Genomic DNA, 123,398 nt, shown 5'->3' with positions numbered 1-123,398 from the left:
TTAAAGAAACAAAAATGTTTCTCTGCATCTCTGTTAAAATCTGGGTAAAAGATTGAAAGTAATGTGTGTCTTATCCAGTACATTTAGTAATTGCTACCAATCTGGATATGAGGTTTGTCCCCCCTTTGCTGCTAGAACAGCCTTCACTCTTCTGGAAAAGCTTTCCACTAGATGTTGGAACATTGCTGCGGGGACTTGCTTCCATTCAGTCACAAGAGCATTAGTGAGGTCGGGCACCAATATGGGGAGATTATGCCTGGCTCGCAGTCAGTGTTCCAATTCATCCCAAAGGTGTTCGATGAGGTTGAGGTCAGGGCTATGTGCAGGCCAGTCAAGCTCTTCCACACCGATCTCAACAAACCATTTCTGTATTGACCTTGCTTTGTGCATGGGGTCATTGGGTGGCAGCGTAGCCTAGTGGCTAGAGCCTTGGACTAGTAAATGAAAGCTTGCAAGATCGAATCCCCTGAACAAGGCAGTTAACCCACTGTTCCTAGGCCATCATTGAAAATAAGAATTTGTTGACTGACTTGCCTGGTAAAATAAAAAATTGTCATGCTGAAACAGGAAAGGGCCTTCCCCAAACTTTTGCCACAAAGTTGGAAGCACAGAATTGTCTAATATGTCATTGTATACTGTAGATTTCCCTTCACTGGAACTAAGGGGCCTAGCCCAAACCACAAAAAAACAGCCCCAGACCATTATTCCTCCTCCACAAAATGTTACAGTTGGCACTATGCATTCAGGCAGGTACCATTCTCCTGGCATCTGCCACACCCAGATTTGTCTGTCGGACTGCCAGTCCAATGGTGGTGAGCTTAACATCACTCCAGCCAATGCTTGGCATTAGGCATGGTGATAGCTTGTGTGCGGCTGGTCGGCCTTGGAAACCCATTTCATGAAGCTCCCGACAAACAGTTATTGTGCCGACTGTGAGCCCGTTCTGTGAGCTTGTGTGGCCTACCACTTTGCCGTTGTTGCTCCTAGATGTTTCCACTTTACAATAACAGCACTTACAGTTGACCGGGACAGCTCTAGCAGGGCAGAAATTTGACGAACTGACTTGTTGGAAAGATGGTTCCACGTTAAAAGTCACTGAACTTTTCAGTAAGGTCATTCTACTGCCAATGTTTGTCTATGGAGATTGCATGGCTATGTGCTCGATTGTATACACCTGTTAGCAGCTGTTAGGGCTGAAATAGCTGAATCCACTAATTTAAAGGGGTATCCACATATGTTTGTATATATGAGGTTGGGAGATTGGGGAACCTATCTGGGCTAGCTAAAGCCAACTTCATAAAATTGCTAGGTGACTAGTAGAGTTAGAGATACACTACAAAAACGCCAACTCACTTAGCTGGCATGCCTGCTGGCAATATGCAGAAAAATAAACATGTTTTAATTTTTTCAGGGTTAGTTGTCATCTCAAGAGGCGCTTAGATATGCAGAAAAATATACATATATTTTTGTTTACATAGAATTAAGTATAATTATTAAAAATTCCCCCCTCTGCCATCCTGTCATACTTTGTGCTTCCTCCGATGTTTGGGGTACATGGCATCCCTTGACTAAATCCTGCCATCTGTCATCACAAAAACAGAATGCTCCTCCTAAAGTCATACAGCAGATGGCGCAAGAAGACAACGCGTCCTCGCCACTCCGAAGAGGGAGAGAGAGAGGGGCACGAGTTTTCCAGTCAGCCAAATTTTTCTCAGAACTGCAGTCACGCACCCTTGCTTCTTGACTCCCCAGCGCGAGCTGCTATGCATCTGCAGCAGCCACTCCCTATTCTCCCTTTTGGCCGAAACCCGGGAGTGCCTTAGGCAACAGCTGTATGCGCGAGGAGGCAGGCATGCCCAGAAGCCCGCTCTGCTGAAGAGACCGCGCGCAGACGACTTTGAGAAAGGCGGGAATATAGGAGAACACCGCTCTTTTCAGAGAGCTTCAAAATGGGCGTGTGAGTAATAGAACAAACATGAATTTGGTATAATTATATGGACGTTAGATAAAGAGTGTATATTTGGGTCCATGTGTGAAGTTAGGATTGGTTGGACTGTGCACTGAATTCGTAGGTTACTGACCGTTGTAGGATAGATACTTGTATCCTCCCATTGGAGTAGCCTAGTACAAGGATGGAAAAGGCGACGCAGCCTCAGCTGATGGTCAATAGCGCAGAGAGTCCGACGGAGGAGCTCTCAAAGATAAGCGATGAGGAGCTGCTCAAGTGGAGCAAAGAGGAGTTGGTGCGGCGGCTACGGAGGGCAGAAGCAGTGAAGATGGGCTTTATGCTTGACCACGGGAATTTGATCCGGGAGGTGAACCGGCGGCTCCAGCAGCACCTGACCGAGATCCGGGGTTTGAAGGTGAGGCAGGTGTGATGACGGGCGCGCACTGCTCTATGGATGTCTAACGGTCTCATGTTGTGTAGACTTTGTAGGCATGTTTCCAAATAAAAAAGAAATGGACTAATCATGCGTTAAAAAAAGCTGTAGCCTATAGTGTTACCTCTGCAAACTCCTTGAAAATAATGAAGGTAGGTGGTTCGAAGGTAGCAAGTAGCCTATATAATAATCCAACCCAAAGATCCACTTGTTGCCTTTATGCTTTTCCTATTACAGATGGAACTGCTGAGGATATTTAAACACAACCAAAAAGTACATTTTGGAAGGCCTATGATTTGTTTCAAAATCACAGTAAATCATCAATAAAATACATCACCATCACAAGCACACACATGCTCCCCCTCAATAAACAATTGCATGCTCAACATTATTTATCAGAAATCCCATATGATAAATTATATAACACCTGTGTGTGTGTGTGTGTGTGTGTGTGTGTGTGTGTGTGTGTGTCCAGGATGTGAACCAGAAGCTGCAGGAGGATAACCAGGAGCTGCGGGACCTGTGCTGTTTCCTTGATGACGACCGTCAGAAGGGCAAGCGTGTGTCTCGGGAGTGGCAGCATCTGGGCCGCTACAGCGCCAGCCTCATGAGGAAAGAGGTGGCCCTCTACCTGCAGAAACTCAAGGAGCTGGAGCAGCGCCAGGGAGAAGTGATCAGAGAGAACCTGGAGCTCAAAGAGCTGTGTATCCTACTGGATGAGGAGAGAGGGGGAGGAGCAGGGCAGAGTGCAGGGTGCAGAAGCTCCATCGACAGCCAGAGTAGTCTGTCTCAAACTGGGGGGGCTACACTGGGCTTGCTTCGAGACGTGGGGGATGGGAGCAGCACCTCGAGTACGGGAAGCACGGATAGCCCCGACCACGCTCACCGCAAGCCTCCTTACCAGGGCTCCAGCCTGGGCTCCAAACCTGGCTCCAACCATGACAAACCAGAAGGCCCGGGCCCCGAATCTACAGGCCGCCGCCACAGCTCCACCCCGGACTACCACACCTTCCCCCAGGCCTGCAGGCCCCGCGGGGGGTCCCTCACCAGCCCTGATCCCAGGGGCCTCCGGGGGCCCTGCAGCCCAGAGAAACATGGCATATTCCCTACCCGACTGGCGGCTGAGGCCCACTCCAAACCCAACAGTGCTGGCATGCTGGCCCAGAAACCGCTTTTGGGGTCTGGGCAAGGGATAGGGCCAAACCAAGGTTCAGGCCAGGCAAGTCCTGACCTCTCACAGAGACACAGGGTTAATGCGGTCGGGGTTGGGGCTGGATGTTGGACCCCTGAGCCCAAACAGGCACTGACGGGGACGCCAGAGCACCTGAGGAAGGGTCGGGTGATTGTGGGGAGCCCTGAAGTGTTACGACACCACAACCACAGCCCCAGTTCAGAGCACTGGAAGGGGAGGTACGGCAGCAGCCCCCCAGCAGGCAGGGAGTGGGGACAGATGAGGACCACTGGAGATGAGTTGTCCCCTCACAACGGCAGCATCTACAGTGGCATGAACGGTGAGTTTTTATCCAGAATAGTAATAATGCTTTTACATTTTTTTTTTATACAGGACAATATGTAGCTGAGGTGGTTCAAGGAACTATGCTTGTGTGATGAGTCTGAGACATTAACCCCATCTGAGACATAATACTCATGCCTAGGCTTTAGCTCAGTGTGCTTACACAGTCTTTTGGTGTGCAGGCTATGTGGGTTAGCACACCCTGTAGCCCTCTAGGACTGAAGTTGATGACCACTGTATATGGCTAGGTCAACCGTTTAAATCAAATATAATTTTATTTGTCACATGCACTGAATACAAAAGGTATAGACTTTACCATGAAATGCTTTCTTACGAGCCCTTCCCAATGATGCAGAGTTAAAAACAATGCAAAATATTAACAAAAAAAGAGGAACAAAATACACAAGAATTAAGCTATATACAGGGAGTAGCAGTACCAATACCAAATCACTGTGATACTGCAAGTTATTTGAGGTAGATATATACACAAAGACAGGGGGAAATTGACTAGGCATGTGTAACAAAACTGTTCTTGCAATTTGTGTCTAGTAGCCAATGGGTAGGTTAGGCTATGGCAGGATCAGTCACCGTGGAATCTAAAAACAAAAAACTTGCGGGGGCTGCGTGGGTGCGTGCTACGCCACTGCTTATAACTTTAAGTTAAGTTTAACTATAAGAAATTTCAAATCTATCAATTAAATTATATCCACCTCAGGGCTCCAGCTATGCATTTGGTTTGCTAACTTGCTAGCTAAGTGGCTAGATTTCAAGATCAAGCTTGGTTCCATTCAGCCACAAGAGCATTAGTGAGGTCGGGCACTGATGTTGGCCGATTAGGCCTGGCTCGCAGTTGGCGTTCCAATTCATCCCAAAGGTGTTCAATTGGGTTGAGTTCAAGGCTCTGTGCAGGCCATTTCTGTATGGACCCCACTTTTTGCACGGGAACATTGTCATGCTGAAATAGGAAAGGGCCATCCTCAAACTATTGCAACACAAAGTTGGAAGCAGAGAATCGTCTAGAATGTCATTGTATGCTGTAGTGTTAAGATTTCCCTTCACTGGAACTAAGGGACCTAGCCCGAACCATGAAAAACAGCCCCAGAACATTATTCCTCCTCCACCAAACTTTGGCACAACAGTTGGCACTATGCATTCAGGCAGGCAGCGTTCTCCTGGCATCTGCCAAACACAGATTCATCTGTCGGAGTGGCAAATGATGAAGTGTGATTTATCGCTCCAAAGAATACGTTTACACTGCTCCGGAGTCCAATGGCGACTAGCTTTACACGACTCCAACCGACTCTTGGCTTTGTGCATTGTGATCTTAGGCTTGTGTGCGGCTGCCTGGCCATGGAAACCCATTTCATGAAGCTCCTAGGAAACATTTATTGTGCTGATGTTGCTTCCAAAGGCAGTTTGGAACTCGGGAAGTGTGTGTTGAAACAGAGGACAGACAATTTTTACACGCTACGCTTTTAAGCACTCGGCGGTCCCATTCTGTGAGCTTGTGTGGCCTACCACCATGGCTGAGCTGTTGTTTTTCCTTGACGTTTCCACGTCACAATAACAGCACTTACAGTTGACCGGCACAGCTCTAACAGGGCAGAAATTTGAAGGACTGACTTGTTGGAAAGGTGGCATCCTATGACGGTGCCACTTTGAAAGTCACTGAGCTCTTCAGTAAGGCCATTCTACTGCCAATGTTTGTCTATGGAGATTACATAGCATTGTGCTATGGGGTGTAGCTGAAATTGCTGAATCGCCGAATTTGAAGGGCTGTCCACATACTTTTGTATATATAGTGTAGTTTGTACTTAAAAATGTTTTATTAGCGCCCCTTGTGTGCATTTTCAGTAATACCGTATACCCCGGTATGATACAGAAACAGTACCATCGCTAGTGGTATCACCAATGTGGTTCAGCAGTAGTTACAGTGTTAGCAAATCAGCAGTGATGTCACCGCTCTGTGGGATTCTCTCTCTGTGGAGTTGTGGTGGAGTTTGTGCGTGCATGGGTGTGTGTTCGTGTGTGTATGAGTGATTGGGGGAGGGCATATGATGTAACACTCCCCAGGGTGTCTGAAGTCAACACAGGTAACACAGTCGTGTGCGTTCAGGGCTGTGAGTCAGGCAACACACACAGCCTGCAGTTGTGCCACTAAGCACAGCAGGGTCCTGCCTCCTTGGTTCATTTTTATTATTATTATTATCAGCATCTTTTATTTATTTTTACCCACTGTTCCAGGGGCATTTGTGTGTGTGTCTAAGAGTTCAGGGAGTTATTTTGCAGGACTGTGTGTCCTGGATAAACAGAGAGAGAGAGGGAGTAGGGCTGTCCACTTAGTTAAATAAGAGGCTTTTATTTTACATTTAAATAACATTACATCAAACAGATTTTTATAATAACCTAGACAAATGTTCCTCTTTTCATAGTAAAAGCCTAATTTATACGTACAAATATTGTGAGGATCAATGCTGGAGACGAGAAGTACGTGAGTGAACAGGAAGTGAACATTTAATGAAACATGGACATGAAACAGAACAGGAACAGCATCTGGACAGGGAAAAAATAACGACATCAATGCTGACACAGGGAACAAACTGAGGAGCACACAGATATAGAGGGGGTAATGGAGTCCAGGTGAGTCCAATATTGCGCAGCTGTGCGTAATGATGGTGACAGGTGTGCGTAATGAAGGGCAGCCTGGCACCCACGAATGCCAGAGAGGACAAGCTGGCTGAGGCGTAGAAGCCCGACCAGCCGGCTGAGGCGTAGAAGCCCGACCAGCCGGCTGAGGCGTGGGAGCCCGGCGAGCGGGCTGAGGCGAGGGAGCCCGGCAGACCGGCTGGGGCGTGGTAGCCCGGCTGACCGGCTGGGGCGTGGTAGCCCGGCAGACCGGCTGGGGCGTGGTAGCCCGGCTGACCGGCTGAGGCGTGGGAACTGATGAAACGGTTGAGGCGTGGGAGCCTGATGGGCCGGCTGAAGCATGATGTGGGGTGGCCGTCTGCCGAGCCAACCAGGGCAAAAAGACCTCTCGAGCCAGCTAGGGCGTGGAATCCCGACGAGCTAGCTGAGGCAGCCCTGGTTCCATCGGCGACGGCACCCGGACGCTACCTCACCAACCGAAACAAAATCCCCAAACTCCTTGATGCTTCCTTTAGTGGTGTCAGCATTCTGTGAGGATCGACGCTGGAGACGAGAAGCAGGTACAGGGAATGAACATTTAATGAAACAAGGACATGAAACGGAACAGCGTCAGGACAGGGGAAAGATAATGACATCAATGCTGACACAGGGAACAAACTGGGGAGCAGACATATATGGAGGGGGTAATCAACAAAGTAATGGAATCCAGGTGAGTCCAATATTGCGCAGCTGTGCGTAATGATGGTGACAGGTGTGCTTAATGAAAGGTAGCCTGGCGCCCTCGAGCGCCTGAGATGGAGAGTGGGAGCAGGCAGTATGCATGTTTTGGGGATAAATTATGTGATTGTGTCTTTCCTTTTAAGAATGAATGTGCACATGTTTAAATGTGTGTGAGACAGAGAGAGAAAGCGACAGAGAGAGAGAGACTGAGTAAGTGTGTGTGCGTGCAGCCCTGAGTTGGTAAAGATTACTGTAGAGTGCTGAGTGGATGCTGTTTGTAAGGCCACAGGGTTTGAGTCCTGGAGGTGAGCAGTTAGCCTGACACTGCACTTATCACCACAGAACTACACTCTCATTTACACACTACTGTCTACTCGGTAGGAAAGACACTACAATATATACTGAACAAAAATATAAACGCAACATGCAACAATTTCAAAGATTTTACTGAGTTACAGTTCATATAAGGAAATCAGTCAATTGAAATAAATTCAGTCGGCCTTAATCTATGGCAGTGGTGGAAAAGTACCCAATTGTCATACTTGAGTAAAAGTAAAGATACCTTCATAGAAAATGACTCAAGTAAAAAGTGAAAGTCACCAAGTAAAATACTAATTGAGTAAAAGTCTAAAAGTATTTGGTTTTAAATATACTTAAGTATAAAAAGTCAATTGAATTGCTAAAATATACTTAAGTATCAAAAGTAAAAGTGTAAATCATTTCAAATTCCTTATATTATTAATCAAACCAGATGGCACCATTTTTTTATTTTTTTATTTTATTAATGGATAGCCAGGGGCACCCACCAACACTCATCATTTACAAATAAAGAATTTCTGTTTAGTGAGTCCGCCAGTAAGCTTGTGAATTGGACCCTTTTCCCTTTCTGCTAAGCATTCAGAATGTAACGACTACTTTTGGGTGTCAGGGAAAATGTATAGAGTAAAAAGTACATTATTTTCTTTAGGAATGTACTGAAGTAAAAATAAATGTTGTCAAGTACTTTACACCACTGATCTATGGATTTCACATGACTGGGCAGGAATTGTGTACACATCATTGTGACATGAGCCATGCATTATCATGCTAAAACATGAGGTGATGGCGGCAGATGAATGGCATGACAATGGGCCTCAGGATCTCGTCACGGTATCTCTGTGCCTTCAAATTGCCAACATAGAGCGTTGACGCTCAAGGCTCAACTTCTCTGCTGTTTTGGTGCCCGTGCACATGAGCAGATACTGTGTGTGACTGTGTGAGAGCGAAGTGGTGAATCTCGCTCATCTCAATATCTCCGGTGCTGCTCATGGCAATGTAATTTCACTAAGCCTAACATTAAGATCCATTTTTTATGAGAGGATTGATCATTTAGAGGCATATTGAACAGGGATTAGAGTGTAATTGAGAAGTGGGCCTGTGTTACTGTGTACACTATAGTTTATTTGCTTTGAACTCACATCCCTGTCAGAACAGGGTGTACAGTAAAGTATGAAGGGCTTGAAGTGTGTTCATATTTCTTTCTCTCTCTCATCCTTCGCTCTCTCTTTTTCTGTCAGCCTTTCACTCTCTCTGCTCCCTCCCTCCCTGCTGTGGAAGCGGAGTTTATTGGGAAATTAATGTCTGGTGCTCACTCACCCCTCTAACACCATGAGAAAACGATGGGAGAACAGTTTTCAGGAGCTCCGCCGCTTAACACTGCTCTCTATATCCTCCTGCCTCTATGTTTTTATCCCTATTCTTCTTCCATCCTTCATCTTCTCACCCCATAGCCTCAAATCACCCTACCTCACTCTCTTCCTCCCAGCGCTTTCTTCTTTCTCCCCCTCTGCCTCCCCTCTTTCTATCTCCAGCCCTCTCTTAATGTTGCAGAAGTGATTGGGCTCTCACATACTGTGTGTGGCTTGGTCTGTTGGTCTCAGGCACATAGAGGCACCAGTTACAATGGCAGAACACCAGCCAGGCTAAGTTTACATTTTTTTTAATCTTTATTTAACTAGACAAGTCAGTTAAGAACAAATTCTTATTTTCAATGGCGGCCTAGGAACAGTGGGTTAACTGCCTTGTTCAGGGGCAGAATGACACATTTTTACCTTGTCAGCTCTGGGATTCAATCTTGCAACCTTTCGGTTACTAGTCCAACTGTAACGGCTGTTTAAAGAAGAGGAGGACCAAGGTGTAGCGTGGTACATGTTCATGATTTTTTATTGGAACACTGAAACAACAAAAACAACAACAACGACGACGACGAACGAACGAACGAAACCGAAACAGTTCTGTCTGGTGCAGACACAAAACAAGTACCCACAAAACACAGGTAGGAAAAGGCTACCTAAGTACGCTTCTCAATCAGAGACAACGATAGACAGCTGCCTCTGATTGAGAACCACATCCAGCCAAGCACACAGGAATAGAAAACATAGAACACAAAACATAGAATGCCCACCCCAACTCACGCACTGACCAAACCAAAATAGAGACATAAAAAGGATCTCTGAGGTCAGGGCGTGACACCAACGCTCTAATCACTAGGCTACTTGTGTCGGTGACAATCCAGTTCCCTATGTCTGTGTGCAATGTGTGTGCCCTGTGTTGTGCTCTATCAAATTGAATTCAATTGTATTGGCATGACTTTTGTCCAATATTGCCATAGTGGTAAATAACATGGTTAATCACAACAAGCAATTAATTAATGCTTCATCACATTTTTCAAAAGCCTGAAGGTAACATGCTTCCTGTCTGTATGGTTTCCATGGGCCCTAGCCATGTCTGTGTGTCTGTGCTCTCTCTGGTCTCCATCTGTCCTGCCTGCTACTCCTCAGCTCTTTTACTTAGATTTTTCATCGAAGGTCAGCAATGTCCTCTCTCTTCCAAAGAACCAACTGTACATGTAAATTCAGCATGGCATTATGTGCCATAGTCTCTGGCATGGGTAAATCTTCATTATAAAACAGAGCTTTGTCGACAAGAGCCAGCACCTTAACAAATGATGGCCGTCAACACTATGGCTGTGCTGTGTTCAATAATTGAGAAGGCCAGCCTTCTGGCAATCAGTAAAAATTTCCGAATGGTAAGAGTTTTTTTATGCATTGTAGTTGCTTTATGGACATCAGCTGGGCCTGTGCAAGTCAGACCAGCTCCACACACACCTCCCTGGGACTGCCCCTGGGGGGCTTTAACCTTTATTCCAGTTAGAAAAGTGCTACCGGAGTCAGGGATGTGTTTGCGTGTGTGTGTAATTTTGTGTGTAACTGCACAGCGCATACCTCCTGACAGCGTCCCCTTGAATCTGCCCTCTACCCTAACATACATGCACATATGCACGCACGTAGGTGCACACACACACACACACACACACACACACACACACACACACACACACACACACACACACACACACACACACACACACACACACACACACTCTCCCTAGGGGCAACTAATCCAGTGCTAAGGTGCTCATCTGAGAGGACATGGGCTGTGACCTGGACTACCTTGAATAAGCACCTTCCAAATAATTGCATTGTTTGGTCTATTACCCGTTAGAAATGCATTCATAAGCTATGTGATATTTGGCCAAGAAAATAGCAACCCACACACAGCTCCTGCTTGTGACACTTGTTTTATAAGCCCAGAATCACTTTGCGTACCCTGCAAAGCATTCCATTCATCATCACATTTGCAGACTTACAGTATGTAAGAGCCCACTATTCGTAATGTGATGAGTAGATTGGATAGTCATAATCTAGGCTAATAATATAACTCAATAACATTTTGCAAAAAATACCGTTCAATGCATGGCTGAGCGCATATAGCTTAGGCTATAGGCTATATCAGATAGCCTACCTTTCTTCTTTCTCGGCACAACAAATATTTTGACGCATTTTATGCAATTCTACTGCACTTTATATGGCTAGAGGTCGACCGATTATGATTTTTCAACACCGATACCGATATTTTTTCAATTTGGTTTAAATAATGCATAAACACAGTGTTGGAGAAGAAAGTGTAATATGTGCCGTGTAAAAAAGCTAACGTTTAAGTTCCTTGCTCAGAACATGAGAACATATGAAAGCTGGTGGTTCCTTTTAACATGAGTCTCCAATATTTCCAGTTAAGAAGTTTTAGGTTGTAGTTATTATAGAAATTCTAGGACTATTTCTCTCTATACCATTTGTATTTCATATACCTTTGACTATTTGATGCTCTTATAGGCACTATAGTTTTGCCAGCCTAATCTCGCGGGACTTGATAGGCTTGAAGTCATAAACAGCGCAATGCTTGAAGCACAGCGAAGAGCTGCTGGCAAACACAGGAAAGTGCTGTTTGAATGAATGCTTACGAGCCTACTGCTGCCTCCCACCGCTCAGTCAGACTGCTCTATCACATATCAAATCATAGACTTAATTATAATATAATAAACACACAGAAATATAAAATCCATAAACGTTAATTTCGAAAACAAAACGTTTATTCTTTCAGTGAAATACGGAACTGTTCTATATTTTATCGAAAGCGTGGCATCCCTAAGTCTAAATATTGCTGTTACATTGCACAACCTTCAATGTTATGTCATAATTATGTAAAATTCTGGCAAATTAATTACGGTCTTTGTTAGTAAGAAATGGTCTTCACACAGTTCGCAACGAGCCAGGCGGCCCAAACTGCTGCATATGCCCCCATATTTTGTCACGAAAAGATGCTCGACTATGCATATAATTGACAGCTTTGGAAATAAAACACTGACGTTTCCAAAACTGCAAAGATATTATCTGTGAGTGCCACAGAACTGATGCTACAGGCGAAACCAAGATGAAATTTCAAACAGGAAATGCCCCAGATTTTGGAGGCGCTGTGTTCCAATGTCTCCTTATATGGCTGTGAATGCGCAAGGAATGAGCCTACACTTTCTGTCGTTTCCCCAAGGTGTCTGCAGCATTGTGACGTATTTGTAGGCATATCATTGGAAGATTGACCATAAGAGACTACATTTACCAGGTGTCCGCTTGGTGTAACCCGTCGAAATTATTGCGTAATCTCCAGCTGCATGCATTCTTCCATGTGGTTCAGAGGAGAAACCAAACTTCCACGAATGATATATCATCGAATAGATATGTGAAAAACACCTTGAGGATTGATTCTAAACAACGTTTGCCATGTTTCTGTCGATATTATGGAGTTAATTTTGAAAAAAGTTCGGCATTGTAATGACTGAATTTTCAGGGTTTTTTCTTAGCCAAACGTGATGAACAAAACGGAGCGATTTCTCCTACACAAATAATCTTTTTGGAAAAACTGAACATTTGCTATCTAACTGAGAGTCTCCTCATTGAAAACATCCGAAGTTCTTCAAAGGTAAATTATTTTATTTGAATGCTTTTCTTGTTTTTGTGAAAATGTTGCCTGCTGAATGCTAGGCTTAATGCTATGCTAGCTATCAATACTCTTACACAAATGCTTGTTTACCTATGGTTGAAAAGCATATTTTGAAAATCTGAGATGACAGTCTTGTTAACAAAAGGCTAAGCTTGAGAGCCAATATATTTATTTCATTTAATTTGCGATTTTTATGAATAGTTAACCTCTTCAGTCGACCCTCTACTTTTTTGAACATTTCAGCGCCCTGCTACTCATGCCAGGAATATAGTACGTTCATATGGTTAGAATGTGTGGATAGGAAACCCTCGGACGTTTTTAAAACTGGTTAAATCACGACTGTGGCTATTACATAACGTGCGTTACATCGGAAAGCGCAGGAAAACCTGATCACAGAAAATGGAAATAAATATCCTTGCGCCACTTCAAGCAATTGTTAACAGTGAGCCGAATTAGATAAGACCGAGCATTCAACTCCCACAGCATCCCCATGTTGTCTAGAGTCTTGTGAATTGAATCATCATTGATTCTTGGTTGAACCGAAAGAGGGGCACGACTTACCTCCGGTCTCCGCCCAGATCATTCCGGAAGAGCTCTCTCCTGAAATTTTTTCCAAGACGACAGCTAATGATATTTACATCGCCTACGGAGGATTTTTATCGCTTATTAACGTTTACTAATACCTAAAGTAGCATTACAAACGTATTTCGAAGTGTTTTGTGAAAGTTTATCGTCTACTTTTTGAATTTAAAAAAATGACGTTACGTTGTGAAATCGCTGTTTTTTTCGTTTATCACACAGTCTACATATAACGATATCTTGGCTTTATATGGCCCGATTTAATCGAAATAAAGACCCAATAGTGTTTATGGGACATCTAGGAGTGCCAACAAAGAAGATGGTGAAAGGTAATGACTGTTTTCTATTTTATTGTGCGGTTTGTGTAACGCCGAAATGCTAATTATTTTGTTTACATCCCCTGCTGTGCTTTTCTGTTGTAGTGTATTGGTGCATGCTATCAGATAATAGCTTCTCATGCTGTCGCCGAAAAGCATTTTAAAAATCTGACTTGTTGCCTGGATTCACAACGAGTGTAGCTTTAATTTGATACCCTGCATGTGTATTTTAATGAACTTTTGAGTTTTAACTAATACTATTAGCATTTAGCGTAGCACATTTGCATTTCCAGAGCTCTAGTTGGGACGCAAGCGTCCCAAGTAGAGGCAAGAGGTTAACGTTGCATTATGCTAATGAGCTTGAGGCTATAATTACGATCCCGGATACCGATTGCTCGTAGCAAGAGGTTAACCAGGCAAAATTAACTAAATATGCAGGTTTAAAAATACATACTTGTGTATTGATTTTAAGAGGCATTGATGTTTATGGTTAGTACCGACAGTGCTTTTTTCATGAATGCGCTTGTTAAATCATCACCATTTTGGCGAAGTAGGCTGTGATTCAATGATAAATGAACATGCACCGCATTGATTATATGCAACGCAGGTCAAGCTAGTTAAACTAGTAATATCATCAACCATGTGTAGTTAACTAGTGGTTATGTTAAGACTGATTATTTTTTATAAGGTAAGTTTAATGCTAGCTAGCAACTTACATTGGCTCCTTACTGCACTCGCGTAACAAGTGGTCAGGCTGCCACGCAGTCTCCTTGTAGAGTGCAATTTTAATCGGTCATAATCGGTGTCCAAAAATGCCAATTATTGATTGTTATGAAAACTTCAAATCGGCCCTAATTAATCGGCCATGCTAGAGGCATTAGTAGAATATTTTTTTATACAACAAATTACAGGTAGTCCCCTTTGTTGACACTGAGAAACATGTCAATGAAAACAACGTTGTCCACATAATAGGCCTACAAGAAGGGGAGACACAAATATAATATGAGGTTCATCTAAACTGGAGGAGGAAATTATTGCCCAAAAACAAACTTTTGGTGGCACTTACCCAACAATGATAGTGAATATGCACAGTATGCATTCACCTGGTATATAGCCGATGCTCTCCGCTGGTGTCAGTAAGATAGGCTATGCTGTTGTTCGCTCACTTAATTTTATAACTAAAAGACAAATTGGAGTCCTTTCATTGCCTTCTCTTTGCCGCAATTGCCATTTGCTTTCCAAACTATGTTTTCCTGCGATTGTATTTGGAAACATTGCGATATGCCTGGCTGGGCCTTTACTTTTCACTGACAGTCGCAACTCAACAATAATCTTCCCATATTGTGCACGCTGCCTTGCCTTGCAACTGATTTTATTTATTTCTGTATAGAGAAGGAGTAGGATAATTAGGCTATACCATTTTTGCTATTTCATTACATTTACTTTAGGGAAAGCTTAGCTATGCATGGGATTATAGGCATATGTGTCTCTAAATAAACAAATGAAATACGGCCTTGGCTACAATACAGCACAGTAAAGCAGAACATTGATACGTTTGATTTTCATTTATTTATTATGCAGTTAATTTTTTTAATTAATTAATTAAGCAGTTTATTATTTTTATTAATCAATCAAGGCAGGGCCCTCCAGTTACCCACATGGGCCCCCTACCTCCTCTCCTACCCCCATCTGATGATTTGCAGAACGGCAACAGGCAGAGAGCAGGCTCCTGAGTACTCCTGTTGTTGACGGTTTCAGTAAAAAAAAAACAACAACATACAATTCTACATATATACTGGATAGATAAGATATAATGTATATATTTAATCTTTTTTTTTTTAAGTAAAAATATATATATTACATTTTTTTGCTGCCTCTTGGGCACCCCACGGGCCTGGCCCCAGGGTAAGCCCCTGCATTAATCTGACACTGTTACAGTTACATATTAAGATATTGATTTTGGACTATATTATATAGATATTTGACTCCAAGTATTGATTTGCAAAAGACAACAAGAAAAAATGTTTTTATTTATGTTTTTATTTATTGCTACTGTACTGAATGAAGGCAGTGATAGCTAAGGCTAGTCGGCAGTAACTGCGCCAAAAGTTAATTATTTTTCATCCTACAGCTTGATCTCCATCTTGTTTTTAAATAGTGAGCCAACATGTTTTCAACACTTTTATTTCCCTGACTGATCAAAATGAGTTTTCTCATGCTCTCTCTTGTCTCTCTGTAGCAGACAAACTACGAAGTGAGCAATATGTTTGGAACATCAAATCGCAATAAAATCACAGTATAGAATCATATAGAATTATGGAAATCGTGGGAATCGCAACGTATCTTACGTATCTTATCGGCACCTAAGTATGTAAGGTCCCTGGCAATTCCCAGCCCTACTTCCAAACACAACATCATAATAAGTGTCTCTTCTTCTTTGTCCCCTTCGATTTGCATCATGGCTCTTGCTTGTCATCCACAGTTAGTATAGCACCATAACATTCCTATTTATTCACTAGGTATAGTGTCTGCCACGGGAGGTTGCTGAGAGGATAACCACTCATAATAATGGAATGGAGCGAATGGTATGGCATCAAACACCTGGAAACCATCTGTTTGATATTTTTTTTATTTTTTTTATTTTTATTTCACCTTTATTTAACCAGGTAGGCTAGTTGAGAACAAGTTCTCATTTGCAACTGCGACCTGGCCAAGATAAAGCATAGCAGTGTGAACAGACAACACAGAGTTACACATGGAGTAAGCAATTAACAAGTCAATAACACAGTAGAAAAAGAAAAAAAATGGGCAGTCTATATACAATGTGTGCAAAAGGCATGAGGTAGGCGAATAATACAATTTTGCAGATTAACACTGGGGTGATAAATGATCAGATGGTCATGTACAGGTAGAGATATTGGTGTGCAAAAGAGCAGAAAGGTAAATAAATAAATAAAATAAAAAAACAGTATAAAAACAGTATGGGGATGAGGTAGGTGAAAATGGGTGGGCTATTTACCAATAGACTATGTACAGCTGCAGCGATCGGTTAGCTGCTCGGATAGCTGATGTTTGAAGTTGGTGAGGGAGATAAAAGTCTCCAACTTCAGCGATTTTTGCAGTTCATTCCAGTCACAGGCAGCAGAGTACTGGAACGAGAGGCGGCCAAATGAGGTGTTGGCTTTAGGGATGATCAGTGAGATACACCTGCTGGAGCGTGTGCTACGGATGGGTGTTGCCATCGTGACCAGTGAACTGAGATAAGGCGGAGCTTTACCTAGCATGGACTTGTAGATGACCTGGAGCCAGTGGGTCTGGCGACGAATATGTAGCGAGGGCCAGCCGACTAGAGCATACAAGTCGCAGTGGTGGGTGGTATAAGGTGCTTTGGTGACAAAACGGATGGCACTATGATAGACTGCATCCAGTTTGCTGAGTAGAGTGTTGGAAGCCATTTTGTAGATGACATCGCCGAAATCGAGGATCGGTAGGATAGTCAGTTTTACTAGGGTAAGCTTGGCGGCGTGAGTGAAGGAGGCTTTGTTGCGGAATAGAAAGCCGACTCTTGATTTGATTTTCGATTGGAGATGTTTGATGTGAGTCTGGAAGGAGAGTTTGCAGTCTAGCCAGACACCTAGGTACTTATAGATGTCCACATATTCAAGGTCGGAACCATCCAGGGTGGTGATGCTAGTCGGGCATGCGGGTGCAGGCAGCGATCGGTTGAAAAGCATGCATTTGGTTTTACTCGCGTTTAAGAGCAGTTGGAGGCCACGGAAGGAGTGCTGTATGGCATTGAAGCTCGTTTGGAGGTTAGATAGCACAGTGTCCAATGACGGGCCGAAAGTATATAGAATGGTGTCGTCTGCGTAGAGGTGGATCAGGGAATCGCCCGCAGCAAGAGCAACATCATTGATATATACAGAGAAAAGAGTCGGCCCGAGAATTGAACCCTGTGGCACCCCATAGAGACTGCCAGAGGACCGGACAGCATGCCCTCCGATTTGACACACTGAACTCTGTCTGCAAAGTAATTGGTGAACCAGGCAAGGCAGTCATCCGAGAAACCGAGGCTATTGAGTCTGCCGATAAGAATATGGTGATTGACAGAGTCGAAAGCCTTGGCGAGGTCGATGAAGACGGCTGCACAGTACTGTCTTTTATCGATGGCGGTTATGATATCGTTTAGTACCTTGAGCGTGGCTGAGGTGCACCCGTGACCGGCTCGGAAACCAGATTGCACAGCGGAGAAGGTACGGTGGGATTCGAGATGGTCAGTGACCTGTTTGTTGACTTGGCTTTCGAAGACCTTAGATAGGCAGGGCAGGATGGATATAGGTCTATAGCAGTTTGGGTCCAGGGTGTCTCCCCCTTTGAAGAGGGGGATGACTGCGGCAGCTTTCAATCCTTGGGGATCTCAGACGATATGAAAGAGAGGTTGAACAGGCTGGTAATAGGGGTTGCGACAATGGCGGCAGATAGTTTCAGAAATAGAGGGTCCAGATTGTCAAGCCCAGCTGATTTGTACGGATCTAGGTTTTGCAGCTCTTTCAGAACATCTGCTATCTGGATTTGGGTAAAGGAGAACCTGGAGAGGCTTGGGCGAGGAGCTGCGGGGGGCGGAGCTGTTGGCCGAGGTTGGAGTAGCCAGGCGGAAGGCATGGCCAGCCGTTGAGAAGTGCTTATTGAAGCTTTCGATAATCGTGGATTTATCGGTGGAGACCGTGTTACCTAGCCTCAGTGCAGTGGGCAGCTGGGAGGAGGTACTCTTGTTCTCCATGGACTTCACAGTGTCCCAGAACTTTTGGAGTTGGAGCTACAGGATGCAAACTTCTGCCTGAAGAAGCTGGCCTTAGCTTTCCTGACTGACTGCGTGTATTGGTTCCTGACTTCCCTGAACAGTTGCATATCACGGGGCTATTCGATGCTATTGCAGTCCGCCACAGGATGTTTTTGTGCTGGTCGAGGGCAGTCAGGTCTGGAGTGAACCAAGGGCTGTATCTGTTCTTGGTTCTGCATTTTTTGAACGGAGCATGCTTATCTAAAATGGTGAGGAAGTTACTTTTAAAGAATGACCAGGCATCCTCAACTGACGGGATGAGGTCAATGTCCTTCCAGGATACCCGGGCCAGGTCGATTAGAAAGGCCTGCTCACAGAAGTGTTTTAGGGAGCGTTTGACAGTGATGAGGGGTGGTCGTTTGACTGCGGCTCCGTGGCGGATACAGGCAATGAGGCAATGATCGCTGAGATCCTGGTTGAAGACAGCGGAGGTGTATTTGGAGGGCCAGTTGGTCAGGATGACGTCTATGAGGGTGCCCTTGTTTACAGAGTTAGGGTTGTACCTGGTGGGTTCCTTGATGATTTGAGTGAGATTGAGGGCATCTAGCTTACATTGTAGGACTGCCGGGGTGTTAAGCATATCCCAGTTTAGGTCACCTAACAGAACAAACTCTGAAGCTAGATGGGGGGCGATCAATTCACAAATGGTGTCCAGGGCACAGCTGGGAGCTGAGGGTGGCCGGTAGCAGGCGGCAACAGTGAGAGACTTATTTCTGGAGAGGGTAATTTTCAAAATTAGTAGTTCGAACTGTTTGGGTATGGACCTGGAAAGTATGACATTACTTTGCAGGCTATCTCTGCAGTAGACTGCAACTCCGCCCCCTTTGGTAGTTCTATCTTGACGGAAGATGTTATAGTTGGGTATGGAAATCTCTGAATTTTTGGTGGCCTTCCTGAGCCAGGATTCAGACACCAGGATTCAGATACCACTATGCTGATTCCTCTCAAGTCATTACCACAAGCCCGTTCTCTCGAAGTAAGGGGCCACCAACCTCCTGTGGAGTGTGGGTATAGTTTTGTTGGTGCTTGATAGCCAGCATGTCCTTTCCCTATAGGTGTACATCTCGGACTAATGACACAATATAACACTATTGATCTCAAAGGAAACAATGCAATACTGGGTTTATCTGGGGTACATGATGCACTGCATATGATTTCCATTTAGTTTTTACGACCCACAGGTGTAATAAGGACACAATTGTATTGTTAGGCCAATGTAACAACAACATATCAATATATCGGTACAAATCAATGTTCTGCTACAGCCATACAGCCCTAGAGTAGCACTATAGATGAGAGCACTTACTTAATATTCTGTGGGCCTTAGTGGAGGGATCTCAATCTGTCAGCCAGTCAGTCAGTGAGGCGTGGTGTCAGTTACTGTGTAAATAGGGCATCATTCTCCATGTTGTGTGCCCAGGGTAAGAGGCATTAGCATTGGAGATGTGACACCCAACATGCCCTGCTGAATGTTCAGGCTGCTTCATGATCCGTAGGTTTCCCCTCCTGTATCCTGCTCCTGTACCTCTGGGCCTGATGTGACATCACCGCACTGCTCTGTCCTGTTCTTTTCTTTTCTGTTTAGGACATTTATATTGCATTATTAACTAATTGAATTTAGAGGGCTTTTGAATTGCTCTATGGGTTTCATTGAGTGTTGGGGGGAGGGGGTGGTGGTGTGAAAGGGTACACATCGGTTGCTTTAGCATCAAGCTGTTTCTCTGCCTCTTTTGCTCTCTTGCTCCCTCTCTCTTTCACTCTCTCTCTCCTTCCCTTCCTTCCATCTCCCTCACTCTGAGAAAATGAGTCATTCTCTTATGTGCCCAGCTGTTGGTAAGAGGAAGCCCAGTTCTCTGAATAATCCGTCTGGTACACTGAGCAGTAGGGCCATGTTTCCGCCTTTGCTTGTTAACACCCTGACCAGTGTCTCAAAATACCTTGGGATTTTAATAAAGGTGGTCCAATGCATACAATGCTATTAGCAGTTGTACAATAAGGATGAACATGTCTGATATCACGGTGTGGTGAAATTCTGAAGAAATTTACTTTCATACACCTGAGTCTCTATTCAGAACCAAGTCTCTATTTATTCCCAGGTGTGTAAGAGAGGTAAAACAGTAGATTAGAGGAATGAGAGTCCAGCAACCTCACAATAAGATATGCTTGAATATTTTCAGTCACATACAGTCCTTGGTCCAGGCATTCTGCAGTGCCATTTGTGTGTGTTCCCGTGTTACAACCCCTTCACTGCTGCTGCCCATGGATCTGTCCTGTGGGGAGTGCCAGTGGAGGGGCAGGAGGGGACAGGGAGGGCATGAGGATTTTGCCAGATTTGAATAATGTAGCGTAAAATACATACCAGATGTAATTCTATGTTTAACTGCCCTCTTAAAGGGTAATTCCACCGCTTTTTAACCTCATAATCATTATCTCCAGCACCATGCAAATGTTTACATATGTGAAAACTGCACATTTCTATGTTCTGTAGTTAAAAAGATAAGAATAAACGTTTTGATAAGTGCTACTTGATGACATCATCAAAATGCATTTTTTACATTTATAATTTTCATAAAAATTCACACCCGAGTCAATACTTTGTAGAAGCACCTTTAGTAGTGATTACAGCTGTGAATCTTTCTGGTTAAGTCTTTAAGATATTTCCACATCTGAATTGTACAACATTTTACATTATTCTTTTCCAAATTTGAGACAACCATTTTCAGGTCTTGCCAGAGATTTTCAAGTAGATTTAAGTAAAAACTGTAACTCGGCCATTCACTGTCTTCTTGGTAAGCAACTCTAGTGTAGATTTGTCCTTGTGTTTTAGGTTTTTGCCCTGCTGAAAGGTGAATTCATCTCCCAGTGTCTGGTGGAGAGCAGCCTGAACCAGGCTTTCCTCTTAAGATTTTTCCTGTGCATAGCTCTATTCAAGTAATTTGTTATCCTGAAAAAGTCCTTTATCCCCAGTCCTTAATGGTTACAAGCATACCCATAACATGATGCAGCCACCACTATGCTTGAGAATATGGATTGTGCTACTCAGTAATGTGTTGTATTGGATTTGCCCCAAACATAACACTTTGTATTCGGGACAAAAAGTAAATTGCTTTGCCACATTTTTTGCAGTATTACTTTAGTGTCTTGTTGCAAACAGGATGCATGTTTTGGAATATTTATTTTCTATACAGGCTTCCTTCTTTTCACTCTGTCAATTGATGTTAGTATTGTGGGGTAACTACAATATTGTTGATCCATCCTCAGTTTTCTCCTACCACAACCATTAAACTAATGGTGAAATCACAGAGCGGTTTCCTTCCTCTCCGGCAACTGTGCAGTGGTTGTATGAATTTTGGATCTGTCATCCCAGACTCTGTTTTTTCTCAGGGATGATGGGACGCACTTAGTTCCGAGCCCTGGAGGGAATTATTTCTAAAGACATAAAAATTATTTGCTTGTAATTGTAATGCTGCAAATGTTATAGGCTATGAGGGACCTTATAGGGGAAGTTTTGTATTTTGAGATATGCAAAGAAGGCAATAGTGTAGCCTACATTTCTGTCAGATTCTCTATGGTAAAAAATCTAGTAATGCTTTGTATTTTGTAAAGGGGTCCCTTGCATCATATAATGATGCAAAAATTGTGTTACAGACCATTTTTTAATTTGGGAAAAATTACTTCTTCCCGAAAAATCTCATAGTGTTTGAAAATTGCTGTTTTTTAAAATGTTTTTACTTTAGATGACATCATCAAATTGCACTTTAAAAAACCCAAATGTGTTCTTTTCACATATGTGGACACTGGTATGGTGCTGCACATGTGCTAACATGGATTGGATTGAATCCCAGCTCAAGTAGGCTATGTGTTGTAGCTCTCAACAGACATTAATCTTATAGATCTATCAGTCTGTCAGAGACAGTGCATGACTATCTGTCAAATACTCATCTCTGCTATGGTAGTTGTCTGCTGCAGAGACCATTATATTATTGTTCAATGTTAAAGTGTATGTGTGTGTGTGTGTGTGTGTGTGTGTGTGTGTGTGAATTAATTAATCACAGCTTTAATTTATTCTGTCAGCCCTCAAATAGCATAATTAATTACGTTTATTTTTTATTTTGAATATGTATTTTTAGATAGTGATTGTATGGATGGGAAAGGGATGACTGATTTTATGTGGAGAAGTGTGTGTCTGTGTGTGTGTTTTGTTAAAACCAAAACACTGACATATATGATATTTTGCTGTTTATTTGTAGGGTTTAGAGGTCTTCACGGATGCACCTGTACCGAGACCCGATCCGGGACAGGAGTGGGTCCGGATCTAGAATTCTAAAGAATATCATGGGTCTGGGTCGGATATGATATGATATGATTGTCACAGGTCTCGGGTATGTGTAATTTTAACTGACTCGTCTGGGAGGACCTGTACAAATCCAAACGCAACTACTGCAGTAGAGAGAGAGGGACATTTTATAATTTATGCTGCTGCTCTTGCTTTTCACGTGATGGCGCGTGTAGCTTGTTGTTGTTGGTGGCCAATCACAAGTCATCAAAGCGGAAATAGGCTACAGTCATAGAGCCTCGGTCCGTGTATGGCAAAAGTTAGGAGATATCTAATCAATGGAAGATGGAAATAAAATTATTTTATTAAAAGTTAAAGGAGAAGGATAGGCTACAACAACCAGGAGCCAACAGGTATGCTGCTACTTAATATTCTGAATGGAGTTTCCCGCTGGGCACACTATCAGGAATCAAGGTGTGACCCAGATGCAGACATGTCAAATTAACACTGGTTTAATAATCCAACAGGGGCAGGCAATAGACAGGTCAAGGCAGGCAGGGGTCAGTAAAACAGGTGTGTGGCAACGGTACTGGACGGCAGGCAGTACCGTTGCCAGAGTGGTCAGGAAGGCTCAGTCAGGAGGGTCAAAACCAGGAGGGCGAGAAAAAGAGAGACTGGGAAAAGCAGGAGCTGAGAACAAAAACGCTTGTTGACTCAACAAACAAGACGAACTGTCAACAGACACACAGAGAACACAGGTATAAATACACAGGGGATAATGGGGAAGATGGGCGACACCTGGAGGGGGTGGAGACAATCACAAGGACAGGTGAAACAGATCAGGGTGTGAAAACACTGGTTGAATTAACATTGTTTCCACCAACATGGAATAGATGTTGAATAGACGTCTGTGCCCAGTGAGTAGTAACTATGTAAGACGAGAAAGCGCATGCAGCCTCAATAAGCCTAGCTAGCTAGATAGCTTAACTAGCTTCTCCCGGTTTGATGCTGTCAAGACAGGTACTACATAATCATATCGGATGATAAATAACCTAGATATGGCAGCTATCAGTCTACTATAGCGCGTCTCGGCCTGGTTTGTTGCTCTCGCCTCTCCCTCCCTCCTCCCCATGTCACTCACTCACACTTACAGTAGCCTACACACACAGCACGGCCCTCGCTATTCTGTCACCTCTTTCTACCTCCTCTCCCTCACACTTTTTAATCTCTGGTTAATAAAGTCACTTAAAAATGGACTTTTCTGTGGCTTCCCTCACTTGTACCGTATCAGACAGGGTCTGGATCCAACCAGGTCTATACTGAATGGGTCTAGTTGTCCTCGGGTCCATTCAGAATGGGTCTTTATATTTTAAAAACAAATGTATGCATAACGGGTCTGGGTGGGAAAGCCCCAGGTTAATTTCGGAAATGTGAAGGCCTCTAGTAGGGGTCAGAAGTGACGTGAGCAGCAACAGATTCTGCTCCATTTGTTTGAGCGAGAAATGTTATGTGTGTATGTGACAGTGTGTGTGCGTGAGTGGTGTGTGTCTGTCACAGAGAATATGATTATGAACGCATGTGTCTGTGTGTACGTGCCCTACAGTGCCGTTAGTGAAAGCACTGCTGTTTGGGTCTCAGCTGGCCTAACTCTCATTGTTTGTTCATAGGTTGAAAGAAGTGTTTGCTCTGAACAGAAGGAAACTCTTTTGTTTTTGATGAGAGGGGGCACATCACTCTGATGTCTCTGCTCTTTCACTGTGGCCATTCTAGACTTTGCATACTTGGACCATATTACATTGAAGGAAGTAGTAAAAGCATCAGGTTATTGAGCTTTACGTACAATACCGTTCAAAAGTTTGGGGTCACTTAGAAATGTCCTTGTTTTTGAAAGAAAAGCACATTTTATGTCCATTAAAATAACATCAAATTGATCAGAAATACAGTGTAGACCTTGTTAATGTTGTAAATGACTATTGTAGCTGGAAACGGCTGATTTTTAATGGAATATCTACATAGCTGTACAAGAGGCTCATTATCAGCAACCATCACTCCTGTGTTCCATTGGCACGTTGTTTCACCTTCATTAAATAGTACCCGCAAAACACCAGTCTCAACGTCAACAGTGAAGAGGCGACTCCGGGATGCTGGCCTTCTAGGCAGAGTTGCAAAGAAAATGCCGTATCTCAGACTGGCCAATAAAAAGAAAACAGTAAGGTGGGCAAAGAACACAGACACTGGACAGAGGAACTCTGCCTAGAAGGCCAGCATCCCTGAGTCGCCTCTTCACTGTTGACTTTGAGACTGGTGTTTTGCGGGTACTATTTAATGAAGCTGCCAGTTGAGGACTTGTGAAGTGTCTGTCTCAAACTAGACACTCGAATGTAATTGTCCTCTTGCCCACTCCTCTTTCTATTCTGGTTAGAGACAGTTTGCACTGTTCTGAAAAGGGAGTAGTACACAGCGCTGTATGAGATATTCAGTTTCTTGGCAATTTCTCGCATGGAATAGCCTTAATTTCTGAGAACAAGAATAGACTGGCGAGTTTCAGAAGAAAGTCTTTGTTTCTGGCCATTTTGAGGTTGTAATCGAACCCACAAATGCTGATGCTCCAGATACTCAACTAGTCTAAAGAAGGCCAGTTTTATTGCTTATTTAATCAGATCAGCAGTTTTCAGCTGTGCTAACATAATTGCAAAAGGGTTTTCTAATTATCAATTAGCCTTTTAAAATGATAAACTTGGATTAGCTAACACCTCTGTACGCCTGTAGATATGTAGATATTCCATAAAAAACTGCCGTTTCCAGCTACTGCAATGGACTGTGTTCGCTCACTGTGAATTAATGAGTGTGGGATGCACATAGAGGGAATGATGAAGACTGAGCAGTTGTATTTGAAGTACTCTTTGTGGTCTCTGCCACTGTTATGCCAAGCTGAATATCATTCTGTCTTTCAGGAGCTGGCTGTGTGCACATGAACACACACACACACTGCTCTAGATTCTTCTGCTATTGTTATCAGCGATATTCTTTGTTCAGGCTCTTCTTTTGAGAACTTGTTCACCCAGACAAAAAAACACAGCTGAAGAATCCTGGCGAAGCAAAGAACACAAAGACAGGACCTTGACTCGCTGTTTTCACTGAGAGAGAACATCCACACACCCAATGGAAATTTGCACGAACCTCACCCATTTGAATCCCAATCCTGGTAAATGTTTCCATTTTGCGCAAGTACTATGCACATAACTGGCTCCCAATCTGGATGTTGGTGTCCCTATAAGAAGTATGAATTCATCCCGTGATAATAGTGTTGGTTGGCAATAGAGGTCGACCGATTCAGATTTTTCAACGCCGACACCGATACCGATTATTGGAGGACCAAAAAATTATTGGATTATTGGAGGACCATTTTCACCATAAAATTACACCTTTATAATAAAGCATTACATGCGTAATCACATTTGCTGCCACTTCCTAGAAAAAAAATAATGGCAATTGATTGCATTTTGGAACATTTACGCTTATAGCCTACTGCTGTGTGTGCATTGTTGCGCTTATAATGTAAAGAAATAGCCTAATAGTTTATCAACATTTTAAGCTAAACATTCTGATCTGTTGCATCAGCATCATTGCTTTTAAAAGTGTTTGATGCGAGTGGTTGTATTAATTTGGGATCTATTATCACGAGTACCAACGAAGGTGGCTCCCCTTCCTGTTCGGGGGGCGCTCGGCGGTCGTCGTCGCCGGTCTACTAGCTGCCACCGATCACTTTTTCTTTTTCGTTTGTTTTTGTCTAATTGTTTTCACCTGTTCCTTGTTGGGGTTTTGGGATGGGTGTTATTTAAGTTCGATTAGCCAGCTGGTGTTTGTGCGGGCTTGTTGTTATTGTTACGTTAGTGGTGTGTTGTTGTCTTTTGGGTTTTCGCTGTCCGGGTTTTTGTAACAGTGGTTTTGGGTTTGTTTGCACCTGTGTTTAGGGCTTCACCCAAGTTTAGACCTGTTACTTTGAAAGAGGACATTAAAGCGTTTTTTCCCGTTCACTTTCTGCTCTCTGTGTCTGACTCCACACCCATCACTCACCCGGCGTTACATCTATCGCATCCCAGAACTGTCCCAGAGTAATTTTGGAACATGTATTTCAAATCAAATCAAATTTTATTTGTCACATGCGCCAAATACAACATGTGCAGTAGACCTTACCGTGAAATGCTTACTTACAAGCCCTTAATAACCAACCATGCAGTTTTAAGAAAATATAGTTAAGAAAAAAATAAAATACATTTAAAAAAGTAACACAATAAAATAACAATAATGAGGCTAATACAGTGGGTACCGGTACCGAGTCAATGTGCGGGGGTAAAGGTTAGTCGATGTCATTTGTAAATGTTGGTAGGGGTAAAGTGACTATGCATAGATAATAAACCGTGAGTAGCAGCAGTGTAAAAACAAAGGGGTGGGTTTGTCAATGCAAATAGTCCAGGTGGCAATTTGATTAATTGTTCACCTGTCTTATGGTTTGGAGGCAGAAGCTGTTAAGGAGCTTCTACTCCCAGACTTCGCACTCTGGTACCACTTGCCAGGTGGTAGCAGAGGGAACAGTCTATGACTTGGGTGACTGGAGACTTTGACAATTTTTTGGGCCTTCCTCTGAAAACGCCTATTATATAGGTCCTGGATGGCAGGAAGCTTGGCCCCAGTGATGTAATGGGCTGTACGGAACTTGAATGGGGGCGTGTTTGGCCCTCCTTTTCCCGTAGTCCACGATCATCTCCTTTGTCTTGCTCACGTTAAGGGAGAGGTTGCTGTCCTGGCACTGTACTGCCAGGTCTCTGACCTCCTCCTTATAGGCTGTCTAATCGTTTCTGGATGAGCATTTTCCGGTTTGTTTATGGCCTTATACAGCTTGTTGTTTTCGGTCTTAGTGCCAGCATCGGCTTGTGGTGGTAAATAGACGGCTAAGAAAAATATATGTGAAAACTCTTGGTAGATGGTGTGGTCTTCAGCTTATCATGAGGTAGTCTACCAATACCTTGAGATTACCTTAATATTAGACATCACGCACCAACTGTTATTGACAAATAGACACACACCCCCACCCCTCATCTTACCAGATGTAGCTGTTCTCTCCTGCCGATGAACGGGAAACCCAATTATCCATGTCGTTGTTCAGCCCAACTTATGTGAAACATAAGATATGACAGTTTTTTATTTCTCATGGTTAGGATAGTCTCGAACAGAGCTCATCCAGTTTATTCTCTCCAGTGATTGCATGTTGGCTCATTGAACATACTGTAGAGGCGTGGTATCCACTCGCCGACAAATTCTCACAAGGCACCGTGATCTACGCCCCCTGTATTTCCTTATTTTCTTCATGCGAATGACGGGGATTTGGGCCTTGTCTGGGACAGGCCGCCCCCTTTGTCCAGTTCGAGGTGAGTAATCGCTGACATCCAGACGCTCTTTTCGGTCATAAGAGACGGTAGCATCAACATGATGTACAAAATAAGTTAGAAATAATGCGAAAAACACACAAAATAGCAACATTGCTTAGGCGCATGTAAAAAGGCAGCAATCCCCTCTGTCGCCATTCTTTTTTCTTGCACAGGAGGACAAGTTGACCAACAGAATAGATTGACTTTTGTACTATGGGGGATAGTAGATTGACATAGGCTGGTGCTTTTGCTGTTCGTTAGGCCTACTCATCTTGTGGACAGTTCTAATATCTTCAATATGCGCCTCGGAATTCGATAAGAGGGACACGCACAGTTACTTCCACAATGTGTGTCTTCATTGACTTGTAGCTCACCTGAAATGCCTATCAGAAGGACCTGATCACGTGACGGCATTTTTTTTTCTTCACATTTTCACATGGGCCATTTATATTTTCCAACAGGACTATACATTTGGGTAAGGTTTTTATTCTCGCCTGAGTAGCCTCGTTTCACTGCCAAAAATAAAATGAAACCATCTAGTGTTCAGCGAAATAACAACCCCATGTCAAATACAAGTAGCCTAGTCAAATAATTAACATCCAATCACATTAACCGTTACTCTCTTACGGGAATTCCACTAACGGGTCGTATGTAGCCAAACGTAGCTGCTGCTCATGTTGGTATCTGTACTGATGGTGCAAAAGCCATGACAGGGAGACATTGTGGAGTGGTAACGCTCATGCAAGCAGTTTCTCCCGACACCACTTGGGTACATTGCAGCATCCACCTGAGAGGCTCTTGCTGCCAAGGGAATGCCTGACAGCTTGATCGACGTTTTGGACACTACAATGAAAATGGTTAACTTTGTTAAAAACCTCTTGGAACTCCCTCTCCCGGATCCGGGAGAATTGTCATAAACTGATACTAATTAGCATAACGCAACGGACAAAAAATATTACTAGAAAATATTCATATTCATGAAATCACAAGTGAAATATATTGAAACACAGCTTAGGTTTTTGTTAATCACCCTGTCATATCAGATTTTGAAATTATGCTTTACAGCCAAAGCAAGACAAGCATTTGTGTAAGTTTATCGATAGCCTAGCGTTGCATTATGCCTAGCTAGCTGCAGGCAGCTTGGTCACAAAAATCAGAAAAGCAATCAAATTAAATCGTTTACCTTTGATGAGCTTTGGATGTTTTCACTCACGAGACTCCCAGTTAGACAGCAAATGTTCATTTTGTCCCATAAAGATTATTTTTATAGCCGAAATACCTCCGTCTGTACTTCACGTTTGGTTGAGAAATCCACCGGAAATTGCGGTCATGACAACGACGAAAAATATTCCAAATTACGAGAATAGTAATAGTTAAATAGTTTTAAATAATACAAATGACAGCATCCCTGTTTCCTGTTTCTGGTTGATGACAACAGCCATGTGAATACAAGAACACGTTGTTAAGCAAGTTCATTTGCTGTATTGACACAGATATTGTTAGAAAACAAGGCCATTCGCGGCCACTACAGTCATTTTAAAAAATGCCGTTGATGGCAACTATGGGTTCTAAAGGGTTAAATAACAGTAAATGACCGGGAGACCGGCAGGTATTTGCTTGTCAATCACCGGCTACCAAAATGTCATGACCGCCATAGCCCTACACCTGATCAACATGAAGTTCTAACGGGAAGTCCTATAGAGTGAGCAGAAAAGCTCCTGAGGCAGACTGTCTACAGAACTGATGACATGGCTTCTCCACTCCTTCAATAAAGGGTTAACCACACCTACCTCTCCTCATGGCAGTGTGCGTGCATGCATTCGAGCATGCATGAAAGGGAGATTGGAGTGGCGAATAGAGGAAAAACAGTGTCTGTTTATTCTCTAGGGTCTCATATAGTGTATTGTGCTTGGGCTATTTTTAGGCCTGAGATTTGAGCCCTGCTCTAGCTGTGAATAAAGACGCTGAGAAAGAGTATATGATGTCAGCATATGCTCTACATCCTGTTTTAATTGTCAATCACACTTCCTGTTGTCATGACAGGCGTGCTAACTGGGCTGCATTCACTTTAAATGATAACCTGTGTAAACATTTCAGAATAGCATTAGTGCTGAACTCAATATAGCGTTGCACAAACCAACAGCATAGTGACAAGGAAGATGTTTTTGTAATTGATGCATGGACTATGTCTGGTATGTATTTGATTTTATGTGTGCATGTGTTTCTGGTGTATGTAGAGCAACAATACTACTACAGTCGATGTCGGAAGTTTACATACACTTAGGTTGGAGTCATTAAAACTTGTTTTTCAATTTCTTGTAAACAAACTATAGTTTTGGCAAGTTGGTTAGGACATCTACTTTGTGCATGACAAGTAATTTTCCAACAATTGTTTACAGACAGATTATTTCACTTATAATTCACTGTATCACAATATCAGTGGGTCAGAAGTTTACATACACTAAGTTGACTGTGCTTTATACAGCTTGGAACATTTCAGAAAATTATGTCATGGCTTTAGAAGCTTCTGATAGGCTAATTGGCATCATTTGAGTCAATTGGAGGTGTACCTGTGGATGTATTTCAAGGCCTACCTTCAAACTCAGTGCCTCTTTGCTTGACATCATGGGAAAATCAAAAGAAATCAGACAAGACCTCAGAAAAAAATTTGTAGACCTCCACAAGTCTGGTTCATCCTTGTGAGCAATTTATAAATGCCTGAAGGTACCATGTTCATCTGTACAAACAATAGTACGCAAGTATAAACAACATGGGACCACGCAGCCGTCATACCGCTCAGGAAGGAGACGCGTTCTGTCTCCTAGAGATGAACATACTTTTGTGCGAAAAGTGCAAATCATTCCCAAAACAACAGCAAAGGACCTTGTGAAGATGATGGAGGAAACGGGTACAAAAGTCTCTATATCCACAGTAAAACGAGTCCTGTATCGACATAACCTGAAAGGGTGCTCAGCAAGGAAGAAGCCACTGCTCCAAAACCGCCATAAAAAAGCCAGACTATGGTTTGCAACTGCACATGGGGACAAAGATCATACTTTTTGGAGAAATGTCCTCTGGTCTGATGAACCAAAAATAGAACTGTTTGGCCATAATGTCCGTCGTTATGTTTGGAGGAAAAAGGGCTAGGATTGCAAGCCGAAGAACACCATCCCAACTGTGAAGCACGGGGGTGGCAGCATCATGTTGTGGGGGTGCTTTGCTGCAGGAGGGACTGGTGCACTTCACAAAAATGAAATTCCTGTAGTACTCGATAAAACTCAAACTTTCATTAAAACACACATGCAAGGTACTCAATTAAAGCTACACTCATTGTGAATCTAGCCAACATGTCAGATATGTAAAATGCTTTTCGGCGAAAGCATGAGAAGCTATTATCTGATAGCATGCACCCCCCGAAATAGCTGAACGAGACCTAAACAAAAGATTTAGCGGTAGCCGGCGCTACACAAAACGCAGAAATAAAATATAAAACATTCATTACCTTTGACGAGCTTCTTTGTTGGCACTCCTATATGTCCCATAAACATCACAATTGGGTCTTTTTCCCGATTAAATCCGTCATTATATACCCAAAATGTCCATTTATGAAGGCCGTCTGATCCAGGAAAATTCACCTTTACAAGACGCAACGTCACTTTTTAAAATTAAAAAAGTTGCCTATAAACTTTTACAAATCACTTCAAACTACTTTTGTAAACCAACTTTAGGTATTAATAAACGTTAATAATCGATCAAATTGATCACGGGGCGATCTGTATTCGATAGCAGCAAGTCTTGAAATCATCGTCCATTTTTTCACTTTCATAACTTCCTCGGTGCACCCCAAGACAGGAAGTGCCTATACGCCATCCCACCAAGGATAAACATGAAATGAAATGCCAGTACTGGCGACATTGTGTGGAAGCTGTAGGCATTGTAAACGGGACCTCATCTATTTTCTATCGCCTTAGACAATACATAGACTGGCGGATGAATATTTTTTGTGTGTTTTTGGTGAACAGTTTTCCCTGGGATTTTTACTCCTAAACACGTTCTGTTATAGCCACATACATGATTTAACCAGTTTTAGAGACTTCAGAGTGTTTTCTATACACACATACTTATCATATGCATATACTATATTCCTGGCATGAGTAGCAGGACGTTGAAATGTTGCGCGATTTTTTACAAAAAGCTGCGAAAATTCGCATCATCCCTAACAGGTTTGACATTCAAATTAGCATTGAAAAAAGGAGCAAGTTTAAGTTTGTTCGACCTGATCGAGTCTGACCAGATGTCAGTGACCAGTATGGTGACACACCAAATGTCTTTGATGGTTTGTGGGAAAAGATGAGGAACAGGCTTTTGTAGGCTACAATCTAAGCTATGTCTTCCAATGGTGCGGCTGCTGTAGGCATCCAAAGATTATCCAATTTGAATGAACGCTTGGAGGTGAGGATGACAGTAGTGGTGTAGTCTTCAGCGATATGGATAGCACTTATTATTGATATCTACATAGCGCATTGATTGGAATCACACTGCTCCTCTATCATTTAGCTATTTGCTGCTTACGGATTGTGGCTGTTGTTTTATGGCTGTTCAGAAATCTAAATGTGTATTTGAACCCAATAATGGTTGAATTCAAGAAGTTAAACTGCCTATCAATCATTATTTTTGAAACCGGTGGACAGCCAGTGAAAAATGCGCTCTTGCAACAGCTGCATAGTGCGGATCCAAGCTTATGGAATAAAAGTGAGGCTTTTTTTGCTCAATCTAATTCATGCTGAAAATCCATAGGCCTAATAGACGCATGCTTAAACTTGCACTCTTTTGATAGAGGGGCAAACTGTATTTACTACATCCATGTTTTGATGTATAAATTATACATACAGTACCAGTCAAAAGTTTGGACATACCTACTCATTAAAGGGTTTTTCTTTATTTTTGTAGAGTAATAGAGAAGACATCAAAACTATGAAATAACACATAAGGAATAATGTAGTAACCAAAAAAAGTGTTCAACAAATCAAAATATATTTTAGATTTTAGATTCTTCAAAGTAGCCAGCCTTTGCCTTGATGGTAGCTTTGCACACTCTTGTCAAACCACGTAATTCCATGAGCGCAGCATTTATTTTTAAACTCGAATCAATGAGCCCAATCGGTTCTCCATTACAACAAAATCATAAACAGAGTAGGGCTGGCCAATAAGTACTTAGTTTTGGGGTCATGCTCAGGTAAAACAATTTGGCTTATCCATACTTCCATATTTACAAGTCTTATTCTTGAAGATCAAGGGGAATAACATTTATTGGAGTAGTAGAAAGCGATGGGTTAGAAGACGCCTACATAACCAATCCATAAAGTAAAATTTAACATCCATATATGGCCAGCTATGTACACTTTAACACTGATTTATCCTGAAATAGATGTCGTTCAATTGCCAAGGCAGCAGCAACTCTTCCTGGGGTCCAGGAAAATTAAGGCAGTTAAGTACAATTTTAAAAACATTACAATGCATTTTACAAATGATTTCAAAACACATCGTGTGACCTCAGGCCACTATTCTACTACCATATACACTATATATACAAAAGTATGTGGACATCCCTTCAAATTAGTGGATTCGGCTATTTTCTGCCACACCCGTTGCTGAAAGGTGTATAAAATCGAGCATACGGCCATGCAATCTCCATTGACAAACATTGGCAGTAGAATGGCCTTACTGAAGAGCTCAGTGACTTTCAATGTGGCACCGTCAGTTCATCAAATGTATGCCCTTCTCGGGCTGCTATGGTCAACTGTAAGTGCTGTTATTGTGAAGTGGAAATGTCAAGGTGCAGCAACGGTTCAGCCATGAAGTGGTAGGCCACACAAGCTCACGGTACGGGAACACCGAGTGCTGAAACGCGCAACGTGTAAAAATCGTCAGTCCTTGGTTGTAACACTCACTACCGGGTTCCAAACTGCCTCAGGAAGCAAAGTCAGCGCAAGAGCTGTTTGTCGGGCAGTCGCACACAAGCCTAATATCATCATACGCAATGCCAAGCATTGGCTTGCGTAAAGCTCGCCGCCATTGGACTCTGGAGCAGTGGAAACACGTTCCCTGGAGTGATGAATCCTGCTTCACCATCAGGCAGTCCAACGGACGAATATGGGTTTGACGAATGCCAGGAGAACGCTACCTGCCCAAATGCAGTGGCAACTGTAAAGTACAATGACACTTTAGACGATTCTGTGCTTCTAACTTTGTGTCAACAGTTTGTGGATGGCCCTTTCCTGTTTCAGCATGACAATGCCACATACTTTTGGCAATGCAGTGTAGCTACAACACCTCGTCCAGTGTGTATGTGTGTGTGATAGTGATCATAGGTCCTCTACTGGGGACAGCTCCTAATCTAGGCCAACAGCTGCTTCCCTGGCTTCTCATTTCCATTTCCACTTTGAAGCATTTTTTTCTGAAGAGGAATATTTGACAAATTAATTGCTTACGTGTTAAGTTAACCCACCCACACACACACTTTCATGAGCAGATGCATGTACTCACGTACACATGCATACATGCAAATATCTGTCTGTGCATGCATGCACGCACACACACACACACACACACACATGTCCCAAGTTGGGCAATTGTTTGAGATGCAGGTAGCCTAGCGGTAAGAACATTGGGCCAGTAGCCTAAAGGTCACTAGTTTGAATCTCTGAGGGTGTCTCAGGGGTAGTTAGGATATGCAACAAAAAAAATGAATTGCACATGTATAATACACACTTGTGTAAATTGGACAAATATAAGCACCCATCAAATTATTATTATTATAATTATAATACACACTCCCCTATCCACGTCAGCTGACTGTTCCTAGTGTACACTGTGTTATGTAATCAAATAGATGCACTGTTTATTTGCTAGTGTAAGCAACACTTAGGGGTTGTTCCCGGTGCTTTGAGCTTTTTGGCCGCCCACAAGGGAAATAGCCTAATGCAGGGGTTCAGATTCAGAACAGACCTTCACTGACACTGTGTCTGTTGGCTGCCATGGAGGTATTAGGGAACATAATGAATATTGTTGATGTGGTGTGTGTTGTTTTGCGTGTGGGTCGGTGTGTGTGTGTGTCTTCACCTTGGTATGTGTGTTTGTCTGTGTGTGTGTGTGTGTTTACTCTTGGAAATCTTCATAGAAGCACGGTGCTGTTGATCAAAGAGTCACTTCTTTCTATGCTCCCTTCTATCTTCCCCTCACAATGAGGCTATGCCTCAGAGGACCCTAACAAAGGAGAGCCAAAACACACCCTCACACACACACACACACACACACACACACACACACACACACACACACACACACACACACACACAGGTGCAGCAAGGCAGAGCAGATAGCTGTGGACTAGCCGGAGGTCTTTGTCCCCGTCTCTGGCTGGACCAATGGGAGTGCAGGAGGAAGCAGGTCAATAGGGGCAGAGAGGGGCAAGAGGACCAGGGTCTCTCTGCTCAAAAGGGATGTATTTAGTAAACGCAGACTCATATGCACGCTCACACACACAAACACACTCCATGTGTATGACAGATGATGAATGACCGTGGTCCCTCGTCAACTCTTCTTTCTTCCTGCCTCTCCTTCTGAACACCTGTTCTGCCACATGCTCACTGGAAGTTTGATCTGGTCCTGCATGAATAACCAAGATGGCTGAGGGCTCTGGTACAAATTTACTGCCTAATATCGACAACACATTACATTTACATTTGAGTCATTTAGCAGACCGTTTCAATGAATGGACCAAGGCACATCTTTAATAAATATGAAACTCACCAAAAACAATACAGAAGAAAACGAAACGTGATGTTCTGGCCTGCTCACAGGAAACTACACAAAAACAAGATCCCACAAACAACAGGTGGGAAAAGCTGCCTAAATATGATCCCCAATCAGAGACAACGATAGACAGCTGCCTCTGATAGGGAACCATACCAAGCCAACAAGGAAATAGAAAACATAGATTGCCCACCCTAGTCACACCCTGAACTTACCAAATAGAGATCCTTTTAATTCTCTAAGGTCAGGGCGTGACGGTACCACGCACCAAAGGTGCGGACTCCGGCCGCAAACCTGAACCTATAGGGGAGGGTCCGGGTGGGCATCTACCCCCGGTGGTGGCTCCGGTGCGGGACGCAGACCCCGCTCTGCTCGTGGCTCCGCCAACTTCGGTGGCGCCTCTGGTGCGGGGATTGTTGCCGGAAGCTCCGGACCGTGAGTCATCGCCGGAGGAATCGAACCGAGAATCATCACCGGGGACTCTAGACGGTAGATCGTCGCCGGGGACTCCGGACCGTAGATCGTCGCAGGAGACTCCGGACTGGGAACCGTCTCTAGAGGCTCCGGGCCATGGAACATCACTGGAGGCTCCGGGCCATGGATCATATCCCTCTAGTGGTGTGGGGGCTGTGCTTTGGCAAAGTGGGTGGGGTTATATCCTTCCTGTTTGGCCCTGTCCGGGGGTGTCCTCGGGTTGGGGCCACAGTGTCTCCTGACCCCTCCTGTCTCAGCCTCCAGTATTTATGCTGCATTAGTTTATGTGTCGGGGGGCTAGGGTCAGTTTGTTATATCTGGAGTACTTCTCCTGTCCTATTCGGTGTCCTGTGTGAATCTAAGTGTGCGTTCTCTAATTCTCTCCTTCTCTCTTTCTTTCTCTCTCTCGGAGGACCTGAGCCCTAGGACCATGCCCCAGGACTACCTGACATGATGACTCCTTGCTGTCCCCAGTCCACCTGGCCATGCTGCTGCTCCAGTTTCAACTGGCCTGGGCCCTAGGACCATGTCCCAGGACTACCTGACATGATGACTCCTTGCTGTCCCCAGTCCACCTGGCCATGCTGCTGCTCCAGTTTCAACTGTTCTGCCTTACTATTATTCAACCATGCTGGTCATTTATGAACATTTGAACATCTTGGCCACGTTCTGTTATAATCTCCACCGGCACAGCCAGAAGAGGACTGGCCACCCCACATATGCTCTCTCTAATCTCTCTCTTTCTTCTCTCTCTCTCGGAGGACCTGAGCCCTAGGACCGTGCCCCAGGACTACCTGACATGATGACTCCTTGCTGTCCCCAGTCCACCTGACTGTGCTGCTGCTCCAGTTTCAACTGTTCTGCCTTATTATTATTCGACCATGCTGGTCATTTATGAACATTTGAACATCTTGGTCATGTTCTGTTATAATCTCTACCCGGCACAGCCAGAAGAGGACTGGCCACCCCACATAGCCTGGTTCCTCTCTAGGTTTCTTCCTAGGTTTTGGCCTTTCTAGGGAGTTTTTCCTAGCCACCGTGCTTTTACACCTGCATTGTTTGCTGTTTGGGGTTTTAGGCTGGGTTTCTGTACAGCACTTTGAGATATCAGCTGATGTACGAAGGGCTATATAAATAAATTTGATTTGATTTGATTTGATTTGATCATCACTGGAGGCTTCGGGCCATGGATCCTCACTGGAGGCTTCAGGCCATGGATCATCACTGGGGGCTTCGTGCCATGGATCATCACTGGAGGCTTCGTGCATGGAGTTGGCACAGGATGTACCAGGCTGGAGAAACGCACTGGAGGCCAGGTGCATGGAGCTGGCACAGGATATACTGGACCCTAAAGGAGCACTGGAGGTCTGCTGGAGCATAGAGCTGGCACAACCCGTCCTGGACAAATGACCACCCTCGCACGACAAGTCTGGGGAGCTAGCACAAGATGCACTGGGCTGTGAAGACGCACTGGAGACACAGTACGTATGGCCGGCGCAGGATATGCTGGGCCGTGGAGGCGCACTGGAGGTCTGGAGCGTAGAGCTGGCACAACGCGTCCTGGACAAATGACCACTCTCGCACGGCAAGTGCGGAGAGCTAGCACAGGACGCACTGGGCTGTGAAGACGCACTGGCGACACAGTACCTATGGCCGGTGCAGGATATGCTGGGCCGTGGAGGCGCACTGGAGGTCTGGAGCGTAGAGCTGGCACAATGCGCCCTGGACAAAGAACCACCTTCGCACGGCAAGTGCGGGGAGCTGGCACAGGACGCACTGGGCTGTGAAGGCGCACCGGAGATATAGCGCGTAGAGCCATCAAAAACTATACAGAAGAAAACGAAACGTGATGTTCTGGGCTGCTCACAGGCAGCTACACAAAAACAAGATCCCACAAACAACAGGTGGGAAAAGGCTGCCTAAATATGATCCCCAATCAGAGACAACGATAGACAGCTGCCTCTGATTGGGAACCATACCAGGCCAACAAAGAAATAGAAAACATAGATTTCCCACCCTAGTCACACCCTGACCTAACCAAATAGAGAATTAAAAGGATCTCTAAGGTCAGGGCGTGACACAGACGCTCTTATCCTGAGCGACTTACAGCTAGTGCATTCATTTCAAAATATCTAGGTGGGACAACCACATATCTCAGTCATAGTAAATACATTTTCACTCAATAAAGTAGTTATCAGCAAAGTCAGTGCTAGTAGGGACAAAAAAGGGGGTGGTTGCTGTGTAATTATTTAAGATACTCTTTGAAGAGGTAGGGTTTAAGACCTTTTCAGGAACATAGGCAGGGTCTCTGCTGTCCTAGTGTCAGGGGAAGCTTGTTCCACCGATATCTCAGTCCTAACAGAATAACACCTTTATTATGGCAAGAGAGAGAGAGAAAGATAGGGAGACAGAGATGAGAGAGAGTGAGTGAGTGAGTGAGTGAGTGAGTGAGTGAGTGAGTGAGTGAGTGAGTGAGTGAGTGAGAGAGAGAGGGGTGAGTGAGTGAGTGAGTGAGTGAGTGAGTGAGTGAGAGAGAGAGAGAGAGAGAGAGAAAGAAGGATAGACAGGTGGAGCTAGATTCACAGACAAGAAGACAGAGAAGGAAATAGATGTGATGTGTGAGGAACAGACAGAATAGCCAAAAAGGATGACATCTCTCTCAAATCAAATCAAATTCTATTTGTCACATACACATGGTTAGCAGATGTTAATGCGAGTGTAGCGAAATGCTTGTGCTTCTAGTTCCGACAATGCAGTAATAACCAACGAGTAATCTAACCAACAATTCCACAACAACTACCTTATACACACACGTGTATGGGATGAAGAATATGTATATAAAATTATATGAATGAGTGATGGTACAGAACGGCATAGGCAAGATGCAGTAGATGGTATAGAGTACAGTATATACATATGAGATGAGTAATGTAGGGTATGTAAACATAAAAGTGGCATTGTTTAACCTCTGCGCACAGAACCCGCTACATAAATAGTCATATTAAACATTCATGAAAATACAAGTGTCTCACATGTTTCGAAAGCCTAGAATCTTGCTAATCCCACTGCGTTGTCAGATTTGAAAAATGATTTACTGCGAAAGAATACGATGTGATTATCTGAGGATAGAGCCCCATAAAAAACAACTATTTCAACCAGCACAGGCGTAACAACATCACAAACTGCAATAAAATAAATCGTTTACCTTTGACGATCTTCCTCTGTTTGCAATCCCAATGCTCATTGTTACAAAATGAATGGTCTTTTGTTTGATAAAATCCATTTTTATAGCCTAACACGAAACATTCGATGACACATTCGATGTAAATACACACACGAAACATGACTTTTCCAGGCATGTTTGGTTTCATTGCAATCAACTGGTTTGTTTTTAAAGTGGCTAGTGATACATGTATTACATAAAGATGGCAAGATGCAGTAGATGGTATAGGGTACAGGATATACATATGAGAGTAATGTAGGGTATGTAAACATTATATTAAGTGGCATTGTTTAAAGTGGCTAGTGATACATTTTTCCATACATTTTTCCATTATTAGAGTGGCTGGAGTTGAGTCAGTATGTGGGCAGCAGCCACTCAATGTTAGTGGTTGCTGTTTAACAGTCTGATGGCCTTGAGATAGAAGGTGTTTTTCATTCTCTCGGTCCCTGCTTTGATGCACCTGTACTGACCTCATCTTCTGTATGATAGCGGGGTGAACAGGCAGTGGCTCGGGTGGTTGTTGTCCTTGATGGTCTTTATGGCCTTCCTGTGACATCAGGTGGTGTAGGTGTCCTGTAGGGCAGGTAGTTTGCCCCCGGTGATGCGTTGTGCAGACCTCAATACCCTCTGGAGGTTGTGGTTGTGGGCAGAGCAGTTGCCGTACCAGGCGGTGATATAGCCCGACATGATGCTCTCGATTGTGCATCTGTAAAAGTGTGTGAGTGCTTTTGGTGAAAAGCTGAATTTCTTCAGCCTCCTGAGGTTGAAGAGGCACTGCTGCACCTTCTTCACCACGCTGTCTGTGTGGGTGGACCAATTCAGTTTGTCCGTGATGTGTATGCTGAGGAAATTAAAACTTACTACCCTCTCCACTACTGTCCTGTCGATGTGGATAGGGGGGTGCTCCCTCTGCTGTTTCCTGAAGTCCACGATCATCTCCTTAGTTTTGTTGATGTTGAGTGTGAGGTTATTTTCTTGACATCACACTCCGCGGGCCCTCACCTCCTCCCTGTAGGCCGTCTCGTCGATGTTGGTAATCAAGCCTACCACTGTAGTGTCGTCTGCAAACTTGATGATTGAGTTGGAGGCGTGCATGGCCACGCAGTCGTGGGTGAACAGGGAGAACAGGAGAGGGCTCAGAACGCACCCTTGTGGGGCCCCAGTGTTGAGGATCAGCGGGGTGGAGATGTTGTTACCTACCCTCACCACCTGGGGGCGGCCCGTCAGGAAGTCCAGTACCCAGTTGCACAGGGCGGGGTCGAGACCCAGGATCTCAAGCTTCATGATGAGTTTGGAGGGTATTATGGTGTTAAATGCTGAGCTGTCGTCGATGAACAGCATTTTCACATAGGTATTCCTCTTGTCCAGATGGGTTAGGGCAGTGTGGTTGCGATTGTGTCGTCTGTGGACCTATTGGTGCGGTAAGCAAACTGGAGTGGGTCTAGGGTGTCAGGTAGGGTGGAGGTGATATGGTCCTTGGTTAGTCTCTCAAAGCACTTCATGATGACGGAAGTGAGTGCTACGGGGCGGTAGTCGTTTAGCTCAGTTACCTTAGCTTTCTTGGGAACAGGAACAATGGTGGCCCTCTTGAAGCATGTGGGAACAGCAGACTGGGATAAGGATTGATTGAATATGTCCGTAAACACACCAGCAAGCTGGTCTGCGCTTGCCCTGAGGACACGGCTGGGGATGCCGTCTGGGCCTGCAGCCTTGCGAGGGTTAACACGTTTAAATGTTTTACTCACATCGGCTGCAGTGAAGGAGAATCCACAGGTTTTGGTAGCGGGCCGTGTCAGTGGCACTGTATTGTCCTCAAAGCGCGCAAAGTTGTTGTTTAGTCTGTCTGGGAGCAAGACATCCTGGTCCGCGACGGGGCTGGTTTTCTTTTTGTAATCCGTGATTGACTGTAGACCCTACAACATGCCTCTTGTGTCTGAGCCGTTGAATTGCGACTCTACTTTGTCTCTATACTGACGCTTAGCTTGTTTGATTGCCTTGCGGAGGGAATAGCTACACTGTTTGTATTCAGTCACCTCGCCCTGGTTAAAAGCCATAGTTTGCGCTTTCAGTTTCGCGCGAATGCTGCCATCAATCCACAGTTTCTGGTTTGGGAATGTTTTAATAGTTGCTGTGGGTACGACATCGCTGATGCACTTGCTAATAAACTCGCTCACCGAATCAGCGTATTCGTCAATGTTGTTGTTTGACGCAGTGCGGAACATATCCCAATCCACGTGACCGAAGCAATCTTGAAGCGTGGAATCAGATCGGTCGGACCAGCGTTGAACAGACCTGAGCGCGGGAGCTTCCTGTTTTAGTTTCTGTCTATAGGCTGGGAGCAACAAAAATTGAGTCCTGGTCAGCTTTTCCAAAAGGAGGGCGGGGGAGGACCTTATATGCGTCGCGGAAGTTAGAATGACAATGATCCAGGGTTTTACCAGCCTGGTAGCACAATCAATATGCTGATAGAATTTAGGGAGTCTTGTTTTCAGATTAGCCTTGTTAAAATCCCCAGCTACAATGAATGCAGCCTCAGGATATGTGGTTTCCAGTTTACATAGAGTCAAATAAAGTTAGTTCAGGGCCGTCGATGTGTCTGCTTGGGGAGGAATACAGTGCCTTGCGAAAGTATTTGGCCCCCTTGAATTTTGCGACCTTTTGCCACATTTCAGGCTTCAAACATAAAGATATAAAACTGTATTTTTTTGTGAAGAATCAACAACAAGTGGGACACAATCATGAAGTGGAACGACATTTATTGGATATTTCAAACTTTTTTAACAAATCAAAAACTGAAAAATTGGGTGTGCAAAATTATTCAGCCCCCTTAAGTTAATACTTTGTAGTGCCACCTTTTGCTGTGATTACAGCTGTAAGTCGCTTGGGGTATGTCTCTATCAGTTTTTCACATCGAGAGAATGACATTTTTTCCCATTCCTCCTTGCAAAACAGCTCGAGCTCAGTGAGGTTGGATGGAGAGCATTTGTGAACAGCAGTTTTCAGTTCTTTCCACAGATTCTCGATTGGATTCAGGTCTGGACTTTGACTTGGCCATTCTAACACCTGGATATGTTTATTTTTGAACCATTCCATTGTAGATTTTGCTTTATGTTTTGGATCATTGTCTTGTTGGAAGACAAATCTCCGTCCCAGTCTCAGGTCTTTTGCAGACTCCATCAGGTTTTCTTCCAGAATGGTCCTGTATTTGGCTCCATCCATCTTCCCATCAATTTTAACCATCTTCCCTGTCCCTGCTGAAGAAAAGCAGGCCCAAACCACGATGCTGCCACCACCATGTTTGACAGTGGGGATGGTGTGTTCAGGGTGATGAGCTGTGTTGCTTTTATGCCAAACATAACGTTTTGCATTGTTGCCAAAAAGTTAAATTTTGGTTTCATCTGACCAGAGCACCTTCTTCCACATGTTTGGTGTGTCTCCCAGGTGGCTTGTGGCAAACTTTAAACGACACTTTTTATGGATATCTTTAAGAAATGGCTTTCTTCTTGCCACTCTTCCATAAAGGCCAGATTTGTGCAATATACGACTGATTGTTGTCCTATGGACAGAGTCTCCCACCTCAGCTGTAGATCTCTGCAGTTCATCCAGAGTGATCATGGGCCTCTTGGCTGCATCTCTGATCAGTCTTCTCCTTGTATGAGCTGAAAGTTTAGAGGGACGGCCAGGTCTTGGTAGATTTGCAGTGGTCTGATACTCCTTCTGTGACGACCCTCCCACTCTGTCTGCCGTATTCTCTCTTTGTTCTTGTTTCCTTATTGGGATGCCGGTGGGCGGAGTTGGGAGGGTCGTCAGCTACATGGGAAACACCTGGGCCAGGTGTCTCCCAGGATAAATAGACCTCTTCCACATTCATGGAGGAGACTCTCTCCATGCAGACACCTTTTGTAGATTGTGTTGTGGTTCTTGGTGGCTTTTTGTTTGTTTGTTTGTTTGCTTTGGCACCTTTCAACACCCTGCATTATCACATTCATGCATGCAAAACACTCACTTACACTACTGAGTACTGATTACACACACCATTGTATATTTTTCTTAGTTGCTTTAGTTAATAAATATATATTTTGTTACTCCTTATCTCCACGTTGTCTCCCTTTGTTACGGGCTTTGAGCCGGTTCGTGACAAGTGGGGGCTCATCCGGGATCTTTGAACTATTGGTTTGGGAGACCGTGGAGGTACGTGTTTGGTTTGAATATTGTGTTTGAGTGTGATCGGCCCAGTATTGGTTGCCTTTGTTGTTTGGTTTGTGTGCTGCGTTGGAGAGAGTATAATGGTTAGTTTCCAGGCCTTGCCTAGCCTGGAAACTTGTTCTACTCTCTGTTGGGAAGTCAGTCTGAGGAGGTGAGTAAATCGGCTGTGTACCTCGGTAGGAGATTTGTGTAGGGTAGTGGAACTTGCTACCCAGAGCTGTAGCCTTTTTCCCCTGATAGGCTTAGCGGCGTGTTTCAATTTTGGACATGTTGGGCATGGTTAAATGTTTGTTATTTTTGTGTGGTGTCTGTGGACTGAGCAGTTGTCTCGGGGGCACATCTGTGGCTTGGTGGAATTTGCCAGCATGCTGGGGAGTTCTATTTCCTTGCCAGCGGGCTACAGTGCGTAAATACCCACCGCAAATCTGCACGAAGACTAGGGTTGAGTTATTGTAGGTTTTGGGGAAGCTCCGTATATCATCTCTCTTCTGTGGTGTTCAGGGTGATTGTCATTTCTCTGGTTGTGGTCTGATGTGCTCAGCAGAGGAGTTGAGCAAGATTATTTACTTATGACTATGGTGTCTCATGTACACAAGTTAATTCGCTTTCCATCAGAGGAACTGTTAGAATTAGGTACTAAAGAACAGCTGTTGAAGATCGCTGAACACTACAAGGTTAAATGATTGAAATGATTGAAATTCTGTTTCGTTGGAAGTGACTATGAATCGTTGGAAGTGACTATGAATCGTTGGAAGTGACTATGAATCGTTGGAAGTGACTATGAATCGTTGGAAGTGACTATGAATCGTTGGAAGTGACTATGAATCGTTGGAAGTGACTATGAAATGTTGGAAGTGACTATGAAATGTTGGAAGTGACTATGAAATGTTGGAAGTGACTATGAAATGTTGGGAGTTGTAAAAATGAAGAAGGACCCTGATGTTCTTTTCGTTGGAGTTTGTAGCTGTTGTGGTCTTTTGTGCCATGTTCCTGAATGTTTATGTGACTGACCATTGTTTCGGGTTGTCATGTTCTATATTTCCTGTCTGTTCCCTCCTGGTGTTGTGTTCTTCTTTCCTCTTAAATATTGCTTCCTATGCGCAAAGGTTGCTGAGGTCTGTGGAGGAGGTTGGATGGGGCAGGTGGAGGTGTGAACACATAACCCCTCACCAATTTGGGATGCAGAGGCTGTGTCAATTTGGGATGCAGAGGCTGTGTCAATTTGGGATGCAGAGGCTGTGTCAATTTGGGACGCGGGAGGCTGGTATGTTGTTCCTTGTTGGTCCCCGGTTTTATGGGGGGGAATGTGACGACCCTCCCACTCTGTCTGCCGTATTCTCTCTTTGTTCTTGTTTCCTTATTGGGATGCCGGTGGGCGGAGTTGGGAGGGTCGTCAGCTACATGGGAAACACAGGATAAATAGACCTCTTCCACATTCATGGAGGAGACTCTCTCCATGCAGACACCTTTTGTAGATTGTATTGTGGTTCTTGGTGGCTTTTTGTTTGTTTGCTTTGGCACCTTTCAACACCCTGCATTATCACATTCATGCATGCAAAACACTCATTTACACTACTGAGTACTGATTACACACACCATTGTATATTTTTCTTAGTTGCTTTAGTTAATAAATATATATTTTGTTACTCCTTATCTCCACGTTGTCTCCCTTTGTTACGGGCTTTGAGCTTGTTCGTGACACTTCCATTTCAATATTATCGCTTGCACAGTGCTCCTTGGGATGTTTAAAGCTTGGGAAATCTTTTTGTATCCAAATCCGGCTTTAAACTTCTTCACAACAGTATCTCGGACCTGCCTGGTGTGTTCCTTGTTCTTCATGATGCTCTCTGCGCTTTTAACGGACCTCTGAGACTATCACAGTGCAGGTGCATTTATACAGAGACTTGATTACACACAGGTGGATTGTATTTATCATCATTAGTCATTTAGGTCAACATTGGATCATTCAGAGATCCTCACTGAACTTCTGGAGAGAGTTTGCTGCACTGAAAGTAAAGGGGCTGAATAATTTTGCACGCCCAATTTTTCAGTTTTTGATTTGTTAAAAAAGTTTGAAATATCCAATAAATGTCGTTCCACTTCATGATTGTGTCCCACTTGTTGTTGATTCTTCACAAAAAAATAGTTTTATATCTTTATGTTTGAAGCCTGAAATGTGGCAAAAGGTCGCAAAGTTTTGCAAGGCACTGTATATGCGGCTGTGATTATAATCGAAGAGAATTCTCTTGGTAGAATATGCGGTCAACATTTGATTGTGAGGAATTCTAAGTCAGGTGAACAGAAGGAGTTCCTGTATGTTGTTATGATAACACCATGCCTCGTTAATCATAAGGCATACCCCCCCCCGTACCTCTTCTTACCAGAGAGATGCTTGTTTTTGTCGGCGCGATGCGTGTAGAAATCAGCTGGCTCTACCGACTCCAATAGCGTGTCTCGAGTGAGCCATGTTTCCGTGAAGCAAAGAACATTACAGTCTCTTATGTCTCTCTGGAATGCTACCCGTGCTCGGATTTCATCAACCTTGTTGTCAAGATACTGGACATTTGCGAGTAGTATGCTCGGCAGTGGTGCACGATGTGCCCGTCTCCGGAGCCTGACCAGAAGACCGCTTCGTCTCTTACTCCCAGGCAGATACACAGTGCTACAGTGCTACCCCAGAGGCTGGGGTCATCCATGCTGTAACAGACATGGAGAGAGATCTGAGAGTAACATCACTCTCATACATCCACTTAATTTATGCCCCAACCACACATCTGAGCCTTTCACTGTGGGTCTTCACACCTTTGTGTATCAGAGGGCACTGTGTCAGAGGGCACTGTGTGTGTGTGTGTCTGTCTGTCTGTGTGTTCTTCTTACTCAGTATATCAAACATAATTAAGATTATAATTTTAAGCTAATTAAACCAGCAGACCCCCTCATTGTAAGTGATGCTGCTATATTACAAAACACTTGAATTAGTTGGTTGGTTTCCACCTAATGACTGTCATTACTACAATGACTCACTGTTATGGCCACACACACACACACACATTGATATACTGTGGGAATCAAGACTCCCCATTGTCTTGTACCGTAACAATTTAGTCATTTAACAGACACACTATTACAACAATATTCTTTTCAATATTTTCTATTCTATTATTTGCTTGTATTATTGTCATCAGGATGTTGTGCTTGTCCTTGGAAAATGGGTATTACGGACTGCTGTATAACATATAAATTATGTATCATATTTATTGATGTTTGCAGCTCTCATATCTGCTGGCTGCTGCACCAACACCTGTAGGAGTGTGAAGCTTTGGGACAGGTAAGGCATATATACACAGGTATGCACACCAGTGGAGGTTGGTGGGAGGAGCTATAGGAGGACGGGCTCATTGTAATGGCTGGAATGGAATGAATGGAATGGTATCAAACACATCAAACATATGGAAACCACTTTTGACTCTGTTGCATTTATTCCATTTCCGCCATTTGAAATAGCCCGTACTCCTATAGCTCCTCCCACCAGCCACCTCTGATGCACACACACAAACACACGCTCGCTCACAGGCATACTGCACAAATATTTTCGGGAAAGAGATTGATGACAATGGACTCTTTCATGTGTCTTAAGTGTGTGTGTGTACGTGTAGTCGTCTACTGTATGCTTACGTGTCTGCATGTGTGTGTGCGTGTGTGTGCTTGTATTTGGGCTCCCTCTGCTCTGACCCCAGTCTTAATGTGCTGCCTGTAGGGTGAGTGATGGGCTGGGTTAATATTTAATGATGAAGCACTTTTAATGGCCGAATATATCAGCCCTCAGGTTACCTAGAGAGGTTTGCTCTCCTCATTCTGCTGAGCACAGGCTCACACACGCATGCGCACAAACACAAACAAACGCATAGACACTGGCACACACACATGCATACACAGTAATGGTAATACCCATTTTCCATTCTTGTCTTTCAGCTTTGATGCCTCCTGACCACCACAAGCCCCAGTCATACATGCTGCTGTGACCAGAGTCTCTAAAGGGAAGGGGGAGAGAGAGAGAAACAGTATAAAGAGTTGCAGTAGAGAAAGTTCAAGATAAATAAAGAGAGAGAAAGAAAGACGGGCAGAAAGATACAAAGAAAGAATGAAAGACAATGTCTTGACGAGGGTGACTCTGACTTCAGCCATGATCCTTCTTGACTTCAAATAGAGGAAACATTATGGTTTTAGAGGCAAAGCCAAACACTCCATGATTGCCAAATGAATATTGCTGTCAGTGAGATATGATAATCTGTCTGTTGCCAACAGAATAGTCCTACCTCCTTTGAGAAAGAAACCTGATGAAAGAGAAAGGAACAAGACTTATAGGCCATGGGCCCTTTACAGACCAACACATGCTCCCCATAATACAGTGCAATACTCTGTTCCCCTTTCAGCTTTGTGTGAAGTTCCAACCAGTGTTACAGGACAGTACATAAACCTTGTGTCAAAGTTCAACTGAGAAGATTGCATCATATTGACCCATATTATACATTTTGAAATTCACAAACGTTGGTTTCAACCTGCTCATATGACAATGGCTGTGGAGCAAACATATCAAAATCCTATCCTCAATTCATGTGATATGTGCGGGGCCACACACACATACACAAAAGCGTGTGCGAACATACACACATTTCATTACTACTAACGGACTGCTATATAACCTCGCCTCCCTGTGACTTGATACATTTGTGGTGATAGAACTAAGATAGAAATAAGATAAGTCAAGAGTAGTGTATATCATCTTAGTTTTCTATATATATATAGATATAGATATATATATATATAAAACAATGAAAGTTATTATTTTTGATGTACTGGTGTTATATCTATAAATATCATATCAGGAGATGTATGCATAAGATAATAAAGTGTCTTTATGTAAAATACCTAATCTGGAGAGTCTTCTGTTTGGTCCCACACACACCATACACTGGCACTATATTTGTGTTTGTGTGTAGGAGTGCATGGATTCATGTTAAGGATAGAGCGAGCGACTATTTCACCTCAGCAGAAGGAACCACAACAGAGGTATTCAGCACTTATGCACTTAACCCATCGATCCAGGACCAACACAGCTACACAGAGCAGATAAGAGCTTGTGATGATCAATCTCACCTCTCTGCTTGACCGAGGATGATATGATTTTCAGAGGCTTATCTGATCAATATCTCTCTATGGTCAACTTGTTTGTGTGTGTTTTCATAACACACTATATGATACAGCTTGCTGCCATGGGTAATGGGCTCACATTATTTATTTACTCAGATGGCATCGGATCAAATAAATTCAAATAAAAACCACCCACGCACACAGACACTCACTCACTCACTCACTCACTCACTCACAGTTAGAAACACACATACACCTCTACACTATCCAACCCAACACACACAAATACACACACAAAGGATTTTTTTTTCCATCACACACAATTATTTGTACTCGCAAAAACGCAAACCTGTGGGTGGCGTAGGCAAGGGGAGTGTTGTGTTGTGTTGTGCTTATTGCCACTATCTCTGTCAGCAGGGCCGAACTGCCTGCCTACTGCAATGGTCCTACTGCAATGCACCAGTAGTGGGCCCTACTGGGATTGCCTTCACTACTGCCTGCAAGCTGTGTCTCTGTCAGCCTACCTGACTACCATACACACCGTGTCTATCTGTCTATCCTGTACTTACATAGACATCAACAGGCTGGGAGGCCAAAGAGGATGGCATAAATTTCATAACTGCACTATTGTTCAAAGAAAATAAGACAATTCCTAAAGACTGCGATTGTCTACGTTGCAACATGACTTCGTTAGCACTTTCATACCTGGTTTGTTTGTGTGCGTGTGTGACTGTGTGTGTGTGTCTGTTTTTGTGCGTCGGTGTGTGTGTGTGTGTGTCTACCTGGAACTAAAGAGGGTTGTGGAAATTTCCTCTATTTACCAAATCATGAGCGCAAACCACACACAAGTCAGAGTTAGTTATCAAAGTCCATCTTTAATTATATGAGCTCTATCACAACCCTGTGACTCTCAGGTAATTCAGTGTCTCTCAATGAATTCTCTGAGAGCCCCTTCTACATTGCAACTGCGATCCTTTAATAGCAAAGAACACACATAGTCAGACAGCATAGACATAATAAATCGTTCAGCTTTGTCTCCTTACTCAAACCCAGAACCATAAACCAATCCTCCATATCAACAGGCATATATCAAATAGTCATTTAGATACAACCAACTCTAAATACAACCAATCCTATCTTGACAAGATCACAGAGACACACTGACTGGCACACAAACATTGTGGAGCCAAGAGATACACGCTTGATGACACTTTGACCTCTCCCCTCTCTGCGGCCCATGCAACTTAGTCTTGACATAGAACAGATACTGCAACCCTGCCACAGTATTATACAAAAATAACATTCTTGATGAGAAGTAACTTACAAACATATGATGAATATAAAACATCTTACCTATGTTACCAACAAATTCTGATTATTCCACAACAGGGTTCTTCAAAGGGTTTCTCCTATTGGGACAGCCACAGAACCCTTTTAGGTTCTATATAGCACCTTTTTTTCTAAGAGTGTATGTTTGTACCCGTTTGGTGGATGTGGCAATTTGTGGCCTGATCAATATGGGTGTGACCATTTGAAATCGCAAATGTATCAAAGTGCAGCACACCCTACACAATCACCCTCTGGGCCACCATAATCACAATGTCTTTCAACTGGTCATCCACTAGGCCTACAGGACCGTTTTGTTTCTGTCTAATTAAGCGTTTCACACCATTCAGTCATACTGAACGCGCCGCTGGCCTGTGTCTTAGAGGGGCTGCTTGCACAAATATAATGCAAGACCCCAGCGCATATATACAATGTATTGGATTTGATCACTTACAGTAGCTATCACAATGCGAGGATAACCAATTTGATCTAATGGATTCTGGGTTAAGTTTGATACATTACCACCACCATCTAAATATTTTCTTATACATTTGAAACCAGTTAAATACAGTACCACATCCAGACTTGTGAATGAATCATAAAAATAAAAAGGATTGCAAATGTACCATGGATTTACAGTATGTATCAAACCCTCATTGAGTCAGTATGTACTGAAAGGTTGTGTTTGATAGCTTCATGAAGTCGTGAAAAGTGATGTGCGCGCACTGAACGGGCAACTGTGGGGAGTCGACAATAAGGCAGATTGACAGGCCAAATATGGACATATATCTTAAACACGTTTAGCACCCTACATCAATTATAATCCTAATTCATCTCTACTGTTAGGTCACACGAATGCTCACACACACAACCACACAAGTTTCTCTTTCCACTGCTTTGCCTTGCACCATGTTGCCTATGTTGTATTCAACCCCCATCCCCACCATTTACATAACACTGCCCTATTGTGTACAACCATGCGAGACATGACCTCATCACCATGGAAACAAACCTAAACGTTCAGACGCTATTATGATTATCAGGGTTTCCACAGTTACTGTGTGTTATACTTTGTGTTTCAGTGAGTGTGTCTGTCTAACTCAGCGACCTAACTATGAGCGACCAGTCATTTTTTATGTAAGGATGTCACGAAGAGACAGACAGCAATGGCAGGGCACATGGCAATGGTCGGTGATGAGAGGGCAAGCGACCAGAGTCGAAAACACGCTATGAATGTGACACGACATTACATCACACATCCAGGGTCAGTTCCCTAATCTTTTGAATGGGCTTGACAATTATATAACATTTGTGGAAACGCTGTCATGAAGTATAGTGCATTCGGAAAGTATTCAGACCCCTTCACTTTTTCCAAATGTTGTTACGTTACCGCCTTATTCTAAAATGGATAACATTTATTTTTTTCCTCATCAATCTACACAAATATCCCATAATGACAAAACGAAAAAACTAGTTTTACAAATATTTTCAAATGTATTAAAAATAAACTGAAATACCTTATCCATAAGTATTCAGACCCTTTGCTATGAGACTCGAAATTGAGCTCAGGTGCATCCTGTTTACATTGATTATCCTTGAGATGTTTCTACAACTTGATTGGATTTTTGATGAACATTTTTGTTAAGGAAAACACTGTTCACTTCTGGACCAAACACATGTGATGAAGTGGATGATTATAATAATGCATTTAAACATTGTCGATGTAAGTGTAGACCAAACGTCTATGTAATATAGCCTATAGTAGTAATGATTATTTGTGTCGGACTCAAACAAGAAGCTCCTTATTAAATGTATTCATAATCTTCAGTTACAACATGCTAACACAATAAATGTAATTCTACATTTCAAAGGAAAAAACTACAGTTGAAGTCGAAAGATTACATAAACCTTAGCCAAATACATTTAAACCCAGTTTTTCAAAATTCCTGACATTTAATAACAGGAAGGATTCCCTGTCTCAGGTCAGTTAGGATCCCCACTTTATTTTAAGAACATGAAATGTCAGAATAATAATAGAGAGAATGATTTATTTCAGCTTTTATTTATTTCATCACATTCCCAGTGGGTCAGAATTTTACATACACTCAATTAGTATTAGGTAGCATTGCCTTTAAATTGTTAACTTGGGTCAAACGTTTCGGGTAGCCTTCCGAAAGCTTCCCACAATAAATTGGGTGAATTTTGGCCCATTCCACCTGACTGAGCTGGTGTAATTGAGTCAGGTTTGTAGGCCTCCTTGCTCACACACATTTTTTCAGTTCTGCCCACAAATGTTTTATAGGTTTGAGGTTAGGGCTTTGTCATGGCCACTCCAATACCTTGACTTTGTTGTCCTTAAGCCATTTTGCCACAGCTTTGGAAGTATGCTTGGGGTCATTGTCCATTTGGAAGACCCATTTGTGACCAAGCTTTAACTTCCTGACTGATGTCTTGAGATGTTGCTTCAATATATCCACATAATTTTCCTCCTCATGATGCCAACTATTTTGTGAAGTGCACCAGTCCCTCCTGCAGCAAAGCATCCCCACAACATGATGCTGCCACCCTGGTGCTTCATGGTTGGGATGGTGTTCTTCGGCTTGCAAGCCTCCCCCTTTTTTCTCCAAACACAACGATGGTCATTATGGCCAAACAGCTCTATTATTGTTTCATCAGACCAGAGGACATATCTCCAAAATGTTTGATCTTTGTCCCCATGTGCAGTTGCAAACCGTAGTGTGGCTTATTTATGGCGGTTTTGGAGCATTGGCTTCTTCCTTGCTGAGCGGCCTTTCAGGTTATGTCGATATAGGACTCATTTTACTGTGGATATATATACTTTTGTACCTGTTTCCTCCATCATCTTCACAAGGTCCTTTGCTGTCGTTCTGGGAGTTTGAAGGTAGGCCTTGAAATACATCCACAGGTACACCTCTAATTGACTCAAATTATGTCAATTAGCCTATCAGAAGCTTCTAAAGTCATGACATCATTTTCTGGAATTTTCCAAGCTGTTTAAAGGCACAGTCAATTTAGTGTATGTAAACTTCTGACCCAATGAAATTGTGATACAGTGAATTATAAGTGAAATAATCCATCTATAAACAATTGTTGGAAAAATTACTGGTGCACAGCAGACAGCAGATGTCCTAAACGACTTGCCAAAACGATAGTATGTTAACAAGAAATTTGTGGAGTGGTTGAAAAACAAGTTTTAATGACTCCAACCTAAGTGTATGTAAACTTCCGACTTCAACTGTATCAGCTGGGATTCAAACTAGCTGCAAACGGTGAAAATCACCAGTGACAATTGGTGTGTGCTTTAGTAGCTTTTATTAGCAGATGGTGCCATTTGACCTCTGTTAAGGACGGTCTCATAGATAAGTGTTCTAGCACGTTCAACTATGTCGACGATTTTAATTGTCTGTTATGGAATTTGAACCGCATGTAATCATGGCCACCTCGTGAGGATAGCATTGGTCTAAATTTGGCCAGGTTATGTAATGGGAACAGCTAGCATGTAGCCTTTGATTGGCTGATGCTTAAACTTCAATAAAAAATAAAAAGTTTTCTAATGTTCACAAGGACGTCCCCAATCCAATACAACACAAAGTGAAACCCTATGTATTTTCAAGTATTGTGGCAGCATCATGTTATGCTTGTCATTGGCAGGGATGGGGGAAATTGTCAGGATGAAAATAAATACGAAGGTATCAAAGCCTAGGGAAAAAGTTAGAGGAAAAACCCTGGGATAGTTTTTTTTTTCGGCAACACAATTACAAAAGAAACGTATGCCAAAGACACACCAGAATGGCTTTCCAATAGGTGTTGAGTGTTCATGAGTTGTCCACTCTGTCCTGACTTAATTTGCTTGAAAATCAGAGATATGGTTTGAATATTGCTGTCCATCAATGATTCCCAACTGAATTTACTAAGCTTGAGCAAATTTGACAGAAACAATGCAAACACAGAATGTTGCCCTAATCAAATCAAATTTTATTTGTCACATACACATGGTTAGCAGATGTTAATGCGAGTGTAGCGAAATGCTTGTGCTTCTAGTTCCGACAATGCAGTAATAACCAACAAGTAATCTAGCTAACAATTCCAAAACTACTACCTTATATACACAAGTGTAAGGGGATAAGAATATGTACATAAAGATATATGAGTGAGTGATGGTACAGAGCGGCATAGGCAAAATACAGTAGATGGTATTGAGTGCAGTATATACATATGAGATGAGTATGTAAACAAAGTGGCATAGTTAAAGTGGCTAGTGATACATGTATTACATAAATATGCAGTAGATGATATAGAGTACAGTATATACATGTACATATGAGATGAATAATGTAGGGTATGTAAACATTATATTAGGTAGCATTGTTTAAAGTGGCTAGTGATATATTTTACATAATTTCCCATCAATTCCCATTATTAAAGTGGCTGGAGTTGAGTCAGTGTGTTGGCAGCAGCCATTCAATGTTAGTGGTGGCTGTTTAACAGTCTGATGGCCTTGAGATAGAAGCTGTTTTTCAGTCTCTCGGTCCCAGCTTTGATGCACCTGTACTGACCTCGCCTTCTGGATGATAGCGGGGTGAACAGGCAGTGGCTCGGGTGGTTGTTGTCCTTGATGATCTTTATGGCCTTCCTGTGACATCAGGTGGTGTAGGTGTCCTGGAGGGCAGGTAGTTTGCCCCCGGTGATGCGTTGTGCAGACCTTACGGTTGTGGGCGGAGCAGTTGCCGTACCAGACGGTGATACAGCCCGACAGGATGCTCTCGATTGTGCATCTGTAGAAGTTTGTGAGTGCTTTTGGTGACAAGCCGAATTTCTTCAGCCTCCTGAGGTTGAAGAGGCGCTGCTGCGCCTTCTTCACGATGCTGTCTGTGTGGGTGGACCAATTCAGTTTGTCTATGATGTGTACGCCGAGGAACTTAAAACTTACTACCCTCTCCACTACTGTCCCATCAATGTGGATAGGGGGGTGTTCCCTCTGCTGTTTCCTGAAGTCCACAATCATCTCCTTAGTTTTGTTGACGTTGAGTGTGAGGTTATTTTCCTGACACCACACTCCGAGGGCCCTCACCTCCTCCCTGTAGGCCGTCTCGTCGTTGTTGGTAATCAAGCCTACCACTGTTGTGTCGTCCGCAAACTTGATGATTGAGTTGGAGGCGTGGGTGAACAGGGAGTACAGGAGAGGGCTCAGAACGCACCCTTGTGGGGCCCCAGTGTTAAGGATCAGCGGGGTGGAAATGTTGTTGCCTACCCTCACCACCTGGGGGCGGCCCGTCAGGAAGTCCAGTACCCAGTAGCACAGGGCGGGGTCGAGACCCAGGGTCTCGAGCTTGATGACGAGCTTGGAGGGCACTATGGTGTTAAATGCTGAGCTGTAGTCGATGAACAGCATTCTCACATAGGTATTCCTCTTGTCCAGATGGGTTAGGGCAGTGTGCAGTGTGGTTGAGATTGCATCGTCTGTGGACCTATTTGGGCGGTAAGCAAATTGGAGTGGGTCTAGGGTGTCAGGTAGGGTGGAGGTGATATGGTCCTTGACTAGTCTCTCAAAGCACTTCATGATGACGGAAGTGAGTGCTACGGGGCGGTATTCGTTTAGCTCAGTTACCTTAGCTTTCTTGGGAACAGAAAGGCCCTCTTGAAGCATGTGGGAACAACAGACTGGGATAGGGATTGATTGAATATGTCCGTAAACACACCAGCCAGCTGGTCTGCGCATGCTCTGAGGGCGCGGCTGGGGATGCCGTCTGGGCCTGCAGCCTTGCGAGGGTTGACACGTTTAAATGTTTTCCTCACGTCGGCTGCAGTGAAGGAGAGTCAGCATGTTTTAGTTGCGGGCCGTGTCAGTGGCACTGTATTGTCCTCAAAGCGGGCAAAAAAGTTATTTAGTCTGCCTGGGAGCAAGACATCCTGGTCCGTGACTGGGCTGGTTTTCTTTTTGTAATCCGTGATTGACTGTAGACCCTGCCACATACCTCTTGTGTCCTAGCCGTTGAATTGAAATTCTACTTTGTCTCTATACTGACGCTTAGCTTGTTTGATTGCCTTGCGGAGGGAATAGTTACACTGTTTGTATTCGGTCATGTTTCCGGCCACCTTGCCCTGATTAAAAGCAGTGGTTCGCGCTTTCAGTTTCACGTGAATGCTGCCATCAATCCACGGTTTCTGGTTTGGGAATGTTTTAATCGTTGCTATGGGAACAACATCTTCAACGCACGTTCTGTGTCTCCTGACCCCTCCTGTCTCAGCCTCCAGTATTTATGCTGCAGTAGTTTATGTGTCGGGGGGCTAGGGTCAGTTTGTTATATCTGGAGTACTTCTCCTGTCCTATTCGGTGTCCTGTGTGAATCTAAGTGTGCGTTCTCTAATTCTCTCCTTCTCTCTTTCTTTCTCTCTCTCGGAGGACCTGAGCCCTAGGACCATGCCCCAGGACTACCTGACATGATGACTCCTTGCTGTCCCCAGTCCACCTGGCCATGCTGCTGCTCCAGTTTCAACTGGCCTGGGCCCTAGGACCATGTCCCAGGACTACCTGACATGATGACTCCTTGCTGTCCCCAGTCCACCTGGCCATGCTGCTGCTCCAGTTTCAACTGTTCTGCCTTACTATTATTCAACCATGCTGGTCATTTATGAACATTTGAACATCTTGGCCACGTTCTGTTATAATCTCCACCCGGCACAGCCAGAAGAGGACTGGCCACCCCACATATGCTCTCTCTAATTCTCTCTTTCTTTCTCTCTCTCGGAGGACCTGAGCCCTAGGACCGTGCCCCAGGACTACCTGACATGATGACTCCTTGCTGTCCCCAGTCCACCTGACTGTGCTGCTGCTCCAGTTTCAACTGTTCTGCCTTATTATTATTCGACCATGCTGGTCATTTATGAACATTTGAACATCTTGGTCATGTTCTGTTATAATCTCTACCCGGCACAGCCAGAAGAGGACTGGCCACCCCACATAGCCTGGTTCCTCTCTAGGTTTCTTCCTAGGTTTTGGCCTTTCTAGGGAGTTTTTCCTAGCCACCGTGCTTTTACACCTGCATTGTTTGCTGTTTGGGGTTTTAGGCTGGGTTTCTGTACAGCACTTTGAGATATCAGCTGATGTACGAAGGGCTATATAAATAAATTTGATTTGATTTTGATTTGATTTGATGTTCTAATGAACTCGCTCACCGAATCAGCGTATTCGTCAATGTTGTTGTCTGACGCAATACGAAACATATCCCAGTCCACGTGATGGAAGCAGTCTTGGAGTGTGGAATCAGATTGGTCGGACCAGCGTTGAACAGACCTCAGCGCGGGAGCTTCTTGTTTTAGTTTCTGTCTGTAGGCAGGGATCAACAAAATGGAGTCGTGGTCAGCTTTTCCGAAAGGAGGGCGGGGCAGGGCCTTATATGCGTCGCGGAAGTTAGAATAGCAGTGATCCAAGGTTTTTCCAGCCCTGGTTGCGCAATCGATATGCTGATCAAATTTAGGGAGTCTTGTTTTCAGATTAGCCTTGTTAAAATCCCCAGCTACAATGAATGCAGCCTCCGGATAAATGGATTCCAGTTTGCAAAGGGTCAAATAAAGTTCGTTCAGAGCCATCGATGTGTCTGCTTGGGGGGGGGGAATATATACGGCTGTGATTATAATCGAAGAGAATTCCCTTGGAAGATAATGCGGTCGACATTTGATTGTGAGGAATTCTAAATCAGGTGAACAGAAGGACTTGAGTACCTACCTGTATGTTGTGCAGAGTTGGTATAATCTTATTAAACATTATTCACAGCTGCTTGCTTCCACCAAGTATTCACTCTAGGCTGTAAAGACACACGCAATCAAGACTTTACATTTTTTTTATGAATTTGGAAAATGTTTGTGGATTAATTTACTTGTGCCAGATTCCTTTTATGGAGACCATTACACAACATTTTTTCCCATTGAAAACCATTCAAAGAGCCTCCAAAAGTTCTACAACTACAAGGCTACTTCCTGGAAAATATTGCGTCACTTTCATACCATATATCCCAATATTATGCAAGTTTCAGCCACGCAACCGCACGACAGCCAATCAGGAGAGGGCTGCTCGTGTTAGAAAGCTTTATCATTGACTAACAACAAAACTGAGGTCATGCATGCTGTTTGCAGGCTTTACCCATCAAGGAAGAGGTCAACGACTTGATCGCTGAGGTCTGAGTCCCCTATAATACTCACACATACATGGATAGAAGTTTCCTATAAGCACAGATCTATGGGGTAGTATACAGTAGAATGCCAATGACAATTACATGGTGAAGGAAATGGGGTTGGTCTATCTAGTAAAGATAGGAGGGGCTAAGAGGACAGGACATGATAGTTCAATGTGTTAGCGTCCATCATGTTTCCTAACAGGGGCAGCAAATCATGATCAGGGAGAATCAGGAGCTGTCTACTGGGCATCTCAAATCAAATCAAATTCTGTTGGTCACATACACATGGTTAGCAGATGTGAGTGTAGCGAAATGCTTGTTGTCACGTTCTGACCTTTATTTCCTTTGTTTTGTATTTATTTAGTATGGTCAGGGCGTGAGTTGGGTGGGCAGTCTATGTTTGTTTTTCTATGATTTGGGTATTTCTATGTTTCGGCCTAGTATGGTTCTCAATCAGAGGCAGGTGTCATTAGTTGTCTCTGATTGAGAATCATACTTAGGTAGCCTGGGTTGCACTGTTTGTTTGTGGGTGATTGTCTATGTTGATGGCTTGTTTCAGCGCAGCTCACATTAGCTTCGCGGTTGTTATTTTGTTTACTGTTTTTTGTATAGTGTTTCAGTGTTCAGTTCTTTCTTTAATTAAACATTCAACATGAACACATATCACGCTGCATATTGGTCCTCCGATCCTTCTCGCCTCTCCTCTTCAGATGAAGAGGAGGACGACCGTGACACCCAGGCTCGTCAATCACCAGAAATTATCATCTGGATTAAACACATTTAAACGGCACTTAATACCAACTGTCTTCTCACTGATTGCAAGTGTATCTCCCCTTTCCTGGCTCTGTGCTATCCCTCCCTCTCTCTCCCAGTTGTCACTTTTTGATTAGATCAGGGGTGCACCTCAGTTGATGTGGTGGGGGTGGTATGTGTGTGTGTGTGTGCAGCTTTATTGCTTTCTCATCCCTCAGCGTCAACAGTGCCGCCACTATCTTTCAATTTTCCAGTGTGTCTCCCAGGTCTGTGTGTGTGTGTGTGTATGTGTGGCTTCTAGGAAGATATATCAGATCGGAGTCTCATAAATATCCCTCTGCTATAATCTGAGACAGTGGCGTGTGTTACCTAATTGTTTCCAATAAAAAGATTACAATTATAAAATCATTATCTATGTGTTTTCATAATTTTCCGTCAATTCACAAGTGTATGTATCTGATGCTGTCTGGACCAAAAGAGCAAGCCAAAAGCAAAGCGTCATTTTCAGAAAAACGTGTCTTTCTGGTCTGCTTGTGTTGATGTCTCACAATAGCTAGCTTGCTAAATAATAATAATGCTCCAGTTTCAACTGTTCTGCCTTATTATTATTCGACCATGCTGGTCATTTATTAACATTTTAACATCTTGGCCATGTTCTGTTATAATCTCCACCCGGCACAGCCAGAAGAGGACTGGCCACCCCACATATGCTCTCTCTAATTCTCTCTTTCTTTCTCTCTCTCGGAGGACCTGAGCCCTAGGACCATGCCACAGGACTACCTGACATGATGACTCCTTGCTGTCCCCAGTCCACCTGGCCGTGCTGCTGCTCCAGTTTCAACTGTTCTGCCTTATTATTATTCGACCATGCTGGTCATTTATTAACATTTTAACATCTTGGCCATGTTCTGTTATAATCTCCACCCGGCACAGCCAGAAGAGGACTGGCCACCCCACATAGCCTGGTTCCTCTTTAGGTTTCTTCCTAGGTTTTGGCCTTTCTAGGGAGTTTTTCCTAGCCACCGTGCTTCTACACCTGCATTGCTTGCTGTTTGGGGTTTTAGGCTGGGTTTCTGTACAGCACTTTGAGATATCAGCTGATGTACGAAGGGCTATATAAATACATTTGATTTGATTTGATTAATACCCCAAAAACACCAGTCTCAACGTCAACAGTGAAGAGGCGACTCCGGGATGTTGACCTTCTATGCAGGGTTGCAAAGAAAAATACATATCTCAGACAATAAAAAGAAAATATTAAGATGGGCAACAGAACACAGACACTGGACAGAGGAACTCTGCCTAAAAGGCAGAGACTGGTGTTTTGCGGGTACTATTTAATGAAGCTGCCAGTTGCGTACTTATGAGGTGTCTGTTTCTCAAACTAGACACTGTAATGTACTTGTCCTCTTGCTCAGTTGTGCAACGGGTCCTCCCACTCTTCTTTCTATTCTGGAAAGAGACAGTTTGCACTGTTCTGTGAAGGGAGTAATACACAGCGTTGTACGAGATGTTAAGTTTCTTGGCAATTTCTCGCATGGAATAGCCTTCATTTCTCAGAACAAGAATAGACTGACGAGTTTCAGAAGAAAGGTCTTCAGCTGTATTCAGTATTCAACAGTATTCAGCTGTGCTAACATAATTGCAAAAGGATTTTCGAATGATCAATTAGCCTTTTAAAATATAAACTTGGATTAGCTAACACAACGTGCCATTGGAACACAGGAGTGATGGTTGCTGATAATGGGCCTCTGTACACCTTTGTACAGTTGAAGTCGGAAGTTTACATACACTTATGTTGGAGTCATTAAAACTCATTTTTCAACCACTCCACTAATTTCTTGTTAACAAACTACAGTTTTGGCAAGTTGGGAAGGACATCTACTTTGTGCATGACACAAGTAATTGTTTACAGACAGATTATTTCACTTAAAATTCACTGTATTACAATTCCAGTGGGTCAGAAGTTTACATGCACTAAATTGACTCTGCATTTAAACAGCTTGGAATTTTCCCCAAAATTATGTCATCACTTTAGATGGTTCTCAGATAAAAAGAAGCTTTAGACCTCTGGTTCGTCCTTGGGAGCAATTTACAAACACCTCAAGGTACCACGTTCATCTGTACAAACAATTGTATTTAAGTATAAACACCACAGGACCACACACACACGTCATACCGATCAGGAAGAACACGCATTCTGTCTCCTACAGACGAACGTACTTTGGTGCGAAAAGTGCAAATCAATCCCAGAACAACAGCAAAGGACCTTGTGAAGATGCTGGAGGAAACAGGTACAAAAGTCTCTATATCCACAGTAAAACGGGTCCTATATCAACATAAGGAAGAAGGAAGAAGCCACTGCTCCAAAACCGCCATAGAAAAGCCAGACTATCGTTTGCAACTGCACATGGGGACAAAGATAGTATTTTTTGGAGAAATGTCCTCTGGTCTGATGAAACAAAAATTAAACTGTTCGGCCATAATGACCATCGTTATGTTTGGAGGAAAAAAGGGGGCGCTTGCAAGCCGAAGAACACCATCCCAAACGTGAAGCACCGGGGTGGCAGCATCATGTTGTGGGGGTACTTTGCTGCAGGAGGGACTGGTGCACTTCACAAAATAGATGGTGTCATGAGGAAGGAAAATTATGTGGATATATTGAAGCAACATCTTAGGACATCAGTCAGGAAGTTAAAGCTTGGTCAAAAATTGGTCTTCCAAATGGACAATGACCCCAAGCATATTTCCAAAGTTGTGGCACAATGGCTTAAGAACAACAAAGTCAAGGTATTGGAGTGGCCATCACAAATTCCTGACCTCAAACCTATAAAACATTTGTGGGCAGAACTGAAAAAACGTGTGTGAGCAAGGAGGCCTACAAACCTGACTCAGTTACACCAGCTCTGTCAGGAGGAATGGGCCAAAAATCACCCAACTTATTGTGGGAAGCTTGTGGAAGGCTACCCGAAACGTTTGACCCAAGTTAAACAGTTTAAAGGCAATAATTCCAAATACCAATTGAGTGTATGTAAACTTCTGACCCACTGGGAATGTGATGAAAGAAATAAAAGCTGAAATAAATCACTCTCTACTATTTTTACTAGGATTAAATGTCAGGAATTGTGAAAAAATGTACGTTTAAATGTAAAACGTATTTGGCTAACGTGTATGTAAACTTCCAACTTCAACTGTCGATATTCCGTCACAAATCAGCTACAATAGTCATTTACAACATTAACAATGTCTACACTGTATTTCTGATTCATTTTATGTTATTTTAATGGACAAAAAAATAGCTTTTCTTTCAAAAACAAGGACATTTCTAAGTGACCCCAAGCTTTTGAACGGTAGTGTATGTGTCGTCGAATTTATTCAGCCACTGTTCAGCCACTGTGTGACTTGTCTTTTTGCTTGCTTTTTGTTTTCATGGCCTGAAGGACATGCACATTCTTGACCATCCACTGAATGACCTGCTCCCTCCAAAAAGAGGTAACTGCACCACCAGGCTCCTGAGAAATAGCCACAAACTGTCCTGTTTAACTGCCCGTACGAATCACCTGCGAAACGCCACTCTATCCACAGCTATCAGACTGTATAATAACTCTAGCTCTTAAATGGTTCACCCCAAAATTATATATTTTTTAAATCACATTTTAATATTTTAATTTCCATCTGTAACGCTCAATGAGTGAATGGGTGTGGAGTCAGGCGCAGAGAGCAAAGGATGCGGGAAAAAACACGCTTTAATGTCCAAAAATTCACAGGAACAAAATAGTATACCCAACACAGGTGTAACTATAAAACAAAATAGTACCCTGATGTGAAATACTAGGACAGAGCGAAAACCCAACAAAACACTAACACCTCTCACAAATACAGAAGAACAAGCCCGCACAAACAGAAGCGGGCTAAACTAACTTAAATAACCCCACCCTAACAACCAAACAATGAACAGGTGAAACCAATTAGACAAAACCAAACGAACACAGAACAAAGGTTCGGTGGCAGCTAGTAGACCGGCGACGACGACCGCCGAGCGCCACCCGAACAAGAAGGGGAGCCACCTTCGGTAATATTCGTGACACCATCATTAAAATGTCCTGTTTTTTCACTTTGTTCAATATTCTATTCATGTCACGTATTATGTGTTATGTATTTTAAAATGATTGTTTTGCAACTATTAGTAATGTAATTTCAGCATTTCTTCAGTTTTATCTGTGAGCAAGAGTAAATAAACTCAAACTTATTTGTATATCACGGTGACTCACGGTGACTAATTTGGTTATTGAGCAAACAACTCAATTATCACAACATAGGTTGTAAAATTTATTTTTTACTGTCTTGGCTTCCTCAGTGATTTTACCCACGCAGCCTACTGGTCTGAGATAGTGAGAGAGAGTACAGAAAAACAATGAGGAAAAATGTGGCTTAGAGTTTTTTTTGGAATGATTTAGTTATTATTGAGTTTCCCTCTACCTTTGTTAGGATAATGTTGGTTGAGTGTTAGTACAACAGAACTAGAATTGACTTCCAAAAAGATAGTAGCTGCTTTTACAAACCTCTAGGCTAATCAAGAAAAACAACAGTTATCAAATAATATATATTTTTGAATTATAATTAAATTGTTTCATATTACAGTATAAGGCAAAGCAAACATATGAAAGAAAGAATCCAGAAAGAATCAAATTATCTTTGTACGCAAGAATCCTCGTTAATTCTTTGTGTTCATGAAACATTACAGATGGCTTCTACTGCAATTCCAACTGCAGCTTTGGGGTTGGTTGGCTGATTCATCATGGTAATATTTCCTTTAGAGATCTACTGTAGTAAAAGTACACTTAACTCCACTCTCAAGAGCCCTTCCTATTCTTCAGCAGCTTTATAACAACCCCCTACTTTTAACTTTAAGGTAACATCATTTGTATACGAAGTACTTTTAATGTGTAAAACACGATCCCTAGTTGTCAGGGGGTGTGTTAACAGTCTAAACAACACGTTTGGAGTATTTGGCTTGTTTGGCTGAAAAACAAGACATTGGCTTGTTTTACCAACTGTATGTGCAACTTCAGAATTGATGTTTTGTTATTATTCATCCATCATTACTTGACACTATAGGACAGTGTCCTCGGAATAAGTTGCATTGTACCATACAAACCTATGAAAACAGGACGAAGGAGAAGACAGAAGACCAAGGAGATGTCATACCCTATTAGTACGGTATTTGCTTGTACAGTATATGGAGGAGTTTGTGTTTTCAAACTGTGTGTGTATTTGTCTCTCTGGATCTCCAGTGTGTTGCTATTATTCACACATCTCTATCTCCCACCCTGAAATCTCCTGTCTGTGGCGCGGCTGCATAATTCATTCAACTTCTATTTCAATCCTTTTAAGCAATTAGGGGTGCGCCGCCCTCTGGAAAATTCTTGGGAAATGATGATATCAGTATATTTTCAGAAGGAAGACACGTTTGCTCAGCTCTTTCATATTGTTCTGTGATATGTCTACAAGGCGGAGCATGACACTGCATGCTGGCCCCCCAATGGTGGAACAAACTCCCTCACGACGCCAGGACAGCGGAGTCAATCACCACCTTCCGGAGACACCTGAAACCCCACCTCTTTCAGGAATACCTAGGATAGGATAAAGTAATCCTTCTCACCCCCCCCCCCCCCCCTTAAAAGATTTAGATGCACTATTGTAAAGTGGCTGTTCCACTGGATGTCTTAAGATGAACGCACCAATTTGTAAGTCGCTCTAAATGACTTAAATGTAAATGTACAGAGCTTTTCAAAAATGCACTCTAAATGGTCATTTACAGATGACATAATGTATTTCAGATTGGCTATTTCTTCAATAAACAACACTGTTACTAGCAATAGAAGTGTGCATATTTCTCTTCTCTTCTAAGATGAGCTACTTCTGAAATTAACATTAAATAGCATCTTTAGCAGATAAACTAAGCATTTGTGATAACAGAGAGCAAATGTTGTGTCTGTTCAGTTATGCAGATGAGATGTTGAACACCCACGCTATTTACTAAACAGAAGACGGATGGTCTGACATTTTTCCCACCTCTCCTGGAGTATTGGCAAGACAACGGTGATTGGGAACATTGTTCATTTGCATCGGACAAAGTGCGGAAATTAGATTCCCGTGATGATGGATTGGCTTCGTCTTAGTCAGACTTAAACAGACTGAGTGGAATTCCAGACCGGAATTCTCAGAGTCACAGTTTCCCATTTTACACATCCTCCCTCCAAATGTATTTCATCCTGACGTTGTCTGAATGAGAATTTAATATAAGGTGAAATGATGGTTGTTCTCAACCACGCTAATGCTCATCACAATAGCCCATATGAATATAGTGAAATTGGATTTCTACGTGACAAAGGCAATTACTGATTTGCTCATATGAAACAGCTACTCCATTTTGGCTCTATTTTAACCCATCAAGTTTACTTGTCAATGAAGAAATGCTGAAACCACAAAGCCAACCTGTTGCGTAATTTATGTACGTTCAAGATTGTGTTTCTGCTGTTTGGAAGCATTATTTACATGACAGATTTCTTCTGACAGGACAATGTAAAACATCCTATTAAAATCATAATAAATATGTGCAGCCTCCTGACAGGAATACCTGGTACATGTATCAACCTCGTTCACTCAGGTCATTCATTCACAGAATCCTTAATTTTCTGTTGATGTGATTTGCCACTTTGCTGTGAATAACCAACATGGCCATACTCCAGGATGACTCAGCTATGCCAGTATCAGCATGACAGTGGAAGAGCAGGTGGGACACACTGTCTGCTGACTCAGAGAGGCTGAAGGACATCTGCACACACACACACCTGCATGCACTGCCAAATCCTCACACACAGTTTCAAATTTAACAACTATTTGGTGTGTTGAAAATGTTTTGTGGAACCAATTTTCAAACCATATGGGGGTTCCCAGGTTAACCTATTGGACTTACCTGATTTGCAAGAGCTTACTTAGCCAATTACTCTCCTTTCATTTGAACCTTGCACATAACACACATGACCACTATTTCAACTTCAGGGAGGCCTGAAAAGCATAAACAAATGGTATTAAGGCTGAGCGTTTCCATCGATAGCACAGTACACAGAGGCTGCAGTCATTTCTAGCTATAATCAATAGCATGAGCCCGGTGTGAATGGCGGTGTGGTGACCACTGTAATTATATTCTTACACTGTGTGCACAAGACAGGAACACAATGATTGGACGAATTCACCAACCAACAAGAAATCAACACCCAGTATTAAATGACAATACTACTGCTCTACAGCACACCAGTCAATCATAGGGTTCACAAAGGAGCTTCCTACGCACACGCCATTGTTCTCCCCAGCTGTTTGTTACAACAAGTTATCTTTGTTCCTGTAACAACACAATTGCATTGTTTTTAGCAAACAAATATAATGGGGTTCTAAGCGACACAGAATGGAGTAAGCATTCTTTTAAAGCCATCGCTGTTAGAAACACAACCAATTATGGCATGCTTATGCGATAGAACATGAACACATAGTTACAGGAAGCCATATTACCATCTCCACAAATTGCCCCACGGGTTTCATCAGTTCCACCATCGTGCGCACACACCTCACACACATGCGCGCACACACACATACACACAAACACTATACTGTAGATACTAGAAGCTGGTAATGAGATTGATTTAGAGAAACACACAGAGAGAATGTTAGAGAATGTTTTACAGTTTTACGAGTAAGCAATCCCCTTAATCTTAGGCAATTGACAAGAGAAATGCTTGTTTCACAACAGAAATATAACATCTTTGTAAAACATTATTTGTCATCACCCATTGAATAAATACCATGAACTGTACGTACACTAGTTTTTCATGTTTTATTTCAAAGCCTTTATTTATTATGTCAGCACAAACGCATCAGCAAATAATCTCTTAGTTTTACACATTCATTAATGGTTCTATCCTTCCTGTTTGGCCCTGTCCGGGGGTGTCATCGAATGGGGCCACAGTGTCTCCTGACCCCTCCTGTCTCAGCCTCCAGCATTTATGCTGCAGTAGTTTATGTGTTGGGGGGCTAGGGTCAGTTTGTTATATCTGGAGTACTTCTCCTGTCTTATCTGGTGTCCTGTGAGAATTTAAGTATGCTCTCTCTAATTCTCTCTTTCTTTCTCTCTCTCGGAGGACCTGAGCCCTAGGACCATGCCTCAGGACTACCTGACATGATGACTCATTGCTGTCCCCAGTCCACCTGGCCGTGCTGCTGCTCCAGTTTCAACTGTTCTGCCGTGATTATTATTATTTGACCATGCTGGTCATTTATGAACATTTGAACATCTTGGCCATGTTCTGTTATAATCTCCACCCGGCACAGCCAGAAGAGGACTGGCCACCCCACATAGCCTGGTTCCTCTCTAGGTTTCTTCCTAGGTTTTGGCCTTTCTGGGGAGTTTTTCCTAGCCACCGTGTTTCTACACCTGCATTGCTTGCTGTTTGGGGTTTTAGGCTGGGTTTCTGTACAGCACTTTGAGATATCAGCTGATGTACGAAGGGCTATATAAATACATTTGATTTGATTTGATTAAAGGTACAGTAGAGTAAGTCTGGCACTAAGCTAGGAGGCAGAGTGAGGAGGAGTGGTTTGTTCGCTTTAGAGTCTAAACTTACAGCTCTATACCAGAGGACACCTCTGCTTTTGGGCGGTTCCTCCTAGTTGTGCAAACTGCAATTACGATTACCATCCAGGACAGTGCCACACAGAGCCCTATGCGACTGATTTGCAACTGATTGATGTTGTTGCTCCCTGAATGAGAGGGTTTTGGAGGACTTTGAACATCAATAGGTTGTTTTGGGGCAGTGATGCTTGTCCCGACAGGATCCATAGTACCACCTGAGACCTTAAAAGTGAGGTAGACAAATTAAGAGTTTATTTCCAAAATGCTACTTCCATCAATACATTGGTATTTTACCCCCAGAAATGATTGGTTATGTTTCAAGGATGCTTTATATCTGTCTCTGGTGTGGACACGGATATGTTGAGAACTCTCCAAGATGTGCTTCATCCCCTGTAAGGCATTGTCGGCTGCGTAGACTCCAATATCCTCAGCGCTGATGCTACAAACGTGTATAGAGCAGTAAGCCCCCACTCTCAGTCTCTCACTGCATTCATTTTCTCAATTTTGAAATACCTTCTCAATGGCAGTGTGAGACCCAGTTCTGCTGTAGAGCCAAACTGTAGAGGAGCAGTCAGAGTGCACCACATTGGCACACAGCAGACTGACATCATCCCCGACACTAGAGTACAGAGAGAAGGGAACCTCCACTGACACCTGGATAGACGACACAGGTATCTAACAAAAACATTCATTTTGAACACAATTAGTTGAAAAACGAGAATTACAACAAAGTCCGTATTTATGAATTAATGTAATTTATGTTCCAAGCCCCCTGCTCCCCACAACATGGGCTACAGTACTGGTCAAGAGAAGAGCAGTACTGATCATGAGATCCATCAGAAGTCCATGGTGTGTAACCACAACCGTTCTCTCTGTGTCCTGTGTTCTGTGTGTGCCGTAGTCCTGGTCTCTATATAAAACACCCTGATATCTATTAGTTTGAGGTTGATTGATTGGGAAATTATGTGACTTCCTCTTTTTTTTGACCAGCCCCGGGACGTCAGCCAACAATATTGCCTCTATGTATTTGTTCCCCCAGTAACAGTACAGTTCCTACGGATGATGAGTAGCAAATTCGGACTATTTGGAAATAATATATTTTATAAATTGACATGAAGGCTCTGTGAAGGCCAGTCAAGTTCTTCCACACCGATCTCGACAAAGCATTTCTGTATGGACCTTGCTTTATGCACAAGGGCATTGTCATGCTGAAACGGGAAAGGGCCTTTTACAAACTGTTGCTACAAAGTTAGAAGCATAGAATCGTCTAGAATGTCATTGTTTGCTGTAGTGTTAAGATTTCCCTTCACTGGAACTAAGGGGCCTAGCCTGAAACATGAAAAACATCCCAGACCATTATTATCTTCCACCAAACTCTACAGTTGGCACTATGCATTCTCCTGACATCCACCAAACCCAGATTCATCCGTCGGACTGCCAGATGGTGAAGCGTGATTCATCACTCCAGAGAACGCATTTCCACTGCTCCAATGACTCCAATGGCGGCGAACTTTACACCATTCCAGCCAATGCTTGGCATTGCACATGGTGATCTTAGGCTTGCTTGCAGATGCTCGGCCATGGAAACCCATTTCATGAAGCTCCCGACGAACAGTTCTTGTGCGGACGTTGCTTTCAGAGGCAGTTTGGAAATCCGTAGTGAGTGTTACAATCGAGGACAGATGTTTTTACGTGCTATAGCACTCAGTTGTCCCGTTCCGTGAGCTTGTGTGGTATTCAGAAAAGTATTCAGAACCTTTCCCTTTTTCCACATTTTGTTACGTTACAGTCTTATTATAAAATTGATTAAATCAACATTTTTCCTCATCAATCTACACACAATACCCCATAACGACAAAGCAAAAACAGAAATACCTTATTTACATAAGTATTCAGACCCTTTGCTATGAAACTCAAAATTGAGCTCAGGTGCATCCTGTTTCCTTTGATCATCCTTGAGATGTTTCTACAACTTGATTGGAGTCCACCTGTGGTAAATTCAATTAATTAGACATGATTTGGAAAGGCACATACAGTACCTGTCTATATACGGTCTCACAGCTGACCCTGCATGTCAGAGCAAAAACCAAGCCATGAGGTCGAAGGAATTGTCCTTACAGCTCACAGACAGGATTGTGTCGAGGCACAGATCTGCGGAAGAATACAAAAAAATGTCTGCAGCATTGAAGGTCCCCAAGAACACAGTCGCCTCCATCATTCTTAAATGGAAAAAGTTTGGAACAACCAAGATTCTTCCTAGAGCTGGCTGCCCAGTCAAACTGAGCAATCGGGGGAGAAGGGCCTTGGTCAGGGAGGTGACCAAGAACCCGATGGTCACTCTGACAGAGCTCCAGAGTTCCTCTGTGGAGATGGGTGACCCTTCCAGAAGGACAACCATCTGTGCAGCACTCCACCAATCAGGCTTTTATGGTAGAGTGGCCAGCCGGAAGCAACTCCTCAGTAAAATGCCCAAGAAAGCCTGCTTGGAGTTAGCCAAAAGGCACCTAAAGGACTCTCAGACCGTGGCTTCGTAAGAAGCATTTCAAGGTCCTGGTGTGGCCTAGCCAGTCTCCAGATCTCAACCCCATAGAAAATCTTTGGAGGGAGTTGAAAGTCTGTGTTGCCCAGCAACAGCCCCAAAACATCACTGTTCTAGAGGAGATCTGCATGGAGGAATGGGCCAAAATACCAGCAACAGTGTGTGAAAACCTTGTGACTTACAGAAAACGTTTGTCTGTCATAGTTGAAGTGTACCTATGATGAAAATTACAGGCCTCTCTCATCTTTTCAAGTGGGAGAACTTGTACAATTGGTGGCTGACTAAATACTTTTTTGCCCCACTGTAAATGTCAAGCTTTACGTCTGGAGGAAACCTGCCACCATCCCTACGGTGAAGCACGGTGGTGGCAGCATCATACTCTGGGGATATTTTTCAGTGGCAGGGACTGGGAGACTAGTCAGGATCGAGGGAAAGACAAACAGGAGCAAAGTACAAAGAGATCCTTGATGAAAACCTGCTCCATCGTGCTAAGGACCTTAGACTGGGACGAAGGTTTATCTTCCAACAGGACAACAACCCTAAGCTCACAGCCAAGACAACGCAGGAGTGGCATCGGGACAAGTCTGTGAATGTCTTTGAGTGGCCCATTCAGAGCCCGGACTTGAACGTGGTCGAGTATCTCTGGAGAGACCTGAAAATAGCTGTGCAGCGACGCTCCCCATCCAACCTGACAGAGCTTGAGTGGAGAAGAGAATTCACTGTATATAGTGTATTTGCCTCAAATACCCTGCGCTTTTGCACATTGATCTGGTGCTGGTACTCGTGGCTCCAGTCTTGTGTATTTTATTTTATTTCTCTTGTTACTATTTTAAACTCTGCATCGTTGGGAAGGGCTCGTAGGCAAGCATTTCATGGTAAAGTCTACACCAGTGGTATTCAGCGCGTGTGACAAATACAATTTGATTTGATTTGTGGGTCCAAGTCCTTAATTACCCTCAAATTAGTGTGTGTGAATACGTGTGTTTGTGTGTGTGTATGGTTCTTGAATTTGCATCAATATTCCAGTCATTTCTCTTTTGAGGTCATATTTCAGGAACCATCAGACCATAGTTTGATATGTAATCCAAACCGACCATATTTAGATAGCAGTTATTGTAAATATCAAGAGCGAAAGTAGTGTCACACCTCGGATGTAATTAACAGATACAATCTTGGTCAGCACAAAAAGGACAACACATGAGGTTATGGGTTGCTGACAATTATGGAAATGCCTTTTTGTTTAGTTTCTAACACTGCTAATCTAGCCACACCAATGAGTGAGGAGGAAGAGGAGAGAGATTCTGATTGTTTATTTCACTTGCTTTGGCACGTGTTTCCCATGCCAATAAAGCCCCTTTGAATTTATTTGACAAAGAGAGAGAGCTATGACATTGCATTTTTACTCATCATCAGAAATCTAGGTGCCTAAATTGTCAGGGGCCTTTCCCTGTCTGTGATCTTACTACTGTTGTTTTACTGTAGTAAGGCATTCTCCCTGCCTCTACCACTAATGACATGATTAGTATCAGGACATCCCCATACTACGTGTGGTATCAATATTAAAAGCCTACTTTTGAGATCTTCTGTGAATAAAGTGATGAGGAAGGGCAAAAAAGCATCTAACGATTCACTTTGGCGAATGGACTGGATCACTCGTAGATGTGCGAAGTGTTTTAAGAGCCACGTTACTAACAAAGGCTTTGGGAAATACCTCAGCTACTAATGATGATCTTAACGCTACGAAGGCTCTGGGAAACTAGGCCCTGAACACTATTTTCAGGGCACTCACAAGATACCTACTGTATTTGGAATTCTATGGATTAATGCATTTATGGCATTTTCTTTTGAGGTTGCCTTGCCTTACTTCTATGGAGTAGGTATTTAGGTAGAGACTTGAGTTAAATCTGCTGTTCCAAAATCATTAGGGCTAGAGAAAAGCAGTGAAATTAAGGACAGCCCAACTGTGGCACATGCAAATCAACATACTAATTGTCTTGTGTCTGTGACAACAATCTACACTATCTCTATACTATGATAATCTCAATTTGAGGTGCCATAAATTATTTACAACTTCACCTTTTGGCTCACACCTCTCTCTGTATCTGAGTGATTGGCAGTTATGTGAATATTGTATTGTATTGTGTTGTATATTGCATTGGTCATGCATTGCAGGTTAATCTTGGTTAACTCAGAACTGAAATCTTGCAGAAATTGGTTAGGTGCATGAATAAGTTCTGGGTCTATATGTAATAGAAATTGATAGTCCCCGTTTGCAAAGTCTCCACTTTTGCAAAAGGAAAGTCTTTCCCAGTACAACATAGCAGCAGCATATTGCTCCTGGGATATCGATGTTCCCAACTTTTCTGGATCTTTCAGTAAAATGGCAAACATTTGGTCTAGGAGTTTTCTACAATCCAACATGACAGGTAGAGTATGCCATGGGCAGTTCTCATAAAATCTTCTTCTTCTTCTTCCCCAATGTCTGCTTGACATATACAGTTTTTGGTAGGTGGTATCTCTTTATTGTCTCTTTGTTGTCTGTCTCATTTTCATCAGTGTGGTTTAAACATACTGTATCTACTACACTGAGAGTGCTGTTAGCGAGAGCTGATTTAGCTGTCTCATTCCTCTGCCTAGCCGGAGGGCAGGGCTTTTATGACAGATGTGATTTGCTGCAGCCAGTCTGATACAGACACAGACACACATGCACACACAATCTCTTTCTCTGTCATGATTATTCATATGTTGCATGTTTCGTCACAATATTGTTTTGCACATTCGTTTTAGGACTGATGCCCAACTAAGTGTTCTATTCAGTGCATTGTAAATTGAAGCGGATGAAGACGTAATCAAAAGTGCATTACAGTCACTGCACCTAATAGGTTACATTTGTACTTGCAATCATTAGTACCCGCTGGGCACACACTGGTTAAATCAACATTGTTTCCACTTCATTTTCAATGAAATTACGTTGAACCAAAGTGGAACAAATGTTGAATTGATGTCTGTGCCCAATGAGTAATTATCTTGTTGCTTCCTTTCTACTTTGAGGATTTAAATCAAAATCAAATTGTATTTGTTACATACACATGGTTAGCACATGTTAATGCGCGTGTAGCGAAATTCTTCTGCTTCTAGTTCTGACCATGCAGTAATATCTAACAAGTAATCTAACAATTTCACAACAACTACCTTATACACACAAGTGTAAAGGAATGAATAAGAATATGTACATAAAAATATATGGATGATCGATGGCCGAACGGATGGTATAGAGTACAGTATATACATATGAGATGAGTAATGTAGGGTATGTAAACATTATATAAAGTGGCATTGTTTAAAGTGGCTAGTGATTCATTTATTACATCCAAATTTTAATTATTAAAGTGGCTAGAGATTTGAGTCAGTATGTTGGCAGCAGCCACTCAGTGTTAGTGATGGCTGTTTTACAGTTCGATGGCCTTGAGATAGAAGCTGCACCTGTACTGACCTCGCCTTCTGTATTATAGCTTGGAGAACAGGCAGTGGCTCGCTCGGGTGGTTGTTGTCCTTGATGATCTTTTTGAACTTCCTGTGTCATCCATCGGTTGGTGTAGGTGTCCTGGAGGGAAGGTAGTTTGCCCCCAGTAATGCGTTGTGCAGACCTCACTACCTTCTGGAGTGCCTTACGGTTGAGGGCGGAGCAGTTTCCGTACCAGGCGGTGATACAGCCCGACAGTTTGTGAGTGTTTTTGGTGACAAGCCAAATTTCTTCAGCCTCCTGAGGTTGCTGCGCCTTCTTCACCACTCTGTCTGTGTGGGTGGACCATTTCAGTTTGTCTGTGATGTATATGCCGAGGAACTTAAAACTTTCCACCTTCTCCACTACTGTCCCGTCGATGTGGATAGGGGGCTGCTCCCTCTGCTGTTTCCTGAAGTCCACAATCATCTCTTTTGTTTTGTTGACATGGAGTGTGAGGATATTTTCCTGACACCACACTCCGAGGGCCCTCATCTCCTCCCTGTAAGCCATCTCGTCATTGTTGGTAATCAAGCCTACCACTGTAGTGTCGTCTCTAACTTGATGAAGTTTCGGTCATGTTTCCGGTCGCCTTGCCTTGATTAAAAGCAGTGGTTCGCGCTTTCAGTTTCACGCGGATGCTGCCATCAATCCACGGTTTCTGGTTGGGGAAGGTTTTAATAGTCACCGATGCACATGCCAGTAAACTCGCTCACCGAATCAGCGTATTCATCAATGCTACTGTCCGACGCTATGTGGAACATATTCTAGTCTACGTGATCAAAGCAATTTTGTTGCGTTGAATCCAAATTGGTCGGACCAGCATTGAACAGACCTGAGCACGGGCATATCCTGTTTTAGTTTCTGTCTACAGGCTGGGAGCAACAGAATGAAGTCGTGGTCAGATTTTCCGAATGGGGGGCGGAGGAGGACTTTGTATGCGTCGCGGAAGTTAGAGTAACAATGATCCAGGGTTTTGCCAGCCCGGGTAGCGCATTTGATATGCTGATAAAATTTAGGGAGCCTTGTTTTCAGATTAGCTTTGTTAAAATCCCCAGCTACAATAAATATGTGGTTTCCAGTTTACATAGAGTCCAAGGAAATTCTTTCAGGGACGTCGATGCGTCTGCTTGGAGGAATATACACGACTGTGATTATAATCGAAGAATTCTCTTGGTAGATAATCCGGTCGGCATTTGATTGTAAAGAATTCTAGGTCAGGTGAACAAAAGGACTTGAGTTCCTGTATGTTGTTATGATCACACCGCGTCTCGTTAATCATAAGGAATACACCCCCGCCCTTCTTCTTACCAGGGAGATGTTTGTTTCTGTCGGCGCAATACGTGAAGAGAGCAGGTGGCTGTACCGACTCTGATAACGTATACCGAGTGAGCCATGTTTCCGTGAAACAAAGAACGTTACAATCTCTGATGTCTCTCTGGAGGGCAACCCTTGCTTGGATTTCGTCTACCTTGTTGCCAAGAGACTGGACATTGGCGAGTAGTATACTCGGGAGCGGTGCGCGATGTGCCCCTCTACGGAGTCTGACCAGAAGAACGCGCCGTCTGCGGCGCCATTGTTTTGGGTCGCCGGCTGGGATCCGATCCATTGTCCTGGGTGGTGGACCAAACAGAGGATCCGCTTCGGGAAAGTCGTATTCCTGGTTATAATGTTGGTAAGTTGACGTTGCTCTTATGTCCAATAGTTCCTCCCGGCTGTATGTAATAAAACTTAAGATTTCATGGGGTAACAATGTAGAAATAATATATTAAAAAAACAAAATACTGCATAGTTTCCTAGGAACGCAAAGCGAGGTTGTCACGTTGACCTTTATTTCCTTTGTTTTGTCATTATTTAGTATGGTCAGGGCGTGAGTTGGGGTGGACAGTCTATGTTTTTTTTCTATGATTTGGGTATTTCTATGTTTCGGCCTAGTATGGTTCTCAATCAGAGGCAGGTGTCATTAGTTGTCTTTGATTGAGAATCATACTTAGGTAGCCTGGGTTTCACTGTGTGTTTGTGGGTGATTGTTCCTGTCTCTGTGTTTGCACCAGATAGGGCTGTTTTGGGTTTTCACAGTTCTTGTTTTTGTTAGTTTGTTCATGTGAAGTGCTTTATTAATTAAACATGAATCAAAATAACCACGCTGCGCTTTGGTCCTCCTCTTCTTCAAGTCAAGAAAACCGTTACAGAATCACCCACCACAACAGGACCAAGCAGCGTGGTAACGGTCAACAGCAACAGCGGCGCAAAGAGGAATGGACATGGGACGATGTATTGGACGGCAAGGGTTGCTACACATGGGAGGAGATCCTGGTGGGAAAGGATCGCCTTCCATGGGAACATGTGGAGGCAGCTAGGAGAGCAGAGGCAGCCGGAGAGAGGAGCCGGCGATATGAGGGAACACGGCTGGCAAGGAATCCCGAGAGCAGCCCCAAAAATGTATTGGGGGTGGCACACAGGAACTATGGCGAAGCCAGGTAGGAGACCTGAGCCAACTTCCTTTGCTTACCTGGGGGCGAGAGAGACCGGGCAGGCACCGTGTTATGCTGTGAAGTGCACGGTGTCCCCAGTGCGGCTCCGCGTATCGGCTGGGCTAGAGTGGGCATCGAGCCAAGTGCCATGAAGCCGGCTCTACGCATCTGGTCTCCAGTGCGTCTCCTTGGGCCGGCTTACATGGCACCAGCCTTGCGCACGGTGTCCCCGGTTCGCCTGCATAGCCCAGTGCGGGCTATTCCACCTCGCCGCACTGGCAGGGCGACCGGGACCATTCAACCGGGTAAGGTTGGGCAGGCTCGGTGCTCAAGAACTCCAGTGCGCCTGCACGGTCCGGTCTATGCGGTACCACCTCCACGCACCATCCCTCCGGTGGCAGCCCCCTGCACCAGGCAGTCTCTCCGTCTCATCCTTACAGGTGCTCCCGCCTGTCCAGCGTTGCCGGAGCCTTCCTCCTCTCCAGCGCTGCCGGAGTCTCCCGCCTGTTCGGCGCTGCCAGAGCTCCCGCCCCTCAGTCCAGAGGCGCCAGAGCTCCTTAGTCCAGCGCTGCCAGAGCCTTCCTCTCCAGCGTTGCCGGAGCCGCCCGTCTGCCCAGCGACGCCTGAGCCGCCCGTCTGCCCAGCGCCGCCAGTCTGCCCAAAGCCGCCAGTCAGCCAGGGGCCGCCAGGGCCCCCAGTCAGCCAGGGGCCGCCAGGGCCCCCAGTCAGCCAGGGGCCGCCAGTGCCCCCAGTCAGCCAGGGGCCGCCAGTCAGCCTGGGGCCGCCAGTGCCGCCAGTCAGCCAGGGGCCGCCAGTGCCGCCAGTCAGCCAGGGGCCGCCAGTGCCCCTAGTCAGCCAGGGGCCGCCAGTGCCCACCCAGACCCTCCCCTATAGGTTAAGGTTTTGCGGCCGGAGTTTTTACGGTTCTTGTTTTTGTTAGTTTGTTCATGTGAAGTGCTTTATTAAACATGAATCAAAATAACCACGCTGCGCTTTGGACCGCCTCTCCTTCAAGTCAAGAAAACCGTTACAGAGGTGGACATCTCTGTCGGTGTCGGAAGTTGACTGGTATCTGTGCTCACTCAAAATATTTTTTTCGTATTTTACCCTTTTTTCCTCACTAATTTCAATCTTGTCTCATCACCTCAACTCCCCAATGGGCTCGGAAGGTGACGGTCGGGTCATGCGTCCTCTAAAACATGACAGCCAAACTGCGCTTCTTAACACCAGCCCGCTTATGCCAAACTGCATCAATGTGTTGGAGGAAACACTGTTGAAGTCAGCCTGCAGGAGCCCAGCCCACCACAAAGAGTCACCAGAGTGCGATGAGCCAAGTAAAGCACCCCCAGCCAAACTCTCCCGCAACCCGGACGACACTGGGCCAATTGTGTGCCGTCCTATGGGACTCCCGATCACGGTCAGTTGTGAAACAACCTGGGATCAAACCCGGGTCTGTAGTGACGCCTCCAGCACTGCGATGCACTGCCTTATAACACTGCGCCACTCGGGAGGAACCAAAAGCAGCTATTCTGATGTGACTCTGCCAGAATGGAAACAGAAAGTGTGAAAACCACTCAATGGGTACTACAGACCCTGACCATCTGAGACACCCCTCTACTTGCTGAGAAGTGATGACACTAAAGTCTACTAGCCGCCACCGATCCCTTTTTCCTTTTCTGTGTGTTTGGTCTTATTGGTTGCACCTGTCTTTTATTTTGTTTCTTGATTCATGTCTATTTAAGCCAGTTAGGCCCGCCTATTTTTGTGCGGGATTGTTTTCTGTTAGTCAGGGTGTGCGTGTTTGTGTTCCTGTCTGTTTGTGCCCTGTGTTGGGTCGGACAATTTTTCTGTTGATTGCCTGTTATTTTGGGCATTCGTTTGGAAATCAAAATAAAGTCAATTTCTCCAGTATCCTCTGCTCTCTGCATTTGACTCTGCACCCACCACTCCAGGTGATTGTGACAGATAGGATGAAAATGTCAGTGAAGTCACTTGCAAGTTGGTCAGCCAATGCTCGGAATACACGCCCTGGTGATCCATCTGGCCCTGCGGCCTTGTGAATGTTGACCAGTTTAAAGGTCTTACTGACATCGGCTACGGAGAGCGTGATCACACAGTCGTCCGGAACAGCTGATGCTCTTGTGCATGCCTCAGTGTTGCTTGCCTCGAAGTGAGCCTAATTTAGCTCCTCGTGTCACTGGGCTGCTTGTGGCTGTGCTTTCCTTTGTAGTCTGTAATAGTTTGCAAGCCCTGCCACATCCAACGAGTGTCAGAGCCAGTGTAGTACGATTCGATCTTAGTCCTGTATTGACGCTTTGCCTGTTTGATGGTTCATCAGAGGGCATAGCGGGATTTCTTATTAGCTTCCTGGGTCTCGCTCCTTGAAAGCGGCAGCTCTACCCTTTAGCTCAGTGCGGATGTTGCCTGTAATCCATTGCTTCTGGTTGGGGTATGTACTGTATGTACATTCACTGTGGGTATGACATCATCGATCCACTTATTGATGAAGCCAGTGACTGATGTGGTGTACTCCTCAATGACATTGGAAGAATCCCAGAAAAAAATCCAGTCTGTGCTAGCAAAACAGTCCTGTAGCTTAGCATCTGCTTCATCTGACCAGTCTTTTTATTGACCGAGTCACTGGTGCTTCCTGCTTTAGTTTTTTCTTGTAAGCAGGAATCAGGGTGGTCAGATTTGTCAAATGGAGGGCAAGGGAGAGCTTTGTATGCGTCTCTGCGTGTGGAGTAAAGGTGGTCTATAGTTTTTTCCCTATGTTTGCACATGTAACATACTGGTAGAAATGAGGTAAATCGGATTTAAGTTAACATTCAGTAGATCCCAGCTAGCTAACTGCACGCTATTATAACAGCAAATTGACAGGATTTGAATATACAACATCACCACCAAGTTGTTGTAATAAACGATTGAACTTATGAATAGCTCATTCCAACTTGGTTGATGAACGCTCATCACCCACTCAGATGCAGTCGCTGGAGCCAAAGCAATAATACATCATGGCTGCCCTGTCAAGAAGATTTCATACTCTTACAACTTATGTAAAATCCATGTAACATGTTAGCTAAGTAGCTAGTAGTTATTGGCTACATTGGCTGTAACGTTAGTAATTTAACCAGCTAACTTATCTAGTAAGCTAGCTACCTTTTAGCTACGCTAGCTACCGCTGCTAGCTGTACTATAGATAACTAGCTAGTTAGCTGGGTTAGTTTGTTGACAAAATTAGCTCATAAGACTGCTTCTTACTTTGTTGCGGAGTTGCATTTGCAAGGATGTGGCTGTGAGGTGTTCATGAGTAATGCAACTATTTACATGGCCTGGTGTTGCGAGTAGAAAGTCCTAGAGTTGTTCATTGTTAGCTAGCTCCAGAACAAAATACCACCATCAGAGATACTGGAATATAATGAATATGTCACTGGTATTTATAACTAACTAGCTCCTAGTTAGTTATAAACTAATTGCAATATTCCCTGCCCAAAGTCATGGCGGTAGTGGACCCTATGCATTATCTTTTACTGCAGACAGCAAAACACACTTTTACTGTGTGGAAGACTATTGGTCTGCTGGATGATGGAACAATAAGAAATATTCAGCTTAAACTTGATGCACTGAAAACAGGTGCAGACATAGGCCTACCTGCTACAATCTCATTACGATGTTCTCATTTCAATGCACAAGAATGGAAAATTGTGTTTACTCCATATTTTCTCTGAAGGGACTTGTGGTGGAGGCCCATCCTGATTGCTGGACCCATTTTGTCAAAGATGTATCAAAATTGATCAAGTTGGAGAGGCTCATCAACACTTTATACAACAGTTCTGTGAGCGATTTGTAAGTGGTATGGAAAACAACATTGCACACCAAATATGCACCTCCATAGCCACACAAATGTGGTTTTGACCATGGTCCAGTATATGGTTTCTGGTGCTTTCCATTTGAACAAGCTGATGATTTCATACATATGGTTTCTGCGTGCAGTTAATGAGAAAGGTTTTAACTGCCCAAGAGGTTATTAAGAGCATGGTCTGGCCAACTGACTTTGAAATATGAGACATTTGTTTGTGGGTCATGAGCAATGTTCCCTTTAAGCTGTGTGTGTGCAGGCATGCAGTAGCCTCAAGACTACCGTGCAACTCCCCCAGGAAGAAATATCAACCCATGGAGAGAAGCACGAGATTGAACTTCACTCAGCTTTGTAAAGTTTTCACTGTTAGTTAACACTCTCAACGTTTCCCTTTACTGTGGCAATTATGATCGAATCAATGCAATATTAGCAATTTTCAATGCAACATTCAGACACAAAATTAACTATGCAAGACTTAGTATGCAAAACTAACTAACTATGCCAGAGATTTTGTCGTAGGCAGAACACATCGGAGTAGATAGACACAGGACTCAGCCCTACTCTATACAGACCGGTGCAGCACAAAAAATCATAGCTGCAGTAGACCTATATGAAAATACACATTGCCATATATGGATCTGTGCCATTTACTTTGAACTGGAATGTATTTACAGCATGAACAGTTATGAGTAGATGCGCTTGTTTTGAGACCAAAGTGAGAGCTGCATGTAGCTACGTGTGCACATTTAGTTCATATTCATTCATGTAGTTTGTGAGTTATTAGCTCAGTTATAGATAATTTGTAGTCAACAATGGGGGAGGGATTGCTTCCCACAAGAGCACAAAATGTGAGCATTCCTAGACATCTTTGAAAAGCAAGTCAGGTAAAAAGCGTTTTTTTTTTCTTAAAGGGGCAGTGTTCTATTTTATTAACTAAGTAGCCAATAGGCAAAGCGTAGCATTATTTGTCTGATTCTCTAATAATAATAATAGTATGGGAATAATAATGCATTTAATTTTTTAAAAGTGGTTTCATGCTTCAAACAACAAGAAAATGTTCAGTCACCTCCTTGTCTGAAGGACAAGTGGATAAACAGGTTTTTAAGGATCGTCGTCCCGTCAACGGTACAGTTGTCAATCATGCAGCACGTTATGTCAAGATCACAGATTTGAGAGAAACAACAAATGTCGGTACATATAAGTGTCTAATATGGGCTGAAAGCTTAAATTCTTGTTAATATAACTGCACTGTCCAATTTACAGTAGCTATTACTGGGAAAAAATGCCATGCTTGTATTTGAGGAGAACTCCTAACCACACAGTTTTTTTTCACCGCGACAGATTTTACAAATTCAACTCTGAAGGTGAAATGTATACTTACTTTCTGAAGTCTTGCTTTGCTTTATCATCCAAAGGGTCCCAGAGATGACATTAAGTGTTGGTTTGTTAGATAGAGTCCTCTTTCATATCCTAAAAACGTCCATATAGCATGCACAATCGATTTTGTATTTCCACTTGTTCAATTTGCAAAGAAAGGAATCTGTGAAAATCTCACCCTAAATGTTGTTTCAATGAGTCAAATCACGTTCCCATTCCTCAAAGATCCTAGAAGGTATCAAGACTTCACTATTTCATTAGGGGTGTAGTATATCCTAAAGAACACCATATTTGGTCAGAGAGCGACGCCTTCATGGCGCGCCGATGACGCGGGCGGCCATAACTTGAATGACTGTATCTTTGTCAAATAAGCACCAATCTGGGTCAAACAAAGCTAGCTAGATAGCCAATGAGCTGGGCTTTACGGGAGTATCATGGAGTATAACGGGAGTATAGCCATGTATATGTCATCAAATGTAGCTACTAACCTTGTACGACAGCATGTCCTTTCATTTTGGACAAAAACTCTAAGGATATTCAGAGTTATGAAGTTATGAAAACTGGTTGTTTTGCTAATGTTGATATTATATTATGGCTACTAATACTTGGAAAGCTAAATCAAAGTTCAAGTATACAGATTTGACATTCTTGCAGAAAAATGGAATATGAATGTCTCCTTCACAATTTGCCCAAATGTACCTGGGGACTTCACACTAAAGTCTTGAGGTTCAGTCATACTTCAAGAAAATTTGCACATACACTATCGGAATTACAACCAGAGTGATGGCTATAACTGTGACCTTTCTCTTGCAATTCAAAGATTGTGCTAAAAAAACACCTGTTGGTTTTTTCTTTGTATTTTCTTCTACCATGTCTATTGTGTTATATTATCCCACATTCAATTCACATTTACACAAACTTAAATGTGTTTCCTTTCAAATGGTACCAAGAATATGCATATCTTTGCTTCAAGGCTTGAGCTACAGGCAGTTAGATTTGGATATGTCCTTTAGGTGAACATTGAAAAAAAGGGTGCTATCCCTAAGAATTTTTAAATGTCAAGCCCTGCATGTTTTTTTTTTTACAAAAGTCTCATGGAATGTAGTGTCTACATTGTACATCACACATTTGCTGATACTGTAGGCTGAATGATAGAACAGCTATTTCCATGTTAAAATGTTATGGGATGCATTTTCTCCATTGATTTTGATGGTAGGCCACTCTGGTAGCCACAGTAGCCAACTTGGTCACTGTTAAAACTGTATCTTAAATTGGGTACAGCCTCAGTGTTCACAGTAAACACACTGGAAGTTGCACAGAATTTTCACAGCTTTCAAGCTTGGACTCAGCAGACCTGAAATTTGCTCTTTGCTGAAAATAATTAGAGGGAACATTGTTCATGAGAGAGATGACATACATGTAGGTCCTGATCCAAGTACTTACATGTAATTGATCAGAGTGAGAATAAGGATCTTACCGGTGTTGAATTTGCAATGTGGTGAGTTCAGGCATTATTTGTCTGTCCCTTAAACAGCTGTTTGTTTTAACAAGCCAAGATAGGTAGGATCTGTGTAGTGTCTTCAAATTAAAGTATCCAAACAAGGAGATCTCCATTGTTCAGCTGACAGGACAGCATAATAACATTGACATGCTTGGAGAGATTATAATCACAGATGAGAGTAGAAGTTTTCATTCATCATGTGTACAGACGGGTGGGCTTACCACGCATTCAACCAGATGCAAAGCTTACTCCAGGCATAGTAACAGTACTGTTCTCTTGTGATATGCTTGTTGGTCCAGCACACACACATTTCTCATGTCATGGCTCATGTTTCTACACCTGCATTGCTTGCTGTTTGGGGTTTTAGGCTGGGTTTCTGTACAGCACTTTGAGATATCAGCTGATGTGCGAAGGGCTATATAAATACATTTGATTTGATTTGAAATGTGATTTGATGTAAATTGGTTCCAGAAACACCCAAATCTATATCACTTCAAGCTCCTTGTTAAGGTTTGGGGCAAGGCATTGGAATCTGTATCAGGGGCACAGTTTATTCCAGTTTGAGTTGAAGTTTGATTTGATATTGGATCTTGAACTGATGAAATTACAATAGTATGCATATAGATTCTAATAGACTAATTAGTTATCATTCATATTCAGACTTCTAAAATACATTAACTAATTCCAAAGACTAGGCTACTATGCACAGCTTTGCAAAAGATTGCTTCTTAACTGATTGGGATGAATGAGAACAATGACCAAGGTGTTTGGCGCTATTAGCATGTGTGAAAATCGATGTCCTTCCAGAGCTGATGACTCGGACTGGTGAAGTTCACAGAAATTCCAAATTTGTGACTGTTGAGATCTGTTTTATTGTGACTTGTCAAATCATAGCTTTTACTTGTCATGATTAAAGATATTTGTTTATACATCTAATCACGTGGGAACAGGCCATTTTACACAGTGAGTGACTTGGAAACACGATGGCATTTCAAAAGGAGGCAAATAATATGTAGAAAACCGTTTGCAATCATTGTGATGTCGCCAGACCGACTTTAGATGCAGTATAGCTAAGATTGATGGGACAGCACTGAATTGTAGTTTACAAACTTTGCTAGCTATGGCAACATTACCATCTCTCTAAAGTAAATTTGATGACATAATATGGCATAGTTGTTTCGTACTATTTATTTTCCTATTTTAGCCATGTCATCATATTTCCAAACAACTACAGTGTAATTTAGTCTAAATAGTCAGTAGCCCCCGTTCAGAATGACTGGGCATCAACCTACTTTTGTGCATCAACACAGCTGCTGGATCTGTAAAACGTTGATAACAATGGCAACGACGTGACCAAGTGATGGAGGTGCAACTCATGAATAGTCACAGCTAGGCAGTTGTGGTTTCGACTTTGCCTTAAATCCTACGCTGTGATATAAACATGATTTTGTCTCAACCTCTTTTGTCACTGCTTTATGATGGTACAAAACCTTATTCAAGAAATTAGTTCCAGTTAAAATGTTCAACACTGTTACCTCAGTTGTCTGTGTTTTGCTGAGGCTGACAGTGTTAGAGGCCTTTCTTTTGCCCGAGTAAGTGCTTGGTGAACTGGAGTTCAGTAGTATTTGACTGGATCTTCTCGTTAGATGTCTGCTGTGAGCTAATTAATGACTCTTGTTACAGTATTTGTGTTAGATGAAATCACATGAATAAAACATTATTTCAACAAGCTGAAGGTCGCACTGACTTTTACAACAACAATTTTCCTCTCTTCCGTTTGCCACTAAGAAAGGGGAGCACTACACAGCTATTTCCATTGTATTGATATTATGACACCCTCATTCTGTCAGAGGTTTATGTAAAAAGCCAATCTTTACCATTTCTTCTCAGTCTCCAATGTTATAGTCAGTGTGATAAGGAGGCAACGACACAGTCATAGCTAGTGATCTTATAGGTTACCAATACATGACCCTATGATTTCCATTTTTGTCAGGGAGATACTGTACTGTGTGAATTCTAAACTGTGCATTAGACATGTGCAAATGAGATCAATCTAACAGAATATAATGTTATATCTGGAGGTCACAAGACTGACGTTAGCTCTGTAAGATCATTCCCATTTAACTTGATGTCTGCAATCAGCCAGCTGGAGTGTGGCAGATTGCATTCGTCTGGCGTACCCCTGCAAATGTCCACCAGTCAAATGTATTCAGATCATTGATGTACTGGTGTCACATCAATGTTGAGGTGGTTGGTTCACCCTGGGAGATAAGGTTGAGACACGGCGAGCGGGAGTTCAGTGCGAAAGGGTGAGGAAGAAAGAAGGAGACACCAGTATAGTATGTTGACAACTTGTGCTGTCCAAAGGGTGTGGATAGTACTTGTGTGTTCCTGTATGTTCCTCAAGAACATTGCCGTAAGCACTTTGTCTTTAGGGGACCCACTGACTGCCAAATATGATACAGTGCCTTCAGAAAGTATTTACACTCCTTGTCTTAACTCACTAAGTATTCAACCATTTTGTTTGGCAAGCCTAAATAAGTTCAGGAGTAAATATGTGCATGCAATAGTGTTTAACATGATTATTAAATGACTACCCAATATCTGTACCCCACTATTACAATTATCTGTAAGGTTTTTATTTTTATTTAACTAGGCAAGTCAGAAAGAACAAATTCTTATTTACAATGACGGTCTACCCGGCCAAACCCAGACGATGTGGGCCAATTGTGCGCCACCCTATGGGACTCCCAATCATGGCCGGATGTGATACAGCCTGGAATCGAACCATTCTTCAAAACAACATGGAACATGGAGTTTTCAAAATAGAAGCCACTTTCTGGTTTGATTTTTCTCAGGGTTTCGCCTGCAATATTAGTTATACTCACAGACAATATTTTGACAGTTTTGGAAACTTTAGAGTGTTTTCTATCCCAATCTGTCAATTATAAGCATATTCTAGCATCTGGTCCTCAGATATAGGCGTTTGGGAACGTTATTTTTCCAAACATAAAAATAGTGCCCCCTAGCTTCAAGAGGTTAAAAACAACCTGAGGATTGATTATAAAACATTACGGATATTATTTGGAATTTGTCTGTGTTGTCGTGACCGCTCTTTCCTGTGGATTTCTGAACATAATACACCAAATAAACTGAGGTATTTTGGATATAAAAATTATCTTTATGGAACAAAAGGAACATTTGTTGTGTAACTGGGATTCTCGTGAGTGAAAACATCCGAAGATCAAAGGTAAACTATTAATTTGATTGCTTTTCTGCTTTTCGTGACCAAGCTACCTGATGCTAAGTGTACCTAATGTTATGTCATGCGATCGATAAATTTACACAAACACTTGGATTGCTTTCGCCCCCCCCCCCACCCCCTTAAAAGATTTAGATGCACTATTGTAAAGTGGCTGCTCCACTGGATGTCATAAGGTGAATGCACCAACTTGTAAGTCGCTCTGGATAAGAGCGTCTGCTAAATGACTTAAATGTAAAGCATAATTTCAAAATCTGAGACGACAGGTGGATTAACAAAAGGCTAAACTGTGTTTTGCAATATTGCACTTGTAATTTCATGAATATGAATATTTTTAGTAATATTATTTGACTGAGGCGCTACGCTATTCAGCGGTTGCTGATGACAATTATCCCGCTTAAGGGATGGGTAGCGTCAAGAAGATAAATCGACTTGAAAATCTATGTATGTCAAGAGTTGAAAATGAAAATCTAGCAATTATCAACAACCAACTTGACAAGAAGAATTGTAAAAATAATAAAATGGGCAAATATTGTACAATCCAGGTGTGCAAAGCTCCTAGAAACTTAACCAGAAAGACTCACAGCTATAATCATCGCCAAAAGTGATTCTGTATTGACTTAGGGGGTTGAATACTTATCTAATCAAGATATTGTCACGAATATTACCGAAGGTGACTCCCCTTCTTGTTCGGGTGGCGCTCGGCGGTCGTCGTCGCCGGTCTACTAGCTATCACCGATCCGTTGTTCTGTGTACCTTTGGTTTTGTCTGACATCGAGGGGTCCCCGGCGTACACGATACGAGATATTCTGGGCTCGATACGCCGGGTGAGGGGCTTGCAGTACCTCGTTGACTGGGAGGGGTACGGTCCGGAGGAGAGGTGCTGGGTTCCGGTGAGGGATATTCTAGATCCATCTATGTTGAGAGAGTTCCATCGCCTCCGTATGGATCGCCCGGCACCTCGGCCCCCGGGTCGTCCCCGAGGCCAGCGTCGGCGCACTGCGGGAGCTGCGCGTCAGGGGGGGGGGTGGTACTGTCACGAATATTACCGAAGGTGACTCCCCTTCTTGTTCGGGTGGCGCTCGGCGGTCGTCGTCGCCGGTCTACTAGCTATCACTGATCCGTTGTTCTGTGTTCCTTTGGTTTTGTCTGATTGGTATCACCTGTTTCTTGTTTGGTTGTTAGGGTGGGGTTATATAAGTTTGTTCAGCCCGCTTCTGTTTCGTGCGGGCTTGTTCGTCTGTTCTGTGTTTGAGTGTACAGTGCTTTGCGAAAGTATTCGGCCCCCTTGAACTTTCGACCTTTTGCCACATTTCAGGCTTCAAACATAAAGATATAAAACTGTATTTTTTTGTGAAGAATCAACAACAAGTGGGACACAATCATGAAGTGGAATGACATTTATTGGATATTTCAAACTTTTTTAACAAATCAAAAACTGAAAAATTGGGCGTGCAAAATTATTCAGCCCCTTTACTTTCAGTGCAGCAAACTCTCTCCAGAAGTTCAGTGAGGATCTCTGAATGATCTAATGTTGACCTAAATGACTAATGATGATAAATACAATCCACCTGTGTGTAATCAAGTCTCCGTATAAATGCACCTGCACTGTGATAGTCTCAGAGGTCCGTTAAAAGCGCAGAGAGCATCATGAAGAACAAGGAACACACCAGGCAGGTCCGAGATACTGTTGTGAAGAAGTTTAAAGCCGGATTTGGATACAAAAAGATTTCCCAAGCTTTAAACATCCCAAGGAGCACTGTGCAAGCGATAATATTGAAATGGAAGGAGTATCAGACACTGCAAATCTACCAAGACCTGGCCGTCCCTCTAAACTTTCAGCTCATACAAGGAGAAGACTGATCAGAGATGCAGCCAAGAGGCCCATGACACTCTGGATGAACTGCAGAGATCTACAGCTGAGGTGGGAGACTCTGTCCATAGGACAACAATCAGTCGTATATTGCACAAATCTGGCCTTTATGGAAGAGTGGCAAGAAGAAAGCCATTTCTTAAAGATATCCATAAAAAGTGTTGTTTAAAGTTTGCCACAAGCCACCTGGGAGACACACCAAACATGTGGAAGAAGGTGCTCTGGTCAGATGAAACCAAAATTGAACTTTTTGGCAACAATGCAAAACGTTATGTTTGGCGTAAAAGCAACACAGGTCATCACCCTGAACACACCATCCCCACTGTCAAACATGGTGGTGGCAGCATCATGGTTTGGGCCTGCTTTTCTTCAGCAGGGACAGGGAAGATGGTTAAAATTGATGGGAAGATGGATGGAGCCAAATACAGGACCATTCTGGAAGAAAACCTGATGGAGTCTGCAAAAGACCTGAGACTGGGACGGAGATTTGTCTTCCAATAAGACAATGATCCAAAACATAAAGCAAAATCTACAATGGAATGGTTCAAAAATAAACATATCCAGGTGTTAGAATGGCCAAGTCAAAGTCCAGACCTGAATCCAATCGAGAATCTGTGGAAAGAACTGAAAACTGCTGTTCACAAATGCTCTCCATCCAACCTCACTGAGCTCGAGCTGTTTTGCAAGCAGGAATGGGAAAAAAATTCAGTCTCTCGATGTGCAAAACTGATAGAGACATACCCCAAGCGACTTACAGCTGTAATCGCAGCAAAAGGTGGCGCTACAAAGTATTAACTTAAGGGGGCTGAATAATTTTGCACGCCCAATTTTTCAGTTTTTGATTTGTTAAAAAAGTTTGAAATATCCAATAAATGTCGTTCCACTTCATGATTGTGTCCCACTTGTTGTTGATTCTTCACAAAAAAATACAGTTTTATATCTTTATGTTTGAAGCCTGAAATGTGGCAAAAGGTCGCAAAGTTCAAGGGGGCCGAATACTTTCGCAAGGCACTGTATTTTGTTTGTGTTTTCGGGTTTCGCGCTGTCCTTTATTATTTCTGATCATTTGTTTTCCTACTTTTGTTCATGTTATTATTCCTGGACATTAAAGCGTGTTTTTCCCATATCTTTTGCTCTCTGCGCCTGACTCCACACCTCTTCACTCATTTACCGTAACAGATATATATATATTTTGCATTTTTCTTCCACTTTGACAAGAGTATTTTGTGTAGATCGTTAACAAAAAATCAGACAAAATGTGAAAAAAGTCAAGGGGTGTGATTGAATACTTTCCGAAGGCACTGTAAATACTGACACAAAATGATTGTGGTTTTTAGTTAATATTTCAAGTTCACATAGATCGAGCAATGATTGTTTCTCTATGCAGCTAGCTATCTGTGAATCACCATCGCCAGTAAAGTTGAATGCTTGTCAACACTCTTCTTCAATACACTGACAGACATGACAGGAAGGATGACCTTGACAAGTCTTCAAATCAAAGTTTGCTATAAACATACAGATTTAAAGTAATTCTCATGCTAGGGTCTATTTTTCTCCTCTTCCTATCTGACTGACATTCCCAAAGTAAACTGCCTGTTACTCAGGCCCAGAAACCAGGATATGCATATAATTGGTACCATTGGATAGAAAACACTTCGAAGTTTGTAGAAATGTTAAAAGAATGTATGAGACTATAACACAATTGACATGGTAGGAGAAAATCCAAAGAAAAACCAAACAGATTTTTATTTATTTTTATAGCTATGTGTCCTATGCAATTCCAACTCCCAGATTGCAATTCCTATAGCTTCCACTAGATGTCAACAGTCTTTGTTCAAGGTTTCAGGCTTGTTTTTTCCCAAACAAGGAAGAAATTAGAGTTTTGGTACTGGGAGTCAGAATTGGAAATCCGTGTGTAAAAATAAGTTTGATGTGTGGCGCCGTTCTAAAACAATCGCATTGTAAATTGGACAATGCAGTCAGATTAACAAGATTTTAAGCTTTTAACCAATATAAGATACTTGTATGTACCTAGATGTTTAATATCCATAATTCTTACGATTCTTTATTTGAATTGCGCGCCCTCCAATTTCACTGGAATTTGTCAACAGGTGTCCCGCTGGCGCCTTGCCCTAAGAAGTTTTTAAAGCATCTTAAGATTACAGCTTGATCGCTCCGACTACACGTAACATAGTAGCTTTGTGTCCCTCCAATTCGTATGATATGTTACATTTGGTATGGTTACTTAAGACAGAAACAAAAGAATGGAGGTTGGTCGGGGAGGATGCATGGATGGGCATATAACGTGAAAGTCAAGCAACTCAAAGGTTTTGTGTTCAAATCACATTGAGGACAAATTTAGCTAATACGCAACTTTGCAACTACTTAGTACTTTTGAACTACTACTACTTAGCATATTAGCTAACCCCTAACCCCTAACCTAGCTAACGTTTGCCACAAATTCATAACATATCATACAAAAACGTTAGCCACAATTTCGTATGAATCATATGAATTGGAGGATGTAACATATCATGCGAAATGGAGGGACAGCCACAAATTCGCAACATATCATACCAAAACTAACATATACTAAATGGAGGGACACATAAAAGCATCACAAATCATACCAATAGTTCAGGTTGAACATTCATCATATTTCAAACGCTTTTGTCTGTGTTCACGCAATTCACACCTTGTTGTATCGGGGCCCGTTATTTGTCGTTGACATCAGTCACACATCCAAGTATGTGGGTCAAAGTGTGTGACTGATGTCAAAGAGGCAAACCCACTGTACAACCATTGCTTTTCTCATCATGTGTGAATTGGTTTACCAGAGTCAGTATCATTCTCAGAATTGCAAGAGTAATTTATATGCTTGTTAAGAAATACAGAACCAAGTTTTCACTGCCTTAAATAAATAATAAGGAATTAATTAGCTGTGAATATATTTTGTGGCGTTAGGCAAGACTTAGGTGTCTATTTCAAACAACACTGCACACAGTTGAAATAAATCCTCCATATGCTATCATTCCTGATCTGTTTTGCATAAGCAGTCGCTCTCGGTTATTGTTTTTATCAAGGCACAAGGTGAGACCCAAATGCAGACACAGGAGGCAGATGGTTGGAGTCTTACAATGATTATTAATCCAAAGGGGTAGGCAAGAGAATGGTTGTGGACAGGCAAAAAAGGTCAGAACAAGATCAGAGTCCAGGCTGTACAGAGTGGCAGACGGGCTCGTGGTCAGGGCAGGCAGAATGTTCAGGCAGGCGGGTACCAAGTCCAGAAACAGGCAAGCGTCAAAACCAGAGGACTAGAAAAGGGAGAATGCAAAAAGCAGAAGAAGAGGAAAACCGCTGGTTAACTTGGAAACATACAAGACAAACTAGCACAGAGATATAGGAAACACAGGGATAAATACACTGGGGGAAATAAGCAACACCTGGAGGGGGTGGAGACAATCACCAGGACAGGTGAAACAGATCAGGGTGTGACTGTTGTAACAATCAAAAACTTTGAGCAAAGTTTCTCCTAACAGCACAAACACTCACTCCATTTATCTTTCTTACACACGTACAAACACTCTCACAAACTCTGTTGTGAGTGACTCAGGTGGGTGGTGAGCTAAGAGAAGCAGAATTCACCCATAGCTTTACTTTGGAAAATTTGATTCTTGGAGAACCACAGTTTTAAGTTAGTATACATAATGGCAGAGAAAATGCTCAATAATAGACCTGTTCTACTTTGAATTGTGATCAAGATATACCTAATTATTTCCCTACTCAGGTTCTCTCTCTCCTACTCAGGGTCAGACACACTCCAGTCAGACAACATTGCTTTTATTTAGCCTTTACCTGTAGTGGGACTTTACCTTCATTAAAAAGCCACCTGGCCAACAACCTCTCCTCACCCACTTTGGAAAGCCAGACTGAGGTAACTGAACAACCTTTCTGACTTTGATTGTTATTGATTTGTCATGTTTTGAGGAACAGACACTGGAGCTCAGGGAATACATGTTCAATCTATCTCTCCCTCTCTAGCTGATCAGGGTCCGCAAGTGGGTTTGTGTGCCCATGCACTCCTAGGTTTCCATGGTAACCTGAAATCCCCCTTGGAAGTTGAAGGTGGCTCACAATCGTCATTGTTATCTATGTTAGCAGTTGCCGTTACTTTTCAGTAACACAGAACCCAAAGCAAATCAGGGGGAGAAGAATAGGTTTATACAAAGAGATGTTATGCTAAGAGGTAGATGTTCATTTTCCCCTGTCCACTGTGATTCTCTTAAGAAATTATTTCTCATCACGTTTTCTTACTTTGGCTAATACAGTTAATAACCATTGTGTCTTTGTCAAGTAATTAGACATTCTCTGTATTTTTCATCAAGCTTTTTGTATATCAGACAGATTCCATAGTCCATCTTTGTCAACAATGACAGAATATGTATTTCTCTTGCCTACACTTCTCTACTTTGAAATGGTTCTTCATATCACTAGACAGTGAATTTAAAATATTTTTCATGCTCACATCTGGAGGAGCTGTTCCCCATTTCCAGAGTGGTTTTCTCACTTAACAATGTCTCACTTAAAAATTTCCTTGGTATTGAAAGAAAAGCATGTTTTTTGTCCATTTAAAATAACATAAAATTGATCAGAAATACAGTGTAGACATTATTAATGTTGTAAATTACTATTGTAGCTGGAAACTCTGCCTAAATCAAATCAAATGTATTTATAAAGCCCTTCTTACATCAGCTAATATCTTAAAGTGCTGTGCAGAAACCCAGCCTAAAACCACAAACAGCAAGCAAGGCAGGTGTAGAAGCATGGTGGCTAGGAAAAACTCCCTAGAAAGACCAGAACCTTGGAAGAAACCTAGAGAGGAATTCTTTTGGCTGTGCCAGGTGGAGATTATAACAGAACACGGTCATGATGTTCAAATGTTCATAGATGACCAGCAGGGTCAAATAATAATAATCACAGTGGTTGTTGAGGGTGCAACAGTTGGCTTTTCATAGCCGATCATTGAGAGAATCTCTACCGCTCCTGCTGTCTCTAGAGATTTGAAAAGAGCAGGTCTGGGACAGGTAGCACGTCCGGTGGAGAGGTCAGAGTTCCATTGCTGGCAGAACAGTTGATACTGGAGCAGCAGCACAGCCAGGTGGACTGGGGACAGCAAGGAGTCATGAGGCCAGGTATTCTTGAGGCATGGTCCTAGGGCTCAGGTCCTCAGAGAGAGAGAGAAGGAAAGAGAGAATTAGAGAGAGCATACTTAATACATTATCACAGGACACTGGATAAGACAGGAAAAGTATTCCAGTTATAACAGACTGAGCCTAGCCCCCGGCACATAAACTACTGCAGCATAAATACTAGAGGCTGAGAAAAGAGGGGTCGGGAGACACTGTGGCCCCATCCGACGATACCCCTTGACAGGGCCAAACAGGCAGGATATAACCCCAACCACTTTGCCAAAGCACAGCCCCCACACCACTAGAGGGATATCTTCAACTGCCAACTTACCATCCTGAAACAAGGCCGAGTATAGCCAACAAAGATCTCCGCCACGGCACAACCCAAAAGGGGGCGACAACCCAGACAGGAAGATCACGTCAGTGACGCACCCCTCCTAGGGACGGCATGGAAGAGCACCAGTAAGCCAGTGACTCAGCCCCTGTAATAGGGTTAGAGGCAGAGAATCCCAGTGGAGAGAGGGAAACCAGCCAGGCAGAGACAGCAAGGGCGATTCGTTGCTCCAGTGTCTTTCCGTTCACCTTCATTCTCCTGGGCCAGACTACACTCAATCATAGGGCCTACTAAAGAGATGAGTCTTCAATAAAGACTTAAAGGTTGAGACCAAGTCTACGTCTCTCACATGGGTAGGCAGACCATTCCATAAAAATGTAGCTTTATAGGGGAAATCCCTGCCTCCAGCTGTTTGCTTAGAAATTCTAGGGACAGTTAGGAGGCCTGGATCTTGTGAATGTAGCGCACGTGCAGGTATGTACGGCAGGACCAAATCGGAAAGATAGGTAGGAGCAAGCCCATGTAATGCTTTGTAGGTTAGCAGTAAAACCTTGAAATCAGCCTTTGCCTTAACTTCTTATGGCTGGGGGCAGTATTGAGTAGCTTGGATGAATAAGGTGCCCGGAGTAAACTGCCTGCTACTCAGGCCTAGTTGCTAATATATGCAAATCTAGATTTGGTTAGAAAACACTCTGAAGTTTCTAAAACTGTTTGAATGGTGTCTTTTGAGTATAACAGAACTCATATGGCAGGCAAAAATCTGAGAAAAAAAATCACCCAGGAAGTGGGAAATCTGAGGTCTGTAGTTTTTCAAGTAATTGCCTATCGAATATACAGTGTTTATGGGGTCATATTGCACTTCCTATGGCTTCCACTAGATGTCAACAGACTTTAGAACCTTATTTGAGGTTTCTACTGTGAAGGAGGGGGGAATGAGAGCTAAATGAGTCAGGGGTCTGCCAGAGTGACATGAGCTGATCACGCGCGCTCACGTGAGAGCGACCTGCGTTCCATTGCAATTTTAAAGACAAAGGAATACTCCGGTTGGAACGTTATTGAAGATGAATGTTAAAAACATCCTAAAGATTGATTCTATACATCGTTTGACATGTTTCTACGGACTGTAATATAACTTTTTGAACTGTGTCTGAACTTTTGCCTGGACTTGCCTGCGCCGTGTGAGTTTGGATTTGTTTACCAAATGCGCTAACAAAAGGAGGTATTTGGACATACATTATGGACTTTATCAAACAAAACAAGCATTTATTGTGGAACTGGGATTCCTGGGAGTGCATTCTGTTGAAGATCACAGGTAAGTGAATATTTACAATGCTATTTCTGACTTCTGTTGACTCCACAACATGGCGGGTATCTGTTTGGTTTGTTTTGTTGTCTGAGTGCTGTACTTAAGGAGAAGTCTATCTATAATTCCATGCATAATAGTTGTCTTTTATCAATGTTTATTATGAGTATTTCTGTAAATTGATGTGGCTCTCTGCAATATCACCAGATGTTTTGGAACTACTGAACATAACGCGCCAATGTAAACTCCGATTTTTGGATATAAATATGAACTTTATCGAACAAAACATACATGTATTGTGTAACATGAAGTCCTATGAGTGTCATCTGATGAAGATCATCAAAGATGAGTGATTTATTTTCTCTATTTCTGCTTTTTGTGACTCCTCTCATTGGCTGGAAAAATGGCTGTGTATTTCTGTGACTAGGCGGTGACCTACCATAATCGCTTGGTGTGCTTTCGCTGTAAAGCCTTTTTGAAATCGGACACTGTGGTGGGATTAACAACAAGTTTATCTTTAAAAACTTCATGTGTAAATCTGTGTTGTATGTGTCGAACTGCATTTCTTTATCTTGGCCAGGTCGCAATTGTAAATGAGAACTCGTTCTCAGCTTGCCTACCTGGTTAAATAAAGGTGAAATCAAATAAAACAATTTAAAAAATGGTGTAAAATACTTTTAATTATGAGATTTCTGATTTCTCTTTCACTGGCTGTTGTCATATCGATACCGGTAGCGGGATCTCAGCCATAAGAAGTTTTAACAGGAAGCCAGTGTAGAGAGGCTAGCACTGGAGTAATATGATCAAGAATTTGATCAATATGGTTAAGATTTTAGCAGCCGTGTTTAGCACCAACTGAAGTTTATTTGGTGCTTTATCCAGGTAGCTGGAAAGTAGAGCATTGCAGTAGTCTGACCTAGAAGTGACAAAAGCATGGATACATTTTTTTCGTATCATTTTTGGACAGAAAGTTTCAGATATCTGCAATGTTACGTAGATGGAAAAAAAGCTGTCCTTGAAACAGTCTTGATATGTTCATCAAAAGAGAGATCAGGGTCCAGATTAATGGCGAGGTCCTTCACAGTTTTATTTGAGAGGACTGTACAACCATCAAGATTCATTGTCAGATTCAACAGAATATCTTTTTTTCTTGTGACCTAGAACAAGCATCTCTGTTTTGTCCGAGTTTAAAAGTAGAACATTTGCAGCCATCCACTTCCATACGTCTAAAAGAAGGCCAGCATCCCGGAGTCGCCTATTCACTGTTGACGTTGAGACTTGTGTTTTGCAGGTACTATTTAATGAATCTGCCAGTTGAGGACTTGTGAGGTGTCTGTTTCTCAAACTAGACACTAATGTAATTGTCCTCTTGCTCAGTTGTGCACCGGGGCCACCCACTCTTTCTATTCTGGTTAGTGCCAGTTTGCACTGTTCTGTAAAGGGAGTAATACACAGTGTTGTACGAGATCTTCAGTTTCTTGTTAATATCTCACATGAAATAGCCTTCATTTCTCAGAACAAGAATAGGCTGATGATTTTCAGAAAAGTTTTGTTTCTAGTCATTTTGAGCCTATAATCGAACCCACAAATGCGGATGCTCCAGATACTCAACTAGTCTATAGAAGGCCAGTTTTATTGCTTCTTTAAACAGAACAGTTTTCAGCTGTGCTATCATTGCAAAGTGGTTTTCTAATGATCAATTAGCCTTTAAATTAACTCTGTATGCCTATGTAGATATTTCATAAAAATCAACCGTTACCAGCTACAATAGTAATTTACAACATTAACAATGTCTACACTGTATTTGTGATCAATGTGATGTTATTTTAATGGACAAAAGTGCTTTTCTTTCATAAACAAGGACATTCCTAAGTGACCCCAAACTTTTGAACGGTAGTGTTTCTCTATGTTTATATACAGTGCCTTGCGAAAGTATTCGGCCCCCTTGAACTTTGCGACCTTTTGCCACATTTCAGGCTTCAAACATAAAGATATAAAACTGTATTGTTTTTGTGAAGAATCAACAACAAGTGGGACACAATCATAACATAATTTTGCACGCCCAATTTTTCTGTTTTTGATTGATAAAAAAGTTTGAAATATCCAATAAATGTCGTTCCACTTCATGATTGTGTCCCACTTGTTGTTGATTCTTCACAAAAAAATACAGTTTTATATCTTTATGTTTGAAACCTGAAATGTGGCAAAAGGTCGCAAAGTTCAAGGGGGCCGAATACTTTCACAAGGCACTGTATTTATTTAGCCCCAAAATATATCCCTTTTTGAGGACTCAAACCTGTTCTAGAACACATTGTTTCTGTAGGGACTGGCTACGATTAAAACTTATGTTCACTTCAAAAAGCTTGTTGAAGACTTACAGTAAAAATTGCTACTCAGCTAGCAACTCACTTCTATGCAACAAGAATGTTTCACAAAAAGAAAGGACTAACCTTTTAATAGAGGACTTGAACCCCTATAATTGAGAAAAGACAAAGGCTTAACACCTTTTAATAGAGGAAAGGACTTGAACCTTATACATCACAGATACATATCACTAATTGCATCCACTAATTTTAACCTGATTTTATTATTTTAAAATTATATTGGTCTAGACTCAATTATGCCATCAATCAGGAGATTAAGAGTTTACTCCCCAAAGTGGGATGCACTCAGCCTTCTATCTTTCTTCTGGATCAACACACAGTTTGATTTTTTTTGTAGTTGTTCAGACCAATTAATCCGGGTCAAGGCACCAACTATTAGCAGTTGATGTTACTCTTCAATAACACAAACCCCAAATCAAATCAGGGGGAGGAAAATAGGTTTATTCAAAGAGAACAAATCATCCTCTCCCATATTCCCCAGGTCGTTGCTGTAAATGAGAACGTGTCCTCAATCAACTTACCTGGTAAAATAACGGATAAATAAAAATAAATAAAATAAAATGCAGGGAGGTAGATGTTCATGCTCCCCTGTCCTCAGTGGTTCTCTCCAGAGGGATTCTCTCCACAGAACAAAGGGATAGGGTGTAGTTTTATAACCCAGCCCTAGCCTGTGGTTGACCAATTAGAATCCCTTGCAATAAAACATTGCCAATGGCCAAATAACAAGTATCCTATTTCAGATTCAATGTATAAACAATTTGGACCAGAGAGAACTTGCCATGTAGCTGTGAGACCCGGACTGAAATCCCCCCCCCTCATGTCTCTGACCCATTGATATTACAGAACAATCACTATTTCCATTGATTGTTAGTACTCTATTGACCTCTCGTCCTCTGCGTTGTGTATTATCTTAAAAATATTCGTACATCTCTCTTTCTCCCAAACAGGTTCACTCATCTTCCTACCTCCTTCATTCTGCCCATTTTCTCACTCTTCTGCCCTCCATCTTTGCCTTATCTTTATTATACCAGTGTTTCTTCCTCTGATATTTTCATATTTTCCTCTGTCTCTCATTCTCCCTTCCCTCTGTCTCTGAGGCTTTTTCTCTAACTGCTGCACTGTGCTGCTAGTAGCAGAACTATAGCCTCTCCTAACAGCTTGTGTATTCGCCTGAGGCAGAGTAGCTCATGTCACTGCCTCGGCATAAGTGCAAACATTTCAGTGTAAGCAACAGCCTGTTGTATTCCTCTGAGTAACTGTACAACACTTCACTTACTTCGGTAAGACCACGAGACACACGCATATTTGGATTCACTTCATTTGAAGGTGAAAATGTGCCTAGACATCCTAATATCCATACAGTCATTCGATATGAAACAGCCACAAAGATATGAAGACACATGATGCGTGACTGAGGCTATACCATCTCATGTCTGTGCTTCGACTTCTCCAGGAATTTCCGATCCTTTGAACCAGTGGGGAGTACCAGAGCTTGATTAGTATAACTTTGCGTCACACATTTTGGTAACACTGATGAAACAAAATGTCCATAATTACACTGAATGGTTAATCTTCCCTAACAGATAGTCTCAGTATGACAGTTCATTCAATAGCATAAATGAGGACTGTACCAGTTAATTACCAAGTTAATGAACCGGATAATCCAAGGCGTGACATGCTTAGGGATCTCTGTATAGGAGAAATATGGCCGCACATTGTTACTCATCAATGGTTTGATCATCCAGCATGATTTTCTGTGCCACTCCAACGATGGTCATCAACATGTAACAATTGTATTCAGAGTATGAATATGGAGGAATCACAGCATCACACAGACCAAAGTGTGTTAGTATTAAGTTTGTATTTAACACATGCTGGGCGTAATGAAACCATATCAAAACGTTGGTACCCAGCCTCTCTCCCTGTAGCCCTCCAGATGTATGTTAAGGAGAGGAAGTCAGATAAGAACATTTGATAGCCAGGCCATCTCTCCATATTTATGGCGTGTGTGACAAGGAAGGCCGCAGGTGGTTAACACCACCATCCCTCCTTGCCGTGGCGGCACTCGGACTCTGACACCTTCAATCGGTTGGGTAATCACAGCTCAATCAGCACGGCATCGCGTGTCACACCGTTACCACCAGCTGTCTGTCATCCACAGCAACACCGTGCCATCAACCACTTGGTTCTTAGAGATCTCCAGGTCAAGCATCAATAATAGGTTGCTGCTGTCACAGAGCCTCCCAACAGAGCCTCTCAAAGAGCCTCACAACGGTGTAGTCTCTTTTTTTACCTCTCCTCTCTTTTGGTATTTTCTTCTCTGTGCCTCCTGTCCACTCTTTATCTTTTATCTTTCTCTCCCTGCTTTTATTTATACTCTCTCTACTTCATAAACTCCAAAATATACAAGCAAATAAAGTACTAATCATAGGGGACCATCATTCATCGGTCTTCAAAATTGTATAGGTTTGTAATTTGCAAAAGTAAAATGTAAGTAATTTCAAAGACACTGCCCTATAGGGTCAAGTAATGATGCATTTATAATAACAAAACATAAATGAGGATGTAGCACATACTGTAGATAAACAAACAAATGTTTTGTTCTTCAGCCAAACATTCCAAACTTGTTGTTTAGGCTGTTAAACTCAAGGAGCCTATCGCCACAAGATTAGCGCCATCTGATCTCTCGTTAAATCATCAATACGTGCTAAAATCACCCACAGAGCTGATCTCAATTGCAATCATTAATGGCTTTCATATTACTGCTTCCTAAATCTAATGTCAGTGTTAACTGTCTTAACTGTCAGGGCAGGATTCAATCCATATCTCAGAAGTATCGCGATAAGATTCGCATTATAGCTCAATTTAAATGTAAAGGAAGTGTTCCCATGTTTGCAGAGACTGCATTCATGGTAAACGATCCACATGTCGGCTCAATCGGAAATTACCTTTACATTTTAACGCGGATCTTCCACGATTCTTTGGATTGTATCCAGCCCTTAGTCCTACTTTCAACCAAAATAACGTTGTGGTCAATAATAATAGCAGATGGACTGAGAGCATTGTGTGGTAGAACTACTGTATTATGCTCCTTGACCCTTGCACTTATTGATTATCATTAATCACTGTGGTTAAAGGTGTGTTATGAGTCACATTTACATAATCGTTTATGGCATGAACTGCTCTTCCACATGCTTGCATAAAAATACATAGACAAATGGGGCTGGTGACCTTTCAGGTCAGGGTTCATCGGTGTGTCTAGTGGGTAATCGATCCCCGGTGGACAGTCCTTCACCGAGGTGATTTATTTGGAGAGTTAATGAGGCCTATGATAGACTGGTCATAATTATTTAATGCAGGGTGGGGAATGTATATATATATATATATATACACTGCTCAAAAAAATAAAGGCAACACTAAAATAAGACATCCTAGATCTGAATGAATGAAATATTCTTATTAAATACTTTTTCTTTACATAGTTGAATGTGCTGACAACAAAATCACACAAAAATGATCAATGGAAATCAAATTGATCAACCCACAGAGGTCTGGATTTGGAGTCACACTCAAAATTAAATTGGTGAACCACACTACAGCCTGATCCAACTTTGATGTAATGTCCTTAAAACATGTCAAAATGAGGCTCAGTAGTGTGTGTGGCCTCCACGTGCCTGTATGACCTCCCTACAACGCCTGGGCATGTTCCTGATGAGGTGGCGGGTGGTCTCCTGAGGGATCTCCTCCCAGACCTGGACTAAAGCATCCGCCAACTCCTGGACAGTCTGTGGTGCAATGTGGCGTTGGTGGAGGGAGCGAGACATGATGTCCCAGATGTGCTCAATTGGATTCAGGTCTGGGGAACGGGCGGGCCAGTCCATAGCATCAATGCTTTCCTCTTGCAGTACCTGCTGACACACTCTAGCCACATGAGGTCTAGCATTGTCTTGCATTAGGAGGAACCCAGGGCCAACCACACCAGCATATGGCCTCACAAGGGGTCTGAGGATCTCATCTCGGTACCTAATGGCAGTCAGGCTACCTCTGGCGAGCACAAAGAAATGCCATCCCACACCATGACTGACCCACCGCCAAACCGGTCATGCTGGTGGAAGTTGCAGGCAGCCGAACGTTCTCCACGCTGTCTCCAGACTGTCACGTCTGTCACATGTGCTCAGTGTGAACCTGCTTTCATCTGTGAAGAGCACAGGGTGCCAGTGGTGAATTTGCCAATCTTGGTGTTCTCTGGCAAATGCCAAACGTCCTGCACGGTGTTGGGCTGTAAGCATAACCCCCACCTGTGGATGTTGGGCCCTCATACCACCCTCATGGAGTCTGTTTCTGACCGTTTGAGCAGACACATGCACATTTGTGGCCTGCTGGAGGTCATTTTGCAGGGCTCTGGCAGTGCTCCTCCTGCTCCTCCTTGCACAAAGGCGGAGGTAGCGGTCCTGCTGCTAGATTTTTGCCCTCCTACGGCCTCCTCCACGTCTCCTGATGTACTATCCTGTCTCCTGGTAGCGCCTCCATGCTCTGGACACTACTCTGACAGACACAGCAAACCTTCTTGCCACAGTTCGCATTGATGTGCCATCCTGGATGAGCTGCACTACCTGAGCCACTTGTGTGGGTTGTAGACTCCGTCTCATGCTACCACTACAGTGAAAGCACCGCCAGCATTCAAAAGTGACCAAAACATCAGCCAGGAAGCATAGGAACTGAGAAGTGGTCTGTGGTCACCACCTGCAGAACCACTCCTTTATTGGGGGTGTCTTGCTAAATGCCTATAATTTCCACCTATTGTCTATTCCATTTGCACAACAGCATGTGAAATGTATTGTCAATCAGTGTTGCTTCCTAAGTGGACAGTTTGATTTCACAGAAGTGTGATTGACTTGGAGTTACATTGTGTTGTTTAAGTGTTCCCTTCATTTTTGTGAGCAGTGTATGTCACCCTGACCTGTAGTATCATCTGTAATGATAACTATTTGGCCCTATAAGGAAGACCAATAAAGGTGTGAGTAAAGAAAAGGGCCAGATTTACTACACTGACAAGGAAGTGTAATAAAGTTTGGCTACTTTGAAGAATCTCGAATGTAAAATATTTAGATTTGTTTAACACTTTTTTGTCACGATCGCTCTAATGATTGGACCAAGGTGCAGAAAACAAAAATTCAGTCATCAAAACGCCAAACTTTTTTTCCAAATTAACTCCATAATATCGACTGAAACACGGTAAATGTTGTTTAGAATCAATCCTCAAGGTGTTTTTCACATATCTCTTCGATGATATATCGTTCGTGGAAGTCTGCTCTCTCCTCTGAATCACATGGAAGAATGCTTGCAGCTGGAGATTACGCACCAATTTCGACAAAGGACACCGGGTGGACACCTGGTAAATGTAGTCTCTTATGGCCAATCTTCCAATGATATGCCTACAAACACGTCATAATGCTGCAGACACCTTGGGGAAACGGTAGAAGGTGTAGGCTCGTTCAGGACGCATTCACAGCCATATAAGGAGACAATGGAAAACAGCGCCTCAAAAATTTAGCTCATTTCCAGTTTGAAGTTTCATCTTGGTTTTGCCTGTAGCATCAGTTCTGTGGCACTCACAGATAAGATCCTTGCAGTTTTGGAAACGTCAGAGTGTTTTCTTTCCAAAGCTGTCAATTATATGCATAGTCGAGCATCTTTTCGTGACAAAATATCTTGTTTAAAACGGGAACGTTTTTTCATCCAAAAATGAAATACTGCCCCTAGTGTTCCAAGAGGTTAATAAATTAACACCAAACAAAAACAACAAACTACCAAACAAACCGTGACGCTACTGGTATGAACACAGGCAACTAATTGTAGACAAGATCCCACAAATCACAAATGAGGAAATAGCTACCTAAATATGATCCCCAATCGAAGACAACGATAAACAGCTGCCTCTGATTGGGAACTATATCAGGCCACCATAGAAATACAATTCACCTAGATGACCCACCCTAGTCACTATCACGCCCCAAACAACATAGAGAATAAACAGCTTTCTATGGTCAGGGTGTAACATTTTTGGTTACTACATGATTCCATATGTGTTTTTTCATAGTTTTGATGACTTCACTATTATTCGACAATGTAGAAAATAGTAAAAATTAAGAAAAACCATGGAATGAGTCGGTGTGTCCAAACTTTAGACTGGTACTGTATATATATATATATATATATATTTGTTCAATTTCGTGATATCCAATTGGTAGTTACAGTCTTGTGCCATCGCTGCAACTCCTGTACGGACTCGGGAGAGGCGAAGATCGAGAGCTGTGCGTCCTTCCGAAACACGACCCCGCCAAACCGCACTCCTTCTTGACACAATGCTTGCTTAACCCGGAGGCTAGCTGCACCAATATGTCGTAGGAAGCACTATACACCTGGCAACCGAGTTAGCCTGCACTGTGCTCGGCCCGCACAGGAGTCACTAGAGCGTGATGGGACAAGGACAACCCAGCTGGCCAAACCCTCCGCGAACCCAGATGACGCTGGGCAAATTGTATGCCTCTTCATGGGTCTCCTGGTCGCAGCCAGCTGCGACACAGCCTGGGATCAAACCAGGATCTGTAGTGACGCAGCTGCAATGCAGTGCCTAAGACGGCCGCGGCACTCTGGAGAACCATGAAGTGTATTTGAGTTTAAAAAGGCTTCTCAAGTTTGGAATTTCCACTTTGAAACTTCAGACTTGATTTGGCCTTACGGAAAATGTTAAAACTCTTATAAAAAGGTCCATTAATTATAATCCCAAAAATGATTCAAATTTCCTGTTGCAGCAGGATTATTTTCCTGGCTCAAATTGACATCTTATATCTGTACCTCTCAACACAATATCTTGTCCTGACACACACGGTCTACCATAATTCAGTGTATGAAAGAAGAGCAAGTGAAAAAGAAACCTATGAGTTATTTTTTCTTCTTCTAACTAAGACCCCTAGACACTACACTATTTAAGGTGCTTTCTCTAAAGTTTTGTGCACAAATTTGTACATCCCTGTTAGTGAGAATTTCTCCTTTGTCAAGATAATTCATCCGCCTGACAGGTGTAGCATATCATGAAGTTGAATAAACAGCATGATCATTACACAGGTGCATCTTATGCTGGAGATAATGAAAGGCCACACTAAAATGGGCAGTTTTGTCACACAAGACAATGCCACAGATGTCTCAAGTTTTGAGGGTGAATGCAATTGGCATGCTGACTGAAGGAATGTCCACTAGAGATGTTTGCAAGATAATTTAAGGATAATTTCTCTACCATAAGCCACCTCCAACATCGTTTTAGAGAATTTGGCAGTACGTCCAACCGGCCTCACAAACGCGGACCATGTGTAAGCACGCGAGCCTAGGACCTCCACATCCGGCTTCTTCACCTGCGGGATCGTCTGAGGAAACTGGATTTTCACAACTGAATAATTTTTGCACAAAATGTCAGAAGCCATCTCAGGGAAGCTCATCTGCTGGTACGCTGGAGGAGCGTGCTCTTCACGGATAAATCCATGTGCAAATACAGTGCATTCGGAGTATTCAGTATTCAGACCCCTTCAGTTTTTCCACATTTTGTTACTTATTCTAAAATGGATAAATAAACGTTTTTCCTCATCAATCTACACACAGCAGTCCATAATGACAAAGTGAAAACAGGTTCCTTCCAACGGGACAACGACCCTAAGCACACAGCCAATACAAAGCAAGAGTGGCTTCGGGACAAGTCTCTGAATGTCTTTGAGTGGATCGAACATCTCTGGAGACACCTGAAAAAAGCTGTGCAGTGACGCTCACCATTCAACCTGACAGAGCTTGAGAGGATCTGCACAGAGGAATGGGAGAAAATCCCCCAAATACAGGTGTGCCAAGCTTGTACCATCATACCCAAGAAGACTCGAGGCTGTAATCGCTGCCAAAGGTGCTTAAACAAAGTTTAAAAAAAATATTTAATACATTTGCAAACATTTCTAAAAAGCAGTTTTTTGCTTTGTCATTATGGGGTATTGTGTGTAGATTGAAGAAGATGTATTTTTATTTTTAGAATAAGTCTGTAATGTAACAAAAGTTGGAAAAATTAAAGGGGTCTGAATACTTTCCAAATGCCCTATGTACATATTTTCTAAAGGTCTCTCTTGATCAAAACATCTGCCCGCTCCTCTGTGAACGTCACACAGAGCTCTAGCTTGGATTCCCGAACTCGATAGGAACTCACCTTTTATCTCACATGAATATTGTCCATCTGAAGCTGTGACATAGGGTTCAGCCAGGAGTTGATGTACAGTCGGAAGAGAAAATTAAATGGTAGGAGGGACATCCCAGTTTCAAAATGAGAACTCATTCTCAACTGGCCTACCTGGTTAAATAAAGGTGAAAAAAAAGGTTTCAGTTTTCACATCCTACGTCACACAGGCAGACAAAATATACTATAAAAGCCAGGGCTTTTGCTCAATACAAGCCACTTCGATCTACAGTGTCCACAGATCGTTCAGAACCGGTACCAGAACCACACCGATCCCTAAACAGGTACTTTAAATCTAATAGGAATATTAACAAACACTTAATCAGGCTATCGTCTACAACATTGCAGATGTCAAACGGAGGATTGATTACTTAGCAAGTTAGCAAGCCAGCGAGGCAAGGTAAATATCACAAATAGAGCTAGATAAAGCCAGAAGTATAATATACTTGTTGAACATAGCTATAGCCATCAGTCTTGCATGTTTTCATGGTCATCAGTCACTCACTGTTAAGTTTGTCAAGGTCATGACATCAGCGTTAACAATCATGCTTACAGAGCTTGTTATTGCGAGGATGCGAGCGCATCACTCAAACCTGTCAATTGCATGTAAACAAGAAATAACTCTATAGAGAGAGAGGGAGAGAAGTGAGAAAGACACAGAGAGAGAGGGAGAGGGGAGCGAGGCAGTAAGAGAAAGACATTTTATTTGATTAGCATCCTCATTAGCTCACGCCATAATGACAACTAGTCTTCCTGGGGTCCGACTGGCAACTAAAAAGACATTACAGACAAATTACATTACAATTGACATTTAAAGGCATTTAACATGAACTACATGACCAAAAGTATGTGGACACCTGCTCGTCGAACATTCCAAAATCATGGGCATTCTTAGGGATAGTCATCCCATCAGCGGGACACCTGTCAACAATTTCCGGTGAAATCAGAGGGCGCGCAATTCAAATAAATAATTGTAATATTAAACATTTATGAATATACAAGTATCTTATGTCGGTTAAAATCTAAAATTCTTGTTAATCTAACTGCATTGTTCGATATACAATAGCCTTTACAGCGAAAGCATACCATACGATTCTTTGAAGACGGCGCCCCACATCAACATGTTTTTTAACCAGCACAGGCTTCATAAAATCACAAATAGTGATTAAATAAATCACTTTCTTTTGAAGATCTTCCTCTGTTTGCAATCCCAGTCCCAGCTACAACATGAATGGTCGTTTTGTTAGATAAAATCCTTCTTTATATCCCAAAAAGTCTGTTTAGTTGGTGCCATTGATTTCAGTAATCCACTAGTTCAACATGCAGACAAAGGAATCCAAAAAGCTACTGCTAAACTTTGTTCAAACAAGTCAAACTACGTTTCCATTTAATCCTCAGATACTCTAAAATGTATATAAACTATAATATTTCATACGGAAGGAAGTATGTTCAAAAGAACACTCGCGTGCCGACAGACTGATTTTCCACTGTGACTCTGTACCAAAACTCCAAATTCTTCCTCGTTTTGGAAGAAACAAGCCTGAAACCTTGAACACAGACTGTTGACATCTAGTGGAAGCTATAGGAATTGCAATCTGGGAGCTATAATTGCATAGAACCCATAGCTTTCCATTATAAGAGCCTGGGACCCCCCAAAAAATATATTATGTTTATATGCATATCCTGGCTTCTGGACCTGAGTAACAGGCAGTTTACTTTGGGCACGTCAGTCAGGTGGAAATTAAGAAAAATAGACCCTAGCCCTAAGAATTTTTGATTATTATTTTTTTCAACCCACTACAACACACTCAACCACATTTCTTAATTAATTAATCCGTGTGTACATTCACTCGTTATATGCTGATGCAGCACTATACATTGTAAAGTCAACAGCATACATAACTTCTTTTGCTTTTTTGAATTACTGAGGGTAAATGATCAGCAAAAGATTGAGTAGAGGGGTTGGGAGACGGACAGAGTATTAAAGAGATACAGACGATGCAAAAGGGAAACATGAACACAATTCTCTTGACCGAGGGTAAAAGTCACTATCTAGAGCAGGGGTTTTCAATGTTATCCAACGAGGTCCGGAGCCTGCTGGTTTTCTTTTCTACCTGATAATGAATTGCACCCACCTGGTGTGCCAAGTCTAAATCAGTCCCTGGGAACAATTAAAACAAGCATTGGAACTGGCTACTAGGCCCAGAGTCAGGTTTGAGGGATCTAGGGTGTCCAATCCAAAACACACCTTTTGACCAATGATTAAAATGTTATGTTAATTGAGTAGATAATCCTCTAAAAAAACATTCTCTATCATAATCTGTTCAAAAGTTGGAGCTTTTACCCTTGTAGAATGGCCAGAATTAGGGTGATTAACCTCTCTAGGGTACGTGGGACGCTAGCGTCCCATCTGGCCAACATCCAGTGAGGTTGCAGAGCGCCAAATTAAATTACAGAAATGCTCATTATAAAAATTCAGAAAACAAAACATATTTTACATAAATTTAAAGATGAACTTCTTGTTAAACCAACCACAGTGTCATATTTATAAAATGCTTTTCGGCAAAAGCATACCTAGCCCAGAACATACCTAGCCAAGAACGTAGCCCAGTTGACAAATTATTACAAACAGTAACCAGCCAAGCAGATGCGTTACAAAACTCAGAAATAGAGATAAAATTAATCCCTTACCTTTGATGATCTTCATATGGTGGCAATCAGAAGACATTCATTTACTCAATAAATGTTCCTTTTGTTCGATGAAGTCTCTTTATATCCAAAAACCTCCATTTTGTTAGCGTGTTTTCTTCAGTAATCCACAGGCTCAAACTCAGTCAAAAGAATCAGACAAAAAATCTAAATTGTATCCGTAAAGTTCATAGAAACATGTCAAACAATGTTCATATTCAACCCTCATGTTGTTTTTTAGCCTAAATGATCTATAATATTTCAACCGGACAATAACGTTGTCAATATAAAAGGTAAACAAGAAATGCACATGCGCCTGATAAAGCTCTGCGACACGTTAGGGTCCACTTGATCAGACTGGTCTTACGCCCTCATTTATAAGAATACAAGCCTGAAACGATTTCTAAAGACTGTTGACTTCTAGTGGAAGGCATAGGAACTGCAAATGGAGTCCTAAGTCAATGGATACTGTAAAGGCATTGAATAGAATTTTTTTAAAAATTTGTAAAAAAAAACTTCCTGAATGGATTTCTCAGGTTTTCACCTGCTAAGTCAGTTCTGTTATACTCAGACACTATTTTAACAGTTTTGGAAACTTGAGTGTTTTCTAGTCAAATGTACCAGTTATATGCATATCATATCTTCTGGGCCCGAGTAGCAGGCCGTTTAATTTGGGCATGCTTTTCATCCAAAATTCCGAATGCTGTCCCCTACTCTAGAGAGGTTAAATCAATGGCCAGAATAAGAGGCCAGAATAAAAAGAGGTAGAAAAAAGCTGAAAATTGCATTGCGTCAGCTAGGCTGGATTCGTGCAAGAATTCATTGCTACCTGATAGGCAAATTTTCCTGTTGAACTCGTTATCTTCTCGAATCTGCAAGGAGGTTTTTTTCCCGCAAGTGATGTTAGAACGTTCTCTCCATTCCAGAATGTGATTGTTTTGTAACAGTACATTTAATCCGCAATGCCATCAAACCAAGGCCTGTTTTTATTTATAGGCTGTTTCAAATGATTTTCTAACAAGTTTTCCATTTCTAAGAAATGGACTTGGGGTGTGTTCCACCTCCTCATTCATTCACATAAAAGTAGTCCTTTTTACTTTTGCGCTTCCCAATTGTTTGTGCAGTTCAAGTCTGCAGACAATTGCACATCTCCCATCAGAACAGGATCTGCACATACGTGTTCACATTTTCCGTCTGTTGCCCACATCGCAGTCATTGTTGTTTTCATTACTATTAATAACTTTGGAAATGTGTGAGTTTCTATCAAAGTAAGTGCCTTATTACGTTATAATAGTTTCTGTATATCGTGTTACGTTGTTTCTACTGTAGCTCACTGTATGTATGGGGCATAATATATTTGTGTATATTCCTTATAACCGCAGACACGCAAGGTAACGTTACTATTTTCATAACCTTTATGGTGTTATATTCAATTGTGCTTATGTAGCAAGCTACATTCTTCTATTAGCTCTGTAAAACAATGCTAATTGCATCAGAGATGTATTAGCTTGTGTTGTATTTTGAAGCTACCCTGGCCTTATGACTCCCAAGTGGTGCAACTGTCTAAGGCACAGCGTCTCAGTGCTAGAGGAGTCACTACAGACACCCTGGTTCAAATCCAGGCTGCGTTTCTATCAAAGTAAGTGCCTTGTTACACTATAAATGTTTCTGTATCTGATTTGTATGTGAACTGTATGTCCAATTACAAAAAATACCTTGTTCAGTAATCACCTCCTCTGTTTATTGGCGTTTAACTATGTTGCCATTGAGGGCAGCAGTGTCGATCAAATGGAAAAAAATATTCTTATAACACTTGGTTGTTTTCTGAGTGCATTCCACAAAGCTGTTTATCGTGCCCACCTTATCCACTGCCCCCATCTTGAGGTTATAGTAAAGCACACAGTCTGGTTTGATTTCTCTCTCCCGTCAGGTGGTTCACTTTCCCTGTGGCTGACATGCTTGCTGTATGGACAGTGGAGAGGACATGGACTTCTTGTTTGTCATGCCACTTTACTGCCAGCTGTTCTCCTTGAACTCCACCTCCCCTCTCTGCATCTTCCTACATCCGAATGCTGGCATCCCCTTCCTGTTCAAACTGACTGTGCTGTTGGAGAGCAGATGCTGGAAGAGTGTGGGACTGCTTTAACAATTGTCCACATACATAGTGTGTCCTTTGGTGAGATGAGGTGCCAGCATGGTCATCACCATGGATCCAGACACCCCAAGCCCCTCATAATGTTGGATGTCAGTGGTGGACCCTGTGTACGCTATAATGTCCTGGTCTTCATGTCTGTGCAATCTGGTTTCCGAGCCGGTCACGGGTGCACCTCAACCACACTCAAGGTACTAAACGATATCATAACCGCCATCGATAAAAGACAGTACTGTGCAGCAGTCTTCATCGACCTTGCCAAGGCCTTCGACTCTGTCAATCACCATATTCTTATCGGCAGACTCAGTAGCCTCGGTTTTTCGGATGACTGCCTTGCCTGGTTCACCAATTACTTTGCAGACAGAGTTCAGTGTGTCAAATCGGAGGGCATGCTGTCCGTTCCTCTGGCAGTCTCTATGGGGGTGCCACAGGGTTCAATTCTCGGGCCGACTCTTTTCTCTGTATATATCAATGATGTTGCTCTTGCTTTTCTAACCTCTCTGGATTAAAATCAAATTATGATATGTATTGGATCACAAAAAATACAACTTTTACAGTACTGTGTAGTTTACCAATAAAATGGTCTGACGGGGGATGTGGACATACTCGGTATACAGTTGAAGTCGGAAATGTACATACACATTAGGCAAATACATTTAAACTCAGTTTGTCACAATTCCTGACATTTAATTCTAGTAAAAAATCCCTGTTTTAGGTCAGTTAGGGGCACCCCTATCTTGTCACAACACAACTGATTGGCTCAAACGCATTCACTTCTTGTTGACAGAGGGCAGTATTTTCACGTCCGGATGAAATGCATGCCCAAATTCAACTGCCTGCTACTCATCCCCAGAAGATAAGATGTACATAGTATTATTAGGATTTGGATAGATTTGGATAGAAAACACTCTGAAGTTTATAAAACTGTTTGAATCATGTCTGTGAGTATAACATAACTTATATAGCAGGCGAAACCCCGAGGACAAACCATTCAGATTTTCTTTTTTTTGAGGTCACTCTTTTCAATGGGTTTTCATTGGGAATCCGGGTTTCTAAGGGACCTTCCTGCAGTTCCTATCGCTTCCACTGGATGTCAACAGTCTTTAGAAATTGGTTGAGGTTATTCCTTTGTGTAATGAAGAAGTACGGCCATCTTGAACGAGGGTCACTTGAAGTGTACTGTTAGATAGAGGCGCGTGACCAGAAAGCTAGCTACAGTTTGTTTACTTCCTGTATTAATCACAGATCATCCCATCTTCAATTTAATCGATTATTTACATAGAAAAATACCTAAAGTTGTATTACAAAAGTTGTTTGAAATGTTTTGGCAAAGTTTACAGGCAACTGATGAGATATTTTGTAGTCCTGTTGTTCAAGTTGGAATGGTGTTTTTCTGGATAAAAAGCGCCAAATAAATTGACATTTTGGATATATATCGAAGGAATTAATCGAACAAAAGGACCATTTGTGATGTTTATGGTACATATTGGTGTGCCAACAAAAGAAGCTTGTCAAAGGTAAGACAATTATATTTTTATTAATGCGTTTTGTGTCGCGCCTGCAGGGTTGAAATATGGTTTCTCTCTTTGTTTACGGAGGTGCTATCCTCAGATAATAGCATTGTTTGCTTTCGCCGAAAATCCTTTTTGAAATCTGGCATGTTGGCTGGGTTCACAACAACTGTAGCTTTAATTTGCTATTTTGCATGTGTGATTTAATGAAAGTTAGATTTTTATACAAATTTATTTGAATTTGGCGCTCTGCATTTTCCCTGGCTTTTGGCCAGGTGGGACGCTAGCAGAGAGGTTAGACTTGTCTCAGAAATTGCAGCCCAAATAAATGCTTCACCGAGTTCAAGTAACAGACACATCTCAACATCAACTGTTCAGAGGAGACTGCGTGAATCAGGCATTCATGGTCAAATTGCTACAAAGAAACCACTACAAAAGTATACCAATAAGAATAAGACACTTGCTTGGGCCAAGAAACATGAGCAATGGACATTAGACCGGTTTGAAATCTGTCCTTTGTTCTGATGAGTCCAACTTTTTGATTGTTGGTTCTCACTGCCGTGTTTTTATGAGATGCAGTGTAGGTGAACAGATGATCTCCGCATGTGTGGTTCCCACCATGTAGCATGGAGGAAGAGGTGTGATACCCAATACACCTCCAGGCTGTATAAAGGCTATTTGACCAAGACGGAGAGTGATGGAGTGCTGCATCAGTTGACCTGGCCTCTACAATCACCCGACCCCTCCCAATAGAGATGGTTTGGGATGAGTTGGACCACAGAGTGAAGGAAAAGCAGCCAACAAGTGCTCAACACATGTGGGAACTCCTTCAAGACTTTTGGAAAAGCATTCCATAAATTTTTTAAACACTATTTTGGTTACAACATGATTCTTTGGTTGATTTCATAGTTTTGATGTCTTCACTATTATTCTACAATGTAGAAAATATTACAAATAAAGAGAAACCTTTGAATGAGTACGTGTGTCCAAACTTTTGACGGGTACTGTATCTGAACATCCACTGTACATCAATCACTTGCTTCACATACTGTATGCACAAATTGTCACTATTATCTTGCAATGTATGGGGGAACCATCTCAAAGCTGCATCATTATGTTAAATAATAGAAGAGCTGGCACGACCGCCTGGGCTGTTAATGGTTCTGAGCTGAAAGCACACAGCTGAAAGGCATTCTGGGATTGATGAGGTGCGTGGATACCTGTGAACATTTTAGTGACATGGTAACAAAGGGATTCTGCTTATGCAGCACATCTGAAGGTTACTAAACTCTTGGTATATGTGTGTGTGTATGTGTGTGTGATTGTGTGTAGTGTGGACACAGTGATAGTCACTTAGGAGAGAGGGAATCACTCTGGGATCAGGTGGAAGTGGTCTGATGGTTTGTGTTAGCAATCCTACCCTTGAGAAAATTAATTTGGTTATTGGTTGGTCCAATTTAGCGAGCTAGCCCAGTAGCTAACTGGCTAAACCAGCATGGCATTGATCCACTTAGATGGATAGAGAGATGCACACGAAACGCCTGTCACTTCTTTATTCCATTGTAGTTTAAGGAATTGCTACTTTTATAAACCTCTGGGTTCACAGAAAACAATGAATTGGTCCTCTACAACAGACACACAGTGCCAGGATACTTCAGAGAGATATAGCTTTCTCGCAAGGATGCTAAACTGCAAATTGTCCAATAGAAACTCAGTGAATGTTCCCATGCAGTATTCATAGAGGTACACATAAAACCTTTATTATCCTGGCTCATCTTCATATCATACTTCGCAAATTTGTAACATATTTGTCACGTTCTGACCTTAGTTCTTTTGTTATGTCTTTGTTTTAGTATGGTCAGGGCATGAGTTGGGTGGGTAGTCTGTTCTTTTTTCTATGTTGTGGTTTTGTGTTTGGCCTGGTATGGTTCTCAATCAGAGGCAGGTGTCGTTCGTTGTCTCTGATTGAGAATCATACTTAGGTAGCCTTTTCCCACCTATGTTTTGTGGGTGATTATTTTCTGTTCTGTGTTTTGTTTCACCGTTCAAGGCTGTTCATTTTGTCGTTTTATTGTTTTTGTTCAGTGTTCAGTATTCTTATTAAAACAATATGGATACTTACCACGCTGTGCATTGGTCCTCCTCTTCTTCCACCCACGACGAGCGTTTCAATATTGTATGAATTGCAATTGAAAACATATTGTACGAATTGCAATTCGTAACATATCATACAAAATGGATGATGGACATCCACAAATTAATACATACCATATGAAACGTAACCTACGGTTGAAGTCGGAAGTTTACATACACTTAGGTTGGAGTCATTAAAACTCATTTTTCAACCACTCCACAAAATTATTGCTAACAAACTATAGTTTTGGCTACTTTGTGCATGACACAAGTAATTTTTCCAACAGTTGTTTACAGACAGATTATTTCACTTAGAATTCACCGTATCACAATTCCAGTGGGTCAGAAGTTTAATTTAATTTGACTGTGCCTTTAAACAGCTTGGAAAATTCCAGAAAATTATGTCATGATTTTAGAAGCTTCTGATAGGCTAATTGACATAATTTGAGTCAACTGGAGGTGTACCCGTGGATGTATTTCAAGGCCTACATTCAAACTCAGTGCCTCTTTGCTCGACGTCTAGGGAAAATCAAAAGAAATCAGCCAAGACCTCTGAAAATAAATGTCTCGTTCATCCTTGGGAGCAATTTCCAAATGCCTGAAGGTACCGCGTTCATCTGTACAATCAATTGTACACAAGTATAAACACCATGGGACCACGCAGCTGTCATACAGGAAGGAGACAAATTCTGTCTCCTAGAGATGAACGTACCTTTGTGCGAAAAGTGCAAATCAATCCCAGAACAACAGCAAAGGACTGTGTGAAGTTGCTGGAGGAAACAGGTACAAAAGTATCTATATCCACAGTAAAATGAGTCCTGTGTCGATATAACCTGAAAGGCCGCTCAGCAAGGAAGAAGCCACTGCTCCAAAACCACCATAAAAAAGCCAGACTACTGTTTGCAACTCCACATCGGGACAAAGAAGGTAATTTTTGGAGAAATGTACTCTGGTCTGATGAAACAAAAATAGAACTGTTTGGCCATAATGACCATCTTTTTTCGGAGGGTCTGGTGCATTTCAGAAAATAGATGGCATCATGAGGTAGGACAATTATGTGGATATATTGAAGCAACATCTCAAGACATCAGTCAGGAAGTTAAAGTTTGGTCACAAATGAGTCTTCCAAATGGACAGTGACCCCAAGCATATTTCCAAAGTTGTGGAAAAATGGCTTAAGGATAACAAAGTCAAGGTATTGGAGTGGCCTCACAAAGCCCTGACCTCAATCCTATAGAACATTTGTGGGCAGAACTGAAAAAGCGTGTGCGAGCAAGGAGGCCTAATAACCGGACTCAGTTACACCAGCTCTGTCAGGAGGAATGGGCCAACATTCACCCAACTTATTGTGGGAAGCTTGTAGAAGGCTACCCGAAACGTTTGACCCAAGTTAAACAATTTAAAGGCAATGCTACCAAATAGTCATTAAGTATATGTAAACTTCTGATCCACTGGGAATGTGATGAAAGAAATAAAAGCTGAAATAAGTCACTCTACTATTATTCTGACATTTCACATTCTTAAAATAAAATGTTGATCCTAACTGACCTAAGACAGGGAATTTTTACTATGATTAAATGTCAGGAATTGTGAAAAACTGTGTTAATATGTATTTGGCTAAGGTGTATGTAATCTTCCTACTTCAACTGTATATGTTCATACTAATCAGGGGGAATGGGAGGCAGGTGTGCGTAACGAGACAAGACAATCCGGGGTTGGTGGTAATCAATCCAGTTCAGTGACACCTAGAAGGCCATAGACCTCCGGAGCTTGTGAACGGAATGAGCAGCAGTACCGGGGAGATCCGTGACAGTGTCAACCACACACATGACTCTATCCATCACACTCAGGATGTGTGTGCATTTTTATTTTTTAATTTTTATTTATGTCATATTGACGGTGATTTCCTGTTTACTGTGGGTGTTTGGCTGTGTAACTGTCCTCAGTGTATAAATCATGCTTTCTCTATTCTGGCGCCAGATTGTCATTAGGCTCTACCCTGCCTCACCCATCCACTACACACACACGCCCACACACAGTCTGGGAGAGACATATGGTGTCACAATGCTCCACCAAATGCTCCAATAGGTTTAACTTGGATCCAAGGCCTAGTGGTGCACTTTGACCTCCCTACTGTGTGCGTCCGCTTTTGGAGCAACTACCCCTACACCCACCCACCGGATTAAACTAACTGGACTGCTGAACAGAAAAGGACAGGTTAGAAGCAGAGCCAATCAGAGTGTGAAATCCACTAGCTACCCTAGTCACTCCAAACCAGTATAGCATCATACAGCAGTATACTGTTGTACTTAACCAATAAAAGCCATACACCGGTAGGTGCCTTTGTAACTAATCCTCTGGCCCATCATGAAATGGAATGATGGAAATAATAAATAATGCATTTCTCCCTTCCAAGTTCTGCTAAGTTATCCAATCAGCTTGCTCTTCATTAAAGATAAGCAAAGCCTGGTGAGCCTTTTCAATCATCAATGGAAATCATTTCTATAAGATGTTTTTTAGGGCACATTTCTGATTGGCATTATGGCATTTCATTTTTTAACTACTATACTCACCAATGATAGAGTAGACTACAAATTAATATGGTGTGGATAATTTTGTTCAGAAACTAAAATCCTGCAATATGAATACTCATAACAATTAGAATTTGGGAGACATACCTCAGTCTCCTTCAGTCATTAGTGAAATGTAATAGAACATGTTGTATGATGCTGACTAAGGCTAAAACAGTCCCAATTAAAGCCTCCCTGCATCTCCACTTCAGCATGAATTACCCATGATGCCCATCAGAGGGTCACACCCGCAGGCAGAGGGGCAGATGGGACGAGAGAATTATGTCAGCGCCCGATAGGTCGACAGTTGGAGGAAGAATGGCACTTGGTCTGCTGATGAATGTTCTTATAGTATACAATAGGCGGTTGGTATGAGACTTTGGCCCAGTCGAGAGACAAGGCCATATGATAAAGTGAGACTCCCATCTCTGGCTATGTGTGTTGCCTGTACAGTAATCACTGTTTAATGTGATCTGTGTTCTGGTATGTGATTAATGCAGCAATCAGGCACAGTATGCTATCTTGAGAGGACCACCACCTTGCGCTATGCACACACTATAGTGGTATAGAGCCAGTGTATGGGGATGTTATGTAGTGTAGTTTAGTTGTGCTGCTGTGTATCTTAGGAAGGCAAGACCTTGAGTGTGGAGCAAAGCGGCTGGGACTAGAGAAGGGAGTAGTTGTGAGAAATAATGTCATTAGATCCCTGCCACTGTAGACACAGAGGTAATGTGGAGAGATGGGTTGGATATTGAGATGAGCTGTGGGGAGCTGACACATTTCATAATTCTCCTCACTTTAGATTAAGTGTTGTCTTCTATACGCAAATGAGCTGTGGGCCCACCCAAACTAAGAGGCAGAAAGATACAGTAGAATATGGGTTGGGCAAATGCAATTGCCACTGACTGATTTGATTTTGGTGGTAAACGTCCACCATCCATCCATCCAAGTTTTAGAACACCTACTCATTCAAGGGTTTTTCTTTATTTTTACTGTTTTCTACATTGTAGAATAATAGTGAAGACATCAATACTTTGCAATAACACATATGGAATCATGTAGTAAACAAAAAAGTATTTTATATACATTTTATTTTTGAGATTCTTCAAATAGCCACCCTTTGCCTTGATGACAGCTTTGCATGATCATTACACAGGTGTACCTGGGGACAATAAAAGGCCACTCTAAAATGTGCAGTTTTGTCACACAACACAATGCCACAGATGTATCAAATTTTGAAGGAGCGTGCAATCTGCATGCTGACTGCATGAATGTCCACCAGAGCTGTATCCAGTTAATCAAATGTTAATTTCTCCACCATAAGCTGCCTCCAACGTCATTTTAGAGAATTTGGCAGTACGTCCAACTGGCCTCACAATCACAGACCACGTGTAACCACGCCAGTCTAGGACCTCCACATCTGGCTTCTTCACCTGTGGGGTCATCTGAGACCAGCTACCAGCAAATCAGAGACTGTGGGTTTGCACAACCATCAGAAACTGTCAGAAACGTCTCAGGGAATCTGCATGCTCATCGTCCTCACCAGGGTCTTGATCTGACTGCAGTTCGGCGCCCTAACCAACTTCTATGGGCAAATGCTCACCTTTGATGGCCACTTGCACGCTGGAGAAGTGTCCTCTTCATGGATTAATTCTGGTTTCAACTGTACCGGGCAGGTGGCAGAAAGCGTGTGTACTGTAGCGTTGTGTCGGTGGGAGGTTTGCTGATGTAAAGGTTGTGAACAGAGTTCATCATGGTGGCGGTGGGGTTATGGTATGGGCAGGCATAAGCTACAGACAACAAACACAATTTGATTTTATCAATGTCAATTTGAATGCACAGAGATCCCATGAGGAGATCCTGAGGCCCTTTGACGTGCCATTCATCCGTTGCCATCATCTCATGTTTCAGTATGATAGCGCATGGCCCCATGTCGCCAGGATCTGTACACAATTCGTGGAAGCTCAAAATGTCCCAGTTCTTCTATGGCCTGCATACTCACCAGACATGTCACCTATTGACCATGTTTGGGATGCTCTGGATAAACAAGTACGACAGCGTGTTCCAGTTCCTGCCAATATCCAGCAACTTCGCACAGCCATTGAAGAGGAGTGGGACAACATTCCACAGGCCACAATCAACAGCCTGATCAACCGTAGTATGCGAAGGAGATGTGTCACGCTGCATTTGGCAAATGGTGGTCACACCAGATACTGACTGGTATTCTGATCCACGCCCCTACCTTTTTTAAAAGGTATCTGTGACCAAAGAGATGCATATCTGTATTCCCCGTCATGTAAAATCCATAGTTTAGGGCCTACTGATTTCCTTATGGGAATTGTAACTCAGTGAAATCTTTGAAATTGATGCATGTTTGCGTTTCTATTTTTATACAGTGTATTATCTGCTAGCTACCGTTCAATCGAGTACAGAATGACAGAGACATAATACAATATGGAATTTTTCTGAATAGTTTGGGGTAGCCTCATCACTGAAGAATGCTCCTCAAAGCCAGATGCTGATGACAGACTGGCATCGAACTGGTTGCACCACCATTGTATTTGTCACATGCGCCGAATACAACAGGTGTAGACCTTACCGTGAAATGCTTACTTACAAGACCTTACCAACACTGCAGTTTTAAGAAAATGATTTACTGAATAATCTAAAGTTAAAAAAAAGGGCAATAATAACAATAACGAGGATATATACATGGGTACATGAGTCATGTGTGGGGTTACCGGTTAGTCGAGGTAATATGTACATGTGGGTAGGGGTAAATAGATGATAGATGATAAACAACGAGTAACAGAAGCATAAAAAGAAGGGTGGGGGTGTCAATGCAAAAAGTCCAGGTAGCCATTTAATTAGCTGTTCAGCAGTATTATGGCTTAAGGCTAGGCGTCTCGCTAGCGGGACAACTTCCGGTGAAAATGGAGGGCGCGCAATTCAAATAAATAATCATAAAAATTATGGATATTAAACATTTATGTACATACAAGTGTCTTATATCGGTTAAAAGCTGAAATTTGTGTTCATCGAACTGCACTGTCCGATTTACAGTAGGCTTTACAGTGAAAGCATACCATGCGACTGTTTGAGGAAGGCGCTCCACGTAAAAATATTTTTCCAGGTTTCATAAATTCACAAATAGCGATAAAATGTTCACTTACTTAAAAAAATATATTCCTCTGATTTCTCGTCCAAAGGGTCCCAGCTACAACATGTAGTGTGATCTTGTTAGATAAAATCCTTATTTATATCCCAAAAAGTCAGTTTAGTTGGCGCCATCGATTTGAGTAATCCACTCATTCAACATGCAGAGAAAGGAATCCAAAAAGCTACCGCTAAACTTTGTTAAAACAAGTCACAATACGTTTCTATTTAATCCTCAGATACCCTAAAATGTAATTAAACAATAATATTTCATACAGAAAGAAGTATGTTCAATAGGAAAACAATATTAGCAGCTGTGTGTCCTCTTCATCTCATGCGCATACACCGATTTCCAAGTCTGTGTTCCTGTATCAAAACTCATTATTCTTCCTCGTTTGGGAAGAAACAGGCCTGAAACCTTGACAAAGACTGCTGACATCCAATGGAAGCCATAGGAATTGCATACTTGGAGCTAGATGACATTTTTCACTTATACGTTCCATTGGAAGAGCATGGGCTCTCAAAAAAAACATTCTGGTTGGTTTTTCTTTGGATTTTCTCCCTCCATATCTATTGTGTTATAGTCCCTACATTATTTTAATATTTCTATAAACTTCAGTGTTTTCTTTCCAATGGTACCAATTATATGCATATCCTGGCTTCAGGGCCTGAGCAACTGGCAGTTTACTTTGGGTACGTCAGTCAGGCAGAAATTGAGAAAAATAGACCCTATACTGAATAAGTTTTAAGGGTAGAAGCTGTTAAGAAGCTTTTTGGACCTAGACTTGGCGCTCCGGTACCGCTTACCGTGCGGTAGCAGGGAGAACAGTCTATGACTAGGGTGGCTGGAGTCTTTGGCAATTTCTAGTGCCTTCCTCTGACAGCGCCTGCTATAGAGGTCCTGAATGGCAGGAAGCTTGGCCCCAGTGATGTACTGGGCTGTACACAATACCCTTTGTAACGCCTTGTCGGAAGCCGAACAGTTGCCATACCAGGTGGTGTACCCAGTCAGGATGCTCTCGACGGTGCAGCTGTGGAACTTTGAGGATCTGAGCACTCATGCCAAATCTTTTCAGTCTCCTGTTTGGGAATAGGTGTTGTTCTTCCCTCTTCACGACTGTCTTTGTGTGTTTGGACCATGTTAGTTTGATTGTGATGTCATAACTCTCCTATGATGATCTGAAGGATCAGGTTACAGTGGGTCCGTTCTACAGCGTGCTCTCTCTAATAGGGGGGAGAGCAGGAAGTCGACTGTTTTATGGCAGTCATAAAATACGCTGCCTCTATGCTCTGTAGTGTTCATGATTGGAATATAAACTGTGGAACACAGAGAAACCCTTGGACATCAAAAGTTTGAATAATTAAACAATATTTATATTTTTGAGAATGTGGGAGTGGTCCGTGGAGGACAGGAAACACACATAACTGTATCTCTCAAAGTGTACATTTCCCAGCTGTCAGGTTTACATCTAAATATTGTGTAAAATATGTGATTACATATGGAACTATTTGTGAAAATATTAAATGTGATGTTAGCTTTCTAAATGAGAGTATGGATTTTCATATAAAGTTTAACCAGTCAGTGGCCACACCCCCGTGAGCCCAGATATCACATTAGGCATCATAGAACCACCCCTTTTTCTACAGAGTATAAAACCTACTTCCTACAAAATGTACATTGGCAGAGAACGCCGGGACGGAGTCCCCACGTTGGAATGACTACGATTCTATAGGACATCAGAACAGAAAATATGGAGCTGATGCTACATGTTGAAATGGTTAAGAACTACAACTCCATAGGCCACGGAGACCATACAGCGTGTAGCGTTGGCTACATGGCTGGAAATGGTTCAACTCAAATCTTAGACGTATAAATACTAGTCTGCAGCTGGAAATTAAGTAAGTCTAGTACGAGAATACAAACAACCGCAGAAGCATCTATTTTATGCAACAAACATCTGTACGCCTGACGTGTCCATTACAACAGACACTCTCCAGAGCCACTGAGAAAGCGACAACTACGAAAGACATTGTGACTTCTGAGGAAGTTAACCAGAGACTCTCTGATGAACTGACTCTTCAGCAGACGGACCGGCGATTCCAACAGAAAAGACAACTGCGACATACGGGCGTAAATATATAAATTGCAATTATTTTCGAATGAGCGACCGTTCATGTGCAAAGGATTAGCATTTCAATTAATATAATTATCATCGGAGTGTAGTGAATCCATTTTGTCTCTTTTAAAAACTTTTTTTTAAAACATTTATTTAACTAGGCAAGTCAGTTAAAGAACAAATCCGCTCTTTATCCGTCCCCACCCCTTTCCATTGTCTACCAAGCCATCATACCGGTTTAGCCCACTAGGGACTTATCAATGCATTTTGTTAGTAACCAATAACTATATTGTTTGTTTATGTATTTCTGTGATTTGATTAGTTAGTTAGTAAATAAATAATTAAGCCAATTTGTATATAGCTGATTCATGATTTAGGCTAGGGTTCGCGCAGATACCCAAGGGTTTGCAACGTTCAGTAATGAGAACTGATGAGGTAATAATAATACATTAATACAAGACTGTACTCGATAAGATATAAAAATATCCGAAGGGTCGATTTTGAAATAGAAACTCTATAAATATTTTCCCTGACTTCCTAGTTAATTAAAGTTTAATCACGTAACAATAATTACACATAGAGAATTGTTATTTTATCAAATCAGTCTGCACATTTAATGATAGTCACAGACACGACAGTGATGTGGACACCAAGGAAATTAAAGCTCTCAACCTGCTACACTATGGCCCGTCAGGAAGTCCAGGATCCAGTTGCAGAGGGAGGTGTTTAGTCCCAGGGTCTTTAGCTTAGTGATGAGCTTTAAGGACACTATGGTGTTGAATGCTGAGCTGTAGTCAATGAACAGCATTCTCAGATAGGTGTTCCTTTAGTCTAGGTGGGAAAGGGCAGTGTTGAGTGCAATAGAGATTGAGTCATTTGTGAAAAAGTTGGGGTGTAATGCAAATTGGAGTGGGTCTAGGGTTTCTGGGATGATGGTGTTGATGTGAGCCTTTCAAAGCACTTCATGGCTACAGACATGAGTCCTACGTGTCGGTAATTATTTGGGCAGGTATCCTTGGTGTTGTTGGGCACAGGGACTAAGATGGTCTGCTTGAAACATGTAGGTTTTACAGACTCAGCTAGGGACAGTTTCAACTGTTCTGCCTTATTATTATTCGACCATGCTGGTCATTTATGAACATTTTAACATCTTGGCCATGTTCTGTTATAATCTCCACCCAGCACAGCCAGAAGAGGACTGGCCACCCCACATATGCTCTCTCTAATTCTCTCTTTCTTTCTCTCTCTCTCGGGGGACCTGAGCCCTAGGACCATGCCCCAGGACTACCTGACATGATGACT

General features: G+C 42.5%; 1 protein-coding gene across 1 annotated transcript; it reads left to right on the top strand.

Moving 5' to 3' along the window:
- Positions 1–1,753: 1,753 nt before the first annotated feature.
- LOC115112698 (coiled-coil domain-containing protein 85A-like) lies at positions 1,754–48,709 on the top strand. The gene is made up of 4 exons (XM_029639724.2): positions 1,754–2,363; positions 2,857–3,892; positions 47,063–47,120; positions 47,765–48,709. The coding sequence occupies exons 1-4, from the start codon at positions 2,133–2,135 to the stop codon at positions 47,778–47,780; spliced, it is 1,341 nt and encodes a 446-aa protein (XP_029495584.1). The 5' UTR covers positions 1,754–2,132; the 3' UTR covers positions 47,781–48,709.
- Positions 48,710–123,398: the final 74,689 nt, after the last annotated feature.

The sequence above is a fragment of the Oncorhynchus nerka genome, linkage group LG28 (assembly GCF_034236695.1).
Source record: "Oncorhynchus nerka isolate Pitt River linkage group LG28, Oner_Uvic_2.0, whole genome shotgun sequence".
NCBI lineage: Eukaryota > Metazoa > Chordata > Actinopteri > Salmoniformes > Salmonidae > Oncorhynchus > Oncorhynchus nerka.
Note: the sequence above shows the minus strand (reverse complement) of the source record. Positions and strands in the feature narration are given on the sequence as shown.

Coding starts and splice junctions, on each gene's coding strand:
- LOC115112698 (XM_029639724.2), top strand. CDS start 2,133: ATGGAAAAGGCGACGCAGCCTCAGCTGATGGTCAATAGCGCAGAGAGT. Junction 2,364..2,856: donor CCGAGATCCGGGGTTTGAAG/GTGAGGCAGGTG, acceptor GTGTGTGTCCAG/GATGTGAACCAGAAGCTGCA. Junction 3,893..47,062: donor CATCTACAGTGGCATGAACG/GTGAGTTTTTAT, acceptor TGATGTTTGCAG/CTCTCATATCTGCTGGCTGC.